The 127,957-nt window shown below is 54.3% G+C and overlaps 35 protein-coding genes across 35 annotated transcripts; 16 read left to right on the top strand and 19 right to left on the bottom strand.

Moving 5' to 3' along the window:
* Positions 1–6,557: 6,557 nt before the first annotated feature.
* BDZ83DRAFT_748878 (uncharacterized protein) lies at positions 6,558–7,148 on the bottom strand (the record flags this gene model as incomplete). The annotated part of the gene is made up of 1 exon (XM_060513683.1): positions 6,558–7,148. The coding sequence occupies one exon, from the start codon at positions 7,146–7,148 to the stop codon at positions 6,558–6,560; it is 591 nt and encodes a 196-aa protein (XP_060368817.1).
* A 1,211-nt stretch (positions 7,149–8,359) lies between these two features.
* BDZ83DRAFT_748877 (O-methyltransferase) lies at positions 8,360–9,643 on the bottom strand (the record flags this gene model as incomplete). Its single annotated transcript, XM_060513682.1, has 3 exons — positions 8,360–8,723; positions 8,875–9,052; positions 9,430–9,643. The coding sequence occupies 3 exons, from the start codon at positions 9,641–9,643 to the stop codon at positions 8,360–8,362; spliced, it is 756 nt and encodes a 251-aa protein (XP_060368816.1).
* Positions 9,644–11,331: 1,688 nt separating this feature from the next.
* On the bottom strand, positions 11,332–13,802 carry BDZ83DRAFT_100835 (uncharacterized protein). Its single transcript, XM_060501024.1, has 2 exons — positions 12,400–13,802; positions 11,332–11,930 (listed from the first exon to the last, which is right to left on the bottom strand). The coding sequence occupies exons 1-2, from the start codon at positions 13,512–13,514 to the stop codon at positions 11,576–11,578; spliced, it is 1,470 nt and encodes a 489-aa protein (XP_060368815.1). The 5' UTR covers positions 13,515–13,802; the 3' UTR covers positions 11,332–11,575.
* Positions 13,803–14,243: 441 nt separating this feature from the next.
* Positions 14,244–14,977, bottom strand: BDZ83DRAFT_716813 (ORMDL family protein; the record flags this gene model as incomplete). The annotated part of the gene is made up of 3 exons (XM_060511882.1): positions 14,244–14,288; positions 14,348–14,706; positions 14,842–14,977. The coding sequence occupies 3 exons, from the start codon at positions 14,975–14,977 to the stop codon at positions 14,244–14,246; spliced, it is 540 nt and encodes a 179-aa protein (XP_060368814.1).
* A 3,630-nt stretch (positions 14,978–18,607) lies between these two features.
* On the top strand, positions 18,608–21,241 carry BDZ83DRAFT_100313 (uncharacterized protein). Its single transcript, XM_060501023.1, has one exon. The coding sequence runs from the start codon at positions 18,832–18,834 to the stop codon at positions 21,136–21,138; it is 2,307 nt and encodes a 768-aa protein (XP_060368813.1). The 5' UTR covers positions 18,608–18,831; the 3' UTR covers positions 21,139–21,241.
* Positions 21,242–27,163: 5,922 nt separating this feature from the next.
* BDZ83DRAFT_748873 (uncharacterized protein) lies at positions 27,164–29,200 on the top strand (the record flags this gene model as incomplete). The annotated part of the gene is made up of 1 exon (XM_060513681.1): positions 27,164–29,200. One exon carries the CDS (start codon positions 27,164–27,166, stop codon positions 29,198–29,200), a length of 2,037 nt encoding a protein of 678 aa, XP_060368812.1.
* A 2,529-nt stretch (positions 29,201–31,729) lies between these two features.
* On the top strand, positions 31,730–32,277 carry BDZ83DRAFT_100275 (uncharacterized protein). The gene has a single exon (XM_060501022.1). The coding sequence runs from the start codon at positions 31,950–31,952 to the stop codon at positions 32,226–32,228; it is 279 nt and encodes a 92-aa protein (XP_060368811.1). The 5' UTR covers positions 31,730–31,949; the 3' UTR covers positions 32,229–32,277.
* A 1,116-nt stretch (positions 32,278–33,393) lies between these two features.
* Positions 33,394–37,453, top strand: BDZ83DRAFT_100259 (hsp90-like protein). Its single transcript, XM_060501021.1, has 3 exons — positions 33,394–35,410; positions 35,463–36,348; positions 36,407–37,453. The coding sequence occupies exons 1-3, from the start codon at positions 33,586–33,588 to the stop codon at positions 37,275–37,277; spliced, it is 3,582 nt and encodes a 1,193-aa protein (XP_060368810.1). The 5' UTR covers positions 33,394–33,585; the 3' UTR covers positions 37,278–37,453.
* Positions 37,454–42,900: 5,447 nt separating this feature from the next.
* On the top strand, positions 42,901–44,466 carry BDZ83DRAFT_608030 (voltage-dependent potassium channel beta subunit). The gene is made up of 5 exons (XM_060507461.1): positions 42,901–42,922; positions 42,979–43,008; positions 43,062–43,272; positions 43,335–43,468; positions 43,517–44,466. Exons 3-5 carry the CDS (start codon positions 43,204–43,206, stop codon positions 44,151–44,153), a joined length of 840 nt encoding a protein of 279 aa, XP_060368809.1. The 5' UTR covers positions 42,901–42,922; positions 42,979–43,008; positions 43,062–43,203; the 3' UTR covers positions 44,154–44,466.
* A 1,091-nt stretch (positions 44,467–45,557) lies between these two features.
* BDZ83DRAFT_716807 (uncharacterized protein) lies at positions 45,558–46,750 on the top strand (the record flags this gene model as incomplete). Its single annotated transcript, XM_060511881.1, has 2 exons — positions 45,558–45,681; positions 45,918–46,750. The coding sequence occupies 2 exons, from the start codon at positions 45,558–45,560 to the stop codon at positions 46,748–46,750; spliced, it is 957 nt and encodes a 318-aa protein (XP_060368808.1).
* A 345-nt stretch (positions 46,751–47,095) lies between these two features.
* Positions 47,096–48,613, bottom strand: BDZ83DRAFT_569766 (uncharacterized protein; the record flags this gene model as incomplete). Its single annotated transcript, XM_060504226.1, has 1 exon — positions 47,096–48,613. One exon carries the CDS (start codon positions 48,611–48,613, stop codon positions 47,096–47,098), a length of 1,518 nt encoding a protein of 505 aa, XP_060368807.1.
* Positions 48,614–49,209: 596 nt separating this feature from the next.
* BDZ83DRAFT_569894 (NIMA interactive protein) lies at positions 49,210–51,782 on the top strand (the record flags this gene model as incomplete). The annotated part of the gene is made up of 2 exons (XM_060504244.1): positions 49,210–49,392; positions 49,485–51,782. 2 exons carry the CDS (start codon positions 49,210–49,212, stop codon positions 51,780–51,782), a joined length of 2,481 nt encoding a protein of 826 aa, XP_060368806.1.
* A 754-nt stretch (positions 51,783–52,536) lies between these two features.
* BDZ83DRAFT_748866 (F-box domain-containing protein) lies at positions 52,537–55,121 on the bottom strand (the record flags this gene model as incomplete). Its single annotated transcript, XM_060513680.1, has 5 exons — positions 52,537–53,400; positions 53,487–54,060; positions 54,138–54,253; positions 54,314–54,436; positions 54,555–55,121. The coding sequence occupies 5 exons, from the start codon at positions 55,119–55,121 to the stop codon at positions 52,537–52,539; spliced, it is 2,244 nt and encodes a 747-aa protein (XP_060368805.1).
* A 603-nt stretch (positions 55,122–55,724) lies between these two features.
* On the top strand, positions 55,725–57,486 carry BDZ83DRAFT_764692 (uncharacterized protein; the record flags this gene model as incomplete). The annotated part of the gene is given in 3 exon segments (XM_060515237.1): positions 55,725–55,762; positions 55,782–55,867; positions 56,459–57,486. The coding sequence occupies 3 exon segments, from the start codon at positions 55,725–55,727 to the stop codon at positions 57,202–57,204; spliced, it is 870 nt and encodes a 289-aa protein (XP_060368804.1). The 3' UTR covers positions 57,205–57,486.
* Positions 57,487–60,927: 3,441 nt separating this feature from the next.
* Positions 60,928–61,833, bottom strand: BDZ83DRAFT_608013 (uncharacterized protein). The gene is made up of 2 exons (XM_060507460.1): positions 61,715–61,833; positions 60,928–61,657 (listed from the first exon to the last, which is right to left on the bottom strand). The coding sequence occupies exon 2, from the start codon at positions 61,451–61,453 to the stop codon at positions 61,166–61,168; it is 288 nt and encodes a 95-aa protein (XP_060368803.1). The 5' UTR covers positions 61,454–61,657; positions 61,715–61,833; the 3' UTR covers positions 60,928–61,165.
* A 1,513-nt stretch (positions 61,834–63,346) lies between these two features.
* BDZ83DRAFT_748865 (uncharacterized protein) lies at positions 63,347–63,586 on the bottom strand (the record flags this gene model as incomplete). The annotated part of the gene is made up of 2 exons (XM_060513679.1): positions 63,347–63,371; positions 63,426–63,586. The coding sequence occupies 2 exons, from the start codon at positions 63,584–63,586 to the stop codon at positions 63,347–63,349; spliced, it is 186 nt and encodes a 61-aa protein (XP_060368802.1).
* Positions 63,587–66,100: 2,514 nt separating this feature from the next.
* BDZ83DRAFT_99878 (uncharacterized protein) lies at positions 66,101–67,010 on the bottom strand. Its single transcript, XM_060516054.1, has one exon. The coding sequence runs from the start codon at positions 66,705–66,707 to the stop codon at positions 66,252–66,254; it is 456 nt and encodes a 151-aa protein (XP_060368801.1). The 5' UTR covers positions 66,708–67,010; the 3' UTR covers positions 66,101–66,251.
* Positions 67,011–67,956: 946 nt separating this feature from the next.
* On the bottom strand, positions 67,957–70,777 carry BDZ83DRAFT_727777 (uncharacterized protein; the record flags this gene model as incomplete). Its single annotated transcript, XM_060512793.1, has 3 exons — positions 67,957–68,634; positions 69,939–69,950; positions 70,614–70,777. 3 exons carry the CDS (start codon positions 70,775–70,777, stop codon positions 68,349–68,351), a joined length of 462 nt encoding a protein of 153 aa, XP_060368800.1. The 3' UTR covers positions 67,957–68,348.
* A 720-nt stretch (positions 70,778–71,497) lies between these two features.
* BDZ83DRAFT_99810 (uncharacterized protein) lies at positions 71,498–72,354 on the top strand. Its single transcript, XM_060516052.1, has one exon. It carries the CDS (start codon positions 71,742–71,744, stop codon positions 72,249–72,251), a length of 510 nt encoding a protein of 169 aa, XP_060368799.1. The 5' UTR covers positions 71,498–71,741; the 3' UTR covers positions 72,252–72,354.
* Positions 72,355–73,284: 930 nt separating this feature from the next.
* Positions 73,285–77,376, bottom strand: BDZ83DRAFT_648410 (uncharacterized protein; the record flags this gene model as incomplete). The annotated part of the gene is made up of 2 exons (XM_060510178.1): positions 73,285–74,385; positions 74,437–77,376. 2 exons carry the CDS (start codon positions 77,374–77,376, stop codon positions 73,285–73,287), a joined length of 4,041 nt encoding a protein of 1,346 aa, XP_060368798.1.
* A 1,341-nt stretch (positions 77,377–78,717) lies between these two features.
* BDZ83DRAFT_99815 (uncharacterized protein) lies at positions 78,718–79,512 on the top strand. The gene has a single exon (XM_060516053.1). It carries the CDS (start codon positions 78,989–78,991, stop codon positions 79,403–79,405), a length of 417 nt encoding a protein of 138 aa, XP_060368797.1. The 5' UTR covers positions 78,718–78,988; the 3' UTR covers positions 79,406–79,512.
* A 4,386-nt stretch (positions 79,513–83,898) lies between these two features.
* Positions 83,899–85,490, top strand: BDZ83DRAFT_569951 (integral peroxisomal membrane peroxin; the record flags this gene model as incomplete). Its single annotated transcript, XM_060504250.1, has 2 exons — positions 83,899–84,116; positions 84,194–85,490. The coding sequence occupies 2 exons, from the start codon at positions 83,899–83,901 to the stop codon at positions 85,488–85,490; spliced, it is 1,515 nt and encodes a 504-aa protein (XP_060368796.1).
* A 628-nt stretch (positions 85,491–86,118) lies between these two features.
* On the bottom strand, positions 86,119–87,285 carry BDZ83DRAFT_569818 (polyprenyl synthetase; the record flags this gene model as incomplete). The annotated part of the gene is made up of 1 exon (XM_060504235.1): positions 86,119–87,285. One exon carries the CDS (start codon positions 87,283–87,285, stop codon positions 86,119–86,121), a length of 1,167 nt encoding a protein of 388 aa, XP_060368795.1.
* A 2,922-nt stretch (positions 87,286–90,207) lies between these two features.
* BDZ83DRAFT_569678 (cell division control protein 14) lies at positions 90,208–91,165 on the top strand (the record flags this gene model as incomplete). Its single annotated transcript, XM_060504220.1, has 2 exons — positions 90,208–90,609; positions 90,677–91,165. The coding sequence occupies 2 exons, from the start codon at positions 90,208–90,210 to the stop codon at positions 91,163–91,165; spliced, it is 891 nt and encodes a 296-aa protein (XP_060368794.1).
* Positions 91,166–91,691: 526 nt separating this feature from the next.
* On the bottom strand, positions 91,692–93,399 carry BDZ83DRAFT_748860 (uncharacterized protein; the record flags this gene model as incomplete). Its single annotated transcript, XM_060513678.1, has 2 exons — positions 91,692–93,064; positions 93,228–93,399. 2 exons carry the CDS (start codon positions 93,397–93,399, stop codon positions 91,692–91,694), a joined length of 1,545 nt encoding a protein of 514 aa, XP_060368793.1.
* Positions 93,400–95,284: 1,885 nt separating this feature from the next.
* On the top strand, positions 95,285–96,142 carry BDZ83DRAFT_716798 (tyrosine protein kinase; the record flags this gene model as incomplete). Its single annotated transcript, XM_060511880.1, has 2 exons — positions 95,285–95,699; positions 95,736–96,142. The coding sequence occupies 2 exons, from the start codon at positions 95,285–95,287 to the stop codon at positions 96,140–96,142; spliced, it is 822 nt and encodes a 273-aa protein (XP_060368792.1).
* A 522-nt stretch (positions 96,143–96,664) lies between these two features.
* BDZ83DRAFT_716797 (acyltransferase) lies at positions 96,665–98,283 on the bottom strand (the record flags this gene model as incomplete). The annotated part of the gene is made up of 2 exons (XM_060511879.1): positions 96,665–97,431; positions 97,485–98,283. The coding sequence occupies 2 exons, from the start codon at positions 98,281–98,283 to the stop codon at positions 96,665–96,667; spliced, it is 1,566 nt and encodes a 521-aa protein (XP_060368791.1).
* A 5,328-nt stretch (positions 98,284–103,611) lies between these two features.
* Positions 103,612–104,835, bottom strand: BDZ83DRAFT_569967 (delta-aminolevulinic acid dehydratase; the record flags this gene model as incomplete). Its single annotated transcript, XM_060504252.1, has 2 exons — positions 103,612–104,520; positions 104,593–104,835. The coding sequence occupies 2 exons, from the start codon at positions 104,833–104,835 to the stop codon at positions 103,612–103,614; spliced, it is 1,152 nt and encodes a 383-aa protein (XP_060368790.1).
* A 2,538-nt stretch (positions 104,836–107,373) lies between these two features.
* Positions 107,374–109,640, top strand: BDZ83DRAFT_607974 (uncharacterized protein). The gene has a single exon (XM_060507459.1). The coding sequence runs from the start codon at positions 107,738–107,740 to the stop codon at positions 109,454–109,456; it is 1,719 nt and encodes a 572-aa protein (XP_060368789.1). The 5' UTR covers positions 107,374–107,737; the 3' UTR covers positions 109,457–109,640.
* Positions 109,641–110,558: 918 nt separating this feature from the next.
* BDZ83DRAFT_748855 (uncharacterized protein) lies at positions 110,559–110,903 on the bottom strand (the record flags this gene model as incomplete). The annotated part of the gene is made up of 1 exon (XM_060513677.1): positions 110,559–110,903. One exon carries the CDS (start codon positions 110,901–110,903, stop codon positions 110,559–110,561), a length of 345 nt encoding a protein of 114 aa, XP_060368788.1.
* A 2,270-nt stretch (positions 110,904–113,173) lies between these two features.
* Positions 113,174–114,119, bottom strand: BDZ83DRAFT_569900 (protein-tyrosine phosphatase-like protein; the record flags this gene model as incomplete). Its single annotated transcript, XM_060504245.1, has 2 exons — positions 113,174–113,514; positions 113,615–114,119. The coding sequence occupies 2 exons, from the start codon at positions 114,117–114,119 to the stop codon at positions 113,174–113,176; spliced, it is 846 nt and encodes a 281-aa protein (XP_060368787.1).
* Positions 114,120–114,523: 404 nt separating this feature from the next.
* Positions 114,524–116,898, top strand: BDZ83DRAFT_99444 (amidohydrolase). The gene is made up of 3 exons (XM_060516051.1): positions 114,524–115,349; positions 115,402–115,870; positions 115,927–116,898. The coding sequence occupies exons 1-3, from the start codon at positions 114,891–114,893 to the stop codon at positions 116,709–116,711; spliced, it is 1,713 nt and encodes a 570-aa protein (XP_060368786.1). The 5' UTR covers positions 114,524–114,890; the 3' UTR covers positions 116,712–116,898.
* Positions 116,899–117,187: 289 nt separating this feature from the next.
* On the top strand, positions 117,188–119,075 carry BDZ83DRAFT_99411 (uncharacterized protein). Its single transcript, XM_060516050.1, has one exon. It carries the CDS (start codon positions 117,299–117,301, stop codon positions 118,847–118,849), a length of 1,551 nt encoding a protein of 516 aa, XP_060368785.1. The 5' UTR covers positions 117,188–117,298; the 3' UTR covers positions 118,850–119,075.
* BDZ83DRAFT_607962 (methyltransferase domain-containing protein) lies at positions 119,070–121,382 on the bottom strand. Its single transcript, XM_060507458.1, has 10 exons — positions 120,952–121,382; positions 120,852–120,886; positions 120,699–120,784; positions 120,608–120,630; positions 120,412–120,541; positions 120,301–120,338; positions 120,198–120,235; positions 120,001–120,138; positions 119,484–119,909; positions 119,070–119,335 (listed from the first exon to the last, which is right to left on the bottom strand). The coding sequence occupies exons 1-10, from the start codon at positions 121,060–121,062 to the stop codon at positions 119,302–119,304; spliced, it is 1,059 nt and encodes a 352-aa protein (XP_060368784.1). The 5' UTR covers positions 121,063–121,382; the 3' UTR covers positions 119,070–119,301.
* A 1,825-nt stretch (positions 121,383–123,207) lies between these two features.
* Positions 123,208–124,617, bottom strand: BDZ83DRAFT_748850 (Opy2 protein; the record flags this gene model as incomplete). The annotated part of the gene is made up of 2 exons (XM_060513676.1): positions 123,208–124,499; positions 124,563–124,617. The coding sequence occupies 2 exons, from the start codon at positions 124,615–124,617 to the stop codon at positions 123,208–123,210; spliced, it is 1,347 nt and encodes a 448-aa protein (XP_060368783.1).
* Positions 124,618–127,957: the final 3,340 nt, after the last annotated feature.

Genomic DNA, 127,957 nt, shown 5'->3' with positions numbered 1-127,957 from the left:
GGAGGAAGAAATGGAATCAATGGATGACAGGAGGAAACCTGGAAGAGTTTCCATCCAAGACTTCCCGGCGAAAAGAGGGCCCCGAGACCTGCACAAGACTGGGGTGGCTGGCTGGCACTCGTCACGATTTATCCAGATGCAAAAGTCAAAGGCCAACGATCTATCCGTATGTGTCGGTATATCCACGATAGAAGAGGCTCTGATCCGAATAGGTAAACAAATTGGATCTCTCTCGACCGGCACTTTGTCCATGCGCTATCCTTTTGGTTCTTGCCAGATTGAAATTTGTCTGCACCTCTTGCTGAGCAACAAGTCTGCGATTCTCCAAAATACTTGATGGATTCGTCAACCCCGGGTCCCTGCCCAGGCAATCAAGCTCCCCCCCGTGTTGGCCCCTTTTTGATGTTCCTGGTAGATGAGATATGGACCGGTGACCCGTCGTCGACGAAACAACGACTGCCAGACGGGTACCGGGCTTCCTGTCTCGAACCGATGCCAGATACTACTGACTACGGTGAATCTTCTGCGAGGTTTACCCTTCGGAGGCTTCACACCACTATGCGCGCATACCTAGCTTGTTCGTACGGATACGGTGCCCACGGTCAAAATCGTCCTAGCGAGAGCGACATTGAACCAACTGCGGAAAGGGGCAAGGTAAGTCCACGTTGAGATGAGAGAAAGGGAAGGGGGCAAAGGGTAAAAAGTCTCCGACTGCGAAGAGCCGGACGAATCGGTAGAAAATGAGCTCACGTCGTGCTGGTCCGCGGGTGCAGGGATATAGATGCAAGGTCGCAAACAGAGTGGATTCTCATGGTTTCTCAGTTAATTAGACGCGAAGGGACCCTGACCCTGATCCCTGTCCCCTTCTCGCTCTTGAGTCTTGGCCCGACTCCCCTGCTGCCGCCTGCCGTGCGACATCCTCGTCTTCCGTCTAGACCATCGGGGTCATGGTCGTGGTCTGCCTTTTTCGACAAAGTCAGGCATCTCAATCGTACGGATGCTCGTAGCTATACGCATATGTCTCCATCAAACGGGAGCTTCTCGGTCGAAAATCGCGTCCAGACCTTTGGATCCGATCTACAAGTCATGTCGGCATCCAATAGACCTCAATTCGATAGTCGTGTCCTTGGCCTCGTCTTGTCTGTTCAACGTCAGACAAACACACATCACCAATTTGAGTGTCCGCAGAAGGTCGTATCAGTGGCAGCGATCATGAGTCCAGGAAAGAGGTTCCCACCGATAGGTGGAGAGACCCACTTTCACGCGCGACGCATCCTGGCGCAGTACAGTGCCATATCCTGCTATTTACGGCCGGACTTGCACTGTGTACTTTGTGCCAGCCTCACATTGCACCATCCGTCTCCCCCGCGGTTGGCGACAAAGAGACGAAGCCATCGCGAGTGATGGTTCCTTCCGTTATTGGTTCCAAAAGCTAAATTAACCATACATTGGACGGACGTTGCGTCGATCAATCTCAAAGAAAAAGCGAGGCGTCACATTATTTTTCTTCCCCAGCGCCAGTGTCAAGACGCCTCAGCGTGGCCGTGTTTCCTCGACTGACACGGCAGCCATCACACTCTAGATTCAACGTCCCGAGACATCATCGTCTGCAGCTCTGCTTCCATCGCCTCGCATAGCTTAACGGCTTGTCGCGGCGTGCCAGCTTGCTTTCCTCTCGGCTTCTGCCTGCATCTTGGAGTCCCTCTCATCTATGGTCTCCATGGCATTCATCAGGCCATCTGACGGAATAACTCGTTTCTTATTTTTGGTGTTGACACTGCAGAAGCAACATGAGAGTGTTGCATTTTCTTTCTTACTCCTGCCCGAGCATGTAGATCAAGCCATGAAGCCCACTCTTCGGCCGGGTCCCTCTGCGGGAGGCAGGAAAAAAGAAACAACTCATCTACACAAACCTCAGATAAGCTACCGCACGCAATCCTCTTTGGTTTCCGCCATACCGGTCTGCCTCTTCGATGGCGGGGATACAAACTCGGTCAGCAAGCCCAGATCTTGCATCACGTTGCTCACGTACACGGCTTTCAACACATACAGTGCAACCGTCACATCGTCTTGCAGTCTGCGACGTCCCATCTCCTTCTGCTAGGTGGTCTTGCAGCCTGCTTGAAGCAATTTCAATGGCCCTCTCCAGGCTCTCCTGCACCTCTGCGGCCCTATCAGCATGTCCTTCCAGACATCCGGCCCTTTTGGCTGCTCATGCTGGTGGGCTGCGAGACGAGTCCACGGAAACCAACCCTTTCCATGATCCTGTCAGCATTGGTTACATCAAGAATAGCCCCGCCAACGTGCAGCCGGCCAGCAAGACTTGCCGGAGCGACGAAACGAAACGAGCGGACAGAGCCGGTTTGTCGCGCATTCCAAACGGGGTCACAGTTCTCAGACCTCTCGATTAAATATCAGGTGAAAGCCAAGGCTCAAGAGTCAGCGCAAGGATGAAACTCCCGCGGCCGTTGCATGAGCAAACGGAGACCCAGTTGTCCCAGCCGCCTCTCCACTTTCTATTGTCGAGAACCGATCGCACGCGGCACGCAGCGCGCACAAATGCTTGACTTTTATCACGCCAGATGATGATGGGATGAATAACCCAGTATCGGCGCACTACTGATGGTTTCTTCACGTCCGAGCTACAAGCTACGTTACCGACATCGGGGTTTAAATGTCAAGGAGTCAAGTCAATATCGGTGCTCCAACACTGGAAGTCGTTACCACGGCCCACTCTGGATGCCAAAGTCGCAATTCCCAATGGACGCATCATTGCTTTCTCGCACAGACAAGGGGCCAGAGGACTACTGACGTTCGTTAATCTGAGATGCCAACGATCACGCCGATGAAGCGTGAACCGATGGCAGTCGCTGAGGAGCAGAATTACTGCACACCACACACTGTGACCCTTTGGTTGACGCAATGCTTGGAAACAATCCCACATTTGAGCGTCCAGACACTCCAAAGCTATAGCATCTCGGCCAGTCACAGTAGTACACGATGATACTCTGAGACTCTCCAATTCCAGACTCTCCACTTACTGGAGCAAGAGCAAATAACCTGCTGGCGTAGTGTACGCTACCCCAAAAATCTCCCCCATTTGCGTCTGATCGAATCAACTAGCGGGGTGAAAGGTGGTGCCAGCTGAACCCCCAGGTTTAGTAGAACGTCGCTGTTCATTTAACTCGGGGCTCTAACCACCAAACGCCTTGTCAAAGAGACGACGATATGCTACGTCCGCGACATACGGGGCTTTGCTAGCCCAATATTCTCAGCTTAGCCTGCGCATTGCTATGGATCCATAGCTGGCAGATGTCCAAAGAATGGCCAGCCCAAAAGCCACCGGGCCTTGTCCCGAGCTGCTAGGCTGCGCCTGGGCCACAAAGAGGCGCAACATTCGCCGTATCATTTGACGATCCTTCTTCAAATGGCCGTCCTCCATGGAGACGGTGCCTGGCTATCTGCGTCGGAGGCGTAAGGGTGTATGTATGCCCGGTTGTCAGCTCTCACGAATCGATAGATCGCCGACCTGCCGTTCCGCTGCGGCAGTCGATGGATCAATGAGCGCCTCTTTGGTGTTCTTTGCCGGCTCTTGGCAAATCAGTCTGCCCACGACGGAAGAGCAAAACAGCCCATGGACCTCGTATGGTAAGCCGTTGTTTGTTAAATAAGCCTCCTGCTTCATATCCAGGTTACGAGACTATAGCTGACGCGATGCATAGCGCTTGTCTTCGAAAAGGTTGTCTGGCACCCATGCTTTGGCTGGCATGAATTCAACAATAGCCCCTCTGATGATATGTTGGGTTGGAGCAAACATAGTGATGCCATGCCACAACAACAAAATCTCCAAGAGCAGATTAAGCAGCTACGGCTATTCTCTCCCGCCTTATGCCATGCAACCACGTCGCTGTCGCATGCCGCGGACGTTAACTTCTTCGGGATGCAATAAGGCTGGCTGTGGACCTGGGGCCTTGGAGTTGGGCGGTTCCATCCAGCTATTCAGCCAACTAGCTTGCAGAAGCTCGCTGCTTGCCTGCGACAGAGTTCCCTAGGGCCGGCGGAGTGGAAGCCCCGCGGATGAGCGATAGAAGATCGACCCAGCCTGTCAAATATTTGGCCAATGTCTCGCCGATATAGGCCTCGAGTAGTGGGTAGGCTAAGGGTTGGAGGGTGTGTGCTTTCCATTATCCTTCATGGCGATCTGCATCGGGCAGAAGCCAGTGGCAGCAGCAACATTGAGCTTTTCGTGCTGGAAGCTATCAATGTTGGCGCAACATCCCAGGCAGTCTGCGTTTGGTGATCGGAAGGCGTCGGCAGTAGAGAAAAGCTATTTGCTACGGCGCATACAAGGCATCGGCAGAGGCAAACACGCAGATATCGGCTTGGCTAAGGATTTGATCTTCAAAAGGGTTGTATCACTCAGCATGGTGCCCGGCATGATCCCCAGCTGAACCGGCAGGCCGTACTTCATAACTACACTCCAGTATCTCACAGGCATCCGGCCTCCATTCCGCGCCTGCTTCGTCATCAGCCAACGGTGTGGGCGCCGCAAACGGAAGCGAGCTCCTCAAGCTATCATCAGTCGGTTCATTTGCAAACGCCATCCCGACCCAACCGGCAAGCGGCTTGACGTCTCAGTGCATGATAACCATGTTTTCGCGTGCGTTAGAGTGGTGGAATTCTCCAGCGAGAGACGAGGATCCCTCGCTGGCCATGGCTCCTCGGCCATGACCTGATATTGTGCGACCGTCCAACACCCTAGCATCTGGTAGGGTTGACAGCAAGGAGATGAGTTCCCGAGGTCAGGCAAACAAAACAGATGGAAAACAAAGACTCGGCGGGATGGCGATACTTGGCTTCCGCTCCTACGCCCAATCAGCTGTCGTTTCTTTCGGATAAGATCTGGCCGGTACGACCAGTAACAAGCCTCTTGGATATTCTTTGTTCGATGCCCTCTCACTCTGACAAGTGGTTCGAGTAGCGAGGGTAACACACGCGACCTCCACTCTATGTAGGTAATCGAATGTACTCGTCTTTGACTGCGAGAGCATGCCCCATCTTCGAAAAACCATCAAAGCTTATGTCGTCTGATTTGTGTCCTAGATTTCGGTGCTTGGTACGCGATGCTCCGTCGTCAAACTACCCCAGATGCCTCCAGGCCTAGTCCAAAGCCTCGGCACCGGCAGGCTTTCACACAAGCAAGGGCCAATTGATTGCGCTCGCAGCTCCATACCAAGCTCGAACGTCAGTGCTGCGCTAGATCCATCAGGCAAAGGATCGTGATAATAAAGCTTTGTTTGTTGACTGCTTGCCTGGCATACGGAGCTTGAGCACAAGCTGACGATGACCGAGCTCACCCCAGTCACCCCGATCTAGGGTCACAGATCTCGCCCTCCTAGACATACCGTTCCCAGTTACGCCAATATGTCAACGGCTGCACCCAGGCCTCTTTGCCTATTTGTGCCGCACGGTTTACTGTACGGTATTGCTCGAGATCCATGCTCTATATCTGGGGCCCTATCTCGATACGTGCGGCGTCGGCAGCTAGTCTACGAGGTCCCTTGAATATATTACTATTAGCGGAACTAGTACAAACTGCATTTATTGGCTCGAGCTCATGGTATTGATCGTGCCCAGGTTGCTAGGCAAAACTTACTGGGTAGAGTTTGGGCAAACATGATCTCCCCTTTTGGCATCTTACATCAAAGAAGTACATTTCAAGATTTACCATGATCCGTTCAGGTTCGATCGCATCACGTGTTAACGTGGTAATACGGAAAACTCCAGAAGCAATGGTCTTCTTTTCCTCCCTCTACTCCTGGGACCCTGACCCTTCACCCCGTACCTACCCGTATTCACGTACATAAACAAGAGTAACGAGCTGTCTCATGTCGTAGCCCTCGATTCCCCCGCGCCTGACCCCCTGCCATGTCCTACACTGCCCAGGGCCCTCCTGCCACAAATTGAGAAGAGCAGGAAGACGCCAAAGGCATTGCGTCCATTGAATTGGGCTGAAAACTGAAGTGTTAGTAGGACGATGCTCGCCAGACGGGCCTGTGCGGCGTGTCGTTGGTTTTGAGCTTCCCCCTCGCCGAAACACACCATCGATGCCCTGATGCGCTATCGTGTCAGGCGGGGGCCAGCCAGCCGGTGGAAGTCTAGTGCTGAAAGTTGAGGTGAGGATAGGTAGAGCTCTGATGTGTAAGGCAGACTAGACGCGAGCAGGCTTGCTGCCGCCGAGGGCAAGGGCGTCGACGATCCTTGCGGTCATGGTATCACACGTGTTATGTTACTCTTGGAAGTTCCTGCTACGCCTTGGTACCTGCTCGTTCCCCTTTTGCGGCGGCTTTGAGAAGAGGGCCCCCCTTACCTGTGATTTTCGGTGATATTATAACCTTATTGGTGGAACTTGCTCCATGTACGCTGGTGATTCCGGGCGCAGTAAGGCCGAGATCTCACTCGTTCAGAGAACAAGGCGTTTCCGAGGAAGGTATGAAAGGAGAAGCACATGTTCCTTAGACACGTCTTTCTTGGAGACTGCCGAGCGCATAATATCATCAATGCTGATGCCACGCAGTACTCTTTGTCTCGAAAGTCTGCTCCGAGGCCTTGATGAGATACGTCTCCCCGTCAGCAGTGTCCGGCATCCCAGGCTCGTCAAAATCACAAAAATCATTACTGCCAACTATGAAACGTGAATCACTCGCCGTATTAGACCTAGACCGGAAGGAAGCGGAATGGGAGCCGTCTCCCTCGCCACCGCGGATAACGACGGCCCGGCGGAGGACCTCAGCTAGGAGCGCGATTCTTACTCGCCGACTGCTTTCGTCATCGTCTTCGTCCTCGCCGTTACCTCTCCTCGTAGTGCGAGCGTACGATGGCTGCGACGGAGGCGAAGGCGGCGGTGTAAGCGGCGGCAGAGGGAGCGGAAATACACTCCGTTGCTGGGCTTCTCGGCGACGGCAGACGAGGCACTTGCCCGGTTGGCGGAAGACGCCAGAGCAGGAGAGGTCTGGACATACATCGTCGCCCCCCAACGAGTCGTTGTGAGATCGAGGGGTGTATCGTTGCTTGTGACATGGGTGGCTTATGTGGTGGCCTTGCCAGCAGCCGCAGGCGATGTGGTAGATGTTTTCTGCGAGACACATTTGTGAGACGATTTTGTGCTTAGGTCGTTCCGTGGCGGTTGGTTATGTTGATGGGTGAGGATGTTGGCTTACCTTGGTATGTCGTCAGATTCGATCGGGGAGCGGATGGTCCAATTTGGATTTGGTGATGTGTGTCAATGGCTCTATAGTGTTTGAAAGCTTGAAGTTTTTCGAAGTCTTTGAAGAATGGGTGAGCTTTTGTTGTTTTATCACCCTTTTCCTTCTCTTAATACTTGGGACTTGACGGGACTTCTTCTTGTGATATAGACCCAAGGTATGGAAAGACGCAGACTTGCTCCTCATGAACATGGCTTCCGTAGAGCTTTGAAAGATGGGTTGTTGAAAGTTGAAGTTTACTTTGTTCAAAGAGACACAATGGCTGTGATGCTGACGAAAGAAAGAAATTGGCCGAATGCACACGGAGGTAACAATGGGGAACGAAAGAAGATTCTTCATTGTGAACAAGTCGCCCAGTTCCCCCTTGGATATCTCCCTTTTTGTGTTGGAAGCCAGTTGGCTTCGAGCATACTTTATTCAAACTATGATTATGTCTACACCTACCTCGAACATCTGAAGGCCAACCTCCTAAACGGGATGAATACTCTACTTACGAGGTGATTTCAAAAAGCGGTAGTTTCCCCTACGCCTTTGGCTCTAGTACGCAAACATTACCCCAGTTGCAGGAAGAGGGAGAGGGACAGGCAGTCTTTCACATACTCGCTTTTTGGAGAGAATCTTTGTTCTGATAAAAATATGAGTTTGTCAAGCGGCTCGGTACGGCCCGGTCTTGGTTGTTCGAGTGGGTAGCATTTGTGCGTTAACAGAGAGGTGTGAGCGGCAACTTTACAGGATTCCTATTAATAAAGGAACAGGGATTTGACTCAAACGAAGCAATTCTTGCGGAGGAGAAAACTAAGCACGATGACCAATCTAAGAGGTCATGCACTAAGTTGTGGCATTTGAGTTGGTTAGCTCTTCAATCTTTTACATCAATACTTGCTACCTTCGTTCTGGATTTATCTGGATCTCTCAACTAATGTATATGCCAAATGCCGCCGAGACCTGCTTAGAAAAGGTGCAAGCAAAAGTCTTATGGTTCCATAGTCATATCTTCATTTCTACAAATCTACTCTAAAACTCCACAGCATCATTGCCCCTCGCCAATCTTCTCTAACCCCCCAGGATAGTCTTCGCAACATCTCGCACCACACTTAATCAACCAACCTAGCAAGGTGAACACCATCATACAACGGCATCAACCAAGAATCCAGCCTCGGCTCGTCGTGCACGGCGCTGTTGAACTCGCGCAGCTTGTCCACGTCCTCGGACTTCCAGTACGCCGCGCGCTCTCCCTTCTCGCGCTGCACCCACGGGTTCTCGTCCGAGTCGTCGGCGACGATGCCGCGGCGGAGGACGTTGTCCGCGACGATGAGGCCGCCCGGACGGAGGAGACGGTTCTTGCTGCCGTCTTTCGGGGAGGAGGCGAGGATGGTGGATAGGTAGGATGGGTATCCCGACTTTTGGGCGTCGATGAAGATTAGGTCGTAGGGTTCTGAGGGGTTTAGGGTTGGTAGGCTGGGGTTTCAGTGTGTTAGTGAGTTGATATGGAAGTGGTCTCTCACAGCCCCTCTTATGCTGCCTTTCTTCTTCGTTCTCATCCGATGAAAATTCGTGGCATTGGAGGGGCCAAAAGAGTGGAAATTTGAGTCCGAGAAAGAAAACTCACGTCTCCAGAGCGTCACCGACGATGACGGACGCGTTCTTGATGCCGTTGGCAGCCCAGGCCTCCTCGGCTTGCTTTGCGTAGTCTGCGCTGAACTCAAGGCCGGTGACGGTGCCCTCTGAGCCCACGGCGTGGGACCAGACCATGCCGGAGTAGCCTACGTAGACGCCGATTTCGAGGACTGCGGAGTGTGATGTTTTGTTAGCATTGCTTTCTGAGTTTTCTAGGCTGAGTTGAGTGAGAGCCGCATGTGCCAATTCAAGGTCAATGACTCTATGAGAAGTGGCCCAGGCTAAGATGTGAGGTATTGCAGAGAGGGCCGGCAACGCCCAACTTCTTCACATAGATCTCCCCAACGTTTCACTAGAGTTGACATTTTGGCTGATTTGAGTTGAGATGAGCTGAGGTGAGTTGCCTCACAAGAGACACGACGTCGCAGGCCCAAATGCGTCCAACAACTCACAACCAAACCCACCACGTCAAACACCCTTCTCCTCTCACCCAAAACGAACAAACAAAGAGGCAAAGCAAAGGAAAAGACGTCTACAAACAACTCACTTCTCTTGGCCCCAATAAGCTTCGCAATCCAAATGTGGTTCTGCGCCTGAAAATTGCTAATCATCAACATGGACGTCTCGGGCTGTGTCTTATCAATGTGCTCGTGGTAGGCGACAATGTGCGCGGGCAGGTCGGTGGAGCGGGACTCGGAATACGTCGTCACGTTGCGCGAGACGGACTCGTTTGGGTAGAGGACCGAGACGGAGGACTTCATCTTTGCTGTGTGTTTGGCTATGGTGAAGTAGCGTTTCTGAAGCTGTTACTAATGCGGTTTCCCTTTTTATTGTGAAAGAAACCAAGTTGTTTAGTGTACGTTGTCGTTTTGTGAGATATTATGATGAGGATGAGTTGGCGTTCCGAATATGAGGTCAGGCCGGGAGCTGGTTGAACTGGATCGAGTCAGGTGGATCGCAATGGGCCCGTTCGTCGGCACTTCTCGTCAGACAAGTGTGTGAAGTGCAAAAGTTGTGATTTCCAAATAGCGAAACCAGAAAGATGAGTGAGAGAGAGAGAGAGAGAGCCTGGTGTATTTATGCCAAGTACAACGATCCCAAACAGCCTCCCCTCCTCCCCCGCCAAACGTCGCGTTGGCGTCGAGTAATAAGTCATTCTCTCCTACGTTAGCTTCATGACAAGTGACAACTACTCCGTACGGGTATCGTGTCACAACACCCCCGGTCCCATCCCGCGCGCGGAATGGGTGGACATGGAGAGCAACAAACGTCGCGCCCTAGTTCCGAGAGCTGAAGCAAAGATCGACTCCTCTATTCATCGGTGCGGGTTCCACCCCCACCTCTTTCCATCCCCCGCCTTCGGAGCAAGATGCCGGCTGTCGAGTGTGTGGTCTGAAGTAGCGTCCCCCGGTTGCGCAATCACCCCCAACTCATCACCCCCGCCAAAGCGAATAGAAGACTCCAATGGCATTTTGCGAATATTCGTACCGGACATAAGTGAGATAAATGGTAATCAGTTAACCTGCCTACTCGGCCGAAGTCGCCATGAAAGCTCGGCTCGGCGATTGGGTAGTTGAGAAGGCGTGACACGCAAGTCAGTCTACTTCATTCGGACTTACTTCTTCAGATGATGAGGCGCTTGGTGGATCTATCTTTACCCAACCAACCGCAACGAACTGCTACAACTTCCACGTCTAGAAATTCTCGGGCCTGACACACGGCACTTTTGGGGAGGAGGGGTTGTAGTTAGTAAGGTAAGGTAACTTCGAGTTCGGCCCTTCCTTCCGCCGCATTCTTGCACCCTTGGGGAATCGCTACCCTTTTACTTCAGAGTACCTTTTTTGACAGGTGTTTGTTCTAACGGGAAGCTTATCTTGCAGTTTGAGAGAGAGGAACGAGCAACTTTGCATTTGCCTGCACGGCATTTGCAAACTTCGGATTAACCCGTACCGGCCGGAGGGAAGAAAAAAGAGTTGGGATGAAAGGTAGTTTTGGAAACGGGTTACAAACGCGCTCGGTGCCGTTGCGGCGGGACGACCAAGGTATCTATCTGCCTACCTACTCCAGGTGGTCCCGAGGTTCCTTGCCTTACCTTACAGACCACACCACACCATCCCATTAAAAACGCCGTTTCTGTTTCGGGAAGGAGGGGCGGTTCCGAGGGGCGACTAAGTGAGGGGCGACTAAGGTGATTCTTCAGTGACATTCTAAACAACCACACCGTAAACCCAAGTTCGTGACTATCTGCGCAACGTCATTTGATACTCGGCGTATCTCTTGAACACATACCATGCTCCCCAGTTGCGTAGTCTCTTCTCTCCTTAAGCTCACTTTCTCATCAGGGCAGATTTTAGGAAGAACAAAGTGGTTTCCAAGTATTGTATTAAGGCGTGGGAACTTTAAAGTCTAGTGACTCAAATAATAACAAAATTACACGACTAGAAATTAAAGGCCCTCCGCGATATCTTTGGCAACAAGAAGACGGGGCGACAGGAAGTTACTCCTGACAAGATTAAGACTTTTGTTGCCAAACTTCCACGCCGAGGGCTGATGATTCCCATATGCTTCTTCCACTAATAACTTTTCCCTCCCCTTTTCTCTTCCATTCAAGGGCAACGGCCACTCAACCCCATTTATACGCTTCATCTCGGAAGAGCCAGAGGTAGAAGTCTGCCATACGCAGTAAATGCTTTTCAGTAGCTACTCTGCAGTAGGGCATACCCCTCCCTGTGGCCCCTCTCAGGCTTCTTCGTGGAATTGTCTTCTGTTAGGTCACAAGGACACTTAGAAGAAGAAGGCGGCGACCATGAGAGCACCGGCGAGGGTGAGAGGTGTCTTGACGTAGCTGCCGCCAGCGGTGGCGACCGTGGAGGGCTTGTCTCCAGTGGTGGGCGGCTGGGCGGGAGGCTGCGCCGGAGTCTGGGTAGGAGGATGCGCGGGCGGCTGAGCAGAGGGTTGAGCTGGAGGTTGAGAAGGAGGCTGCGCCGGGGGTTGAGCGGGCTGCGTGGGAGGTTGCGCAGGGGGTTGAGCAGGAGGCTGAGAAGGAGGCTGCGCAGGGGGGTGAGTAGGAGGTTGAGAAGGAGGTTGAGAAGGAGGTTGAGAGGGAGGCTGAGAAGGAGGTTGAGAAGGAGGCTGAGCAGGAGGCTGCGCGGGAGGCTGCGAGGGAACAGTGGCAGGCTTATTCGCAGTGACGGTAGAGTTGTGGTAACGGACTCTGGTGACTGTAGGGCAAGGCGTGCTCGAGGCCTGAGGGGTGACAGGAATAGCCTTCTGCGAAGACGCGACGACGACGACGGAGACCGAAGACGCAGGCGGCACGGCGCGCTGGGAGGAGACGACGACAACGGGCTTGGAGGAAGAGGGAACGACCTTCTGCGAAGACACGACAACGACAACGACAGAGGTCGAGGCCTTGGCGGTCGTGGTGGTCTTAGGCTTGTGAGAAGTCGTCACCTTCTTGGTGGCCGAGGTGCAAGGGGTTGTGGCGTTGTGGCGGCGGCTGGAGGTTACCACTAACTTGGAAGAGGTCTTGGGCTTGTGGGTGATTGAGGACTTCTTGGAGCTGGAAGAAGACTTGCAGGGAGTGGTCGTGGGCTTCTTAGAAGTGGAAGACACGCAGGGAGTCGTGGTCTTCTTGGTTGAGGTGGTGCAAGGTGTGGGCGTAGGCTTCTTGGAGGTGGTGCAAGGAGTCGTGGTGGGCTTCTTGGAGGTAGAGCAGGGAGTTGTGGTCGGCTTCTTGGAGGTAGAGCAGGGAGTCGTAGTAGACTTCTTAGAGGTAGAGCAGGGCGTCGTGGTAGACTTCTTAGAGGTAGAGCAGGGCGTCGTAGTGGGCTTCTTAGAGGTAGAACAGGGCGTCGTAGTGGGCTTCTTGTCAGTCGAGCAAGGAGTCGTGGTAGGCTTCTTGGGAGTTGAGCACGGGGTAGTCGTAGGCTTCTTCGACGTGGTGCAAGGCGTCGTCGTAGGCTTCTTGGAGGTAGAGCACGGGGTAGGCTTGTGCTTCCTGGTGGAAGTGGTGCAAGGGGTAGTCGTGGAGGTGGTCGTGCAAGGCTGGGTGACGGTGACGACCTTTGTGCTCCAAGTCCAGGTCGGCCGGCCGGGGCCGGGCACAAAGACCCGGGACACGGTCGTCTCGAAGACGGTCTGCGGGTCTAGTGGCACGGCGGGGAAGTCGGGCTGCGACGGCTGCCAGCCGGCCGGACGAGTCGAGGTAAGCATCTGAGACTGGGCCAGTCCGGAGAGGACGGCAACGGCAACGGCGGTGACCCTCATGATGTCTGAGAAAGCGGGTAAGGTGGGAAACGAGAGAAAATGGTAAAAATGATTGACTGAGAGACGAAGTGAAAGGTTCCCGCCTTCCCTACACGATGAAAGTGAGCGAGTGACTGATGAATCGGATGAGGATGAGAGAGGAGATGGTCTGGAGTCTACTCCTCGACTCGCTTTACTTATAACCGTCAGCCTGGTGGCCTTTGGCGACCTTGATCCTTGATGGTTCCTCATGTCTGCATGGCTTGTTGAGTATCGATTTCTCATGATGTCAGAAAGAGAGTTTAGACCGGATGGAGCAACAATCAGACACCGGGGCCCAACGTGAGCTCTGTAGTCCTCAGGGTTGTGAAGCCATCGAAGCATATGCAGAAAGCTTCTTCCACTTAAGCCATTTGGAACACAAGCTCCCCCCTTCCTGAAGATCAATGGAGCCAAATACCGATGGCAATAAGTCAAGGTTTGTTCTCTTCAAGCCACTGGAACCTCTGCGGAATATCTCATGGCGCCGTTCTGGAGCTGGACGACTAGACCAGATTGCGAATACGGTCTCCCGTGAGAGATACGTTGGCTTCGGCGAACAAGAGCACGGGACGGCGCGAGTGGTGGAAGTCTTTTCACCCGTTGCTGACACTATTGGCGCTCACTGGACGATCTTGATGGAGAAGCTGCATGTTTGAACCTGTGCTTGAAAATTGATGAAAACGCTTGGGTACATATGGTGGCGGGACCTTTATCGGACCTCTACTACCAGTTGAGTGCCCGCCATTCGCTTTTCGTTACAATCCTGCAGCGCCCGTATACCTTTGGTCATGATATTCGACACCCACAACTTATTGACTCCGATGAGCGGCGTCCGTTGTTGGAACTCGAAAACGGAAGAGTGGTGATTTGTGCACCTTGACGGAGCTCTCGACGCGGGCGAAAAGCCTTGCGCTTGTTGCTTCCAAGCTCTCCTGAGCATCTGCAATCTGCAATGCTCAGCTTTATGTGTTCCGTGTCGGACCTTGCTCGCTATGTATGCCTTCTGTCGACTCCATTCTTTCCCACTCTCGGACACGCTTCCCAGAACCTAACGCCATATTGCCACGCATTTTAGTACTCGGAGTCAGTGAACAGACCGAACCGCATCCGGTGGCTCTGTGTCCATTGTCAGCTTTAAACTTTGTACGTCTAATGTCAATGAGGGGAAAACATACAAAAGGCAGCTTGGGAATGACAACTGCTAGCACTGCCAAGAAATTGATGCTGAAGTAGGCGAGATCGTAGTGCGTGTAATGCGTGCTGAGGAGGAACAGCACGATTGGCACGCTGAGCAAAAACTTCTTGGCGGGTGTGTATTGAGCCCCATCGTCGATTTGTTCCCACATGTTCAGGTTATCAAAAGCACCGCCGTTGAACTCGAATGGCACGCCGCGAACGTAATGGAACATGATGTAGGATCCAAACATGTACGAGATATTCGTCAGAGTCCAGGATGTCTCCTGTGACACGCCCGGCATGACATCGTAGAATATCTTTAAGCAAAGGATGAGGACGAAATGGATTGTCCAGGCGCCTGTCGACGATGATTGTCAGCTCCTGTTTTTCTACCTCCCAATGGGACTTGATGGGCTGGCACGCGACCAAAGCAAAGGAAATGGAAAGGGGGCATTGGATAGCTTCCAATCAGGGAGCTTCGCGCGGGGCTCACCTTTGGCATTAACCCAGTTCGCATTGAGGTTGGGCACGACGGCCTGGTCGCTTATCTGCTCGAGTGTCTCTTGCGGTTCGTAATGGACCTGGAGGATGCTGCTAGATCTCCTTCTGCGGGCACCGGGTTCCGCCATTGCTCTGTACGATCCGCTGCCACTTCGCGGAGGATTTGTGGCCGCGTCGTACGAGACGGTGCGAGAGAGGAGGATTGGGGAAGACAGTTTGGCGGTGTTGGAGGGGCGTTGGGGTGCGAGTTGGGTTTTGCGGGTGGAATGGAAGAGGGGAAAGTCTCTGCGGGCTCTCGGGATCGTCGTCGGCGTCCTCGTGATGCTGGGGTTCGGCGGAGTGATGAATTTGTCGTGTGCTGGCGGCCCCCTTGATGATGTCACGGGGAAAGCGAGCAGCAATTGACGTTACGTTGGGTTTGATGTTGATGCAGGTGTTGTATATAGGAGATGCCGGGACTGAATGTGGTTGAAATTTGATGGAAGCGAGAGTAGAGAAAAAGGTGTCGTCGGGACAGTCGAAGAGAAGCGAGAGCGAGATTCTGGCTGCGAATGTTGGGGATGCCGTCGTCGTAATAGTCTACTTGGCAATGGGATGAAGGAGAAGATGGGACATTTTCCCTTAGATATTCATAGTAAGGTAGCAGCAGCAGCCAGCGGAACGGGGGCACTCGACTGGGGGGTGGAGGGAGGAGGACAAAAAAGAATGGGGCCCATTGGACAGTCCCCGACAAGGCCACGGCACAGGGCCTCAGGTGCAGGGCAGCTGCGCGTGCAGGCAATGGAACCAGGCACAGTGAAGACTCCACTCATCCACTCCTACCCAGCAAAAAGACACGACAGGACAATCCTGAGATTGGGATCCGAGCCGACAGACAGCTGCAGACAGCAGCAGTTGCCTTCACCTTCCCAGTCCCTGGCAGCCAGTGCCAGCCGACACGAGCGTACCGAAAGGAGGACACATTGATGCGGACGACGGGCGTGGAGCCAACCCCGGTCAGGGTCGTTCAGGGGACCACCCCAATTTCAGCGGGTACGGAAGACTTGGAGAGGGGAGGGGACGGCTGGCTGGCTGGGCAGGCCAGGGACGGAGTTACATACAGTACAAGCACTGGCAGGTCCTGATGGGAGAAAGAGACGGCACTGACTGGATGGACGGGACGCAGAGACTCCGGAACCAAGGAGGACTGGACGGAATTGGACTTGGACCAGGGACTCCTCAGTTCACAAAAGGGAAAACACAGCAGGAAGCAGGGCAGGCATTCCCGTGTCTAGGAGCCATTGTAGGTATGTGCGGATGGCATGGCATGGGAAGGAAGCCCATCACTCGCAACTTGCAAGAAAGAGGCTCTTGCACCTTATCGCCTTGGCCTACCTAGGAAGCTTTTCCTCCAGGTGCGACATGCCCAGCCGGTTCACACACCCGACGAAATGTTGCTCGATTTGACAACCTTCTTCCTCCCCCACCATCGAAGAAGAAGAAAAGAAGGGACTCTGATCGTTGCATACAGATCCTCCCCCAGCTCCCACATACAGCATACGACATGCGCACAACCCTGCCGAGAGCACGGCACCACGGCTACATCAAGCACTAGAAAAGATCCAATACCTACCTACAGCACCGCGACGCGTCCCGCGGGAAGGGCACTGATGGCCGACGTGAGCACAGCCAGCCAGACAGACGGTCAGACTCAGACCCAACATGCCACTGTCCCGCCGCACAGATATCCGTACTGTAAGCTCCCCTGTGTTTCCTAGCCTGGCCAATAGTGTTGCAGGAAGAGTAGCGCAGGACGGAGGCCGGAGCAGCATGCGGCGTAGGTTCACAGGCGCATTTGCTAGCGAATCGGGGGCAGGAAGGGGTTTCCCTGGCTGAGTTTAACTAGGAAGATGCCCCTATTTCCGACATTTAGTGACGGCAACTCGGTGGTCAATGGCCATTGGGGAGGATGAGATACAGCAAGCAACAAGCACACTGGCCAGATGTGGAAGCACACTCACACCCATTCGGATACAACCGCTGGATCGACCCTATCACACAGGACCACCCATATACGCGGCATGAACATGCCATCCAGGACTGAAGAGAGGCTAAGCTTTGTTGAGTCGGAAAGGAGTACAGCAACAGCAGAGCAGCACGATCATATATGGCCTTCCTGTGCCATCTTCTCGTCGCCTCACATCATAACATGGATCACATCACACCTGGGGTTCCTGGCATCTGGTCATCATTTCCAGATTTGCGTACGGGGACGGATGGAGGCGCGCAAGAAGGACGATGGCGGCATGGACCCTCCTCCCCAAGTTGTCGATGCCGTCCGAGACTCCGTATTCTGTACTCCGTACCTGGCTTCCCCAAGACATACGGTGTTGCTCGTTTTCTTCCCACCTTACCGCTCCTCGATTTGACAAAAGTCATCGTTATCTGAGCTAAATCTGTCGTCCTCGGTCTCCACTAAGCGGGCTGTGCGACAACTTATTGCCTGTAGTGGTTCGTTGCGTTGCGTAGGATGGACGGATAGGCAAGAAAAGGAGACGTGGAATTCCTGGACATCCGGCATATCTCACCGAACCACAAACTGCGTCACTGATGGAATGCCAAAGTTTCCTGTCCACATTAGGCCCGACCCCTGGTCACGTCTGCCGATATCGAACTGTTGCAACCCCCATAGGACTTTTGTTTAGCCAGCTGATATTGTAGAATACGTGAATACTAAACTGCAATCGAGCCCACTATTCATTGCAGCTTCAATACCCGCGGATAAATCCGTGGCGTGTCTTGCGCCCGAACGACGCGAAGTTCCAACACGCAATGCCGTGGCCACACTTTGGCAGAAAGCAGCAGATTCATGAGACCACGATATGCCCGTTCAAAGATGTCGCATAATACCATACCTCTCCCATGGGCCATTCATTGCCCCCCTTCAACTCTTGCCCCAGTTTGTGTAACTCGTCCGCCTGCTATTGTCGACGCTTGGTCCAGGTGGCAGGTGTGCAGAAAAGATCTAGCCTCATTTCCGACCACCAGGATCTTGTTTCTACTTTTCTCAGTTCTGCGGGTTGCGGGTTGGGTGTTTGTAATTAGATGGAAATCGATAGGCCCGAGGTGCCAATTCTAGAAGCATTCACTTTCGCTTCCGAGTTTCTTCTTGCAAAATGACACCGACCAGTCCGACACCGCCTCAGGTGGGCACCGGCCTGTAATTAGTGAAGGTCCCAGGCTTGACAGGGCAATAAGTCGGCCCCCCCCCCTGGTTAAGCGAGCAGAGGAGGGACCTGCCTTACATAATAATTGAGGTGAGAGATACCGATTGGCACTGTGTCGTGGCCCGCACCTCTGAAAAGTCGAACACAAGGTCTCTAAGGTACGGAAAGACGGGACCCGGCAGCGTAGGCAGGCCGGCAGGCAGAGGCAGCCGCAGCCAGGTGCAAGAGGTCCGGCGAGTCGGTTTGGCAACACAGCGCGGTTATTCTTCGGCCGGCCGTTTTTTGTGACGTCTGGCCTGCTGTGGGTACCCGACAAACAACGCTGCATACCTACAATTTTTGATCAGACGAAACGGCGGCCTTTTCCTGTTGATGCCGAACGACGTCGAGCGATACTGGCCGGTGAATATTCATTCATTCTCACTCAAGCACTTCGACCGCTTGATTCGAGCAAGTCTATCCGCTAGCGAATCTCTATCGGATCGGAATTAGGGTTTCTTGGCGCGACCGAGCATTGTCATCCTAAGGCAAATCGCGAATTCTCATGACCTTGGAGTTGTGATTCACATTCTCATCGCTGGACACACGAATGCGAACCACTTCAACTTGAGCAAGTCATCACATCTCTTCCGAGTACAAGCACGGTTTTCAGTTTTCCAACACCTTACTCTTCCAGGTAAGGTATTGGAGAGGTGTCGACTTTTGGTCCGGCGTGGTATATCTTACAGTACACCGCAGTCACTGGATTTTCACATACCGCCAACAAGCGCTACATCATGGAGACATCAGAGTCTGAACAAGCCGTTCCGGTGCCTAGCATTGGGAACGATGCCCAGCGAGTATCGAAGAAGCGGTCGCTGGAAGACGTTGAGCAGGGAGATGTGATGCCCAACGGATCACCGCAATCTCATCGGGCCTCATCGCATGAGCCCGAGGCCAAGCGAGCGAGAACGGAGCAAATCGGTCAATCATTCGCGCAGGATGTGTCAATGGACTTGGAAGGCGCCGATGAGGGCGAGCTGGAGGAAGACGGAGAGGTTCTACCTTCCGAACCCGAATCCGAAAACCAGGGGGTCGTCGCCGCAGAGAGCGGAGGAAACGCCGGATCCCGCACGCGTTCAAAGGCATCGTCTTCGGGAGGAGAGTCTGATGCGGGCAGCAAACGGACGACCCGTTCAATGTCGGCGGCGGCGAGCGGCCCATCTCAAGTTGGATGGAATCAAGGCATCACGTCCCAGATCCGGACATCACTCGGAGGGCCCAAAACCAAGGCTGCTCCGGCGCCGGCCAAGGTCTCAATTGTCGAAGAGGAAGCCGCACCTGCTCCCGCACCTGCATTCGACTCCCAAGAAGCGTCTGCACCCACCGAGGCTGTCGAGCCAGCCCAACCTGCCCAACCGGCACCAAAGGAGCCTAAAATTTCTCGACAGCAGCGAAGAGCCGAAGCTGCCGCTCTCGAGAAAGAAAAGGCACAAAATGAGAAGAGTGCTTTCGTCTACGAGGGTTTGACTTTCTTCCAACCCAACAAGAAGACGCTTTTGCAACCAAAGGGAAACAACCTAGGCAGTGGAGTGTGGAGATCCAAGTTTAAGAGCTGGGCCCAGTCATTCATCAGCCGCAATAGCGAGCAGGAGCACCTGCTCACACCCGAACTTCTCGTCGCTGCTCTGCAGGACTATATTGCGCATCGGGCGCAGTGGAACAAGAAGAGGCAGTCTCCGGCCGCCACCACTGAGTCACGCAAGCCCGAAACGAGGACCGACATGGCTTCCATCCTGGCGTCGGCTGTGAAGAAGCCTACCCGCCAGCCAGGATCGGAAGAGTCGCCCTTGATCATCCATGACGACGAGGACGAGGTCGAGGACGACGTTCAAGAAGTATCACCTCCTTCTGGTGCCAGACAGGGGTCGAGCGATCAGCATTCGGCTACAACACCATCTCAGAACGACGTGGTGGAGGTGGTGGACGACGAGGACGAGGAGATGGAGGAAGAGCAAGGTGAACCTGGACCGGCGATCATGACCGAGGAAGAAGACTTGGAGCAGCAGCGAAAGTACTTCCCTGGCCTGGCCGACACTGTCCAGATATGCGTGTACTGCGCAACTCTCGGACACACTTCGATGGCTTGTCCCAACACTCGGTGCAAGTTCTGCGAACATACCGAACACTTTTCGTGGAACTGTCCTACGCGCGAGAGGTGCACTAAGTGTCGCCAGCTCGGTCACGGCAAGGCCCAGTGTAAGGAGAAACTCATTCATCTGGACGAAGAGGGTATGGAATGTGTCCTGTGTGGCTCCCGGGCTCATCAGGAAGGCGAGTGCGAGAAAGTTTGGCGGTCATACAAGCTTCCAAGGATGATCAAGAAGGTCAAGCCGTTCCCTGCCTTCTGCGGTTTTTGCGGCAACGAGAGCCACTACTCTTCTGATTGCCATCTGAATCGCGACAGACCGAAGAGCGAAACGTGGACGCTCAAGAACAGACACCTCTACGTCGACAAGAATGCAACCGATGGCCCGATCAGCGACTTCGCTAGTCAGCCCCAGAACCCCAAGTTCGCCCCTCTCTCGATTAAGGGCTCTGCAGCCAAGCGAAACCACATCTTCTACCCCGATAGCGACGGGTCGGAGGAGGGCGAGTTCATCGGTCAGAAGGTGAAGCCGCGTGCTCCACTCGGCAACATCCAGATGTCGACCAACCTCCAGATCAACGCTGGCAACTTTGGACCACCACCGCAGACGCAGTCAAACGGGCGTGGTGGCCAGCAGCGAAATGGGTGGTCAGCGCAGCGGCCTCCCCTCCCTTCAGGACCTCCACCTCCAGGCCCGCCACCACAGGGCTCGTACTCGCGAATGTCTAGAAGCCACAACAACCAGTCGCGCCAGCCGGCGAACGGCTTGCCCCCCAAGCCCCCAGCACCGCAGTCGCAGCAACACGGGCGACCAGGACCGAATCCGCCGAAGAAGCAGAGGACAAGGAACCATTCCGGAAACTCCAATGCGGGAGCCGCGCAGCAGCAGAACGGTGGGGGCTCGGCGGCATCGCGCCGCAGGGGCAAGAACAAACGCGGTGGGAAGCAAGGATGAACGTTTGGAATGATTGGCTAGCGCGCGACGCCGTTGAAAAGGGGCGTACAGTACACTGAATGGGATGGATGGGTGTGTCGCGCGACCGCGAGCGAAGAAGGTGGTGGTGGTGGTGCGAAGTCACGGGAAGAGGCGAGGAACATCATGTACGACAAAAGTGTACGAGCTGCGACATAAACCTCGAAGCGAAATCGGAGGAGGGGGACTCAGAGTCTCAGACAGCAGCGTGACGATGCGCGACGAATGCGCGACGACAGCCTTGCCTTTATGGTTGGGTGAACGACTATGGACGAAACTGCGCGGCGAGGGCGGAGAAGGGGGGGGGGGTTTAGCTTTACATCTTGCAAGCGGGAAGATGGGGTTGCGTCGGGCCAATCGTTGCGCATGCGCAAGTTGACGTGGACTGACTGCCTGCACACAACGGTATTTCCATCTCGAAGTGGATCAGGGTCATTAGGTTGACCAGAAGCCGGGATGCGGGAGACAGTAGATGTTAGGGAGAGGACTCGGGATCAGTAGTTCTTAATGGAACCCCCCCCCGGGGCTAGTCGCACGGAAAACCGGTGGGCTGGAATACTACTATTTTGCGTTTTATGAATGTCTTTAGTTTGACCTTGTGTGCCTGTGTCTGTCTGGATTTTGAAAATTTCTCTTCGCCTGGAGAACATGGATTTTTAGTAGCCGAGACCGCTCAGTCTTGGTCTGGGAACCTAACAAGGAACGATGTTGACTTTTGACTCATTGCGGATGCCACGACATTTGGGAATGATCCCTGGCTGGTACTTTCGTGGCTGGGGGCAAGATTGAATCATCGACGGTGAAGAGGTCGCGTCGTCTAGGAGATGCTAAATCTGCTCTTTACCGCAAGTTTGTGAACATGGGATGGAAATAGTCAAGGGTTAGGGGAAAGCGAAAGGGTAGTTTCCGCGCGGCTTGGGGGGTGTGTAAGGTGAAAGGGGGAAAAGAGGATTTCGTGGGCTTCTTGTTCACCGGGGGCGTGTCTATTTCTTCGTTTGATATATGCCCGTAGATTTAGTTTGCCATGGACGGCGCTTAGGCTCGGTGTGTTAGTCACAATGTTGACCACGTTGTCGACATTGCCTTGATTTTTGCACCTTTGGGAAATGCTTGGGCTTCAATATAAAATAATTTGTGTGGACGGACGAGGGTTTTTGACGATTTGTCGGTGAGTGTGTGCGTGTGGTGTGTAAGTGCGTTGTTGCGAAGTTGCGGTGCGGTCAGTGTCTGGGGGGTTAAAGTTGTGGAGATGGAATTTTTCTTCTTCCTTTTGTTTGGAATGTTTGGTTCGTGATGCATGGGTTTTTTGATGCAGTGGTTTGGTGGATTTTCATAGTGGATATGAGACTGGGAGTTGGGAGACCGGGGATGTTGGGTAGGGGTTTTTGTTCTTGAGAGGAAAACGTGGGTTGTGGGTTTTTGATGACGATGGCCTTGTCTTTTTGGGTATTTGGGCTCTCGAGTCTTGGGTCTTGAAATTTCGAGACCGGGGTGCGTTGATGATGGACACCGTGGGCCACAGGTCCTCTTGGGTTTTGAGAAGAAAAGAGCTCTGTCGCAAAGTTGTGGGATATGTGTTTGGTTCACCGGCGACGATGGACTCGTTTTGCGATGCCCCGGGACGGCGGGAATGACCAGGGGATGCGCACGACGTGGCTCCAAGGGTCTCTGTTGTCCCTGTCTCTCTTTTACCGCTGGCTTGGCTGTACCCCTGGTCTGATGATGTATGTAGTACGGATACACAAGGGTGGTTTTGAAAGTTCTTGAGTCGAGAGAAAGAAAGCTTGTGGTTTGTCGGGCATGGCATTTGGGATTGGTACTGGGTGTGCGGTTGAATGGTAAGGGAAGGGTGTGTATTTTTTTGATAATGGGGACGATACAGTCGTGATGTGGACATCAAGTGACGATCAACCGGGGGTGATTTTTTTCGTCTCATGGGTTGTGGTTGTCGGTGTAAGTACGGACGGAGTACTGGGGGTTGCGTTTAGTTGTGGGTGATGGGTGATGGAAAATGTCCAAGGGACTGTCTGTGACGGACGGTGTGATGCAAAGTGCTGCGATGCATGGGAGTTGCAAAGGGGAAAGAACAAACGATGCGTTGAGAAGAGTCGAAACTTTTCAGGGCGGGTTTTTTGCTGTGCTGTGCTGTGCTGTCCGTTTCTGGGGGGAGTATGTTGACTAAAGTACTTAGGTTAATGTATGGAGTATGCATACATGTAAACTTAGACTTAGACTTGAAGTTGACAAGAGAGATCATGGGACGGATTGTATGCAGGTCAGTGACATTTTGGGGCGGGAGTCTGAGAGATGCAGGAAGGAGACCCGGGCCCTTGTGCTGTTGCTCAGACCAGACCGTTGACGCGGGCTCGGAATAACGAGGGAGCTGGTTCCGGAGACTCTACGTAATTAGTAATGCACTCCGAGTTCTCGATTTCTGAAAGTTGCGTTGTGGTCTGCAGTCTGTGGCCTGTACTGTATGTTCATTGTGGGTGGTGGTGGTGGTGTTTCGACCTGTAGTTTTGTCAGCCTCATTCTGTTCTATGGTGAAGAGGTCAATTTGGGGAGTGGTTGTGTGCTTCAATCTGAAGAGAGCCGAGCCACTCGAGAGTGCCTTGCCGGCCTGTGGGTGAATAGCTGTGGAGTCGTTGGATGCTGCATGAGCCATGAGCGATGAGGAGGAGGCCGGCCGGGTGGCCAGGCTACGTCAACCCCCAACCTGGAATTGGAATTTCGTGGGAAGCATTTGGGTGAAGGAAAGGATGGGATGCGCCGGTTGATGTCCGAATCCGCAAATGCGCAAACAAAATGTGGGGTATTTTCGCGAGGGTCGCCGAGTGGACAGGCGAACCTTTCGGACGACGTCTCTCACCGCGTGGGATTCGTTCGGTTCTTTCAGTTGTTCCCGAGTATAAAAGACCAAGGTAATTGGTCGGAATCAAAGATGGCGACGGTTTCCCGTCTGATCCGCGGTTGATTCGCGGACGAGAGCATTTGCGCGACGGACCTCACTGGTCAATGGGCAAAGGTATGCAGAATGCAAGGTAGTGGATCGTCGAGAGAGAGAAGAGTCATAACTCTCATCCATCGGCCGTGGCATGCACGGGGGTGTGGTCGAGGGGAGGAGCGGACGACGACGCTAGGTACTGTATCCGCAGACGTACTGCAGCACTAGAAGTGGACTATGCGCGGCAAGTCAACACCCTTGGACTTGCCTTGCCTTTGCCTGTGCCTATGCCTATGCCTATGCCTATGCTTCCGCCTTCTCTTACAGTCTTGCTGACCTGGAACTTTGCGGTTCGTGCGTCCATGTCCAGAAAACCGTACATTTGCCAAGGGGGGACTTACATGGAATAGACGAGGGGTTTCTGGCCACAGCCCTAGCCTCGCACGCCGTAGCCCTGTGTTCCGCGAAAATGGAGGTATGGCTGGCACTTCGGGCTGTTAGATGAATGGTGTGGCGTGGTGTACACTGTAAGGTAGGTTGCCGGCTGAGTGGTGATTAATGTTGCCTTTCACGGGCGAGGGTGGTGACAGCATCTGGTTGGCCGTTTCAAGACTCAAGACCATTATGCCACAACGCTGGTCAGGTCACCAAAAGTTGAGTCTCCCAATTCTCATTTCTCAAGGACGAAAGCGAGAGCGGGAAGGCTTCAACAATAAACGTCAAGATCGACACCGTGGACGAACCACGGGGGCCCTTTCGTTCCTTTGAAGTTGATGCATCTTCCATGCTAGCGGGCTCCCTCCTCAGACTATCACGCTACCAGGCTAGGATAGATATATCGCCACGCGGAGGGGAAGCCGAAAACATTGAGTAAGAAGGCACAAAGGGAAACGCCGGACTCTCGAACATCCTCCACCATGCCCATGATCGTCAAAAAGATCCACCCGGCAGACAAGACACTGGGAAGCGAATCCACGGAACCGCAAGGTCGTTCAGTCAGTCAGTCGAAGTGGAAACATCAGACGAGCGGGGATCTGCCTCTGTCAAATGCCACAGACAATGGCACACAGGCAGTGTAAAGGTAAGGTAGTGTGTGGTCAGCGCTTAGACTTATAACACCAAGCACGAAACGACTGGTCGTCGACGATAGACGCGCTCCCGTAGCTCCCGTCCACCTCCCGGGGCACAGACGCGTACCTTTCGCGTCTTCAGCGAATCACGACGAGGCTTGTCGTCGGCTGCATAACCAGCCTCCCGGGTTTGCGGCCAATGGGTTGTCATGTTGACGGACGTTTGACGTGCCGGTGGAGTTTTTGACTTTAAAGAGTGGAGACGTGGCCCGTGAGATCCAGATAGACTTAGAGTTTTGGCGTGGGTGAGACTTCTTATCGATAGCGCTTCTCCCACAACAAGCTTACCTTACCTACCTTACCTTTTTGGCTTTTGCAGGAGAAACGAAAGAAAAGACCACCCATGACATGCGAGCTGCTGCTGCGCCCGGGGCTGGCTCGGACGATGGGGCCGGCGACTGGGAACCGGGAATGGGAAAATCCAGTCATGGGTACGATAGAAACCCGGACAGGACAGGACAGGCCCAGAAGGCCACACAGATCAAAAAACGCTACGAAGAGAACCGGCAGACCTGCAAAGGCCCGCACCAGATAGACACAAGGCAGTCTCATCCTCGGGACGCTCTCAACCACTGGCACGACTTGAAACAAAGTCCTTGGCAGCCGGGGGATATCTCAGAACTCAGGAGAGAGAGGTCTTCTTCTCTGCTTGCGTTTCTGCATTTTTCTGCAAAGCTAATGCAACTCCCCTCCCCCTCATGGTCTTTTTGGACTCTTTGCTTACGGTACCCGACTGCGGGATACCTTCACCTCTGCGCCCATATTCTTTTCGTCTCGTCCTTGCTAAGGTAGACTAACGTGGTCGTCCCGCGCGAAGGGTGACAGACCTACAACCAATCACACGCCCGCATCACGTCGCCAACTCGCCATGTCTGGACATCCTTCCTACAAAACCTTGAACCGCATCGGGTGTGTGTGGTGGTGTTGGTGGTGGTGTGGCACGAGCTTTACACGTCCCCGAATCCACCATCCACGCCCACGCCTCCCCTTCTCTCGATTCCCCATCTTTACCATAGCAGGGACGTGTCTCCCATCCCGCGCGCCCGGGGTCCATGCCTCTCGTTCTGGTAAGTCCACTTTCGAGGGGAAAAGTCCCCATACAAAACAACCGCGTGGAACCTCCATGGGAACTGGTTAAAAAAAAAAGAGAGGCTACACTAGTGTTGCATATGCAGGTCTCGACAGAGGTGACTCACCCGCCAGTCGTTCCCACCGAGGAGCTACGGGACGATGCGGCCAAGGGAGGGGGGGGGGAGGCTGGCTCCGCCGGTTGACATTCAACTTTTTCGCATGTGTAGGTGTAGGTGTAGCTCTATGGAGCATCCATACCGTACATTTCAAACCTTGCTAGATGGGATATCCAGCAAAAAAGACTGAAAATTGTGTGTGCTCGCAATCAGTCCCCCATGTAGGTGAGAAGAGGGAGAGAGTATATTTGCCTCACCCTCCCACCACCCAGTTTCCATTTGGCCTGATTTTCGAGACCTGCTTTTCCCTCCATCTTTCATTGTTTCCAATTTTGATATCCCGTCTTATTTGTTTCATAAGACGACAGCTCATACATACCTTGACCTATATACCGAGGCATCATCCTTAACTGGTATTACTGTGAGAAAAGAGGTTGTGAATAACCTCATTCGCCCATTGGAAGAAAGGGGATCTGTTTCAGAAAGAAAAGAGAAGAAAAAGAAAAAGAGAGCATTTGCATCCCTCCGTCCTCCCAACTGAAAGACTTATATTGTTCTACCGACCTACCTACCTCACCTAACCTGATATCCGCCATACAAACTGTCGGTGTTGGACCAGAGTCAGACACAGCATCTGCTTTGGTATATCCCACAACCACATCTCACCTACCAAACACCACCCACGAAAAGGGTCTCAACGACCAACAATACCTCAGCTTGAAGTTCCACAACGACATGAGAAGACAATGGCCGCCCACCAAACCCCGTTCTACTGCCTCTGGCAGAAGGAACACGCCCACCTAGGCGCCGCAGTCCTCGACCTCCTCCCAAAACGCGACATCGCCGCCCTCCGCCTCGCAAGCCCAGCCTGCTGCAACATCGCCACAAAACCCCTCTTCAAGCGCGTCCGCGTCACATTCTCCGCAAACACTTTCACGAAGCAATCTCGCATCCAGGCCTTGGCCCGCGTGGGCCACCACATCGAACACCTCCACTTCCACTTCGCCCACACGGACGCGACCTTCCTCCCGCCCCTGGTGCACCCGACCACCGGCCGCGAGATCTCGTTCCTCTACACCCCGCACACGAGCATGGCCTCCGTCCTCGCCCGCCCGAAATACGCAAACACGGAGCTCGGCGAGATCCTCACGCAGCAGTACCCGCCCCTCTTCCACGCCGCCACAAACGTCCCCAGCTTCATCAACGCCCTGCGCTACCTCACCAACGTCCGCCACCTCACCATCCGCTGCCCCGGCCAGGACCCGCAGGAGCGCTACCGCCGCGATATTGTCGACTACGCCATCATGTCCCTCCGCATCGCCGTCGAGCGCGCGCCCCTCGAGCGCCTCGAGAAGCTCTCCCTGTCCGGCATGCACCCTTCCTCCTTCAACTACCTCCGTCACGTCCCTGGCTTCGGCGCCGCCCCCTCCGCGGGACGCCGTTGGAAGCAGATCCGCAAGCTCAACATCTCCGTCGAGGCCTGGGACTTTTACGGGCCCTCGCCGGGGTTGGACCACCTCAAGATCATGGACGACTACATCCGCCAGTTCTCCGGCACCCTCGAGAAGCTTCACTTCACTTGGCTCGGCCCCAAGGGCCCCTGCCCCATCGCCCTCTCCGCGGATCCTCTCTTCGCGCCGCCCAAACACAGCAAGAAGCTCTTCGCAGAGGTGACGTCGCCCATGTCACCCCTCCCGCCGGCGCCGGCCCGGAAGCCGATGCACTTCCCCCGCCTGCGGTACATGCAGGTCCGCAACGCCACCATGACGGCCGCCCAGCTCTCGGACCTAGTCGACGCGCACCAAAAGACAGTAAAGGAGTTTGACTTTGACAACGTCGTGCTCATCAACGGCGGCGACTGGGACGAGGCCCTCGCGCCGCTCATGGAGAAGAACCCATCATCGTCATCATCCGGTCATGGCCACGGCAGCGGCAGCGACATCTGGTCCCAGCACTCGCGGAGCAACTCCGAGGCCGGTAGCCTGCACTCGGACCCGGAGCCCTATCACGATGACGACCTACCATCGCCGTCCGCCGCGGCGGCCGCTGCCACTCGAGAACTACTCGACTTTGACCTCGGCAGCGAATTATACGTTGACGAAGAACTATTCGATCCATATGACGGCCTCGACGAGGATCTGGCTTCAGACCTCGCGGCCGCGAAGGAGGCCAGCACCTCCTTCAGCACAGTACTAAAGAAGAAGCGTGTCCACCGGCGCAGAAAGCACCGCAAGGACAACAGTGACAAAAGCAACAACAAGGAGAGTAGCAGCTCAAAGGAGAGCCCATCGCGGCACCACAGGAGCCGCAAACACAAACACCACAGGGAGCAACCACCAGTCCCGGAAGAGGACGACGTCTTCCGCCCTTCGACGCCGGTGCCCATTATTACGGCGCCGATTCAGGACATGTCCCCGCACCCGGTCCTGCTCCAGCCGGCCGTGTACGACCCGAATGCCAGTCGGCTCTCGGACCCCAATGATGGCATCTCCTCGGTGCAGCGGAATATTGAACAGGAGGAGGCGCACCGCTTGCTGGCCGAGGACGCGGCGATGCGGGTCAGCGCGCTTCGCAAGGCCAAGGCGGCGGTGCTGATGAAGCTCTCGAGGGAGTTTAACCACCGCAAGGGCTCGCCAGCACCGGTGGCGAACAAAGACAGCTGTGGGCTGCAGATGCGGTTGAGAGAAGGGCTCTTTGGGAGGAGCTTTGTGAGCGTGCTACCAGACGATCGGTCCATGTCGAGCCAGTCGGCGCTGGTGCCGCTAATGTTTACGAGATCATGATCATGTATGCCTCAGACACACGATTCTGTATATCTGTTATGTAAGTCGGGAACACAAACACGACACTGTGTATCCTCTTGTACGGTCGGAGCTTGGTTGGTCGGAAGGATATGGCGGGAAAACAAGCCGGGAATTGGCCTAGACAGGCCAGCGGCGACGACAGGAGGCATTATGACTTTTGTAATGACTTGACGATACACTACTTTTCTTTCACTGTCAATTTTTTTTCAAAATAACAATATATCAAACAAACCTTCCCTGCATTCGATTCGTGCGTGTGCTGCAGGTGTTGCTCGTGATCGTCTCCTTCGGAAAATGTTTCAACACCGTGAATCGCGGATGGGGCGGATGGATAAACAAAGCCGAGAGACGGGACCGAGGTGCGGAGATGGCGAATCAAGAGAGCAGCTCCGTGGCTCGGCGAGACTGGTTGAACGCGTTCGGTGAGAGAGTAGCGCCCGGCGGGCAGCCCGGGAACAACCCAGCTGTGCTCTCGCTGGCTGGGCTCTAAGGTGGAGTAAACAACGGAACAGCGCGTGGTGGATGGTAGGTGGCGGGCTGGGATTGAGATGTGAGATCTCGCTGTTCTGCTGCTGCTTTCAGACCATGTCCTTGTAGCGAAGCATAACACTGGTGCGGCGTGGTAGGGTCAGCCGACGGGTAAGGCAGTCTGGACTCTGTGGGTGGATAATATGGTCGTGAGACAGACGGTGAGAGCCTGTCTGTTACTCGCCCACAAGACAGTGCCGCTGTGGCGGTTATAGCGATGTCGATATGAACGCATCTTGACGATGGCCGCGGTTTCCACGATGGGCGGCACTGCGGCAGCTACTAGCAGCAGGCAGCCAGCGGCCCGGGCTTTATGAATCCACTGGCCCAAAGGTGGCAGCGCAGATGACCTGGCGCGAGCTCAAAGAAGAGAAGAAGCAAGCTGGCGGACGAGTTGGATGATTTAGGGTTAGAGGGGTTTCCGTCAGCTCATTGAAGCCACGAGAGCCGCTTTCATCCGAGGCGTTGCAGAAGCAGACTATCCCACAGTGTAGCCTCATCTCCGGGACATTTCTAGCATCTGGCGGGGGTCAGCGGCGATTCCTAGGGCAGCATTGGAGGTGGGAAAGCTAGCTCGTGTTGCGATGGTCAAGGGAGCCAGATTTGCCAGGAGATGGGGAACGTTGGAACTTGGATGGGAATAGGAAGGGTAATGTGCAGGGGTAGAGGGGAGGGGGCAGCGAGATTAGAGATCAGGAGTAGACGGTATTTCTTCAGCGTACGTAAGATTCGTGGGAAGAGGAGAGCTTGGTATTGGAACGGATGATACACCGTACAGAAGAATGAAAAGGATGTACTCCGTAGAGAAAGTGATTACCTATCTGCTCTGTATTGTATTCAGCTGTATCCGTACCTCTGGTTGGAGCACCTTGACCTCGATTGCCCGCCGGAATGAGATCGCTGGGAATGCCCGGATGAAGTGTGCACTGCAGGCTGGCACGGCTTGGAAGGAAAAGGCATTGCCTTGGCCGCATCCAGATATGTTCTGTCCTCAGTGCTGTATTTACCACGTTGTATACCGGTAGGTGGTATTCGTAGACAGTGGCGATTGACAGGCTGGCAGTACTCGTATGCTGGGCAGAATGGTTGGTTGGATGGATGGGATCCGATGAATATCCCTCGTGTCCTCCGTTGTTTGAGAGTGATGTGAGTGAGTTGTTGTTGTTGTTGTTCCATTGCGCATGTCAGCGTGAATCGGCGATGAGAGGCATCCCCCCCCGGAGCAATGGGGGCAATGGGGGCGAAGGGGGGCAGAAGAAAAGAAGAAGAGAAGCATCCAGCCATGCATTGTTCCCCCGGGGGCGCGTGTTGCCCCGTGTTGCTCGCTCCATTGCTTGAGGCTTGAGGTGCCCTGGTGTGCTCCATCATGCATGACCATGGGCGAAAATGGGTGAATGGGCGAAAATGTTGCAAATGCCAAAAGCTGGGAATGGCATAGTCAGGGCCTAGACTGTCCGTGGACCGCTCGACTTTACCGGTCGGGACTTGGGAAGAGAGGGCCGCCCTGGCACCCATGGCCCAAGGTGGACAGGGGAGCGGGGATTGGACGAGGGGGGTTCCCAGTCGGAAGCGACGAATTGACTTCCTGCCTGTGGTCCATCGTTGATCGATGCGGGTGACACTCACGACAGTTCGCCTGCGGAAGCACTGGAAAGGTACTTGCGAGTGACTTACCCTGCGCCTTCCTCACCATTCTCACCTTCCTCGACTGTCTACCACCCACGCAAGTGCACTTTCCTCCAAAACACTGGATGCATTTCAATTCATATCGTGCGTGCTTGCCCAATCCAAACAGCTACCTTACCTTATCTTCCCAAGCTATCTTACCTAAGGTATCTTACCTAAGGTATCTTACCCAAGGCACTACTTACTTTTGTATCCGTACGAACAGCTACCGCAGCCAAGCCTCCACCCCCATGTCATGTTACGTGCTCACCTTATAGGCAGACGTACGCAAGCTGGGCCACCACTTTTCTTCTCCCCATACTCAGGTGCCATGCCTGGGCGATTTGACGATCTCGCGGGGAAGCACGCGGAATGAGGTGCTTCTTTGCTTCGAGTCGCCTGTGTACCATTCCACGGCATTCGTGTACCTCAACAGCTCAAGCTCTCTCCCACTCATCTTGCTTCCGCGACGCCGGTAAACGACGCACTCTTTCAGGTTCTTCAGCAATCACTTCACCCAACGGTCTTGGCCAAGATGATCGATAAGAAAACGACGAAACAGATTGCAAAAGAGGTCTTACAACAGATCCCAGTCCCTAAACATCTCTCTCAGCTCAAGAAGCCGTGCTCGCCATCTGTAGCCCCAAATAGCAGCCAGGCGCAGAATAGTGCCGTGTTGCCCGTTGCCACCCACGTATTCACCACCAGCGCTACCAAGACTCAGGAGAAGTGCAAAAATCGGCCCATGTCTCCATCAAACTCCATCCCACCGCCCGCACCAACGACCAGAGTTGCCAGCAGTTGGATGGCCTAGCAAGCCCGTTATTCCACAAGCTTCGCCCTTGAGAGACACTACCGGGATAGCGTCTTCTACACGTGTGTGATGCTCCGCGCTAACCTAGGATACCAAGGATACGGGTAGCTTCTGTGCTTTTGCGGCTCGCCTTCAGCTGTCTTTGCGCGACTGTCTCGTCTCCAACAAAACGCGAGCATGGCAACCGATGACAGCCAGCTAAGTACCGTAGCACAGTACGATAGCTCCCTCGAGATGCTGCATTGCCTAGTACCTCGCTCTCCGTGAGGTGGTGGTGGCCTCTTCCATGAGCATTGCCCTCCAACCCTCCCTCGTCCTTCATCATCATCAGTCTCAGTCTCAGCGTCGTTACACAAATGACAGACAGATCCCGTCCTCAGGCCCGTTGCACCAGTCCCGCCTATCCGTAGAGCTTCTTCCTCTTTGCATCCATGCAACCGGGCTTGTAAATGTCTCGTTTCGTTTTGGGTGCTGTGTGCTGTCTTGGTAATTTCGCGAAGCGCTTTTCGACCATCCTCTTCGTGGAAATATTCCGTCGGGTCGCAGTCAAGGAAAGGGTACCTTTTTTGGAGCCAAACCTACCGAGAAATACCTACCTTGCCGTCCCAGCTGGCAGGAGACAGGTTCTTGAGGTATCTCTCCTCCATCTCCTCTGCCCCCCTTCCATCTCTACTACGCTGAACCAAAGCGAGGTCGTCTGTACGTACCTCGTAAGTACTTCCCCAATTCGCACCTGCACATCAGTCTGAATACACTACAGGGCACTCCACTGCGACTCCAACGTACTTCGTACCTACCCTGAACCTGATCCTAGCGGGGCGACATCCCAGCTCCTCCCGCGGCTCCACCCTCAGCGGCCGGTCTTCTTTCTGCTCGCCCTTCTCAGCCCATTCCATTCCACTCAGTCACCCTCCGCTTCAACCGACACCAAGACAATCCCTCGTCTGTCGGCCAAACTATTCTCTCTTGTGACGAATCTTCCAATCCAATTTTTGCTCCGTCCTTCACGCTCATTTCGACTGTCGGCGCATTTTGGCTCCCCCCAATCCCACGGCCGTTCTCGCTTATCAACCCCCCCGAATACCGTTTGCAAGTCACCGCAAATCCCTGCTGCTGCCGACGAAAAGGAAAACGAAACGCATCTTTGGGGAAATTGCGGATACCCAGTCAACCGCCGCGACTTTTCCTCCTGGGCGACCGCGTGCCAAGCAACTCTTCGAGGAAGACTTGCCGCCAGTCAAGTTTGTCCCACGACAACACCAACGCGACGCATCGAACCTAGGATCCCGAGAATCACCATAGCAGACGATGAAGGCCGCCCAGACACTGCCAGACTCCTCGTTATAGTCTGTTCAAAATGGGCGTCAGGGTCGCCATTCGAGAACAGCTCGCCTTCCTTGTGGTGATTGCTGTTCTCGTTGGTTTGATGATCCTCTCCGTCCCCGTCTGGATCTACGTCAATCAGTTTGTCACCCAGGTCGAAGGGCGCGAACTCGCCCTTACTGCCTCGCTCAAGGCTTCACGCATTTCTGCCGAGCTCGAACTCGTTCAGACAAGCATCATCACCATTTCTTCCCGAATCCTAATCCAGAATTCCCTTTTCACTTTCTACGATGGAAACACCACGGACGATAACTGGGTTCAAGCCAGAGGCGATCTTAATAGTGCGCTGAGCGTCGGCGGACTCACAGGTCTATTGCAAGGGAGAATCTATTCGCGGAACATCACTGGTAACGGCTATGGTCTACTCAACGTGACTGGAGAAAAGGTTCCTGAAATCGCTCTGCCATATCCTGGCGCCAATGGCTCCCAAATTTTCCTTTCCGATACCGCCGAGGGGTACCCGCCAGCTCTCTACCCAAACATTACCTACCAAGATCTCGGCCGTCAGAATCAGTATAGGAACAACACTCGGGCTTATGCAGCCAACGCGTTCGAAGGAGTTAGGATTTCCACAAACGGTGGTCTGCTACTTGGCCCTTTGATTCTCAATGAGACAACTGCCCTTATCTCAATTACCGTGCCGATTCGTTACAACCAACAGCAGGAATTCATCCTTGGCTACATGACGCTTGTCGCCACGGCGAATTCTCTTATTAGCATCCGCAATTCTCGTGAGGGTCTGGGGGATACTGGACTGGTGCTGCTCGTCGGCCCTACTGAGAAGTCGAACAGGTTCAATTCCAGTAATGCGGTCAGCAACAGCACCTACAAACCACCTACGGACGCACTCAACAACGTGCCAGTCAGCTTTGTCCTTCCACCCAACCCACTATCTGGGCAGGGTGACCGGCACGATAAGAGAAGCTGGTCAGCGGGCAAGGACGACGACCCGTTCCCAATGAAGGATTATCCGGCAGTTCTCGCCTCTTTTAGCAAGCAGATCGCGGCACCAAACAACTCGAGCTCGATGCTTTCTACGAACAACGAACAGGGTCTTCCGGTGGCTGTGGGTTTTGCAAGAACCAACACCGCACTCGTTAACTGGACTGTGGTCGTGGAACAAGCCAAATCAGAGGCCGACGCTCCTATTGAGACATTGCGGAATATTATTCTGGGATGTGTTTTTGGCACCGCAGGTCTCATCATAATCCTCATCTTTCCTTGCGCGCATCTTAGCGTGATGCCCATCAGGAGACTCAAGTCGGCAACGGAGAAATCGATCCAGCCACCGGGGTACGAGGATGGGTATTATTCCGAATTCGATGGCGATGAAACTCCTGGATCAGGTGGAATTTCAGCACGAACACAACGTTCTAAAAAGGATGGCATCATCACCAGTATCTTCAAGTTGGTAGGGTACAAGCCCAAGGAGAAACCCGCCTCAGAGCACGATCGCGATTCGACCCGACGCATCTTCAAAATCCCCGGCAAGGTCACTGACCGAAAACACTTCATCACCGACGAATTGACCGAGCTGACGGAAACCTTTAACGACATGAGTGACGAGCTGGTCAAACAGTACCTTTCCCTGGATCAGAAAGTCTTGGATCGGACCCGTGAGCTCGAAATTAGCAAGAAGGCCGCCGAAGCCGCCAACGAAAGCAAGACGCTCTTCATTGCAAACATTTCACACGAACTGAAGACACCCCTAAATGGTATCCTTGGCATGTGCGCCGTGTGTATGGAGGAGAGCGATATCCTCAGGATAAAGCAGTCGCTCAAGACACTCTACAAGTCAGGTAAATGCGATCTGGCTTGCTCGTCGCTGTATACCTTGCTAACCACGTTTAGGCGACTTGCTACTCCATCTACTCGAGGATCTCCTAAGCTTTTCCAAGAACCAGATTGGGCAACAACTGAATCTGGAAGAGAAGGAATTCCGTCTTGCCGACATTAGATCGCAAATCTTGACCATCTTTGACAAACAAGTCAAAGAAGGTCGAATCACCTTGACCGTCAACTTCCTCAGCTCTGAAGCGATTGAACTGAGCACTAGCCCGGAAAGAACCAGCACCGACAACAGACTACCGGCTCTTGGACCGCACGGGACCGGTAGATTGAAGGATATGTGTCTATGGGGCGACCAGCATCGCATTCTCCAGGTTATCATCAACCTAGTGAGCAATAGTGTCAAATTCACGCCAGCAGGTGGCCGGGTTGATGTCCGCATCAAGTGTATCGGCGAGGTGGAAACATCACCGGCAAATGACGGCAGCCGGTCGTCATCGTTCTCGAAGGAATCTAGACGACAGGGCAGAGGCCGACACCGAACGAACAACAGCTCGAATCCGTCTGTGAGTTCTAGAGGAGGCTCGACTTCTGAACCCGTCAAGGGCACTGCTTTGAGCATTAACCCTATGGAGCCCAAGTCGACACCTCACATTCAGGTTCGGGAGCGATCTCCTACGCCGCCACCGCCTGGTGCGAAGGCCTTCGTGTTCGAATTCGAAGTGGAGGACACCGGCCCGGGAATCGCTGAACACATGCAGCAGAAGGTGTTTGAACCCTTTGTTCAAGGCGACCTAGGTTTGAGCAAAAAGTTTGGCGGCACAGGCTTGGGATTAAGTATCTGCCACCAACTTGCAAGTCTGATGGGTGGATCTATCTCGCTGAAGAGCACTGTCGGGGTTGGCACGACATTCACTATGCAAATTCCCCTGAAATATGTCAAGGACAGGTATGTCTAGATGATTGTAAAGCCATTGGGTTCATGTACTGACGACGAGATCCTACAGGGCCTCGAGCACCGCCTCTAGCAGCATCAAGTCTCGGCCTCCAAGTGTCGATGCCATCGAAGGCATCGACAGTGTTCATAATGCGAAGCGCAACTCTGGCGGGGCTCCCGTCAGCCCGCCTATCAAGCCAGCCGGCGAAACAACTGCAAAGAACCTACTTGATCAACAACCAAGACTAGTCGGCCTCAGCCAGCCTTTCTTCGCGTCAAATCCAGCGCCTAAAGCCAAGCGAAACACAAAGCAGCAAATGGCAGCCATCGATCGGGCAATGGCTACGAAAGCCAACCAGGAAGGAAAGCTACGGGTGCTTGTCGCTGATGACAACTCGACCAATATTGAGGTTGTTAGCAAAATGCTGAAGCTTGAAGACGTCTATGATGTTACCATCGCCAAGGACGGCCAGGAAGCGTACGACCTGGTTAAGGCGAATATGGATAAAAACCAAGGATTCGACGTCATCTTTATGGATATTCAGATGCCCAATCTCGATGGCCTGCAATCAACAAAACTCATCCGCAAGATGGGTTACAAAGCTCCTATCGTGGCATTGACCGCCTTCTCAGAAGAAAGCAACGTCAGAGAATGTATGGAGAGTGGCATGGACGAGTTCCTGAGTAAGCCTATCAGACGACCTGCGTTGAAGCAGGTCCTCAAGAAATTTGCGACGATTCCAGAAGAGCCCGAAACAGCGAGCTTGTCCAGGAAAACGACACCAGAGAAACCCACAGCGGCAAAGCCAGCAGCTGTTAACGGCAGTGGGCCAGCAGTTGCGCCGGAGATGAACGAGAAAGGGGATGCGATCCATCCGGTTGGGAACGGAGCCGCAACTGCGCCCTCATCCGAACAACCCCTATCGGAGAAGGGGCCATAATTGATGTTTAATGACTTTTCAGCAGCAGGCAGAGAGATACTCGGTTTTGAGATGCCTGACAGCACATGTTCGCATAGGATTCCCCCTCTTCCCTTCGTTTGGAAGCGACATACAAAAGTTGGCGTCAGGGCGTTGTTTTTCGTTTTTGATTTTTGCACTTTCCCTTTTGTGTACGTATTCGTAATGACCCTGCTCGGTCTTCGAGGCACCGAAGCAGGGCTGCTCAGGCTTAGCTTGGGCATGTGTCAACATTCTCTCTTGGGAACGAAAACGGGTTGGGTTTGGTACATTGTGACCAGGTAGTAGGGTTCCCTGAAGAAAGGGGCAGGCAAACATTCGTTGCTAGCAAGCATGAGCGATACATCAGAGAGGGGAAGCAGCGACGCATACGGAGGTTACTTTTTTCTTTCCAATTTGTCATATGGGCGGCGTTCCGGGCGTACACGAAGATATCCGGACACGCATGGGGCTTCCATCTTCTCCCGATCAACACGAAGAACGGGATATGGAATTCTGGGGAGGATGGGATGGGTTGGCGAGGTAAATACGCACACGGGTGAAAGAAGACACGACGGAAAAGACACAAAGAGCAGAGCAGAGCAGCACAGAGCAGAGAGAAAGCGAGACACACGGAGAGAGAGGGAGGGAGGGAGAGTTGTTGGACATGGGTACATTTTCATGTCGAGTAATGCCGATGACTATCTTGCTTCATCGATTGGTCTTCTAGTATCACAAGTCGTTGTAACATCCTCTGATCATCTGTCCCTCAACTTGCGGTGATTGAATCTTCATCTGGACGTCAAGTTTTTGCATGTGAACCTGGACTGCAAAGTAAATGATAGCGTTCTATACCGAAATGTACTCAGGTTAATATGAACCAGCTTGATTGAACAGACTCATTAGACCTTCCATAGAAACATTCACAATTCACTTAGGATCGATAAGGTTGTGTTCATGAACATTGCATTGATTTTATGTATCTCCATCTACCGAGAGACAGTACCAATCATCAATCATGAAAGCAGAGCGAAATTTATCAACCGTTCGTTCCATCGAAAACCTTGTCGTCTGCCGTGGCAGCGACGAAATGCCGTGACCTCAACGCCAAATAGAGAATCACCATACCAATCCCCGTGCAGGTGCGTTTCTAAGGACGCATCTACCAACCGCTAGCGCCAGTGTCCTCGGTAGAGCCACCGCCGGTACCCCAAACATCACCAGTATCGGTGTTGTCGAGGACGTTGTTGGAGGCGCCGAAGTCATCGATGTCCTCCTTGGGAGGGTTGGGGCACTTGTAGCTCTTGTGGCCCATCTCGCCGCAGTTGTTGCACTTGATGCGGGTGACTGTTGAGGAACATGTGTCATTATCATGAAGTCAACGAAGCCAACTGGACAACTTACTGTCAACTGGCTTCTCGCAGTCCTTGGAGAGATGACCCTCCTCGTCGCAGTTGCGGCACTTGATCTTGCGAGGCTCAGGGCACTCCCGGGAGACGTGGCCCTCCTGGCCGCAGTTGTGGCAAGCACGACCACCGCCACCACCCTGAGGGCAGTCGCGAGAGAAGTGGCCCACTGGATATGATTAGGTTTTGTCTCTGAGAGAAGCAGTATGAAGGAAGTCTTCTTACTGTCGTGGCACTTGTTGCACTCCACATCATCGCCAGCCTTGCGAGGCTCGGTGCAGTCGGAGACCTTGTGACCAGACTGGCTATAGGTTATGTCAGTAATTGCGCAAAAAGCGGCCGTGGACTTGGCTGCTTACCCGCAGTTCTTGCAAGCGAACTTGTCAATGCGAGGAGTAGGGCCTAGATCAGTTAGTCAGTGACACAAGCCATCGGGTGAAGCAGGCGGACTCACAATCACGAACACGATGACCCTCTTCGCCGCAGTTGTAGCAGGCGATGGTCACTCGGGCCTTCTCCATGGGGTCCTGAGGGCACTCCTTGGAGGTGTGGCCAAGCTCGTTGCAGTTGTTGCACTTCTGCATGAGACGAGAGACGGGCTCTCCAGCATCCGCGAGGCGGGCCAGGTTCTCCTCGGGGGAAGCAGGCCAAGTAGCCTTCTCGCGCTGGCGGTCAGGCTGCGCAGAAAAGCGATACTGAACAGTGTACTTCTTGTCCAAGTTACCCTGGAGATCCATGTTGGTGTGGGTGGGAGCCAAGACACGCTCGGTGGCGATGAGGTAGATGTTCATCTCCTGGGCGCGGAAAGCATTCTCCAGGTCGACATATCCCATCTCAGGGTAGTGCTTGAGGTACTTCTGGATGGACTCCTTGGCTTCAACGCCGTCGCGCTCCTGGATAGCCTCGTGGATCTCCTCCCAGGCCTTGTCAGCATCGACATCCGCAACGTTCGTGAAGTCGATCTTGCGACGGTTCGTGCAATCAACGGTTGCGTGGCCTGATAAAGTACCTATTAGTCACAAGTCTCGACATTGCAGGATAGTGCACAGCATACCCTCCTCACGACAGTTGCGGCAAAGATCAGGACCCTTGTTGGGGCACTCCTTGCGCATGTGACCCTCCTCGCCGCAGATGCGGCAGGTCATGGCAGGAGCGGAGGGACAGTCGCGGCGAGTGTGGCCCTGCTCGCCGCAGGCGTTGCAAGTGCCATCGAAAGCCTTGCGAGGCTCGGTGCAATCAGCCTTGCTGTGACTATATCATCATGTGTGTCAGTGTGCGGAACTTCGAGTGTCGGTCAAACATGAAGCAATAACTTACCCAGTCTGGCCGCAATTGAAGCAGGCACGGTCGCCTCCATCGCCGCCGTCACCGCCATCACCGCCCTTGGGGTTGTTCCAGGGGTCATCGTTAGGGATGTTATTGCCAGCGGAGGCATTGCCAGTGCCCCAAGCATCGTCAGTGGTGCCCCAAGGATCAGACATCTTGCTGTAATCGCTTGAGTAAGAATTGCTGGGTTTTTGTATTCTCAAGAGGGTTGACAGAGTCTGGACTGGTCCAAAGAGTCAATAAAAAGACACTCTCCTAAATGGAACGCGGGGAGAGCGGACGAAGAAGAGAACAAAGAGGGTTGTAGAGCAGTGTGAGGCAGAAGTCTGGTTTTTTTCAGAAGGCAAAAGGAAGAGTTGATGTGAGTGGAAAGACCCTCCAGAGAAAACTTGACAGTATGGAAGGAGAGAGAAGGTACAGCTGAGCGCGGACTAGGCAACGAACAGAAGGAGCGCAAAAAACCATGCTGCCTTTTCTGGGAAAGTGATTCTCAGGATTGCCCTAGTCCAAAACCGCGAGAATTGCCCGATGTAGACCCTCGCTGTCTGAAACTGCTGGGACAGCCGAAACTCGCGGGGAAGCCGTCGATCCAAATCGCGAAGACTTGCTCGAACAGAAAGAAAAAAAGCCAAGATGGATCCAACAACAAAAACAGATGGAGCTTGACTTACGATGTGTATCTCAGCGATGGATCTTGATCTTGGTGCGTACTGTAAGTCGGAAACGAAGTGGTGCTGAAAGCTGATCGTAGTTGAGGGAAGCCGGCTTTGGTGGTGAGGTGGTGAAAAGCAAAAAGAAGAAGAAGAGGAAAGGGACAGTTTTGTGGGAGAAGATTCACTTTAGCTCATGGAGTGGAAGCCCATTTTCCGCTTATGTCGTCGAGACCACCGCTCCTGTACTCTCACGATGTGGGTTTCTTGGAGTCGTGAATGCCTGTAGCCGAGTTGAACTCACTTGAAGGTACCCGCACAATAGACTGGCCACTACTCCGGCCTGAGCATGAGGTATCACCTGGCTTGTAGCACGCTAACCCATTTGAAAGGAGCCGGGAAAGGTCAAGGCCCATTTCAATCAAAAGGATTCTTTCGACCATATTGTGAAGTCATCCTTGAACAGCAAGTGAGGAGCTCTTTGAGAAAAGTCCAGGCACCATAGTCCATGTCAACTTTTTTGAAGACTTCGACCCCTTTCAATCAAGCTTGGGAGCTATGTTTCTATGGTATTCACCCTCAATGCGAAGATACTATGCCCCGTCAAGTTTAGATTATGTAAATGTCAGTATGAAGCCGAGAAAACCATTCTTGAGTAGAAGTTTGGATTCGAACGAGTAGCTTGGCTTCAGCAAAGCGTGGACAGCGTACCTGAAAATTACATGCTTTACAGTTCGGTCGAACCAATGACCTGAACCATGCGCTAATCACCGTCTAAATATCGACCGTACTATTATCGCTGCCTTACCTGTACGTTGCCTCGTGCTAGCCGAGTCAGGCTCTCTTTTATGTAATGAGAAGACCAAAGTTCTGCAAGGTGACCCGTGGTATTCTACGAGAGACTTGAAATATTACAGCCTAAAATGAGTGTTAAGCTGTCTCGTTGTGAAAGGATAGTGGCCTGGCTTGCGACTAGCTGATCGTCGCCTGGTATGGGCTACCATAATCACGGATTCACCATTGGAACTTTTTCTAGATTATAGAGTGGGCTGATAGCTTACTGGACTTTACCACGCATATTACACAGTCGTAGAAACTGCAGGGAGGTCATGTTTATGATTTGCGCTACGTCGTAAATGTTTGATGCGGCTCGATCTAGAAAACAACCTAAGGTCGAGCGTGTTGGTTGAGCTGCGGACTGAGACCACCGGCCAAATATGCGCGAGGCATCACTCGATGCCACTGTATGGATTTAAAACGGCAGTAGTGTTCCGAACTACCTTAAGGCTTACCACAAGATGCCGAGTGCAACAAAAGATAGCTTCATGACACCTTGATGGGAGGAGCGTCGTTGAAGAATTAGTAAGCTGGCCATGTCCTCGCAAATTCGGGGCAATCGGAGCAGCGAGAATATGAAACATCCCTGGAGGACCCGCATTACAGCAGGGGCAATGGTGTAAGGTTGTGTTGGAGGGGCAGCTGGAGGGGTAATTTAGCGCACAGCACCCGCAGCTTCGCTTCCAATTCCTCGACACGGGTGACGTTCAAATTTCTCGTCTATCTTACTGTACCCCGATGTCTTTTTTACTTCTTTCTGATTGCCTCTGAGGTTTCTCTATGGCACGTGGTCACAATTGGTCACTTCTTAACCGAGCAAACAAATCAATTCACTTCCTCGCTAGCGTCTCTGCTTATCGAGCAACAGGCTCGGGATAGCTCAATCCCGCCCGTCATAGCTCCAGGATCAGGCAGCGTGAAACCACGACAGCTGTGTCTGTACCGGACCGGTACCCCCGCCAACAGCTCAGCGTGGGATGGGACCATTGGCTACATGGCTCGCCGGTGACACAACTCGCGGGTCATGGACTTGGATGGCGGGGTTGATACCGGCTGCCCCGCTTCCATGAGCTTGACCATTGGAGATGGGCGATTCAACGGCTGCTGCAGTATCCGTAACCATGAGAGGAATAGGTTGGGCCCCACGGTGGCCTTTCGACATGGGCCATGGGCATGGAGCTCCGATGGACCTTCTTTTTTGAACACGAGCTGGTCGAACGAGGGGACTATAAGTAAGGTGCTTGCCGCTCTTCGCATGACTTGCCGGCTTGTACTCGCCTCCACTTTGCTTCGCGACCTCCCACTACCTTTCTCTCCAACGAATCTCGAATCACCGACAAAATGTCCAAGCCCGAAGATCTTCCCCCTATGGAGTACCGCTTCTTGGGCCGTTCTGGTCTTCAGGTTAGTGCCATCAGCTTGGGAGGCTGTGAGTAACCCTGATTGTGTTCCGGAAGACTGTGACAGACACTGACTCTCCACCAGGGTTGACCTACGGCGGCCATGTCGACTCCGGTACGAACAGACCTCGAGTCACAGAATTCAAACGAGACTGACAAACTACGTAGAGGGCACTTTCAAGTGCATGAAGGCTGCCTACGACTCTGGCGTTAACTTCTTCGATACGGCTGAGGGCTACGCCAACGGCGAGAGCGAAATTGGTATGAGCAGTCGACAGTAACCCCCGGCAAGAGAAGGAGCACTGATTTTATGATAGTTATGGGTCAGGCCATCAAGAAGTACGGCTGGAAGCGCAACGACCTCGTCATCTCTACCAAGGTGCGCAAATCCACAAAGGCCTGCCGAAACGGGAACGAGACTGACAATTGAATGTGCAACAGATTTACTGGGGTGGCGCCTTTGGCGACAACGTTGTCAACAACAAGGGTCTGTCTCGCAAGCACGTTATCGAGGCCATGGACGCGTGCCTTGAGCGTCTCGATCTGAAATATGTTGACCTCGTCTACGCTCACCGGTAAGTCTACCTCTCGACACGTTTACGAATACCACTGACTTTACTTAGTCCCGATCGCCAAACACCCATGGAGGAGACCGTCCGCGCCTTCAACCACCTGATCAACACCGGCAAGGCCCTCTACTGGGGAACATCCGAATGGAGCGCCGACGAGATCGCCCAGGCCTGGCGCTACGCCGACAAGCTGAACCTTGTCGGTCCCATCATGGAGCAGCCCTCGTACAGCATGCTTGACCGCAAGAAGGTCGAGCACGAGTTCTTCCACCTCTACCGCGAAGTCGGCACCGGTCTGACCGTCTTCTCTCCCCTGCGTCAGGGCATCCTTTCCGGAAAGTACAAGAACGGCATCCCCGAGGACTCCCGCTTCGGCTCCGAGAACATTGGATTCATCAAGGACTTCTGGAAGAGAGAGAACGCCAAGAAGCAATTCCAGGATCTCGTCGATAAGGCCAACAAGATCGAGCCCATTGCCGAGAAGCTGGGAATCAAGATGGCCACCCTGGCGCTTGCCTGGGTTCTGAAGAACAAGAACGTCAGCTCTGCCATCATTGGCGCGAGCAGCCCCGAACAGGTGTTTGAGAACATCCGGGCTATCGGCGCGCAAGAGAAGTTGACGGATGAGATTATGAAGGAGATTGATGAGGCGCTGGAGAACAAGCCTGATGCCATCATTCCGAGATTCTAGAGTGGCCGAATATGATGTACGAGAACATGAAATGAAAACTTCGAGGTACACACGGCCTCGACTATAGCACGTACATATACGAAATACCAATCGAATAATACACAAATGTCAACTCCACATATGGTCACTGTTGAAAGAGCGTACGGCAAATACGACGAAGACATCAGGATTGCTCAAAGAGGTGAATCTACACATCCTCTATAGCTGAGCAAAGTTGATGAGTCTGTCGGGGTGGGCGAGCCACTGCACTCTGGCCAAGTGGTCTAGCGTGCAACGTCTCCGTCCAGAGATCGCAAACTGAAATTATCCAACCCTACCGCGACCAACGTCTCGGTGTAGTACTACATTCTACCATTTTGCCAGTTATCTCCCTTTTGTCAGTTTTCCCTTTCGCGCCTTCAGAGACTCGTCTTTTTCCCTCACTGATTTCCATCCTTGCTAATGATCGCGGCTTTCCTAAAAAGGACTGGCAAAACTGTTTAAATCGATACGGAACTTGTATTTCGAGTATCGTGATGCCTTGTATGGCCGATTCTCCAAGTTTGAGGGTGATATTAGGTGCGAGATGAACGAGTCAGGTAAGTGAACTAGGACTCAGCGCAGCACGAACTTCCTGATCACCATATGAATGCCTTCTTCTTCTTCCTCCTACTTGAAGCTAGAATACTTCATACCGATGGAGAACGGGGCTTGACTCCAAACCATAAGTTCTGTAGTGGAAAATGCGCATCAACCTGATGCTAATTTATTTAAGGAGGATTCCTAAATGTCAGCCAAATTCTTTTGAGGCCATCACCACGTTAAAGGCTATCTCTACTTTTTTGAATGTACCTGTACCCTTCTTTATTCTTCGTGAGCTTCTACATACTTGGCAATACGGATTATTCAGTAAAAGCCCTTTCCTTTCCTGACAAGAGGTGAATAACATCCCACCTTATCTCCAAAATTAGTGTCCTCCGGCGCACATGCCAAGCAACGGGCCGAGCATAAGGTACGCACCCCGGGGTAACACACGGCCGTCCGGCCCCGCTTTCCTCCGCGGAGATGTTTGCACGGTTCCCACAATTGGAGAACCGAGGAGAGCCGCTGAGAAGGAGGGATGACGACGAACCCCTCCGAGGATCCGGCAATCTATGTCAGCCGTAGTAAATAGGCCAATGCCTTTTTCATGTCTCACATATGCACCAAGATCTCACTCAGAACATCTTGTTTTTCTTACTTCCGAGATTCCATGTATAAGACACCAAGCTGACCCCGCCCGATCGTCACAGTCAGAAGGTTCTCCAATAGTGCTGTCTCACAAAGTCCCGAGAAAAAGTCAACAACACCCCTCACTTAGAACCAAAAAGGAACACGAAAAGGGAGCAAAAAAGCAAGAATTAAAGAAACAAAACAACACCAAACATGGCCATCTCGAGATTGGTATCGTGGTTCCCCCACGTCAAGGCGCCCGTCATCATCAATGCGCCGATGCTGGGGTCCGCCGGCGCCGCCATGGCAACTGAAGTCCACAAAGCCGGTGGTTTCGGTAAGGGCGAATTCACCCTCCCTTATCCGAGCCGAAAATGTCTCTCTTGGATTCTTATTGAAAAAAACATCAGACTGACAAATCGCCTCTCTTTCCAGGTTTCATCGCCGCAGGCTTCGACTTCTCAGAGTCCTCGGCCCAGATGACGGACCTAGACAAGGCCCTAACCCAAGCCCGCACCCTCCTCTCGCTCCCGGCCGCTGACGGCAGTAGTAGCAGCGGTAGCGGCGCGGAAGGGCTCCCGCTAGGCGTGGGCTTCATCACGTCCCACGAGACAGCCGGCCACTTCACAGCCAACGTCCTGCCCATCCTCGTCCGCCACGGCGTCGCGGCAGCCTGGCTCTTCGCCCCGCACCCAGAAACCAAACCACACGGCGAGATCATCGCCGCCCTCCGCGGCAAGGGAACGAAAGTCTTCGTGCAGGTCGGCAACGTCGCCGCGGCGCGGGAGGCGGCCGCCGACGGCGCGGACGTCATCGTCGCGCAGGGGGTCGACGCGGGCGGGCACCAGTTCTCGCGGGGCTGCGGCGTCGTGGCGCTGGTGCCCGAGGTGAAGGCCATGCTGGCGTCCGAGTTCCCCGACCGGGACGTCGCCGTCGTCGCGGCGGGCGGGATCGTGGAGGGCAGCGGGGTGGCTGCGGCGCTGGCGCTCGGGGCCGAGGGGGTTGTGTTGGGCACGCGGTTCGTTGCGACGGACGAGGCGATGAGCGCGCAGTTGCATAAGGAGGTTATTGTGAGGACCAAGGACGGCGGGTTGAGTACGTGGAAGTCGGAGTTTCATGATCGGCTGGTGGATAATAAGTTGTGGAAGGATGGGTATGATGGGAGGGCGATTGTGGGAGATATTCATCGAGAGTATCACGCCCTCGGCGGCCAGACGGCGACGGTGGAGGAGAGCCGGGAGAGATTGCGGACGGGGTGGAGCGAGGAGGAAGGGAAGAAGATGATTGGGAAGTGGGCGGGTGCTGGGCTTGGGCTTATTGATGAGATTAAGCCGGCTGGGGTGGTTGTTACTGAGGTGAGGGAAGCTGCGAGGAAGAGGATTCAGGAATTGGCTGGGTCGATTTGAAAGGAATCAAAGGTCTGGATGGAAGTCTCGGGTAAGGTGCCAGCCATTCTATCACCAACATCATCGATTTTGATGCTCCTTTGGAGTGCAAGAAGATCCATCATCATGGTATTTCACACCACACCATGACATGCTTGCATTCATCTGAGGTGTAGCATAAATGTAGATTATCTAGATATCGATTTTGCATCGAGTCGCGTCGAACATCAGTGCCAGCAAAGAATCGAGTTCGATTTGTAATGTTGTACTTTTGGACTCCCCCTTCTCTTCATATGATTCGTAATGTAGATAGCACCTAGATGTCTATCTCGTGTTCGTGAACCAAAACATGTAACGGCGCTCTGCCTAATGCCCCTTTTCAGTCTTGGTTAACTTGGCTGCACTCTCAAAGTAGCCATCGGTGCCGCCGTACTTGGCCAAGACCCCGTCGATATCTACTTCCTCCACGTCCCTGGTCCGCTTCCTCCCGAGCATGGCCGTGTTTCGCGTGCTCGGGATACGTAACATCTCCGTCTCCACGACCCATCCGCAGTCCTCGGCGATCTGTGCCGCCCAGTCGACCAAGGAAGCATACGTCGATATCGACTTTGTCTTATCACGCGGCGGCGGCGGGCGGTATTTTTGACCGCCCAGTGAATGGCTGCAGCAAGGAATCATGATGAAGGGACTCTCTGACAGCGTCGCCAGGATCGGCGTCCAAGGCGTAAGTTCATCTGCGTGATTGGACACGATGAAGGTGCCTTTGGGGAAAGTGCCGTTGTGTATCTTTGTCAGATCCAAGGCAGGCTCCTCCTCGCTGTCGGCGTAAGACGGCCTGGAGACAACGTCGGGGAGAAGGACCAGAGCTTGGAGCGAAGCCCGCCCATTTTGGACAGAATTGTACTTGGCCCATGACTTCCTGGCTCTGGCATCAAACCCCCAGCCAGAGTAACCCTCTTGGGTCAACAGATGAACTAGCAATCCGTTTCCGCAGCCAATATCTACAAATCCAGGGAAGGGCTGGTCTTTGTACATTTCCTTCCAAAGCTCAATCAGGAAAGCAGCAATGCCCAAGTCCTCAAAGACGTGCTTCGACGGGTCCGTCGTCTCGGCCCAGGTTTCCACCAGGTCCTTGGCATACTTGAGCTTGAGCTCCATGTAGCGGTCCTGGAACCTTGCCTGGGGAATAACAACGTCGTGGTGCACCCGCTTGGTGTACCCATCGATCCGCCCCTGGCCGTGCTTGTACAGCACGGAGAGCAGCATGCGAGCGGTTCGGACCAGCTTCTCAACGGCGAAGTCGGCCTCGTTAAAGAAGAGGTAGTGGATAGAGACGGTGCCGACGGCGCGCGCAGCGTCCCACTCGTGGAGGTGCGCTACGCCCCGGACCTTGGGGTGGTAGAAGGGGAGGGCGTCGGGCGAGGACGCGTGGGGGAGGTAGACGACCAGGGACCTGGCCTTTGTGGCATCTGGGGTACAGGAGGCGAAGACGCACGTCTGGTCCAGGGGGTCGTCCCGGCGGGTGTTGCGCGGGATCAGCCTGCGCACGAAGACGCGGTCGTTGTGGAAATCCTGAAAAGCAATGGGAAGAGGCTCCTGCTGCTGCTGCTGCACAACTTGTGCGGCGGCGCCATCTTCCGAGGCAGCTTCAGGTGCGGGGGCAGGGGGAGGTGTCCATCCCGGGTCCGAATCGTGTAGAATATCAGCGCGGAAGAGCCATGACGAGTTGATGTTTGGGTTCTTGATGAGATTCATCATGACATCCTCAAAGATTTCGGGCCCAAAGGCGCACTCTTGCTGGAACAAGGGATGCCATATCTCGCCGGAGACATCGTGTACGAGGGACTCTGCCGACTGCCCAAGTGCCGTGGGATCATAAGCCATGTCGATATGGCGGGAGAAAACAAAGTTGTTTCCCAGGCTGCAGGCTGAAGAAGAAGCAATATAATGAAACTTTTGAGTGTGATGGAAAGCTGTGAGATGTGACTCGGGCAGATATCGCATGAATTATAAGAATGGCGCTAGGCAAGTGTCGGCTAGCCCCGCAGGGTCGGGCCAGGAGCGGCCACTTTTAGGCCACGGGCCCATGTGACGTTGTGAGTTGGCCAATTTTTTGTTTACTTTGCGAGGTGGTTGCCATGTCACCCCCACCTCGCAAAATACTAACACAGCGAAGTGCAACACAGCACACCACAGCAAGTTCCATCCAGCAGAACTCGCCCTTGCAAGACCACGCAGAAAAGGGTACTGATCCGTCGCTCTCCTGCATAAGCTCCGAACCGGGCACTACGAATACACACCAACGCCATAGCTCATTTCCTTTTGATGACACACTTTCTACTCTTCTTTCGATCTTCAGTCACAAGCTTTATGAGCCGCTCAAGAAACACATTCCACCGCATGTGCTGACCAAGAGAGATACTCTTCAACAAGCACTGCTCGTAGTGCGATCGTCTCGCCGTGACAACGCGTCCACCACGATGGCGGAAAACGACAACTTGCGTACGGCGTCGCTGTATATAAACAACCAATTGCTCTCGCGAGGACTCCTACGCGATGGCCAAACAATCAACTTTGCCGACCCGGACGACTATCCGGGCGGCGCGGAGGCCACTATGGGCAAGATCATGAGCATTGTCAATGATTTGATCTTGCGCCGAGACGTGCGTTTGCCCTTATTCCCCTGATGTATAGATTTTGGAAAGATGAAGAGGAAGAATACCCTGTACTGAGATGTTATGTTTCCCTCCTGAAGCGCGACGCCGAACAACGCGAGAACCTGTCGACCACCATGCGCACCGTCCGCGCCGAGAACCTACGGTACACAAACGACATCGCACGCCTCTCGGAGAAGCACACCGAGGCTCAAAGAAAGCTCGATATCAGCGAGGCCACCGAAAACACCTTGCGCACCCAGCTCAAGTCTGCCGACGTGGCTGTCCGCGGCCTCAAGGACGAGGTCGCTCGCGCCAAGACTCTGGTCGCCCAGACGAGGGCCTCCTGTGCAACGGAGGTCCGACGCCGCGACCGCCAGATAGACGGCCTCAAGAAGCAATTGGGCGAAGCTGGCCGTCCCCGCGGTACCGCCAAGAGCTCCGCCGTCACCGTTATCAGCGTCGTCGCTGGGGAGGGCGAGGACAAGATATCGCCCAAGCGCGGAGGCAAGGCCGCTGCGGCCACAGAGGACTCCAGTTACGATCTGCGCACCGAGACGAACGAGTTCCTGACGAACCTTGCGCGAAACCTCAGTGAAGAGAACGAGTCTCTCCTGAACCTTGTCCGTCGAACGACCAAGAGCTTGCGCGAGATGAGTGGCTGTGATGCTAGATCAAGCCAGGGTGATGGTCATGCTGTCACACTGCCCACGGCTGAGGACATGGCAAACGAGCTTGACGCCATTCTCGAGCACCTGCGCTCCATCTTGACGAACCCCTCGTTCGCCCCTATTGAGGAGGTCGAGGTCCGTGAAGAGGAGATTGCTCGTCTGCGTGCGGGCTGGGTGAAGATGGAGAACCGCTGGCAGGAAGCCGTCCATCTCATCGACGGTTGGCGCCGGCGCATGGTGGCCGATGGCAAGTCGGTGAACATGGAAGAGCTCAAGATGGGCCTCCGTCTTAGTCCTGTGCGCGTTCGCAATGTTGAGGAGACCCACCAGGGCGGCATGGACATGCATGAGCTGTCTTGTGTGCAGGAGGAGTGCACCGCCGACCTGGAAGAGGAAGGAGAGGAAGAGGAAGAGGAGGAGGAGGAAGAGGAAATTGATTATGACGATTTGCCCGAGTCTCCTTGCCCTGCTCCGCAAAGGGTCGAGTCGCTCCATCTTGTTCCCGCACCGGCAGAGTACGATGCACCTCCTCGCGAAGAAGAGTACAACCATGGCGATCAGCCTAGCGACTATGAGTCGAGCATCTTCGAGGATGTCGACGTTGAGGAACTCGATATTGAGGAGCCCAACGTCCAGATTCTTCAGCAATCCACCGCCTACCTTAGCTCCCCTCCTCTTCCCCCACCTCCCCAGATGAGCCCACTCCGCGAGATGCCCTCTGCGGGTAACCGCGACGCGAGACCAAGGCGCGATGTTCGCGGAGACTACGACACGATGGTCATCGAGAAGCCCAGGACGATCCGCGCCGTCGACGTTGCCCCGAAACCACCACCACACCTCGTTCAACTTCCGCGGTCGCCGCAGAAGACAATGCACCCGGTCGACGACCGCTCTCGCATAACATCTGCTGCCTCGATCGCCTCCGAATCAACACACAACGGCGCACCCCTCATCACACCATCCGGAACCCCGCCCCCCGAAGTAAACCAAACGCCGACGGCGCGGAAACTCCCCAAGCCGCCGCGTCTCGTCTCAGCAGCAACCGCAGCAGCACCTTCACCAGCGGTTCCGGCACCGAGGGAAACCCAATCCCCTGTCAAGAACATCCGTACAGTCTCCCAGGAGAGCCAAGAAAGCCAGTCGAGCCAGGAGAGCTGCGAGGGTGACCCCCCGGCCCCCGCCGTCCAGCCCAACAGCACCAGCAATAATAAGAACGCAACGCCGCACCGCACCCCTCTCCGCCGCGTCCCCTCCCGTTTGCCCCTCCCGCGGCCCTCAGACCCGCCACCACAGCAGAGCCCTCTGACGATGGCAACCATCGCAGCTAAACTGGCAGCCTCAGAGCGTGAAGCCGACGCCGCCCGCGTCCGCGCGAAACTCAAGGCAGCGCGCGGAGGTGCGCTCGGCAAACCTGCGGCCGCACCCCAGCAGCAGCAGCGTATGCCTCCCCCTCCACCAGAAACCATCGTCGCCATGCCGCAAGAGACTCAGCCGCCCGTAGACTCCCCGGCAAAGACACGCGCAGACCGAGGAGACCTCGACCCCGTCAAGCGCGACATCTCGCAAGACGAGCAGGTCCAGCAATCGCCGCTCCAACCGACGAAGCGTAAGCGCGACAGGCGCGTGAGCAAAGTCGCCTCGAGGAGGCGGAGCACGCTTAGCCCGTGGGAGATGGAGAGTCTCATCTCGGGTAACGTTGCCGTCCCGCCGTCGCCTGCTCGGTCGTGAGATGCTCGTTGCTGTCAATCACATTCATTCAAACTTTGCAAAGAATCACTAGAAGCGAAGAGGAGGTGTCCCCTCCCTCTTCCGCAAATTACAATCACTTTATAATATCACTACCCCAATAACTCTCCTATACTTTTATTGGGAGGAAACATCAGTCTGTCTTTTTCAAGGGAAAGGGGAGATATCCAACGGCGTTTTGAGAAAAATGGGGGCGAACGAAGGAGCCGCCTGTAGCAGCCTCATATATATGAAGAGGCTGGCGGTTCAAGGCGGGAAAAGAAGCCCGGGGTAGGCAGGAGTGGGAGATGATGAATTCGTCTTGTTTTGTTCCGTTTTGACCATTTTATATATCCGTGATACTTTGTTTTGGCCATTGTCATACCTTACTCATTGTCAGTCAGACACCACCAAGTTTCCCGCATCAATTCAATAGCGAGGAGCTTTCGAATTAGCAAAACTAATCCACCTTTTCTTTGCTTGTTGACTTCTTTCTGGTCTGTTCATGCTGTGCGTCATGATACCCTACGTGTGAATTCATGCCATGGAAACTGTTCGTATTCGTCAAGGAGAAAACGATGTAGAGAATGCCCCTTTTCGGTGTTACGGGCAGCAAGTGTCAAATACATGTATCCAAGCAGTTACGCCAAATGCTATGAGACCTACGTAATTTAACCAGAATGGTCACAAAAGAGAACAAAGAGCAATGTGTCGAGTTCTTGGCCCATTGCGAGACTACTAAGCCAGTTTCCCACTTTCACTCACCAATCTCAGCCTCTACGGGAGCCAAGGATTCCAACGGCACGGGAAACTCAGCTTCCCAGCTGCCATACACAACCTCGACCCCATGAGCGCCGCAAAAGGTCCTCAGCTGATCCATCGCCACACCCGTCAGCGCGCGCTGGTACACCTTCTTCAGCCTGCCCAGGATCGCGACGCGCTCGATGACGGCGCCGAGGCGCATCGGATCGCACAGGTCCGAGTGCAGCTCGAGAACCTCGAGGTTGGGGAACGACTGGAGGAAACCAAAGAGGAGATCGACCGAGTCGATGCCGCGGCCTCTCTGCGCCGGATCGCGCGTCAGGTTCTCGTGGGACTCGAAATCAAAATTGAAGAAGCCGAACGTGCGGACCGAGATGCTGCCACGGAGCCAGTCGAGGGCGCCGGGGAAGAACTGGCCCGGTTCCTGGCGCCAGCAGAGGCCGAGCTCGCGTAGCCTGCCTGAGCGGACGGCGGGCTCGAGGAGGACGGTGGCGAGGTCGACGCTCAGGGGCAATTTTGGCATCCAGAAGCGCTCGAGGTTGGGGTAGGTGACGAGGGACTCGGCTGCCTCGTAGCCCGAGTAGTCGAGGGGTAGCTGCTGGGGCAGCCAGTCGCCGTGGTTGGACTGGAGCGCGGCGCGGGCGTCAAGAACGCGGAAGGAGGACGGGTGCAGCGGCGGGAAGTGGCGCTTGTCGCCCATGGAGAGGGCGCCGCACGCCTTGCCGAGCTTAATTACCTGGAGGCCCGGCCAGAGGGACCAGCAGTCTTCTGGCGGAGCGAGGGAGTCTAGGCCGGTGAATACGCCAAAGTTGTCCATGTGTATTTGTTCTAGGTTTGGCGTTGAGCGGGCGAGGGCGAACTACGGGTGCTCGTTAGCAAATATGGTATCAACTCTGCAGAAGCCAAACGATAAGAGAATTAGATGGAAGAGGAGGCACAACTTACCGGGTCAATTCGGCGTTCAGGGGTTAGCTGATTCAATGTCGAAGTCAGCGGGCCGGTCAACTGAAGGATCTTGAGTCGGGGCAGCTCCGGCCAGCCCAGGTCGTTGAGGTGCATGCTGAAGAGGGATATCCTCTCAATGTTCTCTCGAGCACGTTCGACAAACTGCCTCACAAAGGGCTGGGCGCCCCCGCTGCTTTGATAATTCGGCTTGTCGACGCGAAAGCTGAAGCCGAGGTGCGTGAGCCCTTCGAAGAAGAGCGGCTTAGGAGGCAGTTTGTAGCCCCAGTCGCCGCCCTCGAGGTTACGCTTGATAGCGCCGATCTCGAGGCGCGTCGTCATGCGTGGGTTCGTGGTCTGGATGAGCGATAGCCACTTTGACTCGTTGAGTTGGAAGGCATGCGCGTTGGGTATGACGAGACTGCGGGCGCCACCGCCGGTCCGCTTCCGTAACGTCTTGAGGAAGGAGACTCTTGGTGGCTTTTGCGGGTTTAGTGAAGGGAAATGGACTTGTCTCCAGATATAGGGGTGGGTGTCAAGGAACTGGTCCCATCGTTTACAGACTCCCGATATTCGGCTGGCGTTCCATGTCAGCAATTGAGTCAGGAGAAGGAGCGCCGGTCAAAGGAAATGGACCGGCCTGCTTGAGCTCACCATAACTCGTGTAAATCAAAGTAGGAAAATACTTTTTCAATCAACTCGATTGGTAAATCCATAGGGTCTCTCCGATAAAAGTGTTTGTGTAATGGTTCGCGAATCCTGCAAAGTTGCTGCAAGCGTCCAGGTTAGCGAACAGTTCAGAGACATCAGTTCAAGTAGATGCCGCATACTTCAAATTTAGTCGTTCTAGTGAGGCCTTCATTTCGTCCAACCTCGATACCGGCACTCCACGCAGCCCATGCCATCTCGTGCTTCTTCTCCAACTTGTATATCTTCCCCAGCCTCATGTACCCCTGCAGATATGTTATCCATATGAAACCCAGCACAAGAGTAAGACAAGCACGCAAAGTGGTCGAGCAGCGACAGCACGCACAGCCAAGTCCGAAAACAAGTAAGAGGGCCAAGACTCACCTCCAACCGCCGCGGCGCAATCTCTAACAGCCACTCCGCATCCCTGCGCGCCATATCCAACTTTCCCATCTTCTCAAAGCACGCAGCCCGGTAGTCGAGCGCCTGGATGTGGCCCTCGCGGTGGCACCGGCCCCACGTTTTCTCGGCGCCACACTTGCACTCTTTAGTGGCCTCCGCGTAGACGCTGCCCCTTTCGCGGCGGTGCCGGGCCGCCGCCTGAGCAAAGTCGCGGCACGTACACCTTTCCCGCCGGCGGCGCTGCTGCGCGGGGCTGTGGCCGTTCCCGCTGGCGTCTCCGCCGTCAAGACCTGCACCTCCACCACCTCCAGAACCTGCGGCCCCGAGCCCTTTGACACCTCGAGAAGTACGACCACCGGAACTACTTCCTGAGCCTGCACTTGAGGAGGTGGGCCCTCCTCCCGAGGGTGACGAACATGGGCAATTCCCGGCGACGAGGGTGAAGTGCTCGAGTGCGACGCGGAAGCGCTGCTCCGCGTAGGCTGCGCGGCCCTTCTCGATTGACGCCTCCGCCGAGCGGACGCGAGGGAGCTGTCCAGGCGGCGCCATGCCTTTTTGATGACGTGGATGTAAAAGACTGTGGTCTGCGCGAAGGGATCCATTAAGACGGCTGGTCAGTTTTGTACACTTGGATCGTTTTTGCTTCTGTTGAATGAGGCAAGAAGATCTAGCAAGATCTTGCGTCTGCCGCTTTGCAAAAAGGGGCGAGGTTGTCGTGGGTTTGAGGTCACGTGGCTCTGGTGATATCTGGCACTCACTGGGGAGGAAGCAAACTTTATGAAGCAAACGCTCTTCTGAGGAGACAATGAATCGGGGGATAGGCCAGCTAATGCAGATCACAAGAGAGAGTGGGCATCTCGTCTCTTTTCGCAGCTGGCCTTTTCTTTTCGAAGGATATTGAAGTCTTAATGAAAAAGAAAAGAGCGGTTGACAGCTCAGATTGAGGCGGACGGGGTCGACGGTGCGGTGGTGGTGTCGCCGAGGTGGAGGTTTAGCATCTCCGAGGTTGGAAAGTGAGGTTGCGGGACGAGGGGCGGAACTCAGGGCGCGACGCGAACGCGACCGGATGTCCTCCGTAACGGGTCCCGCTGTGGCCCGTGGAAGGAGCGAGCCACCGGATTTTACCGCCGGGGGGGCTCTCATGGGGAAAGAATGGATGGGTTCAGCGCCTTCCAGTGCTCTTTGCCACTGTAAGTTCCGCTTCGACAGTGATCCGGGCCTGCTCTTTGATCCCATCTCCCGGGGAAGCATCGCCTGGGCAGGTAGATCTTTCCATCGATACCTTAACGACCTAGGTAAGGTACCTAGGTACCTAAGGTAAGTCTTGCCTGGGCTAAGTATCTAAGTTTAACGATGAAAGGCAGGCAGGCACCTTCACGTCCCTTCCCGTCTTTCCATAGCACCTTCTAGGTTTCCATCGGCGATTATCACAGATTAAGGTACCTTACCTAGGAAATAACTCAGGCAAGATGCCATGACCCATCTTTCAACCACCGCAAGACAAGCATCGCCATCCAACTGTCTCTCCAACTGCAACTTCACAGTCCTAACTCTTTCACTACAGACAGCCCAATGACCTCATCCCACAGCAAACCCCGTCTTCCTCGATCACCATCATCAACTGGTTCTAGACCCCAAGTCCCCGAACGCCCCCAAAATCCTACCGAATCCTATCGCCACTGTCCCCGCGAGAGGACGGCAGACCTTGCCGACTCCTCCGCTCCGCATCCGCCACTGTCTGTGGCGCTCCCGTCAAGTTCAGATCGTTCTCCATCTATAGAGTGATTGCGCCTCCCAAGCCCCCCCTGCTCTGATCGTACACCTGCGCATCCAAGAGATCCTCCAACAGCCGACAGGGCTAGCTACGACGGATAACATCGTATGAGGAACTGAGCCTCAATCTCACTCGCCCACGCCCATCACCAGCCTCGTCACGCAGCCACATCTCACATCTCACATCACTACCCTAAATCTCGAAGAACCATACGCCCCCTCGCCGCCATTTCTGCGCATTCTTCCATCGCAAAGAGCTGAGGACGGTCCCCCAGTTCAAACCAGCAACCGAGACCAAGCCCAGTGGCCCAGGGGGCGCATGGCCGTCCCACCCAGCCGGTGTAACTCCCCAGCTGCTTATTGCCAGCGACAAACCCAAGCCTTCGTTCTGTGGCACACGCTTTTCCAGGCAACGACCGACAGGCACCTCATTCACTGGTCCAACCAATCTCGCCAACCGGACTGCAGTGAGAAGTTTCTGGTATCATCTCGCCTTTTCGAGGTATCATCTTCAGGAACCAGGCCCCGGGCGACAACGGCTATCAATAAGGATAGCCGCGATGTGAGCAACCCAGTAATCCAAGATCCAGCACCCCACCAAGCTCAAGATCGATTACTTGCACGCATCCCCGGCTCGCTGGAATTAGAAGTCCCTTGCGTCTCCAACATCAGCAACCCAGCCCAGCCCAGCTTTCACCTTCAAAAGTTCCGCGAATATCAGCCTCTGGCTAAGGTTGCTACTCGTACTGGACGGCGTCGAGGAAGTGAGACAGAAGTGCCATGCTTCCCGCACCGGAACTGTGTGTCTCCAAAGGTCAGCAAGCCTACCCAAGCACAAAGTGGTATCTTGCATACCTAACGAGCATTGGACAGTGACCTACAAAACCCAGAAGTGCCTGCATAGAATGGAGGCATGGGTGTCATGTCACCCTTTCGACAACTCCTTCCGAGACTCGGATCCCCCATTTTGGCACACCGAGGCCCGCCCCCCGGCCGGCCGGGCACAGGACCTCGAAAGCCGCGGACGCCCATGCATATCCGCCTGGCGCTTTTTTGTTCCTTCCATTCCTTCGTACCGCCTAGTCGGCTGGTTCGCATCATCCTCCTCAAATCACGGATCAGTATTCCACCCAACATGGGATTCCCTTTGCCTCTCTTTGGCGAAGTCACCCACTCTACTTCTTTCACCGGTCACCGGCGGCGGCACGTCAAGATCTGGGCAATTCTGTAGCCCCCAAAATAGGAATCCTTCAACCAAGGCAAGGCAGGCCGCGCGTGGAAAGAGTCCTAGATATGCATCATTTCCAAGTTTTCGAGTACGGCGCAGTCTTCCGCGCTTGACAATGGTCCCATAGCACGGCGGCCGTCAAACAAGCGACCTCCCGCCCCCTGGTACGTCTCCCTACCTCGAGGTATGTCACGATGAGCCGGATATCGCGGTCGCAGGATCAAAAAGAAGCTCACAGCAGCTGCCTGCCGCTCCGTCCGCATCCGCGACCCGCGACCCCTCACCCCGGCACCCTAGCATGGCTGAAGCCAAGGATCACGCGAGTACGGACAACCCTCGAAGAAGATGGCCAAGCATCGATTCTGCCCGGTAGGATCTGGTGCTTTGCGGTTCCCGCCGCAATTGCACATCAATATATCGCTTCCCATCACAGTGAGAAGCTGTCGATTGGTGCTGCTAGGTTAACTCGTGTCTAGCTATCCCTCCATCTTGTTTGCGTGCTTGCATAAAGATCGTTTGCCTCGAATCCTTCTGCAGCATAGGTACCTACCTTCCCACGCTACCTACGGACAAAGTGCCATGCACAAACAAGGATTGCATCCGCTGTCCGTACGGATACTTGAGGCCGCATCCTGGCCCGGGCGGGCGGCCGCGGTGCGAACCCTACCCCTTCGGGACACCCCTTGTACGACGACAAACCGCCTTCCTTCAGGACCTTCCGAAGCCGATATCTCGATTTCGAGAAATCCTTCCTGCGATGCACAGTATCTTTCAATCCCTCAACATGTCTTTGGTCATTATAGGTCATAAAATGCCGAGAATCCTGCCGCACGTCCCCCTCTACTTTCGGACCATTGAGTGGAGATTAAAGAAAAGCAATGATGAGGAAGAAACTCAAATGATACCCAGCAAGGAAAGAAACGCAAACATCGTGAAACCAAAGTACGAAGTATCAGTAGTCCCACGATTTTTTTTCAGGTGAGGAGGCATCCCGTTTACCGTGGGACCCTCTTTCAGAATGGAGCAAAGTTCAGATGAGAAGTTGCTTCTTCAGACGAACAGGACAGGGACAGCCCCCACCCCCTGACGTTTGGGCAGAAAATACGACCAACTGTCGTTTCTACCCCCCTTGTTGATGAAGTCATTTTTTGTCTAAATTTGAATTCTGGAAAATCTTTGGACGATCTGCACAGCGGACAGCTGTCATGTCTGATGTCTCAAAGTCACTACGACTCTACGCACGGATACGGAGTACTGACAAGTGAGCATAGGTGCTAAGCTCCCAACGACAAGGCGTGTCTTTAGATAGCAGTGTATGGATACATCGTTGCGTTTTCTCGTTCTATCGAATTGATGCCTAGGAATCGTTTCCCTTACGCTCATGCTTCCAACATCAAATACGTCGAGCTTGTACTCCGGACTCCATACGCAAGAGTGGAATGAAGGACAAGGCCAAGATGGTGACGGGGGTGTGGAGCGGTACCTGGGGTGACCTCATCTCAAAAGCACCCGACCCAACCCTCGCTCGGCGTCCCTCACATCTGGGAAATCTCGCATCTCACCAATTGTGAACCATGCGCTGCGCTGCAACCACAGAAACCAAGGCTCAGAGCCCTAGCGTCAAGCCCGTCTAGACTGACCAGATATTTCACGTCGCGATACACACACCTGCACGACCCCAAAGCGCTTGCGCTTATGTATCCAAAGGTATGTGCATGTCTGCGGCACGTGTCGTATCTCTCTCCCTTCCGCTTGCGCCTCTCCGCGCCTGTCGTCTATGTAATCTCATGAGAATCTTACTCGACCCTCCTTAATGGGTTGTCATGGCACTTGGTTTCAACCACTCAACTCTCACTGATCACCCTCCTAACCCACCCACCCACTTACACACTATACACAGACGTGCATACACATACACAAGTGCGAGCATCACATCACCACACACACATCATCCCCATCCCCCTCCTTAAGCCTGCGCATTCTTCACCGCAGACAATTTTTGGCATCTTACTGTACCACATACCACCTCATGCATCACACCAAGAGCGGCAGCGGCAAGCGGCAAGCGGCAAACCCGTCCACTAAGCACTCACTTCTTCCCTCCCTCACTGAGATCATGTATGCTTACCGTCGCATTTCCCCATTAGACACGGCCCAAAAAAGAAACACATGCAGCCCACACACACTTAGACTCATACTCACACTCATCCATATACGCTACCTTACTCTAATTAAGAGAAAGAAGACGCGAAAAAGTCCCATGCAGCAACCGAAAAGGGCCCAAAAGACATGCGTAATCCACCAAGACATTGCTTTCATACCCCCGACTTCCGGGAGGTAATCCCATGTGCTCCCCATGTCCGTACGATGTTCATTTTTAGACCCCACAACACGCCCTTTCCCGTCACCTCACCAAATAGCTTCCCCCCACAAAAACCCACGCCGGCTCACCTGTCACACCAAATGACACTCAATTGCGGCTATTCCCCAACAAGCGCGGAACTTCGCTTATTTCGGCGCCTCACGCCCATGTCCATGCCATTGGCACCCACGCACCTCTGGGCCATCTGCCGCGACGGTCGCCGCGCGCGCGCACAAGCTCGCTTGTTGTGCTTAGGTTGTCAGTCAGTCGCCCATTTCCCCACTCCCCACCACCCGTTCGTTGCGGTGTTCGTCTGTTTAGTTCAATTCTCCCCTTCCATCTGTCTGGCTGTCTCTCTCCGCACGTCTAAAAATAAACCTATTCTTAGAACGGGACCTCCCACGCACTTCATCTGTCTCTTTCTGTCCCCTTCAAGATTTGGACCGGCATATCACTCCCCATGCCCGTGTTACCTGACTTTCCCGTTCCCGATTTCCCAGTCCCTTCCTTTCGGGACCAGACAGACACACGCCCCAAGGGAAACCCCACCATCCGCATCTGTGTAAGGTACCCAGGTACGGTCCACGGATACGTCTGTCCAAACTTACACGCCCTTCTTGGCGCAAGGCTTTCTTTCTAGGTACCCGTTAATTCCAGGGTTTCCTCTTCCTCGTACTCTGTGTGGTACAGCTCAATCCATGACAGATCTGACAAACACCATACTCCGTACCCATGCATACGTCTCTTGCATTCCATTTTCCCCATTTGGATAACAGAATACACCACCACCCCCTCCCCTCCCGCTCGACACTGCATCAACCCATCTCACCGGGAGTCTTTCCCACTCATCAACCCACCCCAACTTCACCACTGTCTCAGAATCCTTTTATTTTTTCTCGAGTCCCGGCGAGTGGGAAGTGCAGTCAAGGTACCCACCAACCCGTCCAAGATACCCATGTCCTTTGGTTCCCGTTATGTTTTCACGTTTTCCCAAACACCCCCCCCCCCCACCACCGCCGCCCAAATTCCCATGATACCATGGAGTCCATGCAAAGGCCTCCCGCGGCACTCCATTCTCCTCCGTGCGTCCGGCAAAGAAAGCAGCCCCCTCCCCGAAATCCCGTCAGCACCTTGAACCACCACCACGCAATTGAACTCAACTTCTTCGTGATTCCCATATCTCCCATTCGCACACACATATACGCCCCCTTGCTTTTGCACCACCACCCCCTATCGCAAGGCTGAGTCTCGGCCATCCAAACGAGGCTGGTCACGGCCCCCAAAACAGATTTCGTCTCTCTCGACCAATGGCGTGTAAGAGACGGGCTCAACTGAGTGCTGATGCCTGCCTGCTGTTCCTTCGCCCGCCCGCCCGCCAGCCAGGACTGTACTGTACCGCACCGCACCGCACATACCGAGGAGGGAGCAGCCGCCAACGACCAAGAAAAATCCTACTCGAAATAAAGTTCTCCACGGGCAGGATGGCATTGCATGGCCCAACCTATTGTGTCCGAACATTTCCCTTGGAAATCCTTCCGAATCATTTGTCTGCTATTTTGCTACAAACCCACACATTTGAAAGATGATTCCCGTTTCAGTAAAGTGCAAACAACACCGCGCAAAGTCCGCAAATACTCTTCAAGGTTGCAACGTCGCTAATAAACCCACACTTTCCCATCAACACACCCCCCTTGACAACTTCTGATTGGGGCCTATCTTGGGGTAACATGGCCCCGAATCTGCCTAACTTTGCAGGATCTTGACTCACTCTTCGTGAAGTTACCTTAGACTGCGGACCATTAATTATTTGCCACCTCCCATTTCACTGCTATCGTATGCATTGAGATGAGAAACATATTCACGATTGGAGGGGTTTTCAATTGGGTCTAGAGTGTGCAGAGTGTGTAGAAGCTCTTGGAATTTCTTTCCAGATTGTCTATGTTGGTAATGTGGTCTCTCTAATACATTGATTCTCTGGCCAGATCGCCGCGCGGGTCTGGCCTCCAATTGCAACCAGCTCAATTCCTGCAGGGGGTAAATTTGCCGTACTGTGTTTTTACCAAGCTCAGGAAGTTCCAGACAGCCCGCGTAGTTTGGCAGTGCAAGAAGGTCCCCTGAATGAGAAATGCTCATGGTCGAATCTCGAAGAAACGAAGACTTGATGTCTGGCATCAAATTTGTGTTAAGGTGAAGAAAGGCGTCATGGCGCTTTTTCTTCCTCGTTACGGGCACTCCAGTTGCCCATTCGTGTGTCCACTGCCATCGACACCCCTTGTCCTGTTTTTTTTCCCTCGTTGCTCGCAGAGCAACTCGTCTATCATCGGATGATAGTACAGATCATGTGAGAGATGGAAGCAAGAGAGAGAGAAATCTTGGCAGAAAACAGGAGAAGAGTAAGTAGAGAGATTGAGAGAGAAATCTGAGAGACAAAGCAACAATTCTGATATGCAACATTGGAAAGCAGAAGACGAAGAAAGGAAAAAGAACAACAATGTAATAGCAAAAAACCTCGCTCACCCTGATAATCTCGTCAACCATCGCATGCGCAGCGAAGCGCTTGCATCTTTCCGAACCTGAACGCCTGGTATCCTCCCGCCCGTCGAATGCATCGAAAACTTGTCCGTGAACTACACAAGTTGAAAATGAGACCGTTGCCGAATGCCTGTAGAATCGAATCTTGCCGCCGCTGACTTGAAAAAATTCCGCCTCTTGAAACCCAAAGTGTAAGTCCAAAGTGTAGCCCCAAAGGCAGAGAAAATGAGGTCCAGCCCAATTAGAAGTTAGGCATCTCTTGTATGCATGTGTTCATCCCAACCGCTCAATGCAAAAAAAAAAAAAAGACCCAAAACCAACGCTATGCAAGTCCAATGTAGAAAGGGAAAGAAACCACATCTATTGAAAGAAGGGAAGAAAGCCGAACTGGGAAAAGGGAAAGAGAAAGTTGGAAAGAATTGGATGGCGAGAAGATTTCGAACTTTGAGCGAGACCGGGGGGCGTGAGCTTGGTTGAAGATGTCGTTTGATTGTAGCGTGCTGATGATGACAATTGATAGGCCGTGAAATGTTTCCGTCATGTTCGTGATCTCGTCTCTGTCTTCGATAACTTCGTTGCTGAACTTCATGGCAGGGCGTGATGGCAGAAAGTAGTTGGATGGTGTTGGTGGTAAAATGACCGGAGTGGAGGGATCCGTACAAGCCATTGGCCAGAGAGTCATCGCACGGCGGGAGGCGCCGACGAAGACATCAAACGGTCATGGCCGACGAAGAGGAGAGATAGCTGCGAGGGTGGCAGCGTTTGAGAGGCCGACCTTCCTCTGAAGGAGTATAGGTAGGCAACCCAAGTGCCGAATTGGAAAAGCAGCAGCTTGGGGGAATGCCATGAACAGCAACCCATCACCGAAGACAAGACATTTCACCGGTAGTGGCGGGAGCCCTTGCTGGAATGGCTAGAGTGGTAGCCAGAGTCGGCGTATGAGTATTGTGATGCGTACGTGCTGTGTGACGAAGAGTGGGCATGGCAGGCGTATCCGACCAAAATCGTTCTGTTCTGGATGCTATGTCCTGGTCGGCCGTAGGCAGCGCATCTGTCAATGGCGTGCTGGTAGTAGAGGCAGCGGCACGCTGAGTAGAGCTCGACAAGTTGATAGCACATTGTGAATGTTGTTCAACGAGTACGCTGAGTGACTGAAGTGATGGATGATGTGAAGGACTGAGGAATTTGGTCCCTGAGATATGAGTTGGGAGAGTGGATGGCTTTATCTCTTGAGGAAGTTTGTGTTGTTGGTGTTTGGTTGGGGGGTTATCGAGTTGAGCAATGATCAGAGAGACTGAAAGCTGCCAGGTATGCAGAGAAGCAAGGGGAATAAGGCAGAAATAGGAAATAGGAAAGGGAACCCAAGTGAGTGTGTTCGTGATGACTTATACTAGAGTAGACTAAGGATGGGGAGATGGAAAAGAGCGAAGGCATCACGACCTTATAGGTCTGGCAGCCTGGGAGGTCGTCACACGGGTAGGCCATTGGTAGATTGGTAGAGAGAGCCGTCTAAGGCAGCAGTGGGACCTCTGGCAGTCGACAGTGGATGTCATTTGTCTGAGTGAGACCAATGACTAAGGCTGCATCTTGTGCATTAGAGCGGTATGCAGACAGAGGTCTTGATGGCGCAGGGCAGGACCAGGAAAAGGTGCAAGGCACCTTTTCCCATCATGGCCTGGTAAGGCGCAGCAAGTGAAAAAGGTGTGAGAAGAGAAAGAATGAGTGCGAGAAGAGCGAAGAAGTGAGCAGGCGGAGAGGAGGGGTGAGCGGTGGAAAACGGGCTGGGGTGGAGGGGGGGTGAGAATGGTGGTGGGTGTGCGTACTCTGAGCGAACTAGACAGGGCACATCGACGAGAGCCAAGTGAGGTACGTTAGGTACGGACTACGGATACCTTCCTATGTATTCGTAGATGTAGGTGTGCACAAGTGGAGGGGGGGCTGGCTCCGATGGAGACTGGCGACGGGAGCCCTGAGGTAAGGGTGAAGGGGGAACGGGGGGGTCGGTCAAAAGAGTCATCTTCAGCATCCTTTCCAATCGAAACATCTCTCAAATTGGACACTGCCGGTCTGTCCCCATACTTTGGGTTGATGAGGTGCAGCAGGGCTGATGCGCGATGGGATGGAATGGGATGGGCATGGGTGGATGGTTGTACGAAAAGAAAAAGAATCGACGAACCCCAATTGGTCCCGTCCGCGATATTGTGCTCTGGAAGACGATATGGAATTGCAGCCGTGTTGCATGGTTGGTGGGCCATCTCTGTTTCTCCCCTTGCGCCCAGAAACATTTCTGGAAACACAGATGCGCATCGCCGCATGTTGCTTAAGTTGTCGTATGTCGCATGTTGTGTGCTGCCGGCTGCTGCAGTGCTGCCAGGTACTGCCCTCACCCCGAGGTAAGGTAAGGTAAGGTAGCCTCTCTTTGCTGACAATGATGCTGCTCGTCCGATCCAGCTATGACTGCCGCTGCCGCCTCGTCCGGTGGTTGCGCTTAATGGGCGAAATAGAGACCCCCCACTGTCTATTATCGGCTGGTGGCACTGACTTCGACATCAGCACCAGCACCAGCTCTAGGCAGGGCATGGCACGAACGGCCCCAAGATAGCTCCAATGCCTTGGACCGCAGGGCTGACTCTGTGTCGCTGCACCGAGGTTCTTTACGCCTAGCCGTTTGTGATGCGGCGATCTTTCCGTGTTGCCCGGTGCCGCCGCCACGCAAATTCCTTCCACGAGGAGCAATAAGGTGTGGTGGTGGTAATGGTGGTGGTGGTGATGCTGTACTCCCCGTTGACCGATATCCTTTCCGAGGTTCCTAACAGATCGGATGTGAGCTCGATCTTGAATTATCCTCTGTATTTCGATTTTCGATTGCTCCTCTGGCACACACGCTAACGGGGGACAGGCACCACTCGGTCGGAGCTTGGCTTCTTAGCCTACGGCTGTCATTGCTAAAAGAAGAACATGCCGGTCAGAGGTTCGCGAGCTGCCCCATAGAACCTGTCTTCTAAGTATGCACGGATTGATGACCGCAAAGCGCTGCCGATTGACTGAAAGTGCATTTGCTATGTACGACGAGTCTTGGCCCTCCAATTTCGCTGGTATGTCATCAAGATTGACCCGAGGTCTAGTGTTGATCTGTCGCCCGGTGGCTTCGATTGCGCTCTGAGGCCCGCCATGTTCATCGTTGAGAGTAAGCAGGGGGAGTTGTTCTGCCACGATGCGGTGTAGTTGGTTGCAGCATGACAGAACAGGGACATGATCCACGCGTCAGGTACCGATGGACGTCGTACAAATCTTTTGCTGTGATGGGCTGGCATGCGAGCGACCGGTTCGGATCTCCATCGTGGTGAAGGAGGTGACCCTGGTACTCGTAGCGTCCAAGCTGAATCCTGAGTGGACAGTAATCGCAGCCTGCCTTGAGGTACGAATAAGTAGGCCCAGGGTTGACGCATGGAGCAGACCGAAATGGAAGCAGTTGTCTCCATCCAATTGCTGAATATAGCTTGACCATAATAGGTTCAAATGGTAAGCTGCTTTACACAGGTCAGTACCTTATGTTGATAGAGGTCGGCATAGATGACACTCTTGCTGACTGCCAGGAAAGAATAGCCATGCGTCGAGGTAAGGTGAGATGCCCGTTATTATCGACCAAGTAACTCGACGCCCTAGCTCGGCGATCGTATACAACTGTTCGTTGTGCTATTATACCGGGATAAGGCTGTGCAATGGTGTATGCAGGCCATCCACCAGAGGTTCCACCATACTGTGGTGGCTGTCTTGGTAGTGCCTATTGGCCACAGTACGTTCCGAATTGGTGCTGGTGCTGACCATGCCCGGGAGCTTCTGCATGCGAAGGTTCCATGCTCTTCCCAGTTATCGGGAGGATGGTCAGATCAAACGCGCTTAGCATCATGCCGTCATTGGAGGCCATGTCGAGATCAGACCCGGGCACCTGGTGAGAGAGACTCGGGCGGGCTTCTTGGATCGCAGGGTACCTGGTGATGGCTGAAAATGAGATGCGATGTGATGCCAGGGGCAGCGGATCCCAGTAGTCCATGATCCATGGGCGAGGGAGCTTAGATGAGCATCTCTCAGTCCCGCAGAGTAGAGTGGGCGAAAGGGAGGTACCTAGATAATCCAATGTGGAATATGTCTTGGATGCAACGGCTTCCGTCAGTCCCCGTACACCGGCCAATGCAAGTCTCAAGGGAGACGAGCTGCCATTCGACCGATGCAAAGGCATGCTTGAGACTTTGATCGACGGGTCCTTCCCTCCAAATCCAAGGCTCCGGTATTGGCCCGTGAACCTGTCAACGCACGGCTGGTGAGAAGAGGGCAAGGGGTTGCAGACAATCCTATGAGAGGCCCTGGTTTGCAGCCCGTACTTTGATTCATCGCCTTGGGCCGTTGAAAGCCTTATAGATTGCTGGTTTCAAGTCCTGCGAGGCTTGTAGATGGAGAGCAACACCACCACCATCGGCCTCACTATGCATGATTTTCGCCGAGTCCTTCTGGAATTTCGACAGCGGTCATCGGTGTGCAATTGAAGTGGCTGCAGGTACTTGCTAGTGGATGATTGATATCCGTAGATGTGTGTACCGGTAGAAGGTAGGTATCAGACTAGACGCAACACATTGAGGGAGCCCGCAACGGCTTTGACGGACAGTTGACGATAGCAATGCAGCTAGATCCCAAAAGCTTGCATGAGGGCTGTCGGTCAACGCAGGCACCAGGACGCAGGTCAGCGGACGGATTTGGCGTCATGCCAGGTGTGTGTATCCTTCGTTACGTGGTGGTATTACCGGTGGTCGTTGAGACAGTAGAAGAGCGTCAGAGGTGCAGTAGAGAAGCTAAGCCGATGGGAGTGAGATCATAGGCAGAGCAAGACAAAATCTAGGACTCCAGACTCCAGAGACAGAGAGAAAGAGAGAGAGAGAAAGAGAGAGAAAGGAGGGCCCATGGGGGTCTAGGCCAAGGACTGCTGCTGCCCTGGGTTGCTGCATGGGACATGCTTGAGTCCGAACTCCAGGGCCTGGGAAAGGATGGATCATGGCCAAAGAAGGTATGGATCATGGTGGTAGATGGGACAGGAAAGAAAGAATACTGGCACCATCTGGAGTACGTATCTGTACTCCCTATCCAGCAGGGTAAGGTAGTGGTGAATGGAAAGTGAGGTCCACGGGTGGTGAAGGAAACGGGCAAGAGGCATGAGGGTGTGCTGCCTGGGATGCCTGGGCGAGGGACGATGCAGTGGGAAGGAACATGGGGATGCAGGTTTGCCAAAAAGGGCAAGTTCGTGTGCTTGATTACGAAAGCTTGCGCCCGCCAAGCCCTTCCAATTGGCCCATTTGACTGGTGCGGACAGGCGATGGCAGGCATGGCCCTCACGTGCTCGTCTCCACAGCCCTTCCCTGCCCTCCCTGCCTCCCCGGCTCCGTTCAGGTGACAGACCGCTTCCGTGGGAGATTCACTAGCGACGTACTTCTGGATAGGGATTCTTGGCCGTCGTCCATACACATTCGAGAGAAATGCACTAATTTCAGCATTTTTTACAATTCGTCCATGTGCTGCAACTTGAACTAGGATTTGTCACTGGCGACTCCGAGACGATGCGTCACAACTTCATATCCTATGACAAGACGGCGGCTTTGGTTGTAACGCGACATCGCCCATCAGTCGTCACCTCTATTGTCTTACCTACCACCACCTATCTACCCTCTCGGTATTTGGCCTCAATGCTGATAGCCAACTAGCTAACACGATGAACGGGACTCGGAGGACGGTCCGCGGTCAAACATGGCCGTCTTACACGTTGCCTTGGTTCAGGATTCGGCTCTCTAGACTGCATGCTTGCCTAGAGAGTACACCAACACGCCCCCTCCAATCACTCAAACAGGTACACTTCTCTACTGGTGGCCCTTAGGAAGATAGCCCTTCCACTGGCTGTTGATTGAGGCGCTTCAGGGACATATCCAGGAACCCGTAACGATGAGGAAGCACCATTGAACTCGGCGGAGCACCAGAACAGTCGACCAACAAATTCCTCGCAATTCACGGCATTGTGGTGCTCGATGCACGACCAACACAGGCTCTCCACTGTCGCACTGGGGCCGATGCATCTCGTGCTAGACGGGCCCGATACAAGACCTGCGTCAAAGTCCCGCAGCATACTACCGCAGACCGTACAAGTACCGCAAAATGCCAGAAATAAGATACACCAAGTCGTTACGAGGCCTTTGTGTAACCCCAACCCTCGGCTAGTACACTAACTCTCGAGCCTGTAGAGCACCCCCAAGTACTCAAGATTCTAGTGTCGCCTACAGCAGCCTGCGCTCACCGATAGTCCCAAATCCGGCTCACCAAGATATGTCTTCGCCCGATCAAGGGTCGCGACCCGGGCGTCACGTCCTCAACGGTTGAATTGCCGCGCAATCACGAATGCGCGTCTTTCGGTGCCCGATGGAGAACGGTCCGATGCCACATCTATCCCGTAGCTTGCCACTCCGAGCGCCCGGCGGGGAGGCCCATCTGCGGGACCGGGCGGAGAGGTGGAGGATTGCAGCATTAGAAACCCCGCCGGTTGGAGTTATGCCAATCGAAGAGCACTCTCGATCCCCTCATCCCCGTACGAATATCACGTCCAATATTCATGACCGGACCAGGTTGAGTTGCTACCTTGTTCTATTAGCAGCGGTACGGAGTAGTTACCTCGGACGAAAGCTGCGATAATACGTTGACCGATATCACTTTCTCTATACCCGGGTCTGAGGGATAAGCAACCTCTTCACGTTGGGGTATCTGCAGAATCGTCGAGCAAGTTCAAAGAAAGGATCGGACCATCATTATGCACCTCAAATGACTCTATCTTGCTATGACTGCTTCGAGACTGCAACAGCCTCGTTGAGCCAATTCATATTTCACTTTGTGGGGGATCCTCACTGGGAGCAAGGATTTGCTGTCTCACAAGGAGCGCAAGCGATTGGGCAGTGAGCGAACCAGCGATGCTCCTCGTCCTGCCACTGGACGTCATCCAGGGATCGACCCCTCGTTGTCGTCGCCATGGATGAGTTACGGCCCCTGTCTACTTAGCTTCAACACAGCCTCGCAGTCAGCAAGCCACCGCGACTGAACCACAAGGGCCTCTTCCCATCACGGTGGAATCAAGAGTCCTGGTCCACTTTTACCTACCGCTCAACGCCGCCGCCCCGTCTCTCCCACCACGTCTTGGCCGGAGTCGCCGTCGGTCTTGTGTGGGGCATTCTGCTCGACATGTCCACACTTCGACGTGTTCAACTGCCGCCGTGCCGTTCAAACCTCAGAGTATACCGTCATTTTCTCCTAGGTTTCTCACTTGCTGAAACACAAACAAGCACGATGCATGCGTGCCCCCCCCGGATGCCTGTCTAGTCGGTCTGTAGTCTCTCCGCTCATTATCCGCTGCAATTGCACTGATCGTGGGAATCTTACGAGTTACCCTAATTCGCGCCTATCCAAACCGTCATCAGCATCATTCTGCATCATTCTACACCAGGAAACCCGGACTTCTTTCCCACTAGAACTCCTCGAACATGGAGCTCCCCGGCGTTGTTTGTGCTGGAGATACCCTATGCCGTGTTGTCAAGAAGGGATTACGAGGAATTACAACCCTTTTCCTCTGTCGCCGACTCTCCACTGGTCCGGTCTTCCATTACGGTAATGGATCGTGATCCAGGATTGCACGTCGCAGTTGAAGCAGCACGGCCAGTGGAAGTTGGCACCCGTTTGTGCTGAACCACAGTAAGGCGTCCCCAGCCACACCCCGTTTCCAAATCCGTGCCTCGGCCGGTGTGTTCCCTGCAACGGTTCCCGCGCCGTCCTAACTTGGTCTGTTTAGTGTTTCCTGTCAGGCTGACCCGTGCCACAAACGAACGGTCAAACCTCACTGCCGTCAGGACTCCGTGGTCACCAGGCCCACGCCAATAGAAAAGTCCCCGAACCGTGCTGTGGCTTTCCTCTGTTCCCGCACCCATGTCTCAGCTCCAGCGTTGGCCTCTTCCCGCGGCCACACGCCCCTGGCGATCGAGAAGATATGCCGAGCTAATTGAACAGTCCTGGCGTACCGGTACGACCAGAATATCTCGATGCAGCGGCAGCAATGAGTGCTACCTACCTCCCAGGGAGTCGATACCGAACTCCTTCCTGTTGCAACAGTGTCTCGAAACAACAAAGTCCTACCAAGTGGCAAATGTGAGGCTCAACGTCGAACGCGGTGGTCTCGACCTCGGCAAGGACCCCACGCCTAGGTAATAAGCGCTCGGAGAAGGAACCAGCCATCCCATTCTCCGCTCCAGCAACCTCTAGGCAATCGTTTCCTCTGCGCTCGCAAACCGTCCAAGCTTTGGAGGTTTGCCGATCATTGACATCCGCGCGGATCCGTGGGGCCAAAAACAATCGTCACACACGCGATGAGAAAGGCGTGGTGAATCCTACAAGGCATTTTTGTGCGCTTCCCGATTCTCCCCACAAATGTCGTCAGAAAGAGAGCCGCCTTGCCGCCAGCGAGTCTGCACTCCCTCCCGATGATTTCGTTTCGGCAGGATCCCTCCTTCACGTCCTCTGTCGGTGTCCGTACAGGACCGTCCAGCAGCTCTTGACATGCATTCTTTTCCCTCAACCATTTCTGCTGTCTTTAGTCCCGCGAAAGGAAAAGGCACACCCCCAGGCCAAACACCCGCCCGAACGGCCCCGAAACGCAATATCGCAGCCGCACCGCAAGCGCGCATTTGCTCCACAGCCAAGGGGTACCCCATCAACCTTTCAGCTCCGCCAGGGTCTTGTCTTATGCCCTTGCCCTTGACTTTTTGACGCTGTGCCGCCGCATTTCCTGCCGCAGTACGGATGAGGTAGGGGGTTCCAATGTGTTCATTCCTCTGCGGTCAAGGGGTAGGAGAGAAAGTCAAGGGGACCACGGGATGTGAAACATGGGATCATGGAGACTTTGGAAATTGGAATGGCCTAGGCTCTTTCACTGTTCGATTCGTCTATTGAGGACGCACGATCCCAAGCCATTGCTCGGTCTTGCAGAGAACTGAAGTCCCTGAGTCAAGATCGCAGGCGAAACCCCCCGGCTCCCTAACCCCCCACCGTTTCTCGTGCCGTGGAGCACCAAGCATTTAAAACGGCAGAGCCAAGAGTCATGAAGGATCCCGGGTCATCCCTCATGGTCTGATATGCTTTCGAGCCCAAGTGCTATCTCACCTCGCAGCCGCCAATATTAACGCCCATTGGGAGCCGATGAATGATCCAAGACTTCCCCATGCCCGAGTACGAAGGGTGTTGGACATCTGCTGCCTACAGCGTGTATGTCTTCACGATACAGCACATAGCCCAATTATCCTTCTCAATCACTCGTCGCCAGGTCCCTCAGAGTCCAACATTGTTACCTAGAAATGTTCCCCCTCAAAGCCAGCATGGCGCAAGCTTTCGGCCCCCAAATAATCCAGGGTCCGGTACTTGGGGAGTCGAGGGCGTGGGAAAAGAAACGGCGTGGCGTCTGTATTGCGTCCCTCTCCCCCAAAAGGCCAAGGAGGCCTCGACCACCCGTTTGAATCATAGACCCTTCCATCTGCCTCGCGGAAACAGATACCTAGCAAGAGAGATCCCGACGGGTCGGCAGATAGACCCACCAGAGCGTACGGAGTTCATTGTATACCAGGCCATCCAAGCCCATCGCCGTCCATCAACCTTACCTTACCCCCATTCCCTCTCTCACGCCCCCCTTTCCTCGCCACCCGGGACCCCTAGCTAGAGGTCGACATCACATCACGAGATACCTAGATAACCCGGACTAAACAAGAGTCACAATCTCAATTGCCTACGGAGTACCTTGCCTGCCTACCTTTACGAGGTGTCACCAAGGCAGGACTGTTCGTCTTCTTTCCTTGCTACGCCTCTCCGTTTCCATCGAGTTACCCCATCGTGATGTTTGTTTCTCCTTTTGTTTTGTGATATCTTATGTTTCCTGGAATGTCTTGTAGCCTACGAGGCATACTCGCGCCCGTATCGGTTCTGGACCTTTCTTCATATATCACTTCAGAATCATCGCAACGGCGTAGATACGAGACAAGACCGCCAGCCTACGTACACTACCAAGTTACACCCCTTTCCTCGCATTTGCGTAGCAGTCCTAATGTCACGGTACGCCAAAACACACATCTCCCTGTCAAAATGGAGCGTCCATGCATTCAAAAAGGCCATTCGTCATTATTAATATACATATATTTGCCTACATCTCTATCTCTCATGGTGGTCGTGATAGGCAACAACACACAAACAAACCAGGCCGGACCTGGCCCTATCCCGTCGCGGCCACGAGACCGGCGGATCAAATCCCGTGCCGATACCGCCCCTTCATCACTACTCCACACCGACGAGCCTTGGACTCATGTCTTCCGTGTGTGTTTATATATGTGTAGAGCCGGAGATGCGTTGGGGGGGAAAAAGAATATAATGCGGTGTTTTGTTATGACAGCAGGGCTTTCAGTCCGCGACCCCCGACTGCGCACTCGTCATGAAGAAAACTGCCCTTCCATGCCTAAATTCGACTCCTTTCCTCCCGATTGTGACTTTTTTTCGTGCTGGGTATTGCGTCACTCCATTCAAACGTGGTCATGGCGGAGGAATATGTTCGCTGTTCGTAAGGGATGTAGCGCAGAGAGGGAATAAAAAACAACCATAATCAACTACCCAATGCCTCATAAACCACATCTAACAAGCGCTTCGTTCCTTCTATTCGTCTTCTGTATGTGCGGCGACCACAAAGTCATTGAGAGGGCGCTTGCTCACAAACCCCTCCGACTCATGGCTGCAGTGGCTCCGGCTGAAGCCAAGTCTTGTTTGGCGCTGACGCTCCTAATTGCCGCGCGTGGGAGACTGCTAGTGCCAATGGTGACACCTCCCTGGCCAGTGCTGGTGCGTTTGGCTGTAGCAACGTGAACCGTTCCACTGGTGGCTACAGACGGCCTGCGAGATGATGCCGTTGACACGGGCTTGTGAGGGCTTGCGCCGCTAACGTCTCGGGATCGGATGCCGCTCTTGAGCCCGGAAGCGGGAGGTTCAGGCAGAGGTCGCGGCGCACCAACGGTGTGGCGCTTCACCGGTGACGCCTCACGTGTCGTCGGAACTCGGGGTAGAGGAGCGGTCATCTTCTTGCCGCTGATAAACTCGTGGTGGATGGCTTCCTCAGGCTTGAGACGCCTGTCAGGGTCCCATCTCAGACATCTCGCAAGGAAGTCCAGGAATGCCTCATCGTCACACTTAAGGACTTGTTGCAGTGTCTTGGAACTAGGGCGACGCCTCCGGCCCTTGGAGGACACGGTCAGGCGCGGCTTGCCCATGGAATCGAAGAAGAGCTTCTTGCGAGTGCTCTTCTCGATCAGATGCTTCTCTGGTGGACCAAATACCTCCATGATACAGGCAAGTTGCTCCTGCTCATTCTCTCCAGGGAAGATTGGGACTCCCGTATAGAGCTCGGCGAGGATGCATCCAAGACTCCACATGTCGATGGGCATACCATACGTCATGCCTAGGATGACCTCGGGTGATCGGTAGAATCGAGACTGAATATAGGTGTACACCTTTTCATTCTCGAAACAACTAGAGCCAAAGTCGATGACCTTAATCTCTGAGTGCAGCGGGTGCCGAAGCAGAATGTTTTCGGGCTTAAGATCGCAGTGGATGACCTTGTGCTGCTTCAAAAGGTTCAGGGAGCTCAACATCTGTTTCGTCATTCGCCTAATGAGCTTGAGTGAAAATCCGCGGAAAGCGTTTGCTTTTATGAACTCGTAGAGATTCATGTCCAGAAGTTCGGTCGAAATGCACAAATGTCCCCGGAAGTAAAAGCTGTGCGTAAAGTTGACCATGCTGTGTCGGTTTTTGGGGTCCTGTAACCAAAATTAGCCAAAAGCGCTGCATGTAGGTCCGAAAACACCTACCCATTCGCGAAGCTTCTGCAGAATGTTGACTTCCACAAGAGCCTGCTGATGGAACCTCTTCTTATTGCGAATAATCTTCACAGCCACGAGCACACCCGTCTTGTGGTCAATGCACCGCACGACTTGACCGAAACTTCCCTTGCCAAGCACGTCGATAATTTCGTACCGGTACGAAAGATGGTCTCCCGGTACAATAGTGTAGTCTCCACGTTCGTCGTCGTAACCAAAGTTGGGGGCTTCGGATTGAAGATCGCCCACAACCTTGCGAGCGTTCTGCGTGCCGCAAAAGTAGACATCGTTGTAATCAACGATTTCACCACGCTCATAAATGTTGAGCATGGCGATCCGAATAGCTTCCTGGGCACCAACTCGTTCCTTTGGCGTCGCACGTTTCCGTAATGCGTCGAGGGTCCTAGCCGCGATCTCCGTTTCTTTTCTTCTCGAGCCCATCTTCTTCATCTCTTCCTCGGCAACTAGGTCGTCCTTGTCGAGCTCGGCAGTCCACGGGTCGTGGTGACGCATGGTCGTTGCTGATGCCTTCGGGCGCAGAATCTTTTGCATGACGGAAGGGTTGTGCGGGTCGTTGACAGTCTTGGGGACGGAGGCCGAGGTCCAGTTCTCACTTTTAGTTCTATCATGGCCCAGGCTCGCTGCTGAGCTCTTTCTCCTCCTTGATTCGAGGTACGAGTTATTCGCCTTGACGGACGGACTTGGGCTGTTCTTGGCTGAGCTGAGATTCCCAACCGTTGCAGAAATGGGCAACCGCGGCGGTGGCATCTGCTCCTTACTAATGCTGCGTTCAACAGTCTTTTCCGATGTGCTAGCTTTCGAATCAGTCTTGGAGGTATTACGTTTCCACGACAAGCTCAACTTCCTACGCAAGGAGCTCATTGAGGACGGAGTAGGTGGTTCTTCCGGATCCGAAATTGGCGGCGTGGGGGACTTTGCTTTCACAGGCCGTTGGGCACGGGGACCAGAAGGCTTCTGCGGTGGCTTTACTTCGAGAGTTTCCGTGATGTTCCCAAGGTCGCCTGTCTGTGACCTCTTCAGGAAAGCAGGATCCGCGCCGGGCTTGGGGACAGAGGAGGACAGGAACGGAGACACGCTGGGCTTTCTAGTCGCTTTATAAGGTACCGGTATCGGAACTCCCGCGAAAGACTCGGACGAGCTTGTGCCGTCAGCACCTGATGCACTATCAATTCGGGAGTGGTGCACAGTGCTGCTGCTTCGCAGGTTGGGGAAATCAGACTTGTCGTCCTGTCTATTTCTGGAGAAGAAGGAGCTTTTCGACGCGGTCATGGGGGTGGTCGGGGTCTTTGCGATGATGCGTGAGGGAGGGGGGCTCAGGTTTCGGTCGGCGCCATTTTGGCCCAAAGCTGCAATCTTCGCGGTCGTCGATGAGTTCAGCGGGCCGACAGTAATCGGCGGCAGCCGCACGGGTGGAGGGTTCTTCCTCGATTGGGGAGCGTTCCCCTTCTTTTCGGTATCCAAGGGGGCCGCATTCGTCGACTTCCGGGTACTAGCCTTTCGGGCGACCTTAACAGCGGGTTCGGGGAGGGATGGTATGGAGAAGCTGCCAGTTGAATTGCTGTTAATGCTGCTAGCATCCGCTGCGAGGTTGGCTTTGCGCTTATCCAAAAACGATGCCTCCGTGGCTGACTGCTGTGGTGATTCGTACGCTTTCGGAATAGCAGGTACAGGTGGGACGTCCTCCTCGTCATCGGCGGAATGGGGGTTATGATTATGCGGATTCGACGACTTTGGCGCCGGTAGCCGCGATGTAGTACCTCCAGCGACAGGCGCCCGAGGTTGAATTGAGCCTGTAGATGTTCTCACCGTATTGAAACTGTTGGTTGAGGTGATGGAAAGGCCGGAGCTGTACGATTTTCTGTTGATGTCCGGGGTCGTCCGGGAGGACGATGGCGTGGCAGATGTCTTCCGGGGTATCATTGATGGAGATCGAGAGTGCTCTCGATGCTCGAGCGGCGGTGGTGGCGGCGCGTTGGCCGCCTGGTTGAGACTCGGAGTTTGGTGCATGGACATGCGCTTCAGTCTTCGCGTGTCCGTAGGACTGATGGTCCTGGCACCAAGTCCGCTTGCGTGTGACGCATGCTGCCCCCCAGGCATCATCGACTGCCTCTTTGATTGGGCCGAACCGTTATTAGTTCCTTTGCTGCCGCCTCGAGGGGATCTCGGAGATATCGTTGAAAGGCGGGTGTTGTCTGGTGTTGACAAGTTGGCAGTGTTTGATCGGGGAAGTGGCTGATGCATCGATTTGGCCTTTGTCGCTCTACTGTTGGCGAGATTCCGTGGAGTCTCAAACCCCATGCCGGCACCGGCATCCATCGAGGTCCGAGAGAAATCCGTTCCACTGCCAGCGGTGCCCATCAGGCTCGGTCTTCGACGTTGAGCAGTGTTACTGCCAAAGTCCGTTTCAATGACGCCCGGGCCGATGGATTTCCTAGGTGGCTTCGCGATGTTGGTGTTTGATACTGGAGGGTAGTGGCTTTGTCGTCGAGACCTCGCTGCGGCAGTTGACGCGTCTGTAACAGACGACGAAGGCCCAGAAGCGATGGAGGAGATGCTTGGCTGTCTGCTGGACGTGCTAGGTCTCCTCAAGATTGAGCCAGATCTTCCAGGGCGAGTAACGGGAGGTGGGATTCCACCACGCGCAGACGCGCCACTCTGGGAGATGTTTGAGACCCCGCCCATCTTGTCGGCCATGCTCTCCGAGTCGAGAATACCACCTTGACCGGTCGGATTCGGAAATTGGGTCAATTTGAAGTCGTGTGAAGCCGACTCGAGACTGCTCTGGAGGTCGTCGAAGCTGACCGAGGGCAGAAAATCGTAAGAAGGTGTCGAGTCTGCTACTTCGTTCGCGGCGCCATTCCGTCCAAAAGAAAAAAGAGGGTGGTTGTTGGCCGAAGATGCACTGAGCATTGGACCGCCGGCGAACGAGCCCTTTGAGGGTGAGTCGGTTTGCGAGTCTGGGATTCCCCTATTACTGCAGCAATCATCGGGTCAGCTCTCTGTAAGGTAGTTATCTACCCAGGGATGCATGGGTCAGGGCATAACAAAGCGGCGTGAACAGCAACGAAGAAGCGAGGGCAATGTTGAAAGGGGGAAATGGGAATGGGAATTGGCATACAGTCTGATCGGGGACTGGTTCGCCGGTCGTGGGCCAGCAGGTATTCTATGCTCCCTTATCATGTGTACGCGGTGCAACGGCCAGCGCGCAGATCATGCGAGCGTTGGACGTGATATGGCGTGGAGGCGAGGGCGGCAGAATGTTTCGAGAGGGAGAAAGTCGAATCAAGTCGGGCTTGTCGACACGACGGCGCTGAGAATCGGGTTCGCGATGCGGTGCGGGCGAGCTCAGTCCTGTCAGGGAGCTGAGGGCATTGAAGAAGCTACCTCATTCCGGGACAACACAGGACAGGCACGGGACGACAAATGGCGGATGATTGAAGGGTTGGCGGTGTTGGTGTTGGTTGGGGTGACAGAAGGGACAGGATTTTGAAGATGCGAGGATTGGCGTTGGTCGAAAGGAGGCGGGCACGGGGGGCGTAAACCACCAAACTCGGCCTACGGTAAGGTAGGAGTGAGGTTGGAGAGGGCCGGTGCAGAGATGAGAGGACTACGACTGCTGCGAATGGGCTGGGCTCTCTCTTTCTGGCTGGCTGCGTGTGTCTACGGAGTACTGGTTGTTTTTGTTCGAGAAAGAAGGACCCGCCGCTTAAGTTGTCAGTGTGATGGACAGTGGACTGGTGGTAGGCGGGCGGGCAGGTCACGACCAGGGTGGGTGGTGGAGCGTGCAGTGGATGGGGATGGAGCCAGGAACGAGCACTAGAGAAGAGAGCACTGGAGCCTTTAGAGATTTTTTGTCTTCCTTTTTTTTTCCCCTTCCTCGTTGTTTCTTGAACCCCCCGTCAAAGTGGTACGAAGATGCGAATGAGAAGCGGTACATCAGTGTGGAGGAGAGGCGGGCAGAGAAGTGGACTGTCATTTGAGGTAGACGGCAGCAGAAGAGTGAGAAAGAGAGAGCAGGTAAGGTACTTCCTGGTTACCTGAGGTTAGCCCGAACGGGGGGGAACTCTGGAGTCTGGAAGTGCGAGGTCACTCAGAGAGTCCCGTCCGTTTAGTTTATTGTTAAGGTATCAGTACCCTGCCTTATGGCGCAAAGACACAAGATGCCCAAGGCGAGGTCAGGCACATACAAACAAACAATACCATTCGTACCTCGAGTACAAGAGTAGAAGTAATCATCCACCACCCGACACGTTCAGTCACCCAGTCCCGTCAGGTTGTCAGATAGGTACGCAACTCCCGGCCATTCCCTGGGGGGGAGTATCTGTCATGCACCTCGCGACTGACCTGAAGGGGCTTGCTAACATCTAAGGCAAAGGCAATGCAGCAGTAGTGCGAGAAACGGGACCAATGTTGGTAGACTAAGTGAGCACCAATGTCCAGTTGATTGAGGAGAGGAGTCGAGAGGGTTTATCCGTGAGGTAAGGTAAGGTACCAAGTGCGGTTCAGGAACATACACACCACGATGCATGCGCTACTCCGTGCAGCTGCAGCACATTTCCGCAGGACCGTTCTAGCGGCCAACCTTGGGCAAATGACGGGGGGAAACATCCATCCGAATCGAAATGGGGGGGGAGAAAAACAAAAAATGCGGCGGCGGGTGACGATGGAATCCCTGGACCATGAATGCGAGCGAGGAAAAGGGAAAAAAAAAAAGGGTGGTGGTCGGTGCAGTGCCCGCCGGCCCCTCACTCACATTTTGGCAAGAGCGAAAGAAAGGGAGGTCGGGGGACCGCTCCAACAGGGATCACCTGCTGATAGCACGAATTGCGCCAGTTGCTCATCAGACGCGTGGACGGAGTATCGATCAGTACCTTGCCTTAGACTTTGCCGTCCACGGGTGGAAAGGTGCATACCTAAGTACAGATGCTTTGTATCGTGAGGTTAGGCAGGAAAGAGAGCAGGAGAAGCATCTCTCTCCTTCTGTTGATGTTATCACCATTTCACTTCATACTGATCCCAAGAGGCAAGAGCAAGATACTTTCTCCATACCTTAGTACCTGCCTTACTTCGCAGGTACCCATGGCAGCGGGGCGGTTCGTACCTCACACCGCATTCCCAGGGAAGGAACTCTCACAAAACCACCAGGTCGGTGTGATCAAATGATGGAACCCGTCAAGTCTAATAGCGTGCTTTGGACCCCCTCCTATTCCCCAATTCCCCTCTTCCTTGGGCCCCTTGGGCAAATGGCCGCTAAATAACCTCGACAAAGACAAAATGAGGCAAATCTCATGGACCAAGCGGATACCTTACTTTGTACGGAGTACGGAGCACCTCGAATCCATCGCATCTCGTTCTCTCCTCCAGTCTCCAGATCATACGAATGGATGCCAATATTCTATCAAGTAATTTAGCAACTCGGCAACATTTCCGTCCACCAACCGACCGATCCAAGTCTGTGGCTTGCCCTAAGTCTGACTATTCCGTACCGATACACATCTCTTCCCGCTATCTCTACGAAGGTTCCAGAGAAACTCGGACCCTGGCCGTTGAAGCGCGATCTGCGGCAGCGGGTTCTCTCATTTACCCAAGATTCTGCTGTCCACCATTACGAACAGCCAAATATCCAGATACTGATACAGATACCTACTATCCGTGCTTACTTTGCATCTAGACTAAAGACAGAATATACCGGTCTACTCTACCTCTCTAATACGTACAAGGCGTCGGCCGCCAGCATCATCTAGCATCTCATGTCGACGCCTCACATGTATGGATAGCTTGGCTGGCACGGCTACGTTGACATCAACTTCATTCATACCCTTTCCGTACAACCGAACAAGCACGACTCGCCCAGGTCGGTCCCAGGGACCCAGATCAAGTTTCGGGTTGTTGCAGCCGTCGCACGCGCGTGTGCTTCGCGGGCGTCCCTCAGTCAGCGACATTCGTGTTGTTGCATCCCATCTTCTCGTCGCTCCCTGCACTCCGTGATTCGTTCCAAACTTTGCCGCGACTCGTCCCAAATTGAGGGGCAACCAACCGTCGAAAAAGAGCTTCCCCCGTTTGCCAAGCTCACTGCTATTCGACGCGTCTTTGGTTTCCGTTTGGGGCCAATTGGGACACTGCCGCGCCCGCCATCACGGTCCAGCAGCAGTTCGGAGCTCCAAGAATGCGTCCCTGCGTCACCGCGGGCCGTTTGTTGTCCTCGTCGCCGCATCAACCAAGAGGAAGACCCTGGGGGGAAAAAGTGGCATGGGGGTGATGGGTGAGGGTCAAGTGTCTCAACGCCCAGAAGCAAGATGCCCATCTGTCCAGTGGAAATTGGGGGTTCTGTGGCAAAACGGTCTGCTAGCCAGGGTTCCGAATGCATGGGGGTCCCGCCATATGCAATCTGCAACCTGCAATCCTCCTCTCCGCTGCCCGTCCTTGGAGGAACGCCGGCCGGTATTCAACCACAGCCAACCAAGCCGTTTCCCGACCAGACGCTCGTGAGGTAATTTGTCCGTTGTGGTCCTGTGCCGAGGATCGCAGGAACCTCATCCCTCGTCTCCTAGGACAACCATCGACGAGTCCAATGCTAACGTCGACGGAGTCAGCAGGGCTTCTCGCAAGATTGAAACGCCTTCCATTCAAGACACCTGTCCTATCCGTGTATTCTATGATAGCCAACGTGGACTCATAGTATTGGGCGGGTCACTGTCACTGGTTGACAATGGCAAACCCCAGCTTCCAAGGATTGGTTGGCTCTTTGTTCGGCCCCGAGCAGTGGCTTGTCTTACGGGATGGATTGACGAATTGCTTTTGCAACCAACGGTACGAATACCTGTCACTTGTCATCTGCAACAATTAGTCGACCTAGCCGCCCAATAGAGGAAGACACTGACAACTGATACATTCGCCGTGCGTTTGTGGACATTGCACGCAAAGTTCAAAATTGCGCCATGCAACTTCAGCCGGTGACTACTGAGCAAATGTCTGACAGGCTCTTCATAAACTCTTTTCGCTTGTAGATCAAAGCAGTCAGAACAGGCTTGGTTGCGGCCGACTATTGGTCAATCAGAGGAATTTCCGGACACTTGTATGAAGGGACAGGATACATCAACACAAAACCGCATCGCCTTGGTTCCTGATGCAGACCATCATTTCGTGGGATATTGTTTTGCCCAGGCCAACGACCAATCACCGAACACGATTTCCGGGCCTCTGCGTTTGTTTTCTTAATAAGGTGCTGCTATAGTCCTGAACTACACCGCCTGCCTCATCGCCTCACAGAACCGGGGCTCAGCAGATCTTTGTTTCGAACTCCCTCCTTCTGTGATGCGAGCCATCAAATCTGAGGTCTACTGGCACTGGCAGTCACAAAATAATCCGTCTTTGGAGATCCCATCAGCAACAGGTCGTCTCAATGTGGACTTTGGGGGATTTGGTGACTAGAGCGGGCAGAACCAATCGGCGATCCAAACGCAACTCATGAGTAAATCGCTTCACCTGAGCTATGGAATAAGGTTCGATCGACTTGGCCAGCCGTCAACGGAGCATTATCAAGCCTCGAAGCACCCAGCTAGGCCAATGTCGAGGCCTGAAGGTGGCTTTTGAAGATTGCAGTCGAAGCTATCGGGAAGAAACTCCTGAGTCCTGAGTCTTGACAAGCTCTCCAGCTCTTATCACGACTCGCTCCCCGATCATTGATCTACTCTAGGCGCTGCCTCTAAATCAGAGGAAACACTAACCCTCTGACTCCATCTCAGCCCCGAGCCCGGGCTGCGTCGAGTCCCCAGCTTCTGCGCCTAACGCCCAACAGTTAAGGATCGATCATCCCGTCCCTCGTGTACGAAGATAGCGTGTACAGAAGTACGGTTATTACGGGCAGACGAGCAGAGTACGGTACGCTTGTCACCGCGCCGCCGATAGTCTTAGAGCTTGAGCTTGCCACAGGACAGGTCAACCTTGCCCTGAATAACTTGGACTGGCATGCGATGGCAGAAACAAGACAGGGTCCGAGCTGATCAAGGGATGCCTCCTTTTTCTCTCCGGTGTGCACTCTGGCCAAATGCCTTCCCTGCCCAATTCCGTCCGTCCCGTTTTCCGTTCTTCGGGCTTTCGAGCGGCGTCCACCACTCAACTTTTCTTCCTCTCCTTTGTTACAGCTGACAATACACGCGTGGGCTGACGATTCGAGATTACTGACCAACGCAGACGGCCAAAGTATTGGTGTAATCTCCCATCTTCCCGTTTCACGGGGGTTCATTTCTCGTCGGTATTTCACCACCTTCAGTCCATTTGAAGTTACTGATACAGAAAATTCATCCAACGTTGGGGGATCTTATTGAGTTGACTAAATGTTAGATCAGTTGACATTGAGAACAGCCAAAGTTTCGCACGAGGAGGCTTGCACTACTGGCAACCTCTCCCGATGGGAGAGTTACTTCCTGGCTTCCAGAGCTGAAACAGCCGGCCAGAAGAGCTGGAAGTTAGACTCATCCATCGCCATCGTGTGCCTAGGTACGGATACCTACTCTGTGGCTATTCTTTCTGTCGTGTAGGCAGACGGCACAGAGACAATGTCGCTCTATGAATGGGCCGATTTAAAATTCCACCTGCCCAAGACAACTTCCTCGCCATCTACCTATCCAGATCTCGTGGACATTCTGACTTCTTGTTGGTCAGCCACAGCTCAAGTGTCGGTTTTCATAATTCTTGGCTCTCCCCTTGCCGTGGACAATCAGCCAGCCGGGTTTGGAGGAACGGATGCGGGAATCCGTCGACCATACGGTGAGAGACGCAGAATAGAGAATAGCCTAGCTCATGGTAGCTGGATCGGAGACAATGTGGACAAGATCCAGTGGATTTTCCGTCCCTGCAAGATGAGACCACTTTCAATGTGGTTTCTGAGAAGGGGTAGTTGTAGGGAAGGGATGGTGGCCATGGATGACATTTGCCGTGTGGCAGAAGCTTACTGGGGGGCATGTGATATCCAACCACTGCAACTCGGCTACCACGGGCTCTGCGGTCTGCTGGCATCGGACCCAGTTCCCCATGCTGCGGCCCAAATCACATGCAGTGGAGGCTTGCAGCTTTGGGCGAGCTTCCGCCGGTCCAGCCGGGCAGCTCCAATGACATTCCCCATGCACCAATCCACTTGGTAACCTCAACGTCTCATACAGCTACACAGCTTCCGGAGATTTTGGACAAACTCAGCTCAAGCGAATCTGAGCTATCTGCACGGAAGAGAGACACAGATCGCGTTGCCACACGTCTCATCATCCCCTTGCTTTTGCAGCGAACCACACGCGCAACTACACTGCCAGGCGGCTGTCCGCCAAACGATGACGTGACCTCCCGCCAACGACCACCAACCCACCATCAAACGAAACAGCTGCCGGCGCACCCTCTGCCACAACTACCACCATACACCCGGCGCAGAAGGTACGGACCATGGACGAGTATACGGCCGACCTCTTCATATCCCGCGACGATGCCCCGGATCATCAGCCCCATGCGCGGCCGCCTCCGACTGTAGTGGTCGACGAGTGGCCTCACGATTCCGACGTCAGCGAGGGCACCCCGTCCAAGAAATCGCCCTCGGGCCTGCGCTCGCGCATCGCCAACAACCTCAGCAAGAAGACAAGCATCCAAGATCGTCTAGTCGAGAGGTAAAGCCTACTTTCCCAAAGTCACAACACTATCTCTGTCAAGCAAAGCTCGATGCTAACTGAACCGCTTCACCCAGGCTCCTCCAGCAGGTCATCCCCGAGAGCTCCGATGGCCTCACAAGTGGCGGCGACGACCCCCTCGCCCCGGGCTTCTCGCCGGACAAGACGAGCACCTTTTCCGAGCGGCCCAACTTCAACATCACCACAATGTCCAACAATTTCCGCCGCTTCAACGCCCGCATCGGCGTCGTCTTCAAGTTCCAGGCCCGCGTCGTCCGCCTCCTCAGCTGGCGCCGCCCAACACATACCCTATCCCTCCTCGCCGTCTACACCTTTGTCTGCCTAGACCCGTACCTCTTAACCGTGGTGCCCCTCGCCGGCTTCCTCCTCGCCGTCTTCATCCCTTCCTTCCTCGCCCGCCACCCGGCCCCGCCCTCCGGCACCCTATCCTCGGAGCAATCCGTCGGCTACTCCCCCAAGGGCCCGCCCCTCGCCCCGGCCCGGACGGTGAAGCCCGTCAAGGAGCTCAGCAAGGACTTCTTCCGCAACATGCGCGACCTTCAAAACTCAATGGACGACTTCTGCGTCGCCCACGACGGCGTGGTCGCCACCGTCCTCCCCATCACAAACTTCTCCAACGAGGCCCTCTCCTCGGCCCTCTTCCTCGCCCTCACCCTCACAACGGTCCTCATGACCACCTTCGCCTCCCTCCTCCCCTGGCGCCTCATCGCCCTCCTCGCAGGCTGGGCCGCCATCCTCTCGGGCCACCCGGCCATCGCCCCTCTGCTGACGCACACCCACGACACCCACGTCGCGCCCCACGAGGCCCAGGCCCGCTCCAGCGTCGACGCCTGGATCGCGGGCGACATCATCCTCGACTCGGCGCCCGAGACGCGCGAGGTCGAGATTTTCGAGCTCCAGCGCGCGTCCCACGACGAGTGGGAGCCCTGGCTCTTCTCCCCCTCCCCCTACGACCCGCTCTCCCAGCCCCGCATCGCCGGCGACCGGCCCCGCGGCACGCGCTTCTTCGAGGACGTGTTGCCGCCCGACGGGTGGGTTTGGTCCGAGAAGAAGTGGGCGCTGGACCTGTGGAGCAGGGAGTGGGTGGAGGAGCGCATTATCACGGGCGTCGAGGTCGAGACGGAGGGGGAGAGGTGGGTTTATGACATGTTTGATGAGAATAGTGCTGGTGGTGGCGGCTTCGGGGGCCCAGTGGACTCGTCGCCGACGATGGGCAAGGGGAAGGCGAGGGTTCCTAGTGCGCCGCTGTCGGGATGGGAGGAAGGGGAGGACGGGACGGGACGGAGGGGGGAGTGGAGGCGGCGGAGGTGGGTCAGGCTTGTCAAGAGGCGGGCTACGATGAGTACTGCTTGAGGGGGTCAGATGAATGGATTTGTAGAGTATGGTAATGATAATGACATGAAATCTAATGGGAGTCATTTCCAGCGTGGCCCTTCAACCTCACTGTGGACATGAGGTCCTCCTTCATCATCAGGCTGTCGCTTCGACACATCTCAGTCAAAGCTCGAATGGATTTGGATTGTTGAATCACCCATCATGGCAGCTATCAATACATTCTTTCTTAGAGTTGCAAAGTCATTATCGTGGTGCAGTTATCTACGAGTGTCTCTTGCCATCCCAGGTTGCTACCTCAACGAACACTCTCATGGGCGTGAATAGGGAATGGATATTCTCTCCTATGTCGAATTGTCTCCTATCTGCCGTCTCTCAGACCAAGTCTAAATGCAGCCCTATCCGGCAAGCCAGCCGGTAAAAACCCCAACCAACACCAAAGGAAACCTTAGCTAGAAGAATCGTCCCCGTCGTTCCATCTTTCGAATTATTAATTTCCACCCATCGAACTGCCTGACCTCGTCCCATCCATCCAAGTGTCCCTGAGATGAAATTCCCCATCCATCTCATTGTTTCTTCTTTTTGGGAAAGCAGTCTCCCGCCTCCAGAAAAAAAGAGAAAAAAGAACCAAAGGTCATCCGTCATCAAATCATGAAGTCGTATTCTTATCAGCGAGCACCATCTTGTCGAGAATCTTGTGCACACCCTTGGTCAGCCCGCGGCCCTCGTCGATATCATCCGCAATCTTGCGCGCGCGGTCAATGAGCACGCCGACGACCTGCTTGGTATACTCGAAGCTTCCCGTGCTCTCCATGCGCGCGACGGCGAAGCGCTTGACCTCGACGTCATTCGTCTTTTGCCCGAGGATGTTGATGAGCTGCAGGTTGGACGGGTCGGAGCGGATGCTGTGGATGATGGGGAAACTGAACTTGCCCTCGGTCAGGTCCTCGCACATTCCTTTATTGTCCGAGTACTCCTTGGACGAGAGGTTCATGTAGTCGTCGCGGATCTGGAAGATGAGGCCCATGAGGTTCACGAGCTCGGAGCAGTCTGTGAGGCTGCGGGACTCGGCCTGCATGAGCTTGATGCCCAGGCGGAAGAGGCCGCCCGTCTTGTTGCCGACCATTTCGAGGTAGTCCTCCTCCGTCGGGCAGGTGAGGGTGTCGCGCCAGAAGAGGTCCATGCCCTGGCCGCGGTGGAGGTGGACGAGCTCTTCGGCAAAGATGGAGATTGTCTTTGGGTTCTTGAGGCGCTGGAGCTCCTGGAGGGCGCAAAAGTAAATGTAGTTTGCCGAGTTGATGGTCTGGGCTACGCCAAAGATGTTGTGGGCGACGGGGAGGCCGCGGCGGAGGGAGGATGAGTCTTCCACGTCGTCGATGAGGAGGGAAGCCGTGTGCAGCATACCGACGACGTTTGTAATGACATCGATGCTGGCCTGGGGCACCTCGAGCCAGACGTTGAATGCCTGGATGAGCTGGGCGCGGAAGTCCTTGCCCGGGTGGGCAAAGAGGTAGTCAAAGGGGCCGGTGATGACCTTGTCCTTCTCCTCGGGCCAGGTCTTGCGGGTGAAGTTGAGGTCAGAGGTCGCGTAGCGCGAGGGGTCCGGAGGCGGGGGAGGCTGCATCGTGAGGGTGAAGGAGGTGGCTTGGTTGGTCCCCAGGGAAGGGCGACGGGACCGGTGAGAGGAGTGTGAGAGCGAGTGCTTGTGGGCGTGGGTTTGACCGTGACCGTTGTTGGTGTTGGCGTGGTAGTTGGCGCGGGAGAGCCAGTCGGTCTCGGGAACGGTACGGAGAGGCCCTTTGGAGGTCGCGGGCATGGGCGCGGCCGCGTGGGCGGAGAGCGAGACGGGAGCGGCGGCGGAGTGGTGGCCGATGGAGGACTTGCGCGAGGGGATGACGTTTGGCGGAGAATGGGGGAACGAGGAAGAGGGGTTGTTGGCGGTATTTGTACCCGGAGGGTTTGAAGATCTGTCGACTGCTTTGTTTGAAGGAGGAAAGGACGACGAGGACGCCGCAGGGTTATTAGGCACCATCGCGAAAGGGAGTCTTCTCCAAGGGACCGGCCGCCAGGGGAAGAAGCGTGGCTTCTTATGGACGTTTGGTAGGGAGGACCCGGTTAAGGTCTCACCAGCAGCAGCTGCTGCTGCAGAAGCTACAGCTGTGGGAGCTCCAGGTGTTGGCTCAAGCTCAACAGAGCTCGCGTGGGCCGGGGATGCGGCGTTGTGGAGCTCAGGCTGGTGAGTTGTGGTAGAATCGGTCAGCTGGTGCCGTTGCTGTAAGCCCGTGTAAACGTCACCACTTGCTCAGCCAAGGTGAGATTCTGCCTGGGAGTGAGGCATAACTCCGTGAGGTAGGTTGTGAAATGGTGTGGTAGTGGATTGGGTAGGAACGGCATTGCGGCAGGCAGTTGATTGCTGCATATGCGAGTGCTTTTCTGCCTGTGTCTGTATTGGTCCGTAGACTATGTGCATGTGCTGTCTTTTTGGCGGGGAACAAAACGAGATGTAGACCGTCATGACTTTTCTGTGAATAGGACCTTTCTCCACCCGTTGCTGCAAGGAAATGAGGCGTGGGCAAGGATGGTGCGTGAACCGGAATAGCAAAGAGGAAGAAAGGCCAAGCTGGGTCACTGAACCTTGCTTGGAAAGTCTTTGGTGGGAGCCTAGATGGACGGTTGTGGCGGGTACCTGAAAAGTCCTAGACAGACCTGCAGTAGATAATCAAGGAGAAGAAAGTATGGAAGAAAGCAACAAGGCAAAGAGAAGTTGGAGACGGACAATCACATGCCAATGGAAAGCAGTTTGCGCACCTTGAACATGCAGCAGGACCAGCAACAGGAGCAGCGATGGGAGCTGTTGCAGGTGCTGATGGCGCCTCAATTGCCCAGGGCAGAGCTCCGTCTGTTGGAGCTCTTATCGATTGATGGTGGAGAGATAAGGCAGGTACCGTAAGCTACCTTACCTTACCTAATGTACGAATAGGTAAGGTATTCGGGCTTATGTTGAGACCGAAGGCAGGAAGACGTCATCCAAATTCGTGGCTTTTCCTTGGGGGTCGGGGTTCCGTCGATGCCGAGCTCCAGAAGGGCGACCGCGGACTTTGATCCGGGTGGGTGGCCGGAGAATAAGCGTTGGGAGATACAGCAGAATGAAGACAAGGGACCGGATATCTCGGTGTAGTGATGACTCGTCTAGTCGTTTCTCTCTCGCTTGGTTGATGTCGAACGGATGAAAATGGAGCGGAGAAGGAGAAGAAGAAGAGCATACCGGGTGGGTGCTCGAAAAGAGAGAGAGAGGTTCGTGCGAAGTCTCCGTCTTAAGAATCGGCCGGAGCACGGAGGAGACACGGACACCACCCACCTCGAGCCAACGTGGAACTATCTTCAGGAGTATTGGGGAAACGGGCTTCTAGAAGAGGACGAGAGCCAGCCACTAACACGTTACGAAGTAAGGTAGTAAGTACTGAGTAGACACTAAGTTCTCGGATGTCACCCAAATCCTCCTGATCTGCGTGCTTGTCGCCCGTCACTCTGTCACCCCTTGACCATATGCTGCTTCATCCTGCCAGACTAGCTACTGTGACTCGAGAGGCCTCGTCGCCGCCGTGTGATAGACCGGGTAAGGAGGGGGAACAGCAGTAGAGAGAGCAGAGAGCAAGGCAGCTCACTCCGAGTCGGAGCAACTCTAGACACTAAGATGTGCCATCCCCTCGAGTCTGCAGGTTTCATCAGCGTTAAGTGCCGGTCTTAAGCACCCGCAGCTGCTGTGACAGGGCCAGCAGAGAGGTTTACCTTGTGTCATTCGACGCCGCCTCTCTGCAGCAGCCAAGGCACGCGGCACACCGCACTTCAGGGCCACAGATCAGGGTCAGTGTCAAAGCCTCGCTTATTTCCATACTACTGTGTATCTCTGAACTTCCACAGCCTTGAACCCTGCTCGCTCTCCGAGTTCCCCCATGCATGGAGGATCAGGAAAGAAAGGGAGCTCATGCAAGAAGGGAAAGCCCAAGATGCTTAGTTTGCCGGCCCGTGCCCCCCACAATGCCACCCAAAGAGCCAAAATGCGCCAAACGCAGCCCGATGGCTCCCTGATGTCCCTGATGGCTCCCCTGACTGACCCGCTTAGCTAAGAATCGGTCACCAATCTGGCCAATCAGACACCGAACTTCCTCTTTCGGCAGCACTACATCCCCATCCCAACGTGCTGGATCGACCCGGTTGCCGGGGCAGTAATCGTCCAACGCAACACAAACAACCCGCATTGTCCACCAACATCGTCGCTTTCCACCGTCTGTTGTATCTGGACGCTACCGGGTAGTCGCTCTCATGAATGACCACCTACGCATGCGCCCTCGCCCTCGACCTTGAACTTTTTTATTCTTCGCCTTTCCCACCTCCCTCGATACGACTGTTGCGCAATTGACATACGCCGCCCTTCTCCAGATCCCTAGAGGACTTGTCCTCGCCAGCCTTTCTTCTTCTCTTTTTCTGTATTAACAATATCCCACGGTGCTTGCTGCTGCTGCTACTTTCCAGACTCGACTTCTGTCTCTATCCTTTGATCCGACGCAACAGTACTTCATAACCCTCAAGTCATCCGCAAGTCGCATCACCGAGAATCGCATCGCATTGTCTCTTTTGTCTTTGCCAGATTACACCTACAGTCCTCGATACCCACATTCTGCATCCAAGCCACCAAACCACCGCCTACCACAAGAGCTCATTCGTGACATCAGGCGTAATGGAGAATCTCCTCAGTCTCGCCTTCGACGGCCTCTCCTCCTACGACGGTCCAAAGATCCGCAAGGGTCTGCGCCAAGTCGAAGGTCTCCTCGCCCAAATCTGCCTCTCAGCCCCGGCCAAATCGAGATCACCCACAACGGACGATGATGCGTCCCATAACAGCGGAAAGTCTCTAGCAGACTTGTCAGATGACCCGGCCTTCCGCGAGTTCTTTAAGCTGCAAGAAGGATTCGAGTGGAATGTTGCCCTGCGCCTCATCAACACTCTCGACCGCCTGATGGGCAAGGGCACCGACGGGCAGAACGACCTCCTCATCCTCAGCTCGCTGGATCTCATCCAGGGCGTCTTATTGCTGCACCCGCCCAGCAAAGCCCTCTTCTCACGAGAGCAGAACATGAATGTAGGTCTTCACCGACTCCCCCACCGTCAGTGTCCAAAGTAGAGCACTAAGTCCAATCTCGCAACAGCTCCTCCTCGACCTCCTCGAACCCGTAAACTGTCCCGCGATCCAGTCCGCCACCCTCCTGACCCTCGTCACCGCCCTCATCGACACCCCGACAAACACCCGAACGTTTGAGGCCCTCGATGGCCTCCTCACCGTCACCTCCCTCTTCAAATCCCGCTCCACCGCCCGCGAGGTGAAGCTCAAGCTCGTCGAGTTCCTCTACTTTTACCTCATGCCCGAGGTTCCCTCCATCCCCCGCGCCGACGTCCGCGCTTCCGTCCCAGCCATCCACCAGCGCAGCCCAAGCAAGCTCGCCGGCGCCTTTGGTAGCGCGGCCTCCACGCCCGCCTCCACCGACTCAGGCCACGGCCGGAGCCGCGCCGGTAGCGAATCCGCCGACACCATGACGACCGAGGAGAAGCAGGAGCTGCTGGGCCGTCACCTGAGCAATGTCGAGGATCTCGTCAGGGACCTACGGACGTGCACGCCCTTTGGTGGTGTCGTCTGCTAGCTTGGTCTCGACAAGCAAAACTGCTATCTCGGGCCGGCATTTGGTGTTTTCGGGTTTCTCATCATCTCAGGGAGTTGTACTCTTGTTGGCGAGCTCTGTTGTCTCTGTCGATTGCATGGTTCATCTTGTTTGGCGTTCTCGTGGAGGGTACGATTACAGAGGTTTCCCACATTTTGGGCGTCGTTATTCAGGGAAATGTGGGCGAGGAGTTTTTTCTTCCATTTCTTTTTTGGTGGCCAAGGAAAGGGGAGTTGCTCATTCCAAAAGTTTCCCTCTATCAGAATCGCATAATACGTATTGTCAAGTTGCGTCCCTTGAGTATCGTAGAAGCATCAGGAAGAAGAGAAGGAAACGCGCGCATGTCCTTTTAATCGTTTATCAAGCTGTGTATCATTATCGTCGATTATCGTTTATACTGCAATTCATGGGGGTCGTCTCAGAAAGACTCGAGACTGGATTTTGGAGAATACCTCACGTTGAACAACACGCCTTGCTCTGTTTCTGTCTGCTCATCCCAAGTCCCTTCCTATCTCTCCCTCTCCCTCTCGGAGGGAGCGGGACCCGGTGACCGATCAAACATGCTCACGCTCGCGATACTCCGCGGCGTCATCATCGACGGCGTCGGCACAATCGACGAGGGCGGCGCCCCGACGGACACGGGCGAAGCCATCTCGGACCCGTACAACTCGTACCGCCCCTGCGTCGTCTCCTCTTCGGACCCCGGCGTCTGCATCTCCTGCGGACCCCCCTCGCGTCCTTCCTCCGGCACGGAAGTCACGCTGTGGCCGTATCCGTGAACGTAGCCGTACCCGTAGCCCCTCTTCCCACCAGAGTCCCCAATCTCCACAGGGGCGACAACGTCGTTGGGCGAATGCGCTTGAAGCGGCACGCCCCGTCCTCGACCGGGTGTGCCCACCCTCCCCGCCCCGACTCCGGCTCCGGTCCCGATTCCCGAACCATCAGCCGCGGTCATATCGACTTCTCCTGTCTCGGTATACGGCCCCGCAACGGCATCCGGACCAAAGTAATCCTGCGTCGCGCCGCGACTGGGCCCGTTCGGTCGAGACCCGGACGTGACGTCCGATAAAGCGCGTACCCCGCGACTTGGCCTCTCGCTCCCGACGCCAGAAACCCCTGCTCCTCCTCTTCCTGCTCCCGTTCCTCTGCTCCGCCCGCCGCCGCTACGCTCAGACATCGTCGCTGTTCCCGTCACAGTCCCCCTACGCCGTCTCCTCACAAAACAAAACCAAGCAAGCGCGCCGGCGAGAGCACACCCGACAACAGCAACACCAACCCCGATCCCAGCCTTTGCCCCAGTAGACAACCCCCCTCCTGTGCCGCCTTCGGGAACGGTGGTATACCCCACGTCCCCCGTCGCCGTGGGATTCCCCGCCGCGCACCCCGCCGTCCCGCTGACGACGGTGCAGTGCATGAGGTTATCGCAGCACCCCGCCGCCCCATCGTCGCACGCGTGCTGCGTGGTGGCCGTACAGGCCGGATCAGCGGGCTTCAGCCCCCCCGTGGCAGAAGATGTGGGCGTGGCGGAGAGCGTGCTTATGCAGCGCCCTCCGGAGACGCATGTTTGGCCGTAGGAGCAGCAGCCGCCGCCGAATTGGGATTCGCAGCGGAAGGCGGAGGGGGAGGGGCAGGTGCGGCCGCAGCAGGCTGAGGATGTTGAGAGGGAGGTTGTGAGGACGGCGGAGCCGGATGCCGTGTTGGCGGTTGATGGCCGCGAGACGGTGGCGGTTACGGTTATCGTCGTTGGGCATTGGTAGGCTGTCGCGGGGCAGTTTGAGTCGCAGAGGGAGCCGAGGGGGCAGCACCATGGTGAATTGTCGGGTTTGACGTAGCAGTAGTTTGTGTTTGCGCAGCAGGTTTCCGGGTGGCCTACGTCGACGCCTGTTTGGATGTTTAGACTGATGCCTCGGTGATGAGTGATATCACTCCTGATTCCTCATCTTCTAGTATGCAGATACTCTTCGACGGTAATATAAGGGAATCCGAGGTCAAGAACGGAAGTCGAGCGAGGATAATGAGAACGCTTGAAGAGCGCCGTACTTACAGGAATGATAGTTCGGGTTACATATCCCACCATCGCGGACAGCGAGCCTCGGTGCGTCGATGAAGAAGCGCGGAACGATACCGGCGCCCTCGACGGCTGGCGACATGTCAACCGCGGCGTATCTCTGTCTGAAAGCGGCATTGGTGCCGGTGGCCGTGGCGGCAGCAGCCATCGCGGCGATCGCGAGGAGCTTCATACTGTCTGCTGCTATCCCCGTCCCCAAGAACAGCAAGTCTTGATCGGGACAAGGTCAAGCAACGCCGATTGTATGTCAAATTCAATCAAGAACACATTGCTTTCAATCCACGAGGCTTTGTGGAGGAGAGGATGAGAGATTTTCCTGCCAGCCTGCCCGACGGTGGTGGTGTTGGTGATGGTGGTGGAAGCCTCGGAGGATGGGGGGTTTGTGTGTGTAACAACAGCGAGGCAAACCGCGGCCGAAAGGGAAAAGACCAAGAGAAAAGCAAGGGGCACGGAAACAATGGTAAGCAAGCAACTTGAAGAGTGGAGGGGCAAAGATGACAGTGATTAATGTAGGTAAGATGGCAGCGCACAGAAAAGGCTGCTGCTCCTGCTCATGCTGCAGCATGCGCCTAGATGCAGGGTAAAGTAGCATACATCCATCACGGGAAACAGAGGAGCATGTAAGCAGAAACCCCATTTCCTCGGGCGGGTTGCCCAAAGTTCCTCGGGTCTCTTGTGCTCTCTATCTCTTCCGTCTTACACTTGCGCAACCTGAGTTCAGGATCGAAAGCAATGAAGAGGCGGACTGTTCAAATAGACCGTCCAGCTCCTTTTTGGCCAAAGGCGCGAAACGAAACCACTCGGTTTGCTCACGAGTACCTTGTTCAGAGCTCGATTCGAAAATGCAAAAGCGGAGCGCCGAATCTACTCACTTGCCCCTCTCGGTCGCGCGCCGAAAGGATTCCTTGTGCTCCGTCATGGAAATGATTGGTCGCCTGCTCTGGTTAATCTCATCTTCGTTGGTTCGTTTCCCTTGCTGTGCCGCTGGGCTGCATATCGGGAGACCACCACCCACCCTCTCCCTCGTGGCGACGCAGAACATACTGAACATGGTGGCTCGTTCATCCGAGATTACACAAAGATGGGACTTGGGCTGTGTAGGTAAGCATCCTTTGCAGCGCGATATCCCGGCACCTTGGTCGCGCAAGGTCGGAATACCTAGAACACGGGACTTGAGGATTGTCACACTTGTGAACCCGATCCGCTGGCGTAGTTTTCGGACTCGCGCCTATGTCCGTAGGTCAGTCGAAACACATATGAGAACGTGGTTATGAGGAAACCGACAGAGGGATTGTCCAATGGTCATGAATGTAGACGAGAAGGAGAATTCAGGGCGGTACCGTGCAAAGAATTGAGATGAACCTATACGGATGCGACCAGGTTTCCAAAGCAGCTAGTCCGAGAATATGAGAGAGAGAGAGAGAGAGAGAGAGAGAGAGAGAGAGAGAGAGAAAGAAGTTCGCAACTCAACAGCAAGGAACTCTACTCTTGCAAGCTTGAACTGGAAATCTAAAGCAGAGCATCTCAGGGCCGGCCCGTCCGTCCTCAAACACCCCTCTTCCCGTCCCGACGACGACGGATGGACGGCCCCAAGCGCAGGAAAGAAGCTCGCCGGGCGCGGCGGGCCTCGACGACACACGCCCGCTAACGCTAGCGCCCGAAACCCCCCACAGTGCAGAAGCGGCAGAATCTCGGGGCCACAGGCGGTCAAGCCACAGAGAACCGAACCCCACCAAACGAATCTACCATTACCCCTCCACCCATCTCCTCCCCCTCCGAGCGAGCTTTCTCATTTTTGAAGATATTCCCAAACGACAAAATACCACCTCCAGCCATCTCTTCCACCCACGACCCGCGACACGCACAAGCGCAACTCCATACAAACTCTGCATCGAATCAGTACAAGAATAAGAGGGCAAAAACAAGAGGACAGAAAGGAACACAGCAAAAAAAAAACCCCGAAAATACAACAGGAACCCCACCCGTCATCCCGACACCTCTCACCAAACCCATCACCACACTCACCACACAAAATGACAACAATACCACCCGAGGGCGCCTTCCCCCTCCCCCCTCTCCTAACCCACCAAACCTCAACCCCGCCAACCCTAATAACCCAAGGCGCAGAAGCCCGCCTCTACCACACAACCCACCTCTCCTCCGACCGCCCAGCAGCCCTCAAATACCGCCCGCCCAAACCCTACCGCCACCCGACCCTCGACGCCCGCCTAACCCGCTCCCGCATCCTCGCCGAAGCCCGCGTCCTCGCAAAATGCCGCCGCGAAGGGTGTCCCGTCCCCGCGCTCTACGCCCTCGACGAGGTCGCGGGGTGGTTGATGCTCGAGTGGATCCCCGGTGCGCCCGTGAGAGTGAGGATTAACGAGTGGCTTGGGGAGAGGAGGACCACAGCAGCGATACCAGAAGGAGAAGGAGAAACACCAGAAGGAGGTATGACGGGATCAGAAGCGACAGCAGCAGCAACAGCACCACCCAAAAAGGACCCAACGGGCATCAAAAACCTCATGCGCAGAATGGGCACAGCAATAGGCCAAATGCACAAAATCGGCATCGTCCACGGCGACCTGACGACATCAAACATGATGCTCCGCCCACCGAAATCGTCAGATACCAACGATCACGACGACAACCCCCTCGACGGCCAAGTCTTCATCATCGACTTTGGCCTCGCAAGCCAAAGCACCTCGGACGAGGACCGCGCCGTCGACCTCTACGTCCTCGAGCGCGCCTTCGGCAGCACCCACCCGCGCGCAGAGGCCTATTTCCAGGACGTCCTCGACGCCTACCGCGGCTCGTACAAGCAGGCGCCCGTGACGCTCAAGAAGCTCGAGGACGTGAGGATGAGGGGCCGCAAGAGGAGCATGATTGGTTAACTAGGTTAGGTGCTCCGTAAAGCATTGTTTGGAAACCTTTCGAATCTACTTGCGGAGAGACGATGGACACATGCACCTACAACAAGCTCGCGGAAATTAAAATCAAAAGAAATGTAAGACACATGACGGCATGGAAAAGAAAGTCGAATCAAATTGATACCCATGGAGTATTCTGGCGTGTTTGGCCGTTTCTACTTGATTCGCTACGTCTTCATCTGTCTCCCACCGTGTACATTTTCTGTACTTTGTTCAGTCCATCATGTTGGACCTGAGAGGTGCAATCTGTCTCAATGCCATCTATAATTGCCCCAAAACTTTGATAAAGCCCCCATCCCCATAAATATAAAAAAAAACCCCGACGCCAGGTATAAAGTAATAATGCCGTGTGATATAAAACGCCGTGTCATGCTATTATTAGTCGATTTCCATAACGACTTTCGAGACCCAGCTCATTGTGTGTGTGAGCATTTTCTCGAGACGCAATATCGGCCGTGACGCGCAAGCATTCGCCCCCAATCTGCTCTATTCCTGTTTGACAAGACACTTTGTCTCAAACCACTTTGCAAATCGCACCGTCGGGATATCAAACAAGCGCCAGAAAACATCGGCGGCCCAAATAACCGCAGGAATGCAGCCGAAAGATCCCAGAACGAATCCGGCATTGTACCACCAGCCCTCGAGGCCGGTGATGGCGTACGCACGTCTCTCAATCATGTAACCAATGGTGTGCATGACCGGTCCGTGCATGAGGTAGAGTGCGTAGCTGATCTTGCCGAGATACTGGATGGGAGCAAGGTTGAAGAAGCTCTTCCATCTAGGAGAGTGGCCGACGCAAAGAACGAAAATAACAGCTCCGATAGACTGCCAGAATCGATATCCTTCCTCCGTCCACCATTTGGGAATGAAAGTGCAGAGCCAAACCCAACCAGGAGTGATTTCGTAGTTGATGTCCGGCTGGCACATGAGGTAGATGGCAAGAATGCTGAGCATTGCCCAGAAGAAGCCCTTAAGTCGGCTCCCTTGGGGAGCGGTGGCGCCATTTGAAGGGAGGACCGAGGGCTGCGGCACAGGCGTGTTGTTGCCCATGATCTGATCGTATTCCGCCAGCATCATGCCAAAGTAGAACAGCAACAGCTCCCATCGGTTGTTTCGGTAGGTGAAGGCGATGATTCCCGAGAGGAAGAGAAATCGGAGTCCGGACCGTACACGAGCCAAGCCGATCAGGGTGATGAACAGGTACATAGAACAGCGGAATTCCACCGGAATAGTCCACAGGTGCACATCATACGCTAACCATGTTATTAGCAAACCACAACAAACACATTCTCCAAAACCAACTTACATGTGCTTCCACCAAAGCGCTCCCAGCCGAAGACGTGAACAAAGTTGAACATGCTCCAGACCCAGTCGTAAAACTGCTCCGAAAAGGTGTCCAGCGGCTTTGGGTGAGGCTCCATGACGTTCTTGTGGAAAGCTCGATCAATGGCGAAGTCTCTGGTCCATTCGTATACTCCAAACTGGAGCAGAAGCATGATGCAAAAGGTCGAGATGGCAGTCGGCATGTACAATCTGATGAAACGACGGAAAATCAAAGATGTCGTCGTCACGGAGAATTCCTCCATGTTTCCGGCCCTAGCAAGCTTGATCGGCTTCATGGAAAGAGCGTAGCCGGAAATTACAAAGAACAAGCAGACCGCTGGCGGACCTTGATAGAAGAGTCGGAAGAAGGGCATCTTGAGAATGTGGTAGTTCTTTTCTGAGGAGCCCCAGCCTTCGGCAATGATGAAGGCTTGGTAGAAGTAGTGGCAGAAGAAGACGAAAAGCGCTGCTAAGCCTCTCATGCCGTCGAGATGGGATGTCGGAAACAGCTTGTCGGTTCGGCCTCGTTCTCTCGTGAATCGGCTCTGGACGAAGCTAGGTAGTAGGAAGATGAGGCCGCGGATGACGGTAACCCTCCATGGTATGGCCCGCGTGTAGCCAACTACACCCCGGGCGACGGTCGACCATCGTGGTATCGCAAAACGGACTTCGAGGTCGGCCCTACCGCTCTCGCTCTCGACGTCGGACAACGTCTTCTCGTCTAGGAGTCCCATACCCTCTTCGTGTGAAAGGGACACTTTTGAAGCAGCGTGTCCGTTCATTGTCCTGCAATGGAACCGGCGAGCGGGTGAATTTTGGTGTTGGTTGGGTGGGTATAAGGGAGGCTCTGGTGGCCAGGCGGCAAGTAGGTAGGACGTACAGTATCAAGCAAGCACGGCTTGAACAGGACAGGGCCAGAAGGAATCAGGTAGGAGAGGAAGGGGGACGAGGGAACGAGGCGGTTTTGATCCGGAAGGCCCTTGTTATTCAGACGATCTGGATCTGCAGAAGGGAGGGGCGAAAGGAGAGTGACGGTCGGCAAGGGCAGGTAAATGTAATTGGGAGCAGACACAGAACAGACAGGGCCTGTGAGAAAGGATGTTTCCCGAGGAGGAGGTACCGCCGCTGGCTCAGGCTGGCTAGGAAGCGTGGGTGTTGCTGGGTGCTGCTGGGTGCTGCTGGATGCGGCTGGGCGTGTGTCTTGTCTCGTCTCGTCAACGAGCCCGTGACCTTGACCTTGACCTTGACCTTGTTGATGGGACCTGGGCTTAAGCAGGACTCTTTGGGGGGGAAGAGGATCCAAGACCTGGGATACCTCCGCGACGTAGCAAAGGCGTGGGCCCTTGGGAAGAGGGAATGTGGAGAATGGGTACAGGAACAGCAGAGGGAAAGAAAGAGATTGGTAACCGTGAGAGACTGAGAGTAAACAGGCCAAAACGGAAAAGAAGAGGGTCCGGCTGGGCTGAGATGGGAACGACACGTTGGACAGCTCAGCGCATAAACGATTTGAGGTTCCCGGTCTGGCAATAAGAGGAGCAGGACGGGTTGGTATCCGTAGGATGTGCCAATGTGGGGTTGATGCCAGGCGGCTGTGACCTCAGAAGTTGAGAAAGGCGTGACTTTCGAGGCGAGCAGAGTTGAGAGAGAGCGTCAGTGGTGTGGGTAGATGGGGGCCTGTTTCAGGGTTGTGCAAGAGTAGGAAAAGGTTCAAGTGTGGCAGCTATGACGGGTTTGGGAAGGGATGCACCATGGGCAAAGACCAGGCAGGTGCAGAGTGCAGTGTGCAGAAGGCAAAAGGATCCGTAAATAGGTAGAGAAGGTGCATTCAAAGCCTCGTGTTATCTCTGTTCCGATTCAGTCTTTTGTTTCTTGGTGCCCGTAACGGAAGGTTACGTTTATCTTGTATTTTTGTGTTTTTGGTGTTTTTGCCTCGGACGGCAAGAGAGATGGAAGAAAAAGTGGAAGGTGGGACACCGAAGGAACTCTTTCCTTTCTTGATGTTGAGTTTAGAGGGCCCTTGGAACCATCGAGGAAGGGACGAGGGAATGAGAAGGAAGGCACCTGCCCACTTTCAGTCTGTTCGTCCCTGTCTTGTCTTGTCTGACACGGGAAAGGCAAGAATGACGGGACTAATAAACTGTAATTTTTGGTTTGATGGATGGGAAGGGAAGGCAGCGTGGCAGCTGAAAGGCGAGCACCAAGTCACAAGTGAGCACCACCGCGGGCAAGAGAGAGAGATAGAGAAAAAAACTCAGAGGCTCGTGGGTTCGAACCAGACGAAGGATATGGAAAGGACCCAGCCGAGGCGCAGATGTCAAGCAAGTCAGGAGCGCCGCTGGCTGTGCACCAAACCAAACCTCGGACTTTCTCTCCATCTCTGATGATCGGATTTCCTCTCGACTCGGTGGACGTGTGTGCGTGGTGTGTGTGAGTGTGGTAGGTGAGCAGACTCGAAATGATGAGCACGGTCGCCGAACGGTCCAATGAGCTACATGCGAAAGAAGGGATGAAACGATGGAAGTAAGCCGCTCGTGACAAAGTATGTACGAAGAATGACCGAGGCGAAGTTGGCTGATAGAACGAACAGAGTACCGACTACCGAGTGTGTATACCGAGAATGTGTGTCTAAACTAAGGCACCTCCTACCTAACGATGAGACGGAGAGTAAAATTGAGAAGGGGGGTGGGAGGGAATCGAGGAGAAACAAAATAGCCTCTATTCCAATCCAATTCAGATTGTTCATTCGACGAGGCTAGAAACGGCAGGTACAACGTTGTTTTTTGCAACGGGTACCTAGGTTTGGGAGTATCTGGTAGCGTAGCCTTCCAATCTACACGTACGAAAGGCTAGGTATAGGTAGCTTGGAAACTTGCAAAGTAAAGTTATCGCTCGCAAGAAACATTGGGTCCAGTCGCGGAGACTGGGGCAACTTGGGGCGGGAGATAGTTATGGGGCCGCGCGGTTTCACACTTATATGAAATATCGAAGCACGTCCAAAGAAAGTGGGATAGACTCTAAGAGATGGGCGGGCGGCCGGTAGACCAAAATAAGCAAGGACTGGTCAAAAACATAAAGGGGAAACAAAACGATAAACGACATCATTTGAATGAAGCGAGACGAAGCAAGACAATGCTGGGAACGCAGCATCGGCAGATCTAATCTGTTTGTTGACTTTGTTATGCCTACCAGGGATGCATACACAAAAAACCTGTCAGACAATCTGAGTGAGAAGATTCAAAGTAAAAATACAACAAAAAAAAACCCCTACGAGAAACCAAGACACAGTCGGCATCTGCCCAACGAAAGAACAACCCGGTGGATTGATTCTGGAATGATGCGTAACATGACTGGACATTGCACACCTGTCCCAGTGTCTGAGATACGCAAGCCACGCAGGGTACGTAAACTTGTAAAGGGCCTACGGAGACAATCAATCAATATTGGATCCAGTTCTCCTCTCAAAGTTCTCGATGTCGTCGGCTCTTCTCCAATGGATCCATTCAAACCTTGGAATGATCCAATAGAAGTATCCAGTCCCCCGATTCCCCTTTCATGGGGACATGGAGTGAGGGATGGATATCCTCTTTTCCTCCAACAAAGTGGAGCCTCCAGTCCGCCGCGGTGCGCCGCCCATCATCTCCCGCCCCTCCTTCCTTCCTTCCTTCCTTCCTTCCTCCCTCCCTCTTGAGGATTTCCGCCGGTGCATCACACCCAGAGTCCTAGACATCTTCTGCAGAATAATCTCAACGGGGAGGAACGAATGACGGTTCAACGGCTCTTCTGGGCATGACGCCGAACCGACCGGACCGGGGGTGCCAAGAAGTAGGAGAGGAGGATGAGCATTGGCAAGGGTCTCAGGATCCATGGGGGAAAAGGGGATTAATGGGACTCCAAAACCTCGAAGGCGGCTCAAAAGGGGAAAATCATAAGAAAGAAAACGTTCAGAGGGTTGCACTCTTGTTCCCGCCGAGAGAATGCCATGGCCGCCCATCAAGCCAAAAGACGGCATCTCAGGACCGATATCAGGTCTCGGCGCATGACTTATCAGGAATCAGAACGTCCGAATGGCTTTCCCGGTGCCACTTTTTTTTTTTATAAAGAGCTGTCGTAAGCGGACTGGAGTATTTGGCTGGGGAATATCGAGGAATGCCACATATTGGTCAAAGAAGGCGATTCGATGGGCTCCAACAAATAGAGGTGTCCAGTTTTTCGGTACTTTGTGCGTCGGGGGTAATGGCTTTGGACACTTTGGATGGATGGCGGTGGTCTCAAGGTGTTGCAAACTTGCAGTAATTTCAAGGTTGAGATCGGCGCTTGGATCCACGCTACCGCGCTCGGGAAACCGGGGGGGAGATGGCCAAGGGCACAAGGCTCGAGTGTTCGAGACGCTGCGACGGTCCAGGTGCGGCGGCGGTGGCGGCGCGGACGGCATGGCATGCACACTTGCAGGTTGCCGTGGCGGGCCAGGTACCGCACTTCGCCAATTCGCCTAACGTGGCAGTGTGGCACGGTCATGTAGGTACCCGTCTCTTCCAATGAATCTCCAGCTTCCCAACTTCCAACCTCGGCGCACCTAATGTCTTTGGACTGGCACACTGGACGAGGCTTGATAGGATCATAGGAGAGAGGCAGTGGCGCGCCCAGCGCGTGCAGACTGCAGCACCTAGGTCCCTAGGTATGCATCTCCTCAAGATTCCAGTGGGTATGCAAGTACCTTACTCCGTACTCTTGGTCTTCTCCTCCCCCCCGTCAGGGGTACAGCTTGTTTCCCGGCAGTCAACCCCTTGGCTTTGTTCCAGATTGGCAATCCGTCACGCAGAATGCATGGCAGGCACCGCACCGCCCGTCCGTCCTGCCGTGCCTGCCACACTTGCCACAGGTATTGCCATGTGCTGCTGGGAGTTTCCGGACACCTCAACCGCCATCTGTCTGCCAATCTGCGTACAGTTCTACAGATGGAAGTAATCTGACATGTCTGGAACAAGTGCTCCGTCTCCCGTCTACGATTCATTCCAACAATCATTTCTCAATCCATATCCCATCCAGTCGCGTAGACGGTTAGGATTCCCAATCCGATCAGTCCTCTTCCTTGAAGAGTCTAGGCTCAGCTGCTTCACTCAACTCCAAATAGTTTGTCAGTCAGCCACACCTACTCCGTACAGCGACAGCACAGCATTATTCCAGCATACCCATACCCGTTACAGCGAGCCGCCGCCGGGTTTCGCGACCGAGAGGGGAGAAACCCAGGGCTCTGTTTTAGGATCCCGTCTCTCTCTCGGCTCCCCTTAGCCTCTAGGTAGTACTCTGTTGTATGTCCCCAATTAAAATCAAGAACAGACTGACGATCAGCATCCGAAAGCCGAGTCAGACCACCATTCAACTTCGGCTCACTGGCCTTCAATGGACAATACCCCCCCCCCCCCCAGGGGGCCAAGGGAACGGCCCTGGATCGACGTTGCTCTCGGTTGTGAGACTCCTTCTGATTCTCAAATCCACTGTCCCAAATGTCCACTGTCCAGTCCCATCCCCCAGGAACAAAATACTTCTGTGCGGCGCGCCTTGCTGACTGACTACGCTTAATTTTGATCCGTAGCCCGAATACCTCGTAGAGGCTCACTCTTGTGAGTCTCGTCTCTCGTCTCGTCTCCCCATACACATCAACGTCGCATTGCAGACACGGGACGCGGGATCCAAATTTGTACCAGCAAGAGTTATTCCGTGTTTCTTGAACCATGTCGATACTTAGTAATAATACATCTTGTGTGTGGTGTTTTTTGAGTTTGAAAATACAGAGAACCACCCGCCTGACACAAACACGTCGAGTCCGTAGTTAGCCGCAGCCCGAACGTCGTCTCGTTGCATCTTCCCGTTGTACCCGCCGTCTCATTAGCTTTTCAGGTATCCTCTACGTCTGACACTGAACCGTGAAGGGAGTGTATCTTGTACAAATATGCGAAACCAACGCCTGCCGGAACCCGTTATATCCCAGCTTATACCACCGAGTCCATCATGCCGCTTTCTCCTACGTCATGATAACAATAGCAAATAATAGTCACATACGCCCAGAACACCTTGCCTTTATATCATCAAGCCATACCGTCCATCATCTTTTAGGTGGAGAGCCAGTCGAGGAACTCGGGGGTGAAGTAGCTGATGACAATGGTCGCACCAGCTCTCAGGATACCCTCAGTCGACTCGAAAGCCATCGCCTTCAAGTCAAAAACGCCAGACTTGGCCGCCGCGTGGATCATGGCGAATTCGCCACTGACCTGGTACGCGGCGACAGGCATGTCCTTGCCGAGCTCCTTTGCGTCGCTGATAATGTCGAGATACTGGCTGGCGGGCTTGACCATGATGATGTCGGCACCCTCGCCAATATCACGGACAATTGCGCGGCGAGCCAAGCCACGGCCGCCCGGGGGCAGCTGGTAGCACTTGCGGTCGCCGAATGACGGGGCAGAGCCTGCCGCATCACGGAATGGACCGTACAAGCAGCCCGAGAACTTGGCCGAATATGACATAAGCACCGTCTTGTGAGCGATGCCCTCTTCGATCAGCTTCAGCTTGATGGCACGGATACGGCCGTCATTCATGTCCGAGGGAGCGACGCAGTGGGCGCCGGCCACCGCGTAAGCAATGGCAACGTCGGAAATGCGGTCGACGGACAGCTGGTTGTTCAAGCTGCCGTCGTCGCGCAGGATACCGCAGTGACCATGGGAAGTATACTCGCACAGGCAGACATCGGCGCAGATGAAGAGCTGGGGGAAACGCTGGCGAATGGCGCGAATGCTTCTGATGACAGGTCCCTCTGGGTCGTCGGCGGCGGTGCCAAGAGCGTCCTTGGTCCCCGGGCGCACGGGCACACCGAAGAGCATCACGGAGCGCAGACCCTTGCGCACAAGCACCTCCAGCCAGGCCATTGTTTTGTTGATGCCTCGGCGGTATTGGCCGGGCAAAGAGGGGATCAGGATCTCCTCGTCGTCTTGGTCGGAAATGAAGAGAGGGTAGATGAGCATGGACTGAAGAGAGTTCAAATCAGCAACGATTCGCGGATGACGGAACGGTATTATGCCTCAACTAGCGGAACTCACCTTGGTCAACTGTCTCTCGGCTTGCCACGAGCGGGCAAGGGGGTGGAAGTAGCCGCCGTGCAGCTGGCTGGAAATATCGCCAGAGATGCTGACGCTCGTCGCCGCTGTGCTGGCGTAGGACATGGCGCGGGAAACTTGCGACCGGCCATCGTCGATGGTAGAAACTGATTGAGGACCGCGGGGTCGGCGCGGAACGCCGGACTCCCTCATGGTAAGGTCCTGAACAAGGCTGGAGAAGGACATGTTGGATTACGGCGTCGTCAAATTTTATTGCAGCTTCGAGTATTGAATGAGGGGTTGAGTCGATGGGAGGATGTGGCGAACAGTTATCGGAATACGAACAAGCAAAGGGGTCGCGGGAGTCGCAATAGGAGATTCGTGGTGGTTAAGGACTTTTCTTTCGCCCGACGGGTGTCGTCAGGAGTTCAATTCGGAGGGAGGGATTAACGACGACAAAACGACGTTATCTTGAAAGAGATGGCTCGGAAGGTTTGGGGCTGAAGATGGGAGAAAAACGACGGTTGAGGTGGCACAGGAGGGAAGTCAAAAGGGTTCGCTGCGCCAGAAAGCTGACGGGATTTGAAACGGACCAGCTTTCCCTTCCCGCTTTTGGCTGGTCGTTGGCACGGCTAGGACTCGGCAGGAGACGGAGTTGAGCGTGGAACCTTCCTGCCAAGCCGTTCTGGAAGTGGACCAATGGCATTGCGCAATGGAACTGCTGACAGACCAATCACGGCCCAATCTTTTCCAATTGGCCCTCTCCGGTGGCGGCGTCTCCGCTTCAAACGGGACCCTCTTCTCGCATTTCCCGATGCCCGCGTGCGTTCCAACGGCGAAACCGAGCATGTTGTGCCCGTAAGCCGGTCAGCAACTTTCTCTTGCATCCGTGAGGGCTTACTAAGATGATCGAGATGGTCAGAAACCTCGGCTGGCGAATTATTTGCCTTCCATGTTTGTTTGCTTGCAGCGATCTATATCTACTGCGTACTGATATTCCGAACCGCTGTCTCCTTTCCGAGACATGCTCTGTTAGAAAATTCCCTCCCCTGGCCCGCTGCCCATGTAACGGCAAAAGGCGAAGGGCTGGGCACAAACCTCTCTTTGAGGGATCCAGATCCCAACACCGAGATGCTCCGAGTATCTCCGCAGGTGGCCACGGCTGGCTGGAGGCCCGCTTCCTCTCCGGTGCCCCTCCTATGCTGCCGTCCCGTAGTTCGCCCCATCCAGAACGTTCACCGGTCAAAACGGCTGCCCGCAGGCCCCGTCGCCGGCCACGGTGCACTCCGGTGATGCTCGGAGGAGGCTGACTTCACCATCCATCTTTTGACTCTATTCGCCTGCCCAATGTAGTTGTTCTGGACGATTGTTTTACTCGTGAACAATCATACAAAACCTTCCCTATCGATTTTTTACGGATTGACGGGATATGCATCAGATAGCCCATGCTTCATAGTTCCCCCCTTTTCTGTTAGCATAGGTGCTTCAAGCCGGCACTTTCGAAGTTCAAACTGGATGTTCCTTATCTCTCTGCTGGAACGTGTACAATTCGCTTGGAATCACATCAATATCCCAGTGAAGTGGTACTCCATCTGACCAAGCCATGCTACGCCCCATCGCCTCATGGGTTGGCTTGATCCCACGGCTATGCTCTTCCTGATGTGAAGCGCCATCTCCGTGTCTCCAGACAGATTAACCGATGCCCTGATGTGTTTACGCTTTCGGGCCGAGAATTCTAGATAATGACTCTGCGCAGTCCCGGTTTCCTGCTTTTCTTCAGCGCAATGACAAGCCACGGCGTTCTCCTGTCTTGAGGTAAATCTCCGCCACAGCCACGATGTACGATGTTTACCAGCATGATACACAATCGAGATCTCCAAAAGGTTTCTTTGAGATTGCTTCGAGGCCATTCAAGTATCTTTGATGCTTCCCTGGACGGCATGCTGCAACATCTTTCGAGTAAGGACTTTGTTGAGCCTCACACCTCAACCCAAGACTGGAAGATGACAACTCCGGATGGTATAAGTCAGGGGCTTTGAGGGGCACTCAGGTTCACAGTCGGACAAAGCCACTGAGCCTATCCTTCGTGAGCTCTTCCAAACTGCGGCTTGGACTCGCCCTCCAAGCCGCAGACTGACCTATCGTCACCCGAGGTTTCCAGTGCAAGTCACAGGTCACCCGGGGGCCACGCCCCAGTCTCCGCTCCATCCCCCCCCCCCCGTGGAACAACCAAACGCCGAACGAAACACAGGGCTTATCTTGGAGGCTCGAAACAGGAAGCCACGACGGTAAGCTTGGTGTTGAGAGGAGGAACGCCCGAACCTTCCCACTGAAAAACCTGTTCAGTTGAAAGGGCGGTCTCGGTTCGCTCGCTTCTTTTTCTACTTTCCCGCAACTCACCATCGTATCCCCCACGTTCGCTCCCCACGATCCCCCAAATTGCTCAGAAGCAATCGCAACTGTCAACTCGGTCGCCTGTTGCTGGCCTCGGCAACAGTAGATCTCAAGAAAAGAACCTCACTCCCGTTGCAAGGTAGGTCAGATCCAGACGAGGTTCTGTCCCAAGGCCGTTCTCTGATTGCCATCAGTACCATCTGAAGCACTCCGAATTCGTCAGCTTTGGTTCGTTTGGTTCGTCAGCATCGAGCACTTGGGAGGAAATATTCCAGGCTGGCTAATCACTCACTGTACAGCTTCGTAGCATCAAGCACCTGAGCAACTGTCGCTTCATCATTTTATCGTTGACTTTCTCTCTTCCACTAGGACGTTCGGCGTCCTATCCACTCCTTTCTCCCAGTCAAAAGACGCCTCATGTGCGATGAAGAAAAAATCCATGAGCACCCTCGCCAATCTGGCGCCGCGTCGTCGCGGTAAGGTCAACAAGAAGGAAGAGAAAAAGGAGACTCAAGGTAAGTAATAGCTCTCTCGTCTCGTTCGGTACCAGCTGACACTTGGAATAGCTTCAGTCACTCCTTTGTTGCCTGCGAATCGAAGCGGTCCCGCCCATCCCTTCAGCTACCCTGATCCAGGCGGCAGCACAGATCAAAATGTCGACCGCCTGGCCAACGACTTGCTGGAGAGCACCATCTACCATCATCCAAATGGTTTGCGCAGTCATCCATCCGTTCTTCTCTGTGGAACTGAGCCGATGGCTATCGCACCTATGATCTCTCCTGATGCGCAACTCACGGCGCCCTCGACGTACCGAATTGTCAATCTTCCATCGGAGGATTTTTCCGTTCATTGTCAGTCTGACACCCAAGTTGCGAGGATCGACGAGGTTGCTCCGGCTATCCCTGAAAAGTCCTCACGACGCCAATGTGGTAAGCAGGAGAAGAACGGCGATGGCTTCGTCGACCCCGAGAAACGTCCTTCGATTCTCAACTTCCCGCATTCCAAGACCACGATGCTCGACCCCGGCAATAGACACCCTCTATTCCTGCCTCCTTCTACAACGGCTCCACTCTCATACGGCGGATGCTTTGACGAGGATGATGTCGCACAAATTGCTGTCGCCGAGGCTATTGCCGCCCAGACCGCCGTCGAACAGGCTGCTGGTATCCAGGCTATCATCGACCAGGCTTCCATCGAAGAGGATATTGACGCCGAGGATGCTCCCGTCCAGGGTGTTCTCCCCCAGGTTCTTGGTCCAGAGAATGATCCTAGATCAGGCTTGATCGACCCCGACTTGGTCAATATCAAGACCGATGCAATGCTAGCTGCGACTGAAATCCTGAAGCCTCCCGGTTCGGAGAAACCCAGACTTCCTCAATCAAAGACTTCCATGTTTCGTCGTCACAGGGTCGTCTCCAAGGTTCGCCAAGTATTCGAATCCATCCTGCCTAAACCTGCAACGCCAGAATCGAAGATCAGGGGCAAGATCTCAGCGCCCATTGGTTTGACCACGTGCGATCTGCCAAACCCTGCGGCGCACTATCACCTCGAGGAAGTCGAAGTCGAAGAGACGTCTATCGTCAGCTCTATCGAGCTTCGTCTCAACGAAGGCAACAACCTGCACAGCCACAAGGTTCAGAGCATCGTCGGAGATCGCGTCGTTCGTAAGGCCGTAGCCGATGACGAAAGCTCGATTTGCGGCAGCGATTCACCAGAAGATCCCTTCTCGGGAGACTTTGAAGTCGCAAATCGTCCTCCGACTCCTTTTGAGCATCGCCTCAAGAGTAGCCTTGACTCTACTGGTATCCCCCCAGTTCCGTCTTTGAACCCTTTCGAGACTGAGAAGGACTTCGATGCCGATCTCGAAGGAATCTTGTCTGAGAAGCCCGTCTGTGCTTCAACCCCGCGTCGACCCGACCGAAAGGCAGCCTCTGGGGAGAGCCCCTCTAAGCGGTATGCAAAGACTGACGATTGTCACCTTGCGTCCACCAACGATACTGAGGGAGGCCCTAGTGCTCCCGGCCCTACTCCGAAAAAGTTGAGGCTGTCGGGCGGCTGGAGACTCTTCCGTGACCAGCCTGAGCCCAGCACCAAGAAACACCCGTCGCCTAGCAAGCAGGATCTCGAAGTCCTCGAAGATAGACTCCGCAACATGGTCATCGAGAAAATGGAGCAGGAGCCTGAACAGCGGTCAGAACTGGAAGCCAAGTGGGAAGGCGTCCTCGCACCGGCTGCCCTGGGCCCCAAGGATGTGAACGCCGCGTTGATGTCGAACGAGGGCAAGCAGCCTGTGGCGGCAAGGCCTACTGTCGTTATCGGTGAGGCCAGCGCAGTCTCGCTGCGTCGATACAATCGCGAAGAGTTCACCCGTATCACGACGGCTGGTTCCCGAATCCCTCGTCCTTCTCCTCGGTACACCTCCTACACTCGACCTTCGAACTTCGATGCGCTGGATATTGACGAGTTGCAGTAGGATGTGACCGTCTATGCTCCAAGACGTCGTCGTTTCTAGGGCTTGGTCGCGATATTTTGATGAGTCTGAAAAAATTGGATCATCTTTGGCGGCACCAATGGGTGTCTATTCCACCGGTTCTTTGCCTGCGGTGGTTCTGGGAAGTTCGCCCGAGGACCATTAAAAGAAAAGATTTGCTATCGCTGCTGCCTTCTACAAGCTTCCACAGCTGGCTTCAACAATTTGGAGACAGCCCGCCCGCGTTCTTTTCTGGAATTTGGAAGCGCCAATTCGGCAAACCTGTTGAGTATTTCCGCGGCCAAACATTGAGATGGTACAACCAAGTCACCTACATTCGTTGATTGGCCCGCCACAAATTTGTGTAAGTTGTTGCTGTCTCTTAGAGTTCATTAGTTAATATCTTGCAGAAGAATACATCCAATTTCGACTTGGACTGCTTTTCGGATCCGGCTGCACTTTTTTTTCCTTTTTCATGAGACTCGAAGAAATCAACAGGTCTCCAGTACTCAGAAGCACCATGGAGCAACCTTAATACAAGTCCTACGGCCTTCCTTACTTGGCCTAGGCAACCGGTTGCTGTGCGAATTCGAGTAACAACAATCCGTGGATCACTTTTTCTACACCAGGACAACAGAACAACTCTTCTCTTTCGGACTGTGCCACTTTGAGACCCTACCCGACCCTGGGAGAATCTGGATGGACTGAACATCAGTAAACCGCAACAAGATTCTCCCATTTGCCGAATTGCATACAAATTCCACCATGGAGGACGGATGTCACAGTGGGAGGATGATGAACGATGTAATTGGAGGCCAAGGGGGAGAAGGAACTCAGATAGGTAGTTACAAATCAAATCGTTTTAAGGTAACCGAGTTGTGTGTCGCAATCTTCTCAATACCAGATGAACAGGGCAATTTGCTTGACTTTGTTTATTTCATATCGTAACACAGACATGGTATCTTTAAACCAAATCGCTTTCAACAATACTAATACAATAGGTATCCAAAATCCATCATAATCCATACACATAAGAGACTCGCTTGTTGGTTTCTATCGAGTATATCGATAAAGGGGTATCTTTCATATGCCGCTACGCACATCCTTAGTAGCGGTGGGCGCGGTGCGAGCCGCGACCGTCGGTGCCGTGCATGCGACGGGTGCCGGCGGCCTTTTGACCGGGGCGACGGGTCAAGGTGCCCTTGAGCTTGAGCATGGCACCGGAGATCTTGTCGCCCATGGAGGGCTTGCGACGCTGGTGGTGGACGGGGGCCGTGTGGACGACGGGGCCACGGCGACGGGAGAAGAGGCCGCCGCCTCCGCGCTTGGTGGTGCGGGTTGTCTTTGTGGTGGTGTGGTGGTGGGTTGTGTGGGCGGGCGCGCGGCGGCGGGAGAAGATGCTGCGGCGGGGGGCGGTGGTGGTTGTGTGGCGGGTGGATCTGAGAGGCATGATTGCGGTTTGGGGTTTGGAGATTTGTTTGAGTGGTTTAAGTTGTTTGATTGATGGTGGGATAGACTTGAAGTCCTTTGGTTATTGTTTGTTTGATTTTGGTTGGGTTGCTTTGTAGCTTGATGCTGATGATGAGAGAAGAGAAGGTTGATGTAGGTGGGTTTGGAGGGTGGTTTATATGCTTTGCTGATGCTTCTATTCAGGGTCGCGGTTTTGGAGGGTGATCAGCCATATCTGTTCCAAGTCAGATGGCGTATGTTGGTAAGGTTGTGTGATTTGAGCATGTCATCATCGCGGGGTGGGAGGTTCGTGAATAGACAGGGGGGGTTGGTTTGGGTTGGGTCTTGCGGGATCATGGCCCCCGGGAGAGGGGATGATGTCAGGGTCCAGGGGATCTACGTTTGTATGCGTGTGTGTGGTCTTCTACTCTGAATCTCTGTGTCTTTACAATACACACTGCGCCAAAGGCGACAAGGCTATCTTTCATTCGTATGAACAGTAGGTGTGTGTGTGGCATCCTTTGGCGGGATTGATGCGCAAAGGGTCCGAAACCTGCGTCCTTGGTTCCACACTTTGGACCCTATTTTCGTTTCGTGACCCTCCCTCTGACGACAAAAGGAAGATGGGCAAAAACGTAAGGAGGGGAGAAGTGGGAGGGTGTCGTCGGACCCTGATTGTGGGAAAGGGGTGACGTCCCTTGCAGTTCATTGCGTCGGGTAGGAGGACTGGACATGGGGTACATCCAGACATTGTTACGTAGGAGGAGCTAGGCAGGCTGTATCCGTACATGGGGGATGGGAAATGGCCAAGGCTGGCGAGAACGACAGCTTCGGGGGAGACCTCAAAGTGATTTTGCTCTCCGTTTGTTGTCGCAGCTGCGAGGTGAGGTCAAGGTGAGCGTCCAGCCCCAAGCCCATCAGCCCAAAAATCAAGTTTTGGAGGGTCCTGTGGCTGGTGACGTCGAGTTGCGGTCGAGGGAAGGAAGCCTATTGGATCCAGCCTCATACCCCTGTCTCTTGCCCCGGAGCGACGCGCTTGCGCCAGAGGACTAGGATAGTGGATTCCGCCAATTAGAGTTGTGGCACGGGCGAAGGTGTGGCTGGCCGGGTCACTCAAGGTAGGCACTTATGATGTCATGAGCAACGGTTGGTTCGTACCACAGCAGACAGGTGTGGCTTGTCACACTTTTACGGACAGGTCTGGGCCCGAACGGTTCTCTTCAGTTTCTTGTTTTCTCCCCCCGGTTCATGTTCAAAACGTAGATAGACTGGGTGACTGGTAGGTCTGACCTTCCCTCTTTGTGTCCATCACACTGGCTGATCTAAAAAATAGTGTGTTATTGGACAGATCGTTTGTTGGCGTGAGAAAAGTTGCAAATGGGGGAGGAAGTGATAGGCACAGGGGATTTGCGGCCGCTGACGACGGTTTGACTGGGTACTTCTAAGACTTTCAACCATTCGACGTCAGTTTTGCGGGTTCGAGACCTCTCTGGCCTGCTATTTGGCCACGGACTCGACTCCCCCGAGCCAGGTCAAGAGAATCCTCTCGGGTCTGGACTGAGATGGAACGGAACATCACTGAGGGGAAATGACATCGCTGGTGGTCTTGGAACGGTGATCCCCTTGATGGTGCAATTTGTCCGGTCGTCAAACGTACGGCTCCTTATCGCTCATGTGTCGGATCCTCTAGGCCAAGGAATCTTATGATGTTGGGGAAGAAGAGAGCAAGTGCTTGAAGCGCGGAAAGCGATGCTGTTAAGGCGCCCACGGTGCCGCCCTCCCCAAGCCTTGTCCAGGCCGTCCTTTCACTTTGCGTGTACACAGATTTATCGCCATGCTTTTCGGGAAATCTTATCCTCATCATTGCCCCAGTCCTTCTGTTCCGCAACGTTTACAGCCAAGTAGTACGAGGCTTGGCAGTGTTGGCTTCTACCACCGCAGCTCTACCACCGCAGCGAGGACCACAGCGAGTGCGGTGAATAAGAGCAACTCCATTGTGAGCTTTCCTCGTTTGTATGAGACTGTGACGCAGGCTATTCTTCTGATACGGCCATGGTTGGAGGTAAGATGAGGGCTGGAAGACTATGGTTTCCACCAGTTCGGGATACCCTTTACATCCTTCGCACTTCGATTTGCAAGGATTAAAGGGGTTGGTTCAGTGAAACTGCTGCTTACTTCTCTGCGCGAGGGGAAACGACCCAGCGCGGCGATATTGCTTTCCTTACATCAAGGACATCACCATCGAGGTGGCTGGCCGCACCACTGAACCTTCTAGTCTACACGCTCAGAGAGGTTGTTCTTGATCCTAGCCAAATCGTCGCTCGAGAACCCTAGAGCCCCAACGACGTACCCCTCCCAGCCGCCGTGCGCTTCCCGCAATGCCGCTACAAACGCATCCCAGCACGACGCCCGCAAGCTGCACAGGTTGTAGAAGCCAGGGTGCTGTTCGAAAGCGAGGCTACCGCCGCCGGCGCGAACCTGCTGGAGGAGCCGTTCCCTCGCTGGCTCGGTGCCGATGCGCGAGAGCATGTAGTCGAAGCGGACGTCTTCGGGCGCGGTGCCCGCGAGAGATTGTAAGAGTCCAGCCATCACGCCGGTGCGGTCTCTCCCAGCTATATGGGTTTTTGGTGTTAGCTGGACTGAGCTGGCCAAGCACCGCACAGTATTTGGGCCTTTTTCTGGTATAATGTTTAATTAGAAAAGTATACATACCGGTGCAGTGAAAGAGAAAAGGATCATCAGGCTTGTCACGCACGTGCTCCAAGATGGCTCGGTAGATGGGCCGATACAGATCGAGGACCTTGAGATACTCCTTCCGTAGTCCAACTTCGCCCCCGGCCTCGACAAAATCGTTCAGGTCAGGCGGGGTGTGGACGCCCGCGCTTTCGAGCCATGTGTTTGCGACCCCTGCGACGTGTGGATCGGGATGCTTCTCACGTTCCGCAGATGTACGGACGTCAAATACCTGCTTCACGTTGGCGGCCAGCCACTTGAGCGCCTCTGGGTTTTGGTGTGCGACCTCGAGCATGCCGCAGCGGTATACGAGACCTTGACGGACGCCGGAGCCGGGCACGGCGCCGAGGTCGCGGATGTTGATGAGTTCAGGGACGGGGAGGAAGGGTGGCGTGCTCAAGGCTTGCTGTAAGAGTTCGGAGGGTATGGGGTCGTGGACGTCTCTCTCCGTGAGAGCTTGTAGCTGGCCTCGGGTCATGGACATTTTGGTGATGAACAAGGTTTTTCAATGTCGGAAGAGGAATGATAACGCTGGCAATATCGAATTTGGGTATCTCAATAGAGAAGGAGACTATTTTTTGAGGCGAATGTCTGATGTTGGCAGTGAGGCAGACGGGAGCCTGGGGCAGGCAACATCTGCGCCCTTCAATCATTGAATGGAGGTTGTTGGAGTAGACGTTTTGGAGTTGTAAGCAATCCTCTGTAAGACGCGGACAAATGTAGCCCGTCCCCGTTGAAACAAGCTTCTTGGAGTTTTCTAGCGACAGGAGCTAGTATTCATTCCACGAAACCGCCATGTGGCGCCAAGCCCCAAATATTGAAATCTATTGATATTACCGTTTGCGGACCCAGTACGGCAACGTCTCAACGTTCTGTGTGGCAGGAGCGGTTTTGCAGCAACAAGGCTTTTGTAACGGCCTTATAAGCCGTTTTGCCCGCAGAGACACCTAAATGGTTGTGGCCAGATCACATCCTCAAATCGTGTTGCATGAACGGCATGTTCTTTAACATCAAAGATGTTGGACATCAAGGACACTGGGTGACGAAGTTGAGGATGTTGTTTTAAAGAAGTATCCCTGAAGCTCCCATCCCTGCTCCCCTATATCCAGATAAGATAACGTCTCCTTATCAAGGATGGCGATAAGGATATCGACCTTCCACACCGAATTTCAAGACGTCGTCTCCCAACAAAGCAAGCCATTTGACTAAAATTGAGACACTAATCACCTCAATGAGTGGCTAGCATTCCAGAATTATGTCCTTGAATCCAATCTTGAGGTGGGGACTGGGCCTCTCAGCCGCCGCGGCCGTGGTCGCAATCGCCGTCGTGCGCCTCCAGCAGCCCCTCTTGGGCGACATTGATGACACCCAAACGTATTGCTACCAAGGCGTCCGTACACACGACGAGGACCAGCCGTCAGCCCAGTGCTTTACTGTGGCCGATGGCAAGTTCACCCGTGTATTCCCATGGGATGATGCAAGTTTGACCACCACGGCTGGCTTCGTCATTCCTGGTCTGTGGGATGGCCACGGCCATCTGAGTCAGTATGGCGAGTTTCTCTACTCGGCCGATCTGTTCGGAGCCTCTTCTTTGGATGATGTTCGGGGTCGCTTGAGGGACTACGTCGACAGCCATCCCGATGCCGGCACCAAGAATGAATGGATTCGAGGAATTGGCTGGGATCAGTCGGCGTACGGACGGATGCCGACCGCTGTGAGTCCTCTTCACCCCTCTCTGTCCAGTGATAGTCCTAATTCCCGATCAGAAAGACATTGAGGAAGACGAGCTCCTGAAGGGCAAATACTTCATGCTCGACAGGATAGATGTCCACTGTTCATGGGTGTCACAAGCTGTGCTCGATCTGTTGCCCGCAGATCTCCCAGATGTGCCTGGCGGTGAGATCGTCCGCGAGCCAGGCATGGGCGTCTTTTGTGACAACGCCATGGACCTGATCTACAACTTGTGGCCGAAGCCTGGGTTCGAGAAGAAGCGAGCGTTTATTGCCGCCGCCATGACCAAGCTGAATGAGGTCGGTCTGGTCGGTATGCATGATGCCGGCGTCTTTCCGGAAGAGCTCGACCTGTACACCGATATGGCAGGCACGGATGACTGGACTGTCCGTGTATATGCCATGTTGGAATGTGCTCAGCGTAATACTTTCTGTCCCGAGGACGCTGCTCGGGTGTTCCGTGAGGATGACTCGTTCAGCGTCAAGTCCGTCAAGCTTTTTGCAGGTATGTTTTGTGAAATGTTTGACATGAAAAGGTCCACTGAGACTAACGTTTTCCAGACGGCGCTCTTGGAAGTTGGGGAAGTGCCATGATCGAACCATACAGTGATCGTCCCGATACCGCCGGCTCTCTTCTTGTCAACGGATCGACTTTGAAACAGCTTGGAAGGTCCTGGGCATCCGTCGGATACCAGGTCAACATCCACGCCATCGGTGACCTGGCAAACCGCTACGCCGTCGACGCCCTCGAGGCTGGCTTGCGAGACGTATGCCCCGATGAGAAACTTGTAGATTGCCAGGCTCGACGACGTTTCCGCATTGAGCATTCGCAAATCATCCACGAGGATGACCAGAAGAGGATCCATGACATCGGTATTATACCATCCATACAACCGACACATGCAACATCCGATATGAAGTACGCCGAACTACGACTTGGGGCAGAGCGCACCAAAAAAGAGGCGTACCGGATGCGGTCACTCCTGGACGTCCACCCGATCCTAGGCAGCGACTTCCCCGTCGAGCCGCCCAACCCCTTCCAGGGTATCTATGCTGCCGTTGCCCGCAAGAGCCCCCATACGGGTTATGGCGTCAACGGAAGTGAAAATGGCTGGCATACCGAGGAGGCTCTAAGTTTGAACGAAGCACTGCTCGGATTCACCAAGGGCCCGGCCTACGGTGCCTTCATGGAAGGACGAGCCGGCCTCATCAAGGAGGGCGCGCTGGCTGATTGGGTCGTGCTGGACCAGCCTCTGGAGGACTTGGACCTTGACGAGCTGCGGGAGCTTAAAGTCAAGGAGACCTGGGTGGGCGGGAAACAAGTCTACGCGCGGGACTATGAGTGACGGGCTACCAAGGTTCACGATGAATGATTTTTAAAGAGTTCTCTCGGCTTTATTCCATACTCACTCTGACATACTCAAGACCGCTTTTGATAGGGGATTTGCCTACGCTAACGAGTTTTTATGCCCAAGAGATATGATTCCATCAACACAACTGAGACCGACCTGTGCTGTTTTCTCATTCCATTCGCTCTAAGCGGATGGATGGCTCTGACAAGCCTACTCGAAAGATAGAAAGGTAGCCAGAGGCATTCGTGACGAAGATTTTTTTAGGTAAGCACCCATCTTATCCCCCGTCCATCTCACGCTCGAGTATGGACAACGAGGCGCGTGTATGACTTGACAGTATCGCACACCCTCCCACCTTTTTCCGCAGTTCTTTCTAAACACGTTTCTTACCGGATATTCTAAGAAAAGCTTCTTCGCGACGGAAACGGCATTTCTGCTATGCCTCTGATCTTTGCTTCTGGTGTTAACACTTCAAAGCAGAACCATCGACGATCCTCAATTATTAGTATTTAAGAGATATATTAGAGAACTCTCCCCATCCACAACGAAATCACCCAAGACGGTACCGAGAAACGGCCACGATGCCGTCAACAATGTCAACCAACAGCGTGACAGCCGCAAGAGCCTGGAACATATACATACTTGTATTCCTGATGCTCATGGTATTCTCAATGACCTTTGGCGCCTCCATGGTGCAGGTTTCCGTCCAAGCATACCTGCGAGAGTCCGTCTGCCGACAACTCTACGGCTTACTCCAGAAAGTCCCCGTCAATGACGTTCTATGTCACGCCGATGCAGTTAACAAGGAATTCGAGTGGACCGAGGTCGTCGTTCTGGTCTGCCAGTCCGCCGGTGGCCTCCTGTCCGCCTATACTATGGGCAAATGGGCCGACGTCAAGGGCCGGCGCGGGGCTTTTGTCTTGAGTGCCTGCCTCTGGGGCCTCTTCTCCGGTATCCTCATCACAATCATTCAGACTTCATCACGCAGCGGCCTTTGTTTCCTCTTCTTCATCATCGGCGCGGCAAAGACGTCCACCGAGGTCGCCATCTTGGCCATGACGAGCGACACCACAAACGACCGGCAGCGCTCGAAACACTTTGGCCTCGTGGTTTCTTCTGCCCTTGCCGGGGTCGTGGTCTCGAACGTCATCCACAGATATGCTCCCCCTCTAGCCCTTGAGTATTCGGCCCTGATTGGCTGCGTCGCCTTCTGCGTCGGCACCTGCTTCATCGTGGCGGTTCCCGAGCCCCTTCGCACGCAGCTCGAGGACTTTAGAGGCGAGCCTCCTCCGGAGATCCTCCCAGCGAACCAAGCCGCCAGGCCGCTTCACCGCGTTCTCTCTGCCCTGGAGATGTTCCGCGGTCTGTCCCTCCTCGCCACCCTCGGCCTCGTCCTCGCGTTGGCAAGAACGGCACCGCCTTCCCTTGATGTCTACTTCGTCGCCAGGTATAGCACGATCACCCATGTTCCCTCCACGACGACTCTCCACGGCGACGTCGTGAGCTACTGGGCTCCGCTCATCGCCATAGTCCTCATCACCTGCCTCCTTCTTCCCTCAATCTACGGCTGCTGCTCCCCATACCGCCGGCGCGTTCCGGGCGACCGCATCGCGCTCCGGGACTACCGCTATCTCCTCCTCTCGTCGGGCCTAGTCATCCTCACCAGCGCCGTAGCCCTGGGAAGACACTACCTCTTCTTCCTCGTCGGCACCCTCTCTGCCGCGACCGTCGCGGCGACCATCCCCGGCCAGTGCTGCTCCCTGATGCTGTACGGGCTCGGCGTGGCCGTGCGCGCAAAGTACGCCGGCAGGCTCTTCGGCCTCGCGGCGATGGCGGAGTGCGCGGCGACCCTGGTCCTCGGCCCGGCGATCGGTCTCGTCACGCGGGACTCGCACTGGGGCGGTGTGGCGGTGGCGGTGGTCTTCTCCGCTTCGGTTGTCGTCTTTGGGGCCGTGTGGTGTGCCCAGGCGGTTTGTCAGGCTCCGACATACGAGAGGCCCGGCGCCGGGGTTGGTGGGATTGAGGCTGGGATCGAGCTTTTGGATGTAGGAGGGCTTGCGGCGCCTCCTCCGGCGTATGCGGCTCACCAGGACGATCGCCCTGCTCCGATGCCGATGCCGATTATTCGCTAGATTCTGCCAAGGTATGTGTGGAGGTCGTGTCAGTCGTTGCTGTAAGACCATCTGGGCATATATGGGTTAGGGGCCTTTGGGAGAAGTGTGATTTGATAAAGCGAAATATGATGGCCGCTAGACAATAGCCATCATCTTTAAGCGTACATCATCATTGATATAGTTTGACAAAAGTATAAGAGGCTTTGGGATGGTTCTCATCAAACAATTTCCAGCAGAACAAGGTCTCAAGCTTGTTAATATAGTTTATGTTCTTTGCCCGTATTCAACCTATAAGGGGTGATTCCTGTCTGACTTGCAAGTGGGTATCAAGTATAAAACAACAGAGACGGACGGAGTGCCTGACAGCACAAATAATCGATAATAGGAACCCCCCCTTTTTTTTCTTTTCTTTTCTTTCTTTCTCTTTTTTCCCGAAAATTACAATGCTCGCTCTCTGCCAAACCTTAGAATCATACGAATGGCTTTTGGCAATATACAACGTCACTGTTAACACGCAAGTCAGCATTCGGCTCGCCATTTTACACTTGCCTTGCGATTCAATACAGCAAGAAGAAGCAGTCTCAAGAGAGGGAGAGAGGGGAGGTGTGAGACTACAAGAAAGGCCAGAAACAACAGGAAAATTTCAACTCACTAATCAACCAAGGCATGAAAAGCAGGCGGGTTGGCCTTCAACTCGTTCCTCACGCCCCTGATTTCCGCTTCGACTTCCTCCCTCGTCCGTCCGAGGACTTCGGTGAACATCTTCATGGAAAAACCCTCCAGACCGTCAATGGTCAGGACCAGATTCATCATGCCCAGGTCCTTATAGTGCTTATCTTTGGCCCACGGCGTCAGCGGCGCCTTGTACTTCTCCGCCGTAACGTTGACGAAGCCAGCCTCCCGGACGCGGCCCTCGTGCCCCGGACCGGGGGTCGGGTCGCGTCCGACGGCCCGGATGGCGCCCAGGAAGGCCTGGTTCCACTTGTACGTGGTGTGGTCCTTTGTGTAGCTGCCGTCCTCGGAGTAGAATTCCGGGTTCATGTCGAGGAACTCGACCCAGCCGCCCGGGTTGAGGTGGCTGGATTTTTGGGCAGTCGTTGTCAGTATCAGTACCCAGGTGCGCGTTCCTGCTCAGAAATGGAACAGGAAATGGAGAGGTGGGATTTTACTTGTAAATGTTGCGAACCAGCTTTGGCCAATCCGTGATGGAGGCTGTCATGTATCGGCACATGATGAAGTCGTACTTTTTGGTCTCGACCCAGGGGCTCTCGACGTCGTCGATCTCGAACCTGACATTAGGAGGAACCCTTTTCATTCCGTCAGCTATAATCAAATAATCAGCGCCCGAGAAAAGAAACAGACTGACCATTGAGGCTGAATGGCGCTCAAGTCATTCCCGTAAACCTATGCCACAATATTAGCCTTCACGATAGGTGAGTAGGGCGGACACAAATCGCAGCTTAGCTTACCTCGGCGCGTTCAAAGATGTCGCCCATCTCAACAGCCCCTGTAATGATTTTGTTTTGTCAACTCCTACCCTTTCCACATCAAAGTTGTCTTTCGAATGGGTTTCCTCATACAAAGTCCAGTACCCGTTCCAATGTCAAGGATCGATTGGATCTTTTCCCAATCGAGAGGAGCATGGAAGAGCTTGCTGCCCGTTGCCTTGACAATCATCGCATGAGCGAGATCTAGTCGGTCCATCTCCTTCTAAAACGTTTTTGGACTCGTTAACCATTTGGCCTTCGACTTGATGATTAGAAACTTGTAACAAACCTCGTCATTGGGGAACTTGTAAGCTGAAATTTCGTGTCAGATCTTGCCGAGAAGACGGCAAAGTGGCAAGAGAAGAGGTTGAAGGACGTACTGCCTGGCCTGTAAGCGTGGTACCGTCGTCCATACTCCACGGGGTAATCAACAACGCTTGATGATAGGGAGGCAGTGAAGTTGGAGCTGGGAGCGTGAGTGTTTGGTCAGTACCGGGCGTTTATTACTCCTTCATAGTATGGGGGCATCGTACATGCGCTCATCAATTGAAGAACCATCGTCAGTTGTCTAGCAGTTTTCCATGTCAGCGATGCAAACAGCGGCCGCTTACAAACCCAGAACAGGTTACTAACATTGCCTTCTTCCTCGGGCTCAAGAGGTGCCGTTACGTTGGGGATTGGAGTTTGTGCCGTTATCGTCGCTGGACTCTCGGCCTGTACAGCGGCTGGAGGTGAACTGGCCATTCCTGTTTCCCGGTTGCTTTCCTCGGCGTACCAATCAATTCAACTTGGCCGAAGAAGAAAGAAAAAAGAAAGTCTTGGCAGAGAAACAGAAAGAGCAAATGGCGATACGCAAAGCTTCAACAACATCCACTCTCTAGGGAGAGAACTGAAGGAGGGAAGGGAGGTTTTTGTAGGCATCTAAGCCGGTCTCCATAGTTAAGCGACATGGATTCGATGAAATGAGAAGGCGAAAAAAAGCTGCGGCAGGCTGCAGAATCTCCAGAACCAACAGAGGGCAACTAAAAGATCCAATTGGCTCTGCCCCGACTCCTCATTCGCGTGTATATGCAAGTCAAACGTTGGTTGACGCGTCTTGTCGTCCAACATCCGACCCATTGCATGTTTGCCAACGCCCTCCCCCCTCCACCCCCTCTCTCTTCCGCCTAGATGGGAAGGCGGTTGTGCCATCCTTGCTTTGACAAATGCGGGTGCTCAATTGACAATCCCCGGCGTTGAGCATTGTTTGCTTCGCAAGTTTTTCGAAATGGGCGGGCTGCTTCTTAATCGAGTCCCTAGGGTAGTCAGACTTGGGAGGGGCCCATTGCATACTTTTGTTTCTGGTGTCCTGATGTTTGACCTTGACTCCATAATGGCCGGCGACATCTCGTCAACGAGATCCGTCGGTGCAGCGTAGACCGTAAGAGCAGTCCCGTCCACGACCCAACAAACTAGCAACACTCGAAAGATCCTCCAGCTCACCGAATAGACACCCCTACCAAGCTCACAGAAACCAAATAACCATCGCTCAAGAAGCCGCTGGCGAGGCCCTCTAATGATCGTTCCTCATCTCTGTCTTCCTTCTTCCTAGCTCCGGAAATAGAAAGAAGCGCAACTGCCCAAGCACGTCTCGTACTGTACCTGACCCTACCCTATAAATCACGCAAAGGTCATATCTACTATAAATACAAGGCCCAGCTGCTCTGAATAGCTTTCACTTTACCTGATGGTAGGCGAAGGTTCCAGGCAGCTGAGGAGATGTGAAATGGGGGAATGTGGGCGCGATCCATACCTCTCAGGGCTTGCGGTCTATAGCCGTGTAAGGGAAGCGGCACTTACACCAGCAGCAAAAGCAACACCATGTACATTCACGTTTGCTCACTTCTCGTCGTCCGGCTAACGTATCTACTTGAACGAATACGGTCTGAGATGGGGGACCCAGGAGGACGGCAAGACGCTAATATAGATCTACTCGTAGACAGCAACTCGTGTCCGTCTGTTGTCTTGACCGACCAAAACCATGGACGAGATCAATGAAGGACCAAACGTCTGTATTCCAAACGAGATAGAGATGAGCTGAAGAGTATCTGTGTCGAGAACCGTGGATCCCATTCTATATTACCTACTCACTTAGTCCCTCTACCATCCTTGTGGATTATCAACCCCGCGTCAACTATCAACGAACAGACTCCCAAAGTATTGTTGGTCTTCAGTTGGTCAGGGGAAATGAAATCACTTTCGCTGTTGCTGTAAACCTGCCAAGGCAAAGATCCTATCACGAAGAGTTTATGTCTTATCGTGACTAGGAGATCCATGATACAAATTGCAATGTATGGAGCATCTCAGGCACTCTTTTCTTCCGCAGACAGTCAGCCCTCTTCGACCAAGGCAGGTTGCCAAGACACCTCGTCATGTCCAGGTACTAATGGAAATGGACCTTGTTACGATGTCAGCATACATCAACCACGAGAGAAGGAGATAAAACTTGAGAATGAAACAGTCACTGGTATGAGTCACTTTATGAAGGGTGGGTTCCGCAAAATAGCGTATGAATTGTCACATTTCTATTCGATGGACATATCGGTAAAGGCGTGAATGGGTTGACGTAAACCCCTATCTTCATTCCATAACCCTTCCGTAAGTAAAAGGTAAATATCCACGACGCCATTGCCTGTCCATAATAATCCTGCCCATCCAAAGTCGTCCCTCGGTCTGGTCCCGTAGGCCTGTTCCGACCGGGTCGTCTAACAAAAGGTAGATACGAGAAAGAAACATGGGAGGTCGTCCCTGATATATAGGCAAGTAAATAGTTGTAAGTAAATCGTGATCAGGGCCGACGCCCATCATGTGGTGGTTTTCTTCTTTTTTTTCATCGCTTTTCATCTTTTCTTAATCTTTCGTGGCGTGTTCATCGCCGAAGGGACTACGTCCCCTCTCGTAAGAACTTGTCCTTTGAGACCGTCTGTCGGGGCCGGCGGCGGCTCGCCTTGTCGCCTCCTCAATCACGGCACTGAGACTGTGGTTGCTGCGAACAGCAGCTGGGGATGGCTCAGGAGGGTCCGAGAAGGGGCCCTGGTCGACTGCCGGGCTTTCATCGATGACAGTCACGGCAGCCGATTCACGGGCGGCCGCGGTGGTGCTGGGTGGTAGAGGTGTGCCTGGTGCCGAGATCTCTTCTGATGTTGATGATGCCTTGGATCCAACGCTGACTTGCTTGGGGCCGTTGCCGTTGCCTACACGGACAACCTGCACTCTCTGGACGGGGGCGGCGGTGGCGGTGTTGGCGTTGTTCAGGAAGGTAGATCCGACGCTGAATGTGCTGTCACGGCTCTTGGGACGGCCAGGAGCGTATTTTTCATAATCGACGCTGGGGACGGGAGGAGTGCTGCTGCCGTTGGTGCCGACACCCATAGACTTAACACTGACCACGGCGGCCTTGGCGCGCATACCGGTCTGAGCGGGTGCTACAACAACCGCATTCTTGCCGTATATGGTGGAGGCGATACTGGGAGCGATGCTAGATCGAGGAGCGTACGATGTTCTCGCGACAGACGTGCGGTCAGAGTAGCCTGAGATGCCAGAGTAGGTGGAGTCGCGCAATTCGCCAGGGACGAAGAAGTGTTGCTCCTCGTACGGTGACGGGCTGCTTGCAGCGGAGTTGGAGGCGTGCATCGGAATAGGGGGAACGGGAGGAACGAGCAGAGTTGGTGACGTAGGAGTAGCTCGGTTCGTGACGCCGGGGATGTAGGCAATCTGGATTATGTTGGAAGCGCGGGTGAGTACTGTTGATGCAATCGAGTGAACGGTGTGTGTTGAGTCGCGGTTGGTTTGTCGTGGCTCGCCAGTGCTCTTCTCGTTGATCGTCTTCTCGTGGGTCGTCTCGGCATAGGACTCCTGAATAATTGACTGTCTCTTGGTCTTGATGAAGAATCTCCAGACAAGATATGTGGCGATTGCGATGACGACGAGACCGCCAATAACACCACCGACGATGGCACCCGTGTTGGGCTTGCTGCTTGATGAGGATGATGATTTGCTGTCGTCCTTGGCGCAGATGGCCTGGGCACAGGTGCTACATGTCGGGATGGTGAAGGAGCAGAACTCGTCGGACTTGCAGTTGGTAGGGCATGTCGGCGCCTTGTCCTCACACTTGAGGCAGCCGTTCTGTCTGGGCAGGATGACTGTGGAGGTCATGTCAGTAAATGAGGTTTGATAGGGGGCGACGGTGATGTCTAGTGACGCACCAGCTTCCAGCTCCTCGAGCGAACGGAGGTGAAGGTTAGGGTCGAATTGAGCCATGATGATGAATGACAAAATGGCCTGAGGATGAAGTGAGAAGAAAAAAATAGCCAGCGACGCTGATCGAGCTATGCCGATCGACGAAGCAAGACCGTTAGGCGTAGAAGGTGTCGATCAAATCGGAGGGGGTGATCAGACGGTCGAGGCGAGTGGACCGTTGGACGGTACCAGGGAAACCGCGAGTTGGGGAAACGGCAGTAGATATAACGAATGGATAGAAAAACCGTCGGGTAGATGAGACAAGTCGCAGTGTGCAAGGGGTTACGAATACACGTTGAGGAATGGATTCGTGGCGAGGCGAGGCTGGCGTGTGGGCGTTTGCTGGACTGGAATGGACGGATCGATGTGCGAAGTGCGAGGGAATTCGGAGCGGATAGAGTGAGAGCGAATAAGTAGTAGTAGTAGTAGTAGTAGTAGTAGTAGTCTAGTAGTTGGGATAACGAGTGGACGAAGAGACTAGCTCGGCATTTGAGGTGGTGGGAAAAAAGAGGCGACTAGGCGATTGAAGTGAAAGACATCAACGGCGGTTTGTCGTTTGTCGGCCGCAAGTCGACGTCGACGGGTTGACGGGGCTTGAATGTCTTTTGTCGTCGACGGGATCTTGTCTTGGTGGGCGGCGACGGAGAACCTGGAGATGTTGGGTGGAGGAAAAGACGGAGGTGGGAAAGGGCTGCTATGAAGAAAACGAAAGTGAGCAGAGAGAGAGAGAGAAGCAGGCAAAGACAGACCGGCGCTGGGCTGGTCTTGGCTCGACTTGGCTTGACTGGGGGGTCGAAGTGAAGGGAACGAACGGGATGAGGAGGGGGAGGGATGAATGGGCTGGGATGGGATGGATGGTAAGAAAGAGAGTGAGATGGGCTGCGTCCTGCTTGGGTTTGGTGCTGGTTCTTCACGGGCGTTCGGCGGCAGGCGGAGCGCAAGCTGAAAGGGGAGACGGGGGAACCAAGGACGAACACCAACAGTGGAGAGGCACCCGCACGAGAGAGTGGAGGTACATGCTCTCGTACCTTGCCTTAGGTAAGTACGGAGTACATAGATACGTACCGTTCAATGAGGGAAAGAGGTGGTGGACTGGCACGACTTCCGGGTTGGAAAAGGCGCAGGTGGGAGGAGACTGGACTGGAAGGCAAGAGGGGAGGGTGAGAGCGAATCTGCGGGACACAGGCACGAGATTGAGAGGGCAGGGGGTATGCTGTTAGCGAAACGTGAGGACCGGGGCAACTTCCTGCTCTCATTGGCCATGATCCCCAGATGGCAAGAGCAAAAGGGGGGGCACTGCTCGCTTGTGGATCCCTTGATTCCCCCGACACCCCTGGCTAGAGCCGGGCGAGGGTCCAAGACTCTCAGGGCAAGGCCTAGAGTCTGGACTGTGCAGCCCGCCCATCCACCACCATGAACCACAAGGACCATGGGAACTCCATCCATCAATCTCCTCCTCGCTGCATACTGCAAAGTGCCAACACTACCTTAACAAATATCGCGACCAACTCGACCAAGGCAGTAAAGTGCCCAGAAACCACTGCACCGTCCGCACCGCCATCGACCACCCAAGTACCTTGCGCAGTACCTAGTGTGGTACTATTCGGTGTGGTGCACGCTGCTCGTGACTTTGTGGACATTACCCTGCGCGCCATTTTCCATCTTTTTCTCACCTCGCCGGCCGCCCTCTACTATGTACCTACCTTACCAATCAGACCACGCCAGAGCCGGAATTGACCCATCTCCACCGTCTTACGCACTCTCCACGACTCGACAACACCATCTGCGGAATATCACTTCCACCCTCTCCATCGAGCGATATTGGGAGAGGCTCCCATCCTGATGATCCTGATGGCTGCAACTGCAGACTGCAATCTATCATCTGCTGTCTGCCCCCGCGTGCCCTACAGGCTACCTCCTCCCTCATTGCGGGCTGGCTGTCGGGAAGCACCCATGCTCACTCACTTCACGGAATGCTTGGTCAAAGAAGCGAGCTACGCGGTTGCTACGCAGCTCGGCAGTGGCAGCCCATCATCCATGGACCATGGATTATGGACCGTGGACCATGGTTGCCATCCATCCAGCATTAATGTTGTTCGTCAATACAATAGAGTTCGTGCGTCCCAACCTGACAACCCGCCCGTCGTCCGATACGAGCCAGCGAGACATGACACGGCCTTTCTCTACTGAATCGGTAAACACAAGCTCTGGCACAGAATATTTCGTCCCAAACAGGATAACCCGATTCTCGACAAGTTGGACCTCTTATGAGAATAGGAAACAAAAAGGGATGTCATTCCCCAGTTTCCCACAATTATGCTGTTTCCAAATCTCGCAACACTTGAAGATACCCGGCCTCTTACAAACCTCCTGTTAAGCATCAATTCGCCTGGTACGGGTCGACCCTTCTTTTCGTGCCGTCGACGTTGCACCGTCCCAGCTCGGGTACGTTTGGCATCCGGATCCCTTACAACTTTGGTCCTGCTGCGAGAACCTCAGTCGGCCCATGCAGCAGTACACCACGCCAGAAACATCACGATTGCCGACTCAGCCCCCCCCCGTTCCGACTCAGAAGATCTCAAGATACGAACTCAACTGAAACGAATGGGGTTCAGTGACAGCGACAGCGGGACGACATCATCACGGGCGAGCTAATCGCGCCAGAAGGCCGTCAAAGAGGACCGTGAGGGTTCACAACCTGGGCCGACGATATTCATTCAAAACGCCTTCCCGTGTCAGGCCTCCCTGTCTACTTGCCTATTATGACTTGCAAAGAAAGAACCCCAACCGCAGTTTTCACCATGAACCAGCGTCGAGCATTGATCGAGTCCTGACTCTCGAGTAGGCTCCTTGCCTAACCCACGCGCTGTGTTTCCAACATTGTCCCCGCTGCCCCTGCCTGTCTACGAACCGAATACAGTCAAGCGGAAGCCAAATCGTCAGGGCCCTGCGACACATTCGGGGGCCGTCATAACGGAGGGATCTTGCCTAGCTCAAAATTCCGTATTCTGAGGCATTGGATCCGAAACTTCGAAACAGACAACGAGAACGTGCGTTCGCGTGGCCCTGGAGGCCATGAGAGCTCTAGACCACGAGATCTGCACTCATCACTCTAGGGATTTTTGTCTTGGCCTTGTGTGAATGGGGGGACAACAGTAGAGTTCCCCCTTCTCATCTGACAGCAAGAAGCGCTAGTCGCTCGAGACTGAGAGAAAGATGTTTGTGGAGCCGGGGGCTTGGGGCGATCACTTCCAACTTACGCATATCCACCTGCCGCTCTCCCGCCGAAAGTGCTCAAGCTTTGAGCAATGCTGCGCCGGGCACCACCGTCCACCACCGCTTCGCACGGCGCGCACGCACG

This window comes from Colletotrichum acutatum (genome assembly GCF_030867785.1).
Source record: "Colletotrichum acutatum strain CBS 112980 chromosome Unknown BDZ83scaffold_15, whole genome shotgun sequence".
NCBI classification, from domain to species: Eukaryota; Fungi; Ascomycota; class Sordariomycetes; order Glomerellales; family Glomerellaceae; genus Colletotrichum; species Colletotrichum acutatum.
The sequence above is the reverse complement of the archived record's forward strand: the minus strand, read 5'-3'. Positions and strand labels throughout refer to the sequence as shown.

What these genes read in the sequence shown, in the direction of transcription:
- BDZ83DRAFT_100835 (XM_060501024.1), bottom strand. Translation starts at nt 13,514, where the DNA reads ATGCTTCGATGGCTTCACAACCCTGAGGACTACAGAGCTCACGTTGGG. An exon ending in AAGCCCAAGACCTCTTCCAA is followed by an intron (nt 11,931 to 12,399) that starts GTTAGTGGTAAC and finishes CCCCCTGCGCAG; the next exon opens with CCTCCTTCTCAGCCTCCTGC.
- BDZ83DRAFT_100313 (XM_060501023.1), top strand. Translation starts at nt 18,832, where the DNA reads ATGGAGACATCAGAGTCTGAACAAGCCGTTCCGGTGCCTAGCATTGGG.
- BDZ83DRAFT_100275 (XM_060501022.1), top strand. Translation starts at nt 31,950, where the DNA reads ATGATCGATAAGAAAACGACGAAACAGATTGCAAAAGAGGTCTTACAA.
- BDZ83DRAFT_100259 (XM_060501021.1), top strand. Translation starts at nt 33,586, where the DNA reads ATGGGCGTCAGGGTCGCCATTCGAGAACAGCTCGCCTTCCTTGTGGTG. An exon ending in CAAGACACTCTACAAGTCAG is followed by an intron (nt 35,411 to 35,462) that starts GTAAATGCGATC and finishes AACCACGTTTAG; the next exon opens with GCGACTTGCTACTCCATCTA. An exon ending in CTGAAATATGTCAAGGACAG is followed by an intron (nt 36,349 to 36,406) that starts GTATGTCTAGAT and finishes GAGATCCTACAG; the next exon opens with GGCCTCGAGCACCGCCTCTA.
- BDZ83DRAFT_608030 (XM_060507461.1), top strand. Translation starts at nt 43,204, where the DNA reads ATGATAGTTATGGGTCAGGCCATCAAGAAGTACGGCTGGAAGCGCAAC. An exon ending in ACCTCGTCATCTCTACCAAG is followed by an intron (nt 43,273 to 43,334) that starts GTGCGCAAATCC and finishes AATGTGCAACAG; the next exon opens with ATTTACTGGGGTGGCGCCTT. An exon ending in GACCTCGTCTACGCTCACCG is followed by an intron (nt 43,469 to 43,516) that starts GTAAGTCTACCT and finishes GACTTTACTTAG; the next exon opens with TCCCGATCGCCAAACACCCA.
- BDZ83DRAFT_608013 (XM_060507460.1), bottom strand. Translation starts at nt 61,453, where the DNA reads ATGTTCGGACACAATAGGTTGGGCCATGCAATGCCATCCTGCCCGTGG.
- BDZ83DRAFT_99878 (XM_060516054.1), bottom strand. Translation starts at nt 66,707, where the DNA reads ATGCCTTTGCATCGGTCGAATGGCAGCTCGTCTCCCTTGAGACTTGCA.
- BDZ83DRAFT_99810 (XM_060516052.1), top strand. Translation starts at nt 71,742, where the DNA reads ATGATCCAAGACTTCCCCATGCCCGAGTACGAAGGGTGTTGGACATCT.
- BDZ83DRAFT_99815 (XM_060516053.1), top strand. Translation starts at nt 78,989, where the DNA reads ATGCATGCGCTACTCCGTGCAGCTGCAGCACATTTCCGCAGGACCGTT.
- BDZ83DRAFT_607974 (XM_060507459.1), top strand. Translation starts at nt 107,738, where the DNA reads ATGGCTATCGCACCTATGATCTCTCCTGATGCGCAACTCACGGCGCCC.
- BDZ83DRAFT_99444 (XM_060516051.1), top strand. Translation starts at nt 114,891, where the DNA reads ATGTCCTTGAATCCAATCTTGAGGTGGGGACTGGGCCTCTCAGCCGCC. An exon ending in ACGGACGGATGCCGACCGCT is followed by an intron (nt 115,350 to 115,401) that starts GTGAGTCCTCTT and finishes ATTCCCGATCAG; the next exon opens with AAAGACATTGAGGAAGACGA. An exon ending in GTCCGTCAAGCTTTTTGCAG is followed by an intron (nt 115,871 to 115,926) that starts GTATGTTTTGTG and finishes AACGTTTTCCAG; the next exon opens with ACGGCGCTCTTGGAAGTTGG.
- BDZ83DRAFT_99411 (XM_060516050.1), top strand. Translation starts at nt 117,299, where the DNA reads ATGCCGTCAACAATGTCAACCAACAGCGTGACAGCCGCAAGAGCCTGG.
- BDZ83DRAFT_607962 (XM_060507458.1), bottom strand. Translation starts at nt 121,062, where the DNA reads ATGGCCAGTTCACCTCCAGCCGCTGTACAGGCCGAGAGTCCAGCGACG. An exon ending in AGCCCGAGGAAGAAGGCAAT is followed by an intron (nt 120,887 to 120,951) that starts GTTAGTAACCTG and finishes GAAAACTGCTAG; the next exon opens with ACAACTGACGATGGTTCTTC. An exon ending in CTGGTTCGCAACATTTACAA is followed by an intron (nt 119,910 to 120,000) that starts GTAAAATCCCAC and finishes CCAAAAATCCAG; the next exon opens with CCACCTCAACCCGGGCGGCT.